The sequence below is a fragment of the Microcaecilia unicolor genome, chromosome 6 (genome assembly GCF_901765095.1).
Source record: "Microcaecilia unicolor chromosome 6, aMicUni1.1, whole genome shotgun sequence".
Classification (NCBI taxonomy): domain Eukaryota; kingdom Metazoa; phylum Chordata; class Amphibia; order Gymnophiona; family Siphonopidae; genus Microcaecilia; species Microcaecilia unicolor.
Genome location: NC_044036.1, coordinates 172,655,704 through 172,783,049, shown reverse-complemented (window position 1 = coordinate 172,783,049; position 127,346 = coordinate 172,655,704). Strand labels below are relative to the sequence as shown.

Here is a 127,346-nt window from a genome sequence, read left to right as displayed (position 1 = left end):
ATAGGAAATGGGAACAAACTGTGCATTCCAGTGAGTGCACACTTACCACACAGTCACCAAGATATTGCAAATACTCTCAGTACATTTACAGTACAGTGAAGTTTCTGTGTGATGAGTGTATGAGAAGATGCTAGGAATGCCTCCCACAGTTACTACACATGCTCTACACTTATTATGTGGTGCGGGAACTCTCCTTTGACCGTCTCTCTGATGTATCGCTCGGCTGGGCGGAGGCTGCACAGACACAGTGTAAGCCTGTGTAGACTGCGAATGCAACAGCTCTGAAAGCTCCTCCTTGAGCATAGCCTGGATTTCTTCATGTAGAGTAGGTGTTGGCACTGACTGACAAAGCGGTGTGGATGCAGCCTGAGTAATAGCCTGCGGAATCATAGGAGACCTAGAAGACCTCTCCAACTTATTTGAAATAAGTTGGAGAGGAGAAGAGTGGTCACTGCAGCATGGAAGTTTCCCGTTCACTGAGAACGTCGATATAGGGGAGTTGTTGGCAGAGTGCCTGAAGGGAGCACGATGGCAATGCTTCTTAGGTTTTTCACACTGTAGGTCCCTCGATGCAAGCAACACTGAAAAAGAGGATGTAGAGTCCTTATGATGCCACAGTACTGAGTCTGATGCTGGACCCTCTCAATGTTGCGTCAGTGTACCGGATATTGATGCCCATGCCGATACAGGTTCCATGCCAAGTGCTGAATGCCCCGCCATGCTCGATGCAGAACCAAAAGGTTTTTCACACTGCACTCTGTGGGCTTTCCGGGTCCTCGCTTGCATGCGCAGGCAGAGGCTACACTTTATATCCCGGTGCTCTGGTCCCAAGCACTGAGCACACCAGTTATGTGGGTCTGTGGCTGAAATAGTTCTATTGCATCAAGTACACTACTTAAAGCCACTTGGCACCCTCACTGACATAGAGGAAAAAATGGCCAGTGCAAGGTTTCAAGGCTCTATGACTCAGGAGCAAGTGTTGATACTTCTCGGGCAAAAGATGGGCTCCGATCCCCCAAAGGCTGAAAATTAAAAAAAATTAAAATTATTGAAGAACAATTAACGTAACAAATTTGAAAACCACACATAAATATGAAGAAAATTATATGCCAAAAAAGGGATGGCATCAAAAAGGCAGAAGTTTGACGTACTGAGGAGAGATTTTTAAAAATAACCTCTCTATTCCATGAAAAACGATAGACTGCTGGTCCCGTGCTCGAGCATCGGATAGGAAGGCACTCGTGCATGTTTGGGGCGGGCAATACCTCAAAGATTTAAAGTGACAGTACACTTGGCATTGTCCACATCGGGCTCCATGGATGACGTTGCCCACGTGTGAGAATATTATACCTGCCTGTCTTCAGAGAAAACAGATTTTATGCTACTTATCCTAGAAATAAGAAGTGGATTTTCCAAAGTCCACCTTAAAAATGGCTTACAGACTTTTCTTTTAGGAAATTATCCAAACCTTTTTTAGACCCTTCTAAGCTAACTGCTTTTACCACATTCTCTGGCAATGAATTCCAGAGTTTAATTACATGTGGAGTGAAGAAATACATTCCCCAGTTTGTTTTAAATTTAGTTCAGATTAGTTTATTAAAATTTAATATACCGCCTTTTCAAAAGGCAAGGTGGTTTACAATAAAGTAACTAGAAAGGAACTACAACCAATAAGAGAATCATAGAAAAGGAAGAAACTAAGAGGTAGATGAGCAAGTGAAAGAATAGCCAACTGGTGGTTACAAGAAGAATGAAGAGTATATGAAAGAGTGCAAAGAACAATCAAAGCCGATAAATATGATGGAATCTGAGAAAAAAAAAAGAACCTTGTGAGTCAGACAGAACCTTATTCTGAATGAGAGATGAAATGGGTAACCAATGAAATTGTTTGAGAAAAGGTGTAATGCGGTCGAAATGACGTGCCCCTGCTAGAAGACGGATTGAATAGATTGAACTTCATAATAGATTGAAGTTTTTTTGTTTAAAGAAAAGCAGAAGAGAGACCAGTAAAAGAAACACTGCAGTAGTCTAGCTTAGATATTAATAGGGCATGAAGTAGTATAGAGCAGGTATACAGTTCAACAAAAGAGCTGATAGCACAAATAGAACGAAGTGAGCAGAAACAAGACTGAACTGCTGCAGAGATCCGAGGTGAAAAAGGGTCAACTATTTGAAGTGGAACATTGTGGATAGAAGGCTATGAACTCATACCAGTTATCCAAACAGCCACAATTTTAGAAGGGTTAACAACTAGTCGATTAGAAGTAAGCCAAAGATCAATAGACTCAAGAGAGGACTGTAAGTGCTGAAGATTATGAGTGGAAACCAAGAGTATATCGTCCACATATATTAGAATCTTAGACCAACATTTTGAATAAGAAGTGCTAGAGGAGACAGAAAAATATTAAACTAAAGGGGAGAAGTATAGAGCCTCAAGGAACCCCACAATTCAGAGAGCAAGCAGTAGAAGTGTCCTGAGATAGCTGAACAACATACTTGCGACCAGCAAGAAAAGATGAGAACCAGGAAAGGACAATATCAGCAATACCCATGGAAGAATGAGGAGAAAGCAGTAAATCGTGGTTAACCAGGTCAAAGGTTATGTTGAGGTCAAGTGATATCACAAGAACAATCTTACCATTATTGAAGGCTGTGTGACTATCACTAAGGAGGGAAGTCATGATGGTTTCAGTGGAGTGTCCATCCCAGCAGCCTGATTGCATAGGATGTAGCATATAAGATGAATCAGTGTGATCCGTTAGTTGCTTAAAAAAATACTTTCTAAGATCTTCAGGAGGAAAGGGACATGAGAAATAGTCCTATAGTTACTGGGATCAAGGGCAGATTTCTTTAAAATAACATAGTAACATAGTAAGTGATGGAAGATAAAGACCCAAATGGTCCAGCCACTCTGCCCAACAGTCACACTCATTCTCAATTCTAGATTAAACCAGCAACGAATGTGATATTATATACTTGATCATGGTCCTTCTTTGGTGTTTCTGGGACACAGACAGTAGAAGTCCGCCCAGCTTGTGATATGCGGCACTCAGACCATACAAGCCAGCCCAGCACCGGCCTTAGTTGATGTAGCCAGAGTTGTCATCTAAGCACCACTTGATATGCAAACACATGTGCAACCCTTCAAGTTTTATTTTTTTATACCATTCATTTTCTAATTAGAGATCCTCTGTGTTCATCCCACGCCATTTTGAATTCCGCCACAGTATTTGTTTCTCCACCACCTCCCTCAGGAGAGCATTCAAAGCATCAAGCATCCTCTCCGAGAAAAATAATTTTCTAACATTATTCCTAAGTCTACCACCCCACAACCTCAATTCATGTCCTCCAGTATCACCATTTTTCCTTCTCTGGAAAATATCTGCATCTATATCAATACATTTCAAGTATTTAAACATCTGAATCATATCTCCTCATATCCCTTCTCTCCTACAGAGGTTTTCCAAGGATCAGGGATAAAACCAGATGACAGTCTATGCAGAATCATATAATGAATGAAGGGGACCAAACCATGTTTGCGAAGGCATGTAACTGCGTTAGTGTCTTAGCCAGGGAGGGGAGGTTAAACTCAACCCAAGATGAGGTCAAGGCTACATATAATTCTGACAAATAAGATTTGTCCTCTGAGAAACAAACAGAATTTGGAGCCAACAGGGGGAGCTGTATTTCCAAAAGAGCAAGACAAAAGAGAAGCAGATATCATGAATCTTCTGTTCGAATTTCAAAGCAAACTCCTTAGCAGAAAAGGAGACGTGAAGATGTTTCATAGGGCCAATGAAGGAAAACTTAGAAAGCAAGCAGAACAAAGCTTGCAGTTGATTAGGTGATCCATGAATAAGGTCAGAATAATATTTAATGCAGGCCTATCACAAATGGATATGATAGTACTGAAGTGCCTGATCATAGCAACTATGAGTAAAAGACCATGACTTGCGTTATGCCCTTTCAGTATGGTGAAGTTGGCGCTTTGAAAGATGAAGACCTCCATTAAACCAGGACTTGTGATCAGAAGTAAAGGATGATGTCACATGATACAGGAAATAAGATGAAATAGGAACATGAAGGGTGGAATCCTAGAGTTGAGATTGAATGGCTACAGGCAATTCACAAAACTCCTTTGGAAAAAATGTGGCCAAAGGCGGAATTGCAGAAGGATCAAAGGATTTAAAATCCAAAAAAGAGGAACTAGGCATGTAACAGGTAAATCCAACTTAAGATGTAAATGAAAAGTAAACAAGTAGTGATCCGACCATGGTAGAATAGAGAACTCAAAATTAGTAAAAACAAGGAGTGAAAGGGTAAGAGAATATTAGGTCAAGAGTATGACCCGCTGAATGGGTGGAGAAAAGGAACATGTTGAAAGAGAGTGAGATCAGCTAACAAAGATAAGGTTATCTAAGCTTAGTAGCTTTATTGCGTGCCCCCTAGTTCCAGTACTTCTGGAAAGGGTAAACAAGTGATTCACTTCACTCAGTATTTTATAGACTCCTATCATATCTCCCCTCAGAAGTCTCTTCTCCAAGCAGAAGAGCCCTAACCACATTAGCCTTTCCTCATAGGAAAGCTGTCCCACTCTGTTTATCATTTTCATTGCCCTTCTCTGTACCTTATTCTGCTATATCTTTTTTAAGATGTGATGACCAGAATTGCACAAAGTATTCGCGGTGCGGTCACAGCAAGGAGTGACACAAAGGCATTTTAACACTCTCATTTTTGTTTCCCATTCCTTTCCTAATAATTGCTAACATTCTATTTGCTTTCTTAGCTGCCACTGAACACTGAGCAGAGGGTTTCAACGTATCAATGTTGACACCTAGATCCTTTTCATGGGTGATGACTCCTAATGTGGAGCCTTGCATCACGTAGCTATAGTTTGGGTTCCTCTTTCCCACATACATTACTTTGCACTTGCTCACATTAAACATCATGTGCCATTTGAATGCTCAGTCTCCCAGTCTTGTAAGGTACTCCTGCAATTCGTCACAGTCCTCTTGCAATTTTACAACTTTGAATAACTTTGTGTTATCAGAAAATGTAATTACATCACTAGTTATTCCCAACTCTAGATCAATTATAAATATGTTAAAAAGCAGCGGTCCCAGCACAGACCTCTGGAGAATCCCACTATCTACCCTTCTCCATTGAGAATACTGATCATTTAACCCTACTCTCTCTTTTCTACCTTTTAACCAGTTTTTAATCCACAATAATACATTACTTTCTATATCATGACTTTCTAGTTTCCTCAGGAGTCTTTCATGAGGTATTCTGTCAAAAGCCTTTTGAAAATCCAGATACACGGTATCAACCGGCTCACTTTTATCCATCCCGTGAAAGAAATGTAGTAGATTGGTAAGGCAAAATTCCCTTGACTAAATCCGTGTTGGCTTTGTCTCATCAATCCATATTTATGTATATGCTCTGTAATTTTGTTCTGTATAATAGCCTCTACCATTTTGCCCGGCACTGACGTCAGACTCACTGGTCTATGATTGCCCCGATCACCTCTGGAACCCTTTTAAAAAATTGGCATTACATTGGCCACTCTCCAGTCCTCCAGTACCATTCTCAATTTTGAACAGAAATTGCACATTACTAACAATAGCTCTGTAAGTTAATTTTGTTTGCACTTCGGCATTTTTGCATGTTTCCAGGTATGTTGTACTACTTTTCATGTAAAGAAAAGGTGCCCAATTTTGAGCAACCTCCTTCATTTTGCCCAAGGAGAGGTACTCTATGTTCTGTTTAGCACCTCCAATCATTTTTAAAAGTTGCCACCTATGATGCAAAGTGGACTTTTCTAGTCACTTTGCACTCTATGCACAGGATCCTCAGTACAGCTCCTACACAAACTTGGTTTGTGAATGCTGAGGTTCTATATTAGCCTCAGCATTCACAAACCATGGTGGCAGGTTACTACAACTGTCAATTAAGATATATCCTTAGAAGAATGAACTGTAAAAACTGGCAGATTGAATGGGCCAACTGCTCTTTTTCTGCCATCAGCTACTTCAGCATATTTCTATGCAATGTAGGTCAGAAGCATTCAAAATTCAGTCCGAGCACTATAACCTAGTTGGGTTTTCTGGATTTCCAGAATACATATGCATGAGAGCTATTTGCATTTACTGCTTCCATTTTGAGTAGAGAGATGTGGTAGCCGTGTTAGTCCACTTCTAAAAGCAGTCGACAGAAACAGAATAAAACAAAACATAGAAAAGAAAATAAGATGATACCTTTTTTGATTGGACTAACTTAATACATTTTTTGATTAGCTTTTGAAGGTAGCCCTTCTTCGTCAGATCAGAAATCCATTGAAAGACCAAGTTTAAGCACACCTGCTGTAGGTGTTTGGGTATATCAGAGAGTTTTGTAAATGTATGTGCTTCTAATCCTGAGCAGAAAAACCCATAAAAGCACAGCTTCCTTAGAAAATATTATGCATGAGCCAAAAGAGAACCATATTAATGGTCTGTTTGACATTTTCTAATGCTGTGTAATATGCATTACATAAATCAAGAGAATGCAACTCACAAGGCTAGCATTGACAGATGTCTTAATTATTTTAATCTGACTCATTAACGTGTCCTCAACCTAAATTAAACAATTAACAGGCAAGCCTGGATTTAGGCATAGGCAACTGCCTCTGGTGCCAAATTTTGATAGACCGTTGCCATGTTTTGATCCAAGCCTGGTGTGGCTGTACAGTAGATCCTCACAGCAGCCAGCAATGTTTCTCCATAAAGTAACTCTTCAGCGCAGGTCCTTTCAGCACTCATATGTGGACAGGAGGTGTGATGCCCCGCCCCTTGCACAGGCTTCTATAGTGACGGAAAGTCTGTGCTTAGGATGGGGTGGGGCACTGTCTGTCAGCCTGTGAATGCTGGCTGCTGCGAGGATCTATGATACAGCGTGGAGGTAAGAGGGCATTATAAAAAGGGAAGCTCTGGGCAAGGGCAATAGGAAGGGGGCACACACCCCCATGGAGATTTCAGGAGGTGACCTCCCCTCCCTTTGTCTAGGGCATCCACAACTTAAATCCAGCACTGTTAGCAGGGTCATTTGCTTACAGCCCACTAATGCCACTACCAGATGTAGCTTTTAAGAATTCTCAATTTGGTTCTAAATTTACAAAGTAGTAAAAAGAAGTTATACCCTCTACAACCTTTTCAGTAATTCAGATTAAGTTGTAACTCTCATCCTGTGAAGAGAAAAAATTTATTTCAGGTTCATTATTTCAGAAATCCTATTAAAAAGATCCTTCAAGCTTCTACTTATTCAATATGATGATTACTCCACATTAGCTATGAGGTAATAAATGAGATCAAATTCATGCATCAATCAGACCACTGTATCCGGAATAAAAAAGAAATTCAAAAGACATGCTTATAAATTTAAAAAAACACTTCACTAACAGTTTTTTTTTACTAGCGGGTATTACTGCTTTGGGTGTAATGTTTTATTGGAGGTAATTCTATATGGCACTGGGAAAATATATTTATTTTTAACTGGCATGCAATGCCCCATATTTATACTATAAAAGTTTATGGTAATGTTCTTAATTAATGGCTCATGAGCTGCTTGGTCCTTTGGAGAAAATTAAAAATGAAAAGCTTTTCTGGCTTAAAATCCTTCCTAATGCTCTTTCCTTAAAAAAAGACACAGAATTTACTTTGCAAATAAACACTTACAGCAACAAGCACATACATGCCTAAAAACCATGCAAATGTGTGTCAAGAAAAGCCCACTTTATTAATGCCGGATTGTGTCCACACATGGACTGTTTTTAATCCACAGTCTACAGTACTTCATTGTTATTCCTCTTTCACGCTCTCCATTGCTTATCTAAACTCACTTATCTAAAGGTAAGAAACATTCCTGAAAATATATTTAATGCATTTTTCGTTAGAATTGCACAACCAAGAGCACCTCTAATATAAAAGCATTATCTCTTAAGGGTTTACAATGTATTAATTTTCTTGATTTTCACATTTTGAAAATATATGTACATACTGTATTTGAATAACTACTTTCTCTAAAACTACATAGAAGAATTTAGCAGCATTAGTCATCCCCTGTTTTATAAATATTATGTAGACTTGGCCACAATCTGAAATGGAACTAAAGTAACACATCTATTTAACAAATGGGAAAGTGGTGCTGTTCTTTCAGATCTTGAACTTTCTCATCCATCAAAAAGTAAAGATGTCTATTCACCACTACCAAAGCAATCTTGTGTCATGTTTGGCAATGCATATGGAAACCAACTCTGAGCTAATATACAGCCTCAGCATTCAAAAATAAAATAACAACCTTAAAGTATTTTTCAGACTGACTTCATGGAGCCAAAACAAAATTTACTTCCGGACCACAGCAGTATTTTTGACAGTGTAATCTTCAAATTATTTTTGTCCCCTTCTATATTAATACTGCCAAGTGAGTGGTTAAAGCAATATCAAATACCTCACACATTTTTTATATGTAAAAAAAAAACCCCATTCAAAATTGCTGTTTAGAGCATGACATATCATGTCAACTATGAGAAACCTTGAAAAGATTCAGATTGAGATGTCTAAAACAGCATGAAGGTATGACCCCCCCCCCCCCCCCCCCAGCCTCACTGAAACACGCACGGTCTAACACAAAGAGCAATACATTCCTGTATACCTTAAGAAGCATACAGTAGGTGATTTTGATGGGGTAATGCCTTCAAATGAAATGTTTAACTATGCATATAATGACAGAAAATAACCTCACTCTTATGCCAGAGATTATCTCAGTCTCTTCAGATTCACTACAAATGTTGCCTTCAAACACCTGCATTGTTCCAAAGACAGCTTCCTTCTAAAGTTTATAAGGTTTAATATGCTCAGGAAACATATCAAGATGCACTTGGAAAATCTTTTTTAGTAGTCTAGTGGCATGAGGTACAACTGGGATAATTTCTTTATCTTTCTGCAACTTTTTCTTACTCTCTGATATTGTTGGTTTATAGGGTGGTTATTTTCTCCACACATAGTATGTTTAATCTTTAATCCATAATTTAGGGCCTCTTTTACTGCACTGCGCTAGTGAGTCCCAGTGTGGCAAATGAGAGGAAGCCCATTCAATTCCTATGGGCTTCCTCTCATTTCCTGCATTGGAATCGCTTGCGTAGCTTAGTAAAAGAAGCCACTTAACTACCTTCATAGTAATAATGCCATAATTCTGGCAGACCTTCTATGAGACAGCTTGGCCAGAGCCGGTGGATTCCGAGAACTTCCTCTTGCACTGGGATGACTGATGTAGAAGAGTACTGGATGCCATAGCACCCATCAGAGCAAGGACCAGACAGCGGGCCGTCGCTGCCCCTTGGTTTAACGATGACCTTAAGAAAGTAAAAACCATTAGCAGAAGACTTGAACGGGTATGGAGAAAGTGTCAGGACAATCATCTCCTCACTGCAGTTGCAGAAAATGTACAAATATGCACTTAGGCAAGCTAGAAAACTCTACTGCAAAACTAAAATTGGGCCAGACTACAAGGACACGAAAAAAACTCTTCCATTTTGTTCACAAATTATTGGATACCACTATGCTCACATCATCCAGTACAGACGTCCCCATCTGCTGCTAGCCTGGCCAAATATTTCAAGGAAAAAATTGAAACATTACAGAGTTCCTTACCTCAGAAAAATTCTAGCGTGATTTCATCAATGGCCTGGATCCGGGTACAGTAGAACACCCAACTGACCGCTCTTTCTCAGACTTCAAACCCCTTTCCGAGGATTCAGTCAACAGGAGCTCCGCAGATTCTCCGGGAAGTTTTGCAAACTAGATATTTGCCCGACTTACTTGCTCCAATGTGCTCCTAATTGCTTCCTCGCAGATTTAACACTACATATTAACTTCATGCTTGGCAATGGAAAGTTCCCGGAGAATTATGGAAATATCTTACTCACCCCGATTCCAAAAGATGCAAAGAAAAAATGCCACAATCTTACCAACTATCGGCCGATTGCTTCTATCCCGCGCTTCGTGAAATTAATGGAAAGCATGGTGAATAAGCAGCTCAATATTTTGCATGATTCGCAGTTGGGATTCCATCCGCTTCATAGCACTGAGTCCATGCTCGTCACGCTCCTGACCAACTTTAAACAGGAAATAGCAGTTGGGAAGAGCATTCTACTATTGCAATTTGACATGTCCAGCGCTTTTGACATGGTGAACCACTGCATCTTACTACAGTTGCTCGATTACTTTAGCGCCAGTGGAAATGTATTAGCATGGTTGAAAGGTTTTTTAACATCAAGAACCTACCAAGTGAACTCCAGCTCAAGCTTATCTCCTATCTGGAAGGCAGCCAGCGGTGTGCCACAGGGCTCCCCACTTTCGCCGACTCTCTTCAACATCATGCTGGTCCCTCTGGCCACTGCCCTATCCAAACTTGGTCTTAACCCGTTTATTTAAGCTGATGACATCACTATCTCTATTCCTTTTAAAACAGACCTTAGCGAGATCAATGAGGAAATAAGACTTGGATTACACACCATGCTCGATTGGGCCAACTCCTTTCAGTTCAAGCTCAATACTGAGAAAACCCATTGCCTCATTCTCTCCTCCCCTTATAACAAATATGCACCTCAAGCATTAATTACTCCTGAGCTTGCCCTCCCAATCTCTGAAACCCTGAAAATCCTAGGAGTGATATTCGATCGAAGCTTAACGCTAGAGCAACATACGACTTCTACCGTCAGAAGCATGTTCTTCACTCTTTGGAAACTTAAACGTATAAAACCATATTTTCCTAGAGACGTCTTTCGCATTTTAGTACAATCCCTGGTCATTAGCCGTCTTGATTATTGCAATGGCATCTACTCAGGGTGCAGAGATGTGCTCCTGAAAAAACTACAGACAGCTCAGAATACGGCTGCCAGGCTAATTTATGGTGCATCTAGATTTGAAAGTACAAGACCTCTGTGAGAGAAACTGCACTGGCTTCCTGTCAAGGACCGTATCACTTTTAAAATTTGCGCTCTGGTGCATAAAATCATCTATGGTGAAGCCCCAGCATACATGGACACCCTCATCAACTTGCCACCAAGGAACTCTCACAGATCCGCACAATCGTACTTAAACCTCCATTACCCAGTATATAATGGACTTAAATACAAAAGCACCTACGCATCAACTTTCTCCTACACTAGCGCTCATCTCTGGAATGATCTGCCTCAACTGGTGAAACTTACACTGATCACCTTACCTTCAAAAAGCGCCTCAAGACCTTTCTATTTGGCAAAGTGTACGCACCACTCTCGCCTGGCATCTCTAACTTCTGAACTATCTTTACCCCGGTGTCATATTAATCACCGCTGCTCTTTCTCTCTACCTCGCTTTTGCCCTTTCCCCATTATACTTCTAGGACATTAATTGTTTGACCCTGATTTGCTGTGTGTTTATGTAGATTGTTGTAAGCCACATTGGGCCTACCCATGGGTGGCAAACTGTGGGATATAAATGCTGTAAATAAATAAATAAGATAATAAACAGAAATAAAACGAGAAAGGAAAGGAAAATGGTACCTGGTCAAACTTTGATCCTCTCACCAATGAATCAGTCACCCAGGCGGTCCTAAGGTTCTCCAATTCTTATTGCAAATTGGACACTTGTCCCAACTACTTACTCAAATCTGCCCCTTATCGATACTTAGTAGATTTAACAGCCCATCTAAATTTCATGCTTCAACAAGGTTTCTTCCCCAAGGATCATAGTAACATTCTTCTCACCCCAATACCAAAGGACACCAAGAAAAAAACTGATGATATTACCAATTACCGCCCAGTTGCCTCTATCCCACTGGTGGTTAAATTAATGGAGAGCACGGTGACTAAACAACTTACGAATTACCTAGCCAAGTTTTCTATACTACATGACTCGCAATCAGGATTCCGCTCCCTTTATAGTACTGAAACTGTTTTAGTTACTCTTCTGGCCAAATTTAAGCAAGAAATAGCTGCAGGAAAAAGTATACTTTTCCTCCAATTTGACATGTCTAGCGCATTTGACATGGTCAATCATGACATTTTACTAAATCTCCTTGATTTCTATGGGATTGGCAGAAATATACTCAGATGGATTAAAGGTTTCTTATCCTCTAGATCATACCAAGTATCGAATTCAAACATATCATCTTCCTGGAAAGCAGTTTACGGAGTCCCTCAGGGTTCACCACTATCACCAACACTCTTCAACATAATGATGATTCCACTGGCCAAATCCTTATCCAATTTAGGTCTTAACCCATTTATTTATGCTGATGATGTTACAATTTATATACCTTTCAGACACAATTTGACAGAAATCACCAATACAATTAAGATCGGTTTGAACACAATGGATGCTTGGGCAAACTCATTCCAACTGAAACTAAATTCTGAAAAGACTCATTGTCTTATCCTTTCATCTCAACACAATAAGTATAAATCGTCAACCTTAAACATCCCAAACCACTCTGTCCCAATCTCAGATAGCCTAAAACTGCTTTGCATCATAATTGACCGCAATCTGACACTTGAAAGTCAAGTAAATTCCACTACAAAGAAAATGTTCCACTCAATGTGGAAACTTAAACGTATAAAACATTTCTTCCCAAAAGACTTATTTCGCAACCTAAATTTCGCAACCTAATACAATCAATGGTACTAAGCCATTTAGATTACTGCAATGGAATCGATGCAGGTTGTAAAAAACAACTAACAAAGAAACTTCAGACCGCACAGAATACAGCAGCCAGACTGATATTCAGAAAACCAAAATTTGAAAGTGCCAAACCCCTTCAAGAAAAACTGCATTGGCTTCCCACCAAGGAACGTATTACCTTCAAGGTTTGCACTCTTGTGCACAGGATTATTTATAGTGAAGTTCCTGGATACATGTTGGACCTCATAAAACTGGTATAACAGAGAGAGGGAGCAAAGCACAAAAAAGCCAAGAAACAAAACAAAAAGCACTAAGGGCCTCCAAAAAAAAGGGGAATAAAGTCTTTAATTTCACTTCTGTTTTACTAGTATTAAGTGTATTAGTGTTCTAGGACGCTGTGTAATATTTGAAGTGCTACCTCTTCTTAAGTAGGGTTTATGTTATTTGAATCAGAACTACAAGTTATTTTTGTGGACCATCAGAAGGTGGGCAGCTTGGAATAATACTTTCCTGTACAAATACCAAAAATCCTCATTGGTCCCTTTTTTTAATCTATAAAATTCTATAATCGTGCAAAACTGTGTTATCACTCTTCAAAATGTAGATCAATTTTCGAATCCAATTTTCATCTACAAACAGTTCTTTTCCATTTATTGAGAGAACTTTGTTGACTGAATGATTAAATTATCACTCTATATATAAACTGTACCAGACCACATTAAATAGTGGCATGAGATTCAGAATTTTTATTGTTTTGTATGGTTACTTTCATGGAAAAAATGTGCTAGTTCTGATCTGCACCTGTTGCTGGGGGGAGGGGGTGGAGATAGCGTTTTTGTGACTGCAGAGCATATTTACATAAAATTCATAAGAATTGCCATACTGTATCGGATGAAAGGTACCTGTGGGCCATGTATACATATGTGAGCATCGTCCGTCAGGTGTGTCACAATTGAAAAAAGGTTAAGAACCACTGCTCTACGGTTATGAAGTGCAAGTTTTTCCTTAATGGAAGCCAGTCTCAAGAAAGCCCTGCAATTGTTTCTCAGACGTACTTTCAGATATGCCCACAAAGAAGAGATTATTGCAGTGTGACTTGTTTTCCTGCTCATCCAGCTTATCCTCAAAAAATGCCGGCCATCCTGAACCCGGCGAAATCCAAGGCATTTGGTTGTGGGAGGAGCCAGCATTTGTAGTGCACTGGTCCCCCTGACATGCCAGGACACCAACTGGGCACCCTAGGGGTCAGTGCAGTGGACTTCAGAAAAAGCTCCCACATGCATAGTTCCCTTACTTTGGGTGCTGAGCCCCCCAACCCCCCCCCCAAAACCCACAAATGTACAACACTACCGTAGCTCTTCGGGTGAAGGGGGCAACTACATGTGGGTACAGTGGGTTTTGGAGGGCTCCCATTTACCAGCACAAGTGTTACAGGTGGGGGTGGGTGGGCCTGGGTCCGCCTGTCTTAAGTGCACTGCGGTACCCACTAAAAGTGCTCCAGGGACCTGCATACACGCAGGCCTCTAGGACTTGTTGCTGCTGTATAACCTTGGCACACCAGTTGACACCTGAAGACTAATCTCTTTGAAAAAATCCTTTATTTGAATAAGCACGTTTACTCACAGTTAACTGCAGATCAGAGGTTGTGCCCCACTGGCAAGGAGTCTCCCTGGTACTGAGATTAGCAGTAGGTCACAGCTGGCAGAATGGTGTACAATGCCCTCTTTCAGCAACACTCAAGGTAATAACTAAGTTCTCTAATGTGGGTAACACATGAAAGGGATCTAAAACTGGCTTACAAAAATGGCCACTACCTCATGGACTACCGGAAACAAAACTGGATACACTCTGACCCAGTTAGCAGGGGGAAAAGCACCATGGGAGTAGAGCCCACTACCTTACACCCACCACAATGCATTGCTGATGTGACTCTGCAGTGCACCTAACAGAAAATCACCCGAGAGCCACATCACAACCAGGGAAAGGCTGTCAGAGGATAGAACACATTCTGCTATCATGGAGGTGGGTACGGCATTTGAGGCTGGCATAGAGGCTGGCAAAATATGTTTATAATTGTGTTTTTTAGTGTGGGAGGGGGTTGGTGACCACTAGGGGAGTACGGGGATGTCATCCCCGATTCCTTCCAGTAGTCATCTGGTCAGTTGGGGCACCTTCTTGAGGCTTGGTCGTGAAAATAAAAGGACCAAGTAAACCCGGCGAAATACTGCTTAACGCCGCTTTTTTTCTATTATCCACGAAAGCCGGCCATCTGGTACCTATGCCCATGCCCGCCCATGTCCCGCCTTTGCTACGCTGCCGACAGGCCCCCTTGAACTTTCGCCAGCGAGGCGACGGGAAAGTGGTGATGCTGTCAAAAAAGCTGCTTTCGATTATACCGATTTGGCCGTTTTTGAGAGATTGCCGGCCATCTCCCGATTTATGTCGGAAGATGGCCGGCGATCACTTTCAAAAATAAGCCTGATAGTAAACGACTGCAGATAAAGACCTGAACGGACCATCCAGCCTACCCAACAGTCACGCTCGTTATCAATTCATGATTAAATCAACAATGCATGTGATATCATATACTCGATCATGGTCTTTCTTTGGTGTTTCTGGAACATAGACTGTAGAAGTCTACCCAGCTCTGTCCTTATGTTCCAACTACTGGAGTTACCATCAAAGCCCAATCCAGCCTATCCGAATAAGTCTTGTCATTTGCAGGACCAAGACCGTAAAAGTCTGTCCAGCACTGTTCTCGGTTCCAGCTCCTGAAGTTGCCATTGAAGCCTTTTCCAACCCATTCTAAACTGGATTGCCATATACAGAAACCAGACCTACAAAGCCTGCCCGGCACAGGCCTTCACAGTCAGAGTCGCCATCTATGCGTCACTCACACATCCACACACATGCAGCCATTTAAGGGTTTTATATACTACCCATTTTCTAAATTGAGATCCCCTGTGTTCATCCCATACTACCACTTCCCTCTGGAAGACATTCCAGACATCAACCACCCTCTTTGTGAAAAAGAATTTCCCAACATTACTCCTAAGTTTACCACCTCACAACTGTGGCTCATGTCCTCTAGTTTTACCGTTTCCCCTTTGTTTCTATTATAATACCTTTCAAGTATTTAAACATCTGTATCATATCTCCCCAGTGACTTCTTTCCTTTAGGCTATATATAGTCAGGTCTTCCAGTCTCTTCTCATACATCTTATGGTGCAAGCCCCATATCATTTTTGTCACCTTGCTCTGTGCCGCTTCTAGCTTTTTCACATCTTTAGCAAAATACAGACGCCAAAACTGAACACAATACTCCAGGTGGGGGCCTCACCAGTGACTTGTATAGGAGCATCAACACCTCCTTTCTTTTACTGGTTATGCCTCTCTCGATGCAGTCTAGCATCCTTCTGGCTGCAGCAACTGCCTTGTCACACTGTTTGTTGCTTTAAGATCCTCAGACACCATCGGATCCCTCTCTCTATGCAAATCAGCCTTTCACCTCCTAGGAAATATGGCTTCCTTGGATTTCTACTCCCCAAATACATCACTTTGCACTTCTTTGCATTAAATTTTCATCGTCAAACATTAGACCATTCTTCTAACTTTTGCAGATCCCTTTATATATTTCCCACTCCCTCTGGGGTGTCCACTCTATAACAAATCTTGGTGTCATCTGCAAAAAGGCAAACCATACCTTTTAACCCTTCGGCAATGTCACTCACAAATATATTGAACAGAATTGGCCCCAGCACCGATCCTCGAGGCACTCTGCTACTCACCTTTCCTTCCTCCGAGTGAATTCCATTGACCAATACCCTCTGCTGTCTGTCAACTAGTTTCTAATTTAGTCCACTCCTTGGGTCCTAACTTCAGCCTGTCAAGTTTATTTAAGAGCCTCCTATGAGGAACCGTGTCAAAGGCTTTGCTGAAATCCAAGTAGATTACATCTAGTGCACATCCTCATTCCAATTCTCTGGTCGCCCAAAGAATTCAATCAAATTTGTTTAGCATGATTTTCCTTTGGTAAAAACCATGTTGCCTCGGATCTTGTAACTCATTGGATTCCAGGAAATTCACTATCCTTTCCTTCAGCAACGCTTCCATTATTTCTCCAATAACTGAAGGGAGGCTTACCAGCCAGTAGTTTCCCACTTCTCTGTCACCACTTTTGTGAAGAGGGATCACATCCAGTCTATTCCAATCCTGCAGAACCTCTCCCTTCTCCAAGGATTTATTTAAAACAAATCATTAAGATGATCCACCAGAACCTCTCTAAGCTCCCTCAATATGCTGGAATGGATCCCATCCAGCCCCATGGCTTTGTCTACCTTCAGTTTTTCAAGTTGTTCATAAACAAATTCTTCTGTGAATGGTGCGATATCTTCTCCATTCTCATATGTACCTTTACCAGCTGATTGCATTCTTTCTTCAGTACTTTCTTCTACGAACACAGAACAGACACATTTGTTTAGCATGTTTGCTTTTTCCTCATTGCTCTCCACACAGTCATCCATAGCATCTTTCAGTCCAAATTACATTTATGGCCTTCCTCCTTTCACTAATATGCCTGAAAAAATTCTTTGTCTCTCTTGCTTACATTTCTAGCCATTTGTTCTTCTGCCTCTGCTTTCGCCAGAAGTATCTCCCTCTAGGCTTCTTTCAGTTTCATCTGGTATTCTTTTCTGTGTTCCTCTTCTTGAGGTTTCCTGTATTTCATGAATGACAACTCTTTAGCCTTGATTTTCTCAGCCACTTTTTTGGATAACCACATCGGTTTCCTTTTTTTCTTGCTTTTATTTACTCTCCTTACTTAAAGGTCATTAGCCATTTTAATAGCTCCTTTCAGCCTGAATCACTGTCTTTCCACTTCTTGTACGTCTTCCCATCCCATCAGCTGTTTCTTCAGGCACTTTTACTAAAGTCAGCATGTCTGAAATCTAGGGCTTTGAGTTTTGAGTGGCTGCCCTCTGCTGTAGCTGTTATATCAAACCTTAGCTGTTATAATCAAACCAAACAATTAGACACATTTTCCCCATTTGTGAGCACCAGATCCATCATCGCTCCTTCCCTTGTGGGTTCCGTCACCATATATCTGAGCAGAGCACTTTGAAAGGCATCCACGATCTCCCTACTTCTCTCCGAGTCTGCAGATGGAACTTTCCAGTCTACATTCGGCAGGTTAAAATCTCCCAGTAACTGAACTTTCCCTTTCTTTCTCAACTTTTGCACATCTGCAACCAGATCTTTATCAAGCCGCTCCGATTGTGTCGGAGATCTGTAGACATGTGGATAGAGATTCAGTCTTCTTTTTTCAAGGCAATCCATATCGCTTCTTCTTTTCCCCAGGCCCCCTGCATTTCAGGCACTTTAATATGCTGGTTATGCTTGTTGTGCTATGCTTTTCCCTTTCCTTATACATCTGTTAAATTGTATCAATAGGTTAATTCACACAGGATTAATGTTTGCTTTGTTATCAAGTATACAGCGCTGCGTACGTCTAGTAGCACTATAGAAATTATAAGTAGTAGTAGTAGTAAAAGCAGCTGCAACAGCCAGGGGCTCTCAACCAAGAAAGTTTTGTTGCTCTAGTAGTTGCCACTTAATAAGTAATCTACGGTACCTACATGCAAGAGTTAAACTGACCATGCCTGATCCATACCAGTATGCTCAGTAATATGTATGCAAATCGAAAAGTATATACAATAGAAACAGAGTTAAATAGGTGCACTTTAAAATTTTAATTCCAACACACTGCACTGTCAAAATTTAACAGCAAGGCCTCATGCATTAAACTTTTCCTCCCATCCTTGTGCTTATGGGCAGAAACTCTTGATGAATCAGGCCCTCAGTCATCCACTGTTTAGTTTCAACATGTTGAAAACTGCTATTAAACATTAAAGGCAAAGCCTACAACAAACAGACATTTTAGGGGTTAGACTTTTTGAGCAAGCTTCAGACAATAAATGCAACTTCCCAAGTAAAAGAATGCAGAGCAGGTTTTTGGTTTATAAAATATAAATAGTCTATATGTACTAGAGTTTTCCCCATTTTGTGCACATAGGGAAACATGCTTAATACATCTGGTACAATGTACTTTAAAAGACTTCAGCTACAATATATAAATGCTTGTTATAAATAATATGGAGCTTTATTGTCCAACAGGTTAACAATTTGTTCAATAGCAATTTTCTTATAAAGTGGTAGAAACATTGATAGCACTACTAGTATAAGTATGAGGTTATTAACTTTCTTATATAATTTAGACATTTAAATCCATCTTTAAAAAAAAAAATACAAAAGAACAAAATGGAGTAAAGAAATGTAAATATGTAAAACAGAAAAATCATAAAATTAACAATAAATTAAAAGTAAAATAAGCAGAATGAAACTTAACCCCACATCCCACCTTATAAATGTTATCCTTCCAATCATGTATTCTGATTTTAAATAGGCAATAAAATAATTTAAAAATAGAAAGATTAAGGGGTTCTATTTTATGTACTAAGGGGAGAATCAATCAAGCAGTGTTAACGCCTTAATTCACATTAATTGGGCCTTAACACAACTTAAAAGGCCCTAAAACTGCCTGCCCTAAAATACTGCAACACTATTGATAGTGCCATGCGTTATAGTAATGAGATGCAAAACCTCCTAGGCTGCAGGTCTCAGTCTCTCCCCCTCCCCCGATGCAAGTTCGCTCACCCCCCTAGTTCCTACCTTAGCAATGTCATTGGTGGTAGAGAGGGGGTTCCGGAGAGAAGCGTCTGGGGGACTTGAAGGTAGGGGAGGGGGGCTCTGCGAGTGTCTGGCCAGTGCAGGCAGGAACGATGCCTAATCACATTTCCCTACTCTGGGAGCTCTCCTCAAATTGGTGGTCTCACACAACTGCCGCCAGGCGTCATATTTCCTTAATTCCTGATAGGAATTATTAAGAAAGGAAAGATATAGCTGTAGTACAGAGAAGGGCATGTAAACAATGTAAAAAATATTTTTAAACCTTTATTTTTATTAAGTTTCTCGAATTTATAATAGTACATTAGCAAGTGGTCCTTCACAAAGAGAAATAATAAATACTACTAGTAGTGCTATAGAAATGGTAAGTAGTAGTAGTGTTAATAGACTGGATTAAATAGGAAATGCATTTAAGGGGTAGGAGGTGAAAGGGACTTACTATACCACCTTTCTGTGGTTCAATTAAAGTGGCTTATGTATTAGACATATGTACTTTTTCTGTTTCTAGTGGACTCACTATCTAAAACATTTATCTAAAATATTTTTTTGTACAAGGGGCAATAGAGGGTTAGGGTGATTTGCCCAGCGTCACATGGAGCGGCAGTAGGAGTCAAACCCAGTTTCCCTGGTTCTCGGGCCACTGCACCAACCATTAGGCTACTCCTCCACTCCATTTAAGTGTATTGCAAAGGTCAATTAATTTATAACACTACAACCGGAAATTCTAGCCTGTTCTATATGGTACAGATCACATCTCTATTTCTGTACCAGATTATTTTTAGTGTACTCTGCAGTACAGTTAGCCTGATGCCTAGAAACTGCACTTTAAATATCTCAGAATCTGCAACTACACAACCTGACAACTCTGTTTTGAACTTAAAGAATAAAAAACGGGTAAGTAAATATAATGCTGCCTCAGAAAACCAAAATGTCATTTCTGAAATGTATTTTCTAACTTGCAAAATACAAGCACATGGAGAAGAATAAACTTACATACTTTATGTCACTACAGCAATAAGCACTGCCTTTTAATTCTTCCTAAAAACATCTGCAGTGGGAAGCAGATGTGGAAACATATGACGACTAAACAATGCTGGTGGTAGATTGTATATTGTTTTTATATTTCATTATTAATTTCACTATTTATATATTGCCTAGACCAAAACAGTTTTTCTTTTTCAGAAACTGGTACTGTCCCTAATGGGCTCACAATCTAGTATTATATTGTACCTGGGGCAATGGAGGGCTAAGTGGCTTGCCCAGGGTCACACAGAGCTGCAGAGGGAACTGAACCTGGTTCCCCAGGATCTCAACCCACTGCCGACTGTAATGCACATATGTTTAGCTGTGGGAAAGTTTAGAACACAACTGCTCCCTTTAAAATAATGCAAGATGCTAAATATGGCACACTTTCACACTTTAGCAAGTTCTTGAAAATTAGTGTTTGGATTTTAGTAAAAATTAATAAAATACTGTGATTACAAATTTATAAAAACGTATGGAATGTTACGTGCAATGATACTGACCAAAAAACACCTACCTGACAAATTATTATACACAGTTTCAGAAACTGAACTCCTTATTATGTTAAAGTATTACCACAGTTATAAAATACTTTTATTTCTACAAATGTTGCTTCTAAACAATGTTAATTCACTTAGGGCCTCTGTGCCTAACCGTAATTGTGAATCACAGTGCGACAAATGAGAGGAAGCCCATTCAATTCCTATGGGCTTCTTCTCATTTGCTGCGCAGGAATCGCTAGTGCGGCTTTATAAAAGAAGCCCATAATACAGCACTGAGAAAGGTGTGAGATAAATCCAAAATTTTAAAAAATTTCTAATAAGAAAGCAGATCGATCTATTACTATCAATTCTTGTTAAAGTTGTCTTAATTTGAAGTTTCACATTATGATTCAACAGATGATCAGTATCTGTCTAAAAGTAAAATAATCCTCTTGGTCAAGTTGATATATAGATTCTTTTCAATCCATTTTATGCTGTATAAAAAATAACCACCAATAAACATTACTGAATGGTATTTTTTTTAAAGACTAATCATTACAAGAGAACTTTAAATCAATTTCACCATTACAAAAAGTCCTTCTATGCAAGATATGGAAGAAGTAAAAATAATCAATTATATCTGTAGCTTATATTGTTTGTTTGGCATCTGGAAGTTGCTTCTTTTGTTCCAGGAACCACATATGCAGAACAGCAGCAAATTCATGCCCGCTGCAGGCTGAATATTGACCAGAATGTTTTAATTGCTTTATATGTTTTCCTGCAACCCACTTTGGATAAATATGTTCTTAGACTACTAGGATTTTAAACTGTTTAAACAAATGAAATAATTAGGCCTCCTTACCAACTATTTAATGCCAATTAAGAATAAACTCTAATGTTCTAATTTGTGATGATAATCTTGGTATAACCCGTTCACTCACATTTGCTTTGGTTCTATTTTTGTTTACCACAATGGCTTCTATCCTTCTAAACTAATAATGTGAGTTCCAGTGAGGAAAACTCCCTCCATTTCCCTGCAATGTTCAAAGACAGCCTGGCAGGATAAAGTAAATTGAACAGCCAGTTCTTATCATTAAGTGCCCTCTTCACTCTAGCATATGCTGCCCTTTTCCTTTGAGTCTCAAAATTGCATCAGGGAAAATGGCCACTCACTGTCCTCATTCCCAGGGCCTTCACCTTTTTCAAAATCCACTGCTTAGTTTGAAAACTGGTGAACTTTCACCAGGAAAGGTCTTGGGTTTTTCTGTCCCTCTAAATTTTCTGGGGACCCAGAGCCCCTTGTCAGTCTCTATTTTAGATTCCTCCTTCCCTGGTTGCAAACGTTTAGGAAGCTCAGCACACTGCTCCCCTCCATCTTCTCTTGCACTCCTGCAAAACAGATATTGGAGTATCTAGATCTGTCTTCTACGTTCCACTTCATCAAGCCCCACCCCCCCCCAAAAAAAGAAAACCTCCATCACCTGATGGAGCTTATTAAAGAAACACAATAAGAGCACTCATTCCCGGTACTCAAACTCCGTATTGGACCTGCTTACCAATGCTGTGTCCTCAGCCTCTTCTGAGTGCTTCCCTCCACACGCTTTCTCTGCTTGGGCTTGGCTGCCTCATGGTAGAGGTCTGTAATCTGCTACTTATTACTACATCTCATCCATTGCATTATCATCCTCAGGTTCTGTGTCAGATCTTGCAACTTTTATTTTATTTGTTACATTTGTATCCCACATTTGCCACCTATTTGTAGGCTCAATGTGGCTTACATAGTACTGGAGAGGCATTCGCAGACTCCGGTGTGAACAAATACAATGTGATGCTGTGGTAGGATGAAGTTCATGTGGCACAACCACATTAGGACATCATATAACGGAAGAGTTGTGTTATGTCCATTACGTACTTTAGTTTTGTTGTGTTGCCGAGATCAGGCATTTATGTTGGATCGGTAGGGTATGTCTTTTTAAACAGGTTAGTTTTTAGTGATTTCCAGAAGTTTAGGTGATCGTATGTAGTTTTCAAGGCTTTTGGTAATGCATTCCACAGTTGTGTGCTTATGTAGGAAAAACTGGATGCGTAGGTTGATTTGTATTTGAGTCCTTTGCAACTTGGGTAGTGCAGATTTAGGTACGTTCGTGTTGATTCAGATGTGTTTCGGATGTTTAGGGAAGCAGAATGACTTTTTCATCAGGGAAAGACTAGAGAAAAATCTGGCGAGCTAACGTAGCTCTAGCAAGGAACATCTATCACCATTAGCACTCACTTGTGCTCCCTTTATTTTTTTTTCATAGGAAGACTGAGCAGTTATGCTCTGGTCTCCTAATGTCAAATGACCTGGTGGGGTCTAGAGTTTTCTGTCAGGATGTGTGTACTGCAGAGGCTGTTGCTGAGGGTTTGTGGAGAAAAAGGCACGGTGCTCCAGTACAGAGCATTTTTAAAACAGCCTTCTCTTTTGAAATAAATATGGTACTAGTTCAAGTGAAATTAGCAGCTTTTCATTTGGACTAGGTTATCAGCATAGAATTTAGCCTCGTTAAATGAACATCTGTTCACGTTCCTGGATCATATAATCTAGAAGGTTAATTATCCTGTCAGCTAAGGTGTGCAGAGCTATAAGATATGCCCAGGGAGAGGGGATTTGATAAATATTTTATTTTTTGTTATTTTTCTTACATTTGTACCCCGCGCTTTCCCACTCATGGCAGGCTCAGTGTGGCTTACATATTGTATACAGGTACTTATTTGTACCTGGGGCAATGGAGGGTTAAGTGACTTGCTCAGAGTCACAAGGAGCTGCCTGTGCCTGAAGTGGGAATTGAACTCAGTTCTTCATTTCCCCAGGACCAAAGTCCACCACCCTAACCACTAGGCCACTCTTCCACTATGCTGCGCGAGAGAGAGACAGGGGGCAAGCTGCGTGTGGATGAGAGGAAGAGACAGGTGGCAAACTGTGTGTGGATGAGAGGAAGAGAAGGGGGCAAGCTGCGTGTGAAAGAGAGGGAGAGAAGGGGGCAAGCTGCGTGTGAAAGAGGGAGAGAGAAGGGGCAAGCTGCGTGTGGACGAGAGGAAGAGACAGGGGGCAAGCTGGGTGTGGACGAGAGGGAGAGAAGGGGGCAAGCTGCGTGTGGACGAGAGGGAGAGAAAGGGGCAAGCTGCATGTGGACGAGAGGGAGAGAAGGGGGCAAGCTGCGTGTGGACGAGAGGGAGAGAAGGGGGCAAGCTGCGTGTGGACGAGAGGGAGAGAAGGGGGCAAGCTGCGTGTGGACGAGAGGGAGAGAAGGGGGCAAGCTGTGTGTGGAAGAGAAGGGGAGAAGGGGATGAGCTGCGTGTGGATGAAAGGGAAAGAAGAGGACAAGCTGCACTTGGATGAGAGGGAAAAAAGGGGGAGAACTTGAACGTGGATGAGAGGGAAATAAGGGGGACATATCTACGGGTATTCTTTTTTTTTTTTTTTTTTTTGAGAGAGAGAGAGAGAGAGATCCCGTTGTTAAATATTTACCAGCACACCACTGCATGACAGCCTTCCTGCTGTTTGGCATCTGGTGATCTATAGGGAAATACAAGAGCCTCTCGGGACTGGCAGCTCCCCTTACCCCACAGAGTTCCCAGTTAGTGCAGAGAAGCATCTGATAGTCTGTGGACCTGCACATTGCTCTAGAGAAGGAAACCAGAGGAGTTATGGGGCTTGGCAAGAGCAGCTTTTCCCCACATCGAAGACACCATCTGGCTCTTCACAGCTGATGAATTTGAGATAGGAGCAATCCTTCAAAATAGTGCAATTGCCTGTGTCTAGTGGGCAAGTCATGTGGATGGAGGGATGAAGGCCAATTTTCAGTCATGATTAACAACAAAGTTCAGTCCTCCAGGGATACTGGCAGGAAGATGAAACCCTACGGTTGTGGGGTGAGTAATCTTGGTGCTTCTGGTTCCTCTAATGTAACTCAAAGAAATATCAAAAACTCTTCAATATAGTACTTAATGTATAAGAAACCCTCAGGAGTATGACCAATACTGAGAGGAAAAAGCCTCAGATTCCCTACCTCCACTCTTTAAAATGCTTTAGAACGGTGGTAGGTGTTATTGGGATAAGTTAATATCATAGGCATAGAAAACATCCACCGAATCACAAGATCGTTAAAACTCCCTCAAACATTCATCCATCTGGTAACACATAAATAATGACTCTATATTTGATCAGTGCTGTTTCATATAAAACTTAATACATTGACTGTGACCAAAGTTTCGCCATTCGGGTGCAACACATTGAGGCTCATTTTCAAAGCACTTAGCCTCCCAAAGTTCCATAGAAACCTATGGAACTTAGCCTCCCAAAGTGCTTTGAAAATATGCCTCATAGTATCTAAAAACAAAACAAAAACAATGTCATAAACTATTCTCTTCTTCAATGAAAGTGAACGTGACCAACATAAATGTGACAAAAACGCCAATTGGATCAATCTAAAAATCTTCATTGTTATTTAAAATTCAGTACTTGCCAGTTTCATATCACCATATGAATTCTTGGCATCACCGGGTTCTATTAAACATGGCCGCAGAGTCTCTTCCTTTTTTTTTTTTAATCTATCCACAGTTCACTTCCTGTTCTTCAAACTAAACTTTGTCACAACCAAAAGCCACCTATAAAAAAAAACTCTTCCATTCTATTTTAGCATTCAAACCACATAGAGGTCTTCTCTTTGTAATTGATAAATTCAATATTGCTCTCTCTGTAACAAAAGCTTTGAACGATTCATTATGTTCTCTCCAACGTGTTCTGAATGTTGTTTCTCCAAACAATGCATCACCATAGGTACTTCTCTCCCTCTTTTCAAACTTCTGTGTTCTGTCAACCGAACCTTCAATGATTGTGTTTTGTTTGCCCAACATACACCTTTGGACACGGGCAGAAAATTGGGAATATTACATAATCTGAATTGCAGGTTGTGTTGTATTTCAACCAGAACCTTTTTTTTATCACTGGGTCTATGAACCACATATGGATTTCCAACATATTCTCACAAGCTTTGCAGTTTCCACAGTTTATATGTTGTCCTTCTGTCATGATCAGACTCTTTAGTCGATCTTTCAATATCTGTTTGTATGAGAAGTATTTCTTTCTTAATGTAAACCGATCTGCTTTGCAATAGCAATAAGAAACGGTATATAAAATGAATAAATGATAAATGATGATGATGATATGATGGGCTCAATAATTCCTTAAGATTGGAATTCCAACTAAAGGCAATTCTTGGTACTATTAAATGCTGGTTCATTAATCATAATATGCCAATGTTTCCTTAAAATGTTCAAAACCCTTTCTATCCCGGGTGAGCATTTTAAACACAATTAACTGTCCTCATTATTTCAAAATCTGCACCCTGGTCCATAAAATTATCTACGGCAAAGCCCCAGGATACATGACAGACGTCATAGACCTACCAACAAGAAACACAATTAAATCAACATGAACATACCTAACTCTCCACTACCCAAGCTGCAAAGGACTCAAATATAAATCAACTTATGCATCCAGCTTCTCTTACATAAGCACACAACTGAGGAACGCACTACTAAAAGCCGTGAAAATAACGTACGACCACATAAATTACAGGAAATTACTAAAAACCAAACTGTTCAAAAAGTCATACCCTATCGACCCAACCTAAGTGCCTAAACCCTGCAACACAACAAAACCAAAGCTTGTAAAAGACACTGCATAACTCTTTCTCTCTACGATTCCCCAATGTGTCTAAAACACATGAACCTTATACGACCATAACATCTCTTTGTATTTGTTTTCTCTACCGGAAATGGCGAACGCCTTACGGTACTATGTAAGCCACATTGAGCCTGCAAATAGGTGGGAAAATGTGGGATACAAATGTAACAAATAAATAAACAAATTCTGGCTGACTTCTCAAATAATAAATCCCTATTTGAATATTTAGCTCTTCTGTAAGCATATCGAACAATCTTCAAAGGGTACCCCCTTTGATGTAGACATGTCTGTAACTCCATAGCTTGACTTTTAAAATCCTGCACATTAGTGCTGATCTTCTGAAACATCAAAAATTGTGTAAAAGGAAGACTATGTTTTAAAGCAGGCAAATGGTGGATTTGAAAAATGTAAGAAAGTGTTTCAATTCATTTCCTTCCTGAGACTTTTTCCTCCCAGTACTGATCATACTTCTGAGGGTTTGCTAAATATTAAGTACTTGGAGTTGATATATATATCAAAGAATGTTTGATATTTGTATTAGAATAATCTCTTTGATCTTCTAACAGAATTAGTTCCTCTAATGTAACTCTGGCAATTTGAGGAAAGTGAGCCCCTGGGTCATAGCAAGATTGGGTCCAAATGTGCGGTGCAGTGACGACTGCTGACAAAGACGCTTGAAAAAAAGTTCAAGACACTTTAGTGGGCGCTACAGCGAACCCCAGCGAGGAGTGGCAAGGGCCAAGCCCAGCAGCAAACAAATGAGATCTGGAAAAGACCAAAGATCTAGGCAGGCTGAAGTGCTGGGGCAGGGCAGGCACAGACTGGGAGAAATGCTGGTGTAGGGCAAAGCAAGAATGCTGGAACAAGGCAGGGCAGGAGCAAGGCAAGGCAGGAACCTGGAAAAAGGCAACACACATTCAAGTCTGCAGGACACCAGGAAAATTGCTTAAGTACTGGTTGAGTGCAGTGTTGCCAGATTGAAAAAATTTTCCCTGCCCAAAACCAGCCCCAAACCCGCACAAATTCAAACCCCGCCTCCAACGTCATCAACCCCGCCTCTGTCGTCTCAGACATCATTAACCCCGCCTCCGCGGGGCTTCTATTGGACCAAGTTGGACCAATAGAAGCCCCTGGGAAAAGTGCCCAAACCCACACGGCGGCCGCGAAAAAGCCGCCCAACTTCCCACAGCCCGCAGCCGTCAAAAATTCCCCACAACCGGTCGCGGAAAGCCGCCCAATTGAGCAGGAAAACCTCCCATCTGGCAACACTGGTTGAGTGTAGGTTACTTCCTTAAGTACCTAGGCAGGATGTGATGTCATCAGTCAGCGCCATCTTGCAGGGCTATAAAAAAGGAAGTGCAGAGTTCCAGGAGTAGAACAGATCCTTCAGGCATGGAAGACTGCTGGAGACCGTGGAAGACTACTGAAATACGTGAGGGGCATGACAGTAACTGTGCTTGTGGTACAGGAAACCTTATCTCAGCCTGTGAAGACCTTTGAAAAGAAATCAGCTGTGGTGATACTTGACTCATTATAGGGTGCTCTTTCTAAATGACAAGTTTCCTTGGCTTCAAAAATTGGTAATGTCTTGGGGGCTCTGGTAGGTCTTCAGGAACAACATGCTAAAAACAGCAATCTTAAGCTAACTTAGAGGCTAAGATGGTTTGTTTGGAAGTACAATCTTCTAATATAAAGATACTAGTAATGAAGGTCCATTTCTGGCAGCAATGAAACGGGCACTAGCAAAGTCCTCCGATGCCCGGCAGAGGCCCCGCCCATCCCGCGGATGTGCACGTCGGCCCCCCCTCCAAAATCAGCAACCCCCCTCTACTACCCTCCCCTTCTCTTACCGGGGTCCCAGCCGCAGCGGCAGAACTGAAGGGCAAGGTAGTTCGGAGATTCTACTGCCTTCCGTTGTGTTTGCTATGTGCTCTGTGCCCTGACTGTCTGGTCCTGCCCTCATTTCCTGTTGGGCGGGACCAGAGAGTCAGGGCACAGAGCTCATAGCGAAGACAACGGAAGGCAGCAGAATTTGCGAGCTACCTTGCCCCTCAGTTCTTGCGCCGGGACCCCGGTAAGAGGAAGGGAGGGTAGCAGATGGGGGCTAGCGATTTTGGAGGGGGGCGACCGCGTACGTAGGGGGATGGGCGGGGCCTATGTCAGGGAGGGGAGGGCCGTTGCGCGGGTGGAGGCATGGCTGAGAGACAGATGGGAGTGGTTTGTCATTTTTTGGGGGGGGGGGGTGACGTGCAGGGGCATCTCTAAGAGTAAGACGGGGGGGGTTGGATTTTGGAGGGGGGCGACGCGTAGGTAGTGTCGATGTTGCTTCGCTTACACTGTATGGGAATGATGAATGCGTTGGGGAGTGGATAGAGAGATCACAAAATGTGCTTCCTACCTTCGTGTACTTGTGTTCATTATGACCCGCCCTCGACGTCATAATGTTGTGACGTGAGGGCGGGGCACAGATAGATGGTTAGTAAAAGTGGTTACAGAGCTTCGAACTTACAAACCCTGAAGCCACAAAGTGAGCCTTAGAATGTTAAGGTTGCTTTTTATGTGCAGATGGGGCGTGGCTGAGGGCGGGTCTATGAGTGAGGGTGATAGCCTAGCCTACAGAACAGTACAGGAGTTCAGTGCTTCACTGCCAGGGAGTGAGCTTCAGAACATTTGAGGGGGGATTTTATTTATATAGATGTGAGGCAGAGTCTGTGAAGGACTTGACTCAAACTAAAAAGTTGTAAGTTTTTGAGAATTTTACTAAGATTGTATCTTCATTTCTTAAATTTTCCTATCAGATCAGGTTTATTTCTTGGGCATATTTTGAAGATATAAGGAGAATCTAAAAGAACCACCAGAAGCCATACTCCCTATAACATGGTCCTCTTATTGCCCATGAAGGGGAACGAGGAAACAATTCTGAAGTCTCGGAGGTATCATCTGCTAGCTTAGATCTGCTCTGTTGGAGGACTTCCTATCTAAAGTTAAAGAAAGGGATACTGTTTTAGTGACTTATCTTCTTGAACCAGATCAGGTCTGGGCATTAAAGTTTGTTTCATTTTTTAATGTTTCATGTGGTGGCTTTTTAAAGGATCAGTAATATATTTGTTTTTCCTGACCAGAAGGAAGTCTTTTCTTGATTGTAGGCAAAGAGTTATTTCTTTGGAGGCAACCTTTGCTTTGCAATTTATTTGTCTGTGTGTGGTAGGGCTTCAAGGCACAAAATATATTTTCTATGATCTTAATCAACTAAACAATTTCTTAGAAAACAAACGTGAATTTATGTTGCCTATGAGTCACTTTAATCTGGTATGTTGGAAATGTATTCTCTGAATATGTGAAAACTCCAGTACCCTGTCTCTTTTTTTTTTAGGATGATTTATTATTTAACTAGTAAAGAAGGCCCGTATCTGACACAAATTAAACGGGCGCTAGCAAGGTTTTCCTGGGAGTGTGTATGTGTGTGAGAGTGACTATGTGAGAGAGAGAGAGAGTGAATGTGTGAGTGTGTGTGTGTGACAGAGAGAGTGAGTGTGGGTGCGAGTGTGTTTGTGAGAGATAGAGTATGTGTCTGTGAGAATGAGAGTGTGTGCAAGTGCGGATGTGAGACAGTGAGTGTGAGAGAGAGAGAGAGAGAGAGTGTGTTTTACACAGATACAGTGTGTGTGAGAGTATGTGTGCGATACACAGACTCTCTGTGAGACCGAGAGAGTGTATGAGAGCGAGAGAGTGACGTACAGTGTTTCAAGAGCTTGCAGGCAGTACATAAGAAATTTAAATGAAGTAAATATTATGCCTGACATGCTGGCCAAATTCTGTGACTGTGCATGCTGTGATGAAGGAATTCTGCTTTACCTGGCAGAACCATCTGTGTTTAGTTTCTCTCTTCCTTTGACATAACGTGCTGTTCATGGGTCGGATGTTAGAGAGAGAGTGTGTTTGGGTGAGTGAGAAAAGCAGGATGCCTTCAGCGCAGCAGTGTTAAAGTGAAGTTTGGAGTGCCGAGAAAGGCAGGTAGAGGGTGCTGAGAGTGAGAGGACAGCGACTGAGGGAGGGGGAGGAGTAGTGAAGCATCTGTCTTTAGTTTCTCTTCTCCTTTGACATAACGTGCTGTTCATGGGTCGGATGTTAGAGAGAGAGTGTGTTTGGGTGAGTGAGAAAAGCAGGATGCCTTCAGCGCAGCAGTGTTAAAGTGAAGTTTGGAGTGCCGAGAAAGGCAGGTAGAGGGTGCTGAGAGTGAGAGGACAGCGACTGAGGGAGGGGGAGGAGTAGTGAAGCATCTGTCTTTAGTTTCTCTTCTCCTTTGACATAACGTGCTGTTCATGGGTCGGATGTTAGAGAGAGAGTGTGTTTGGGTGAGTGAGAAAAGCAGGATGCCTTCAGCGCAGCAGTGTTAAAGTGAAGTTTGGAGTGCCAAGAAAGGCAGGTAGACGGTGCTGAGAGTGAGAGGACAGCGACTGAGGGAGGGGGGAGGAGTGTCACTGCTCCGCCCCCGTCGTCATCACGTTTGACACGTGGGCGGGGCAGACACTCAAGGAGCAAAAAAGTGGTCTCTGCCACCTCACTTTTAGAACGTTGGGAAAGTGAGGCTTCATTAGAATGTTGGAGGTGCGTTGTATATAGAGAGATGATCATTATTGTATGCTCTTTTCCTTTCCTTTGGCTGTCTCCTCAAATGATAATCTTTGCTATAATATGTTGAACTTTCTTTGTAACTACCTGTTTATGCTCGCTTATATTTGATCTATATGCAAAGTATTGGCATTCTTTCACAAGAATTATTTTAGATGTAAAATGAAAAATAGATTTGGATTTAGCTCAATAGTAGTTCAAGGCAAGTTATATTCGTGTACATTAGGTATTTCCTTGCAGGGCCTAACATTTAAGCATGTATTTGGGGCAATAAGAGGATTAGTTAAATGACTTGCCCAAAGCATAAGGAGCATCAGTGGGGTTTGAACCCTGGCATCCTTGATTCTCAGCCCACTGCCCTAACCACTAGATCAATCTACCACTCTAGAAAAATGATGGAGGAAGTTGTTTTAAACAAAACTGAGCCTTTTCGTCTGTGCCTGTCTGGTTATTGCACAAGCGATAGACTGTTCTATGGGCCCTAGTGGATAGTGTCAGAATGCATGCTGATCCATTTGACACCATCCATCATTGTATGCTGCTGTTATGTTTGCAGTCTCTGGGTCTACGCAGTATAGCATTGGGCTGGTTTGCTTCATATCTAAGTGAAAGAACTGCTCTGTGACTTAGCAGGCAAGAGGCACCTCAGGATTCTTCATTATCTCTAGTTTTATTTAACCAGCACATGGCTACACTGTCATGGGAGATCAGTAAGTCTAATATAGAGTTTTATGTATATAGTTATGACATACAATTGATATCTAAGAATGGTCAAAGGAAATAGATGAGTAAGCTGAATAGATGTTATGATTTTGGGATAGCTCACTCAAAATGCCCTACTGTTGAATATAGTAGGCCTTATAATAAATACGTGGCCCCACATATTGCTAACCAGTTACTTACGCTGTATGAATCTTGTAAGCTTGGGAGTTAGCTTTGGCCTCAATTAAAATGGAGACCATAGATTATTTAAGTAGTGATAGCCTGCTTTAATCATCTTTATCAGACACAGTGGCTTAAGGCATAATTAAGTAGAACCTGTCTATAATAATGCTACTGTGATCAACTGGCTAGCTTATTTTAATTCCCTATTTAGCATTTTCCAGGCTAAAACAATAAGCCTGCAACTCAGAGGGGAAAAGATGAGATCATGTAAACCCCCCCCCCCCCCCACCACCACCTTTTACAGAGTCTTCATGACTACTGACTTAGCTAGAATTCAATATAAGGTATTCCATTTGATTTAGAGGCCCTTTTACTAAGCTACGGTAAAAGGGGCCTTGCGCTAGAGGCAGCAGCCGTTTTTGCCATGCACCACGGCCCCTTTTACCACAGTGGATAAAAAAGCCGTAAAAAAGAAATGGCCTTATGATGTTTGCACTTGCCGCGCAGCCATTTGGTGTGTGTGGGGCGGGGCACTTACCTCCACCCACTGAGGTGGCGGTAAGGGCTCCCATGCTAACCTGGCAGCACATGACGCTGCTCAATTACCTCCAGGTAACCCTCTGCGGAAATATTTTTTTAATATTTCCACTAGTGCCGGAAATGGCACTTGCTGGGGGTAGAACTACCACCGGCACCCGCGTTGGGCCAGCGGTAGCTCCTGGTTGCTGCGCAGCAACCCTTTAATAAAAGGGCTCCTCAATGTATAATCTACCGAGGCTAGCCAAAATATATGACTGAAAGACTGCCGTGATATCTCCATTTGGTGCCCTGTGGTCTTTATAAGAGAGATAGCTTGCAGCTGAGGTCAGTGTTATAGAATGTTCTCGTACAGGTCTTCTGAAAGATAAATAATCTTCATTTCTGGAAGCAACCTGAAGCCTGATATATTATCCAGGTATTTGGGAGTGGTGACCTGCAATGATGGTTAACTAATATTTTATTGTTTTTATTGAATTTTCTTGTATAGTGATTTTCTATTTGTTTTATTTTTCTTTGCTTATTGTGTATAGTTGATTGTTCTTACTAGCCATTTTGTATCCTTGTTGATGAATACAGTATATAAAATAAAATTATTAAGATGAAGCCTTGTCCTTAAACTTTTCTTTGTATAAAAAATGTTAACTTCTGTTATCTTACTGAAGCCTCCCAGTTATCTGAGTGGGCCTTTTACAAAGTACATAAGTATTGCCATACTGGGAAAGACCAAAGGTCCATCAAGCCCAGCATCCTGTTTCCAACAGTGGCCAATCCAGGTCACAAATACCTGGCAAGATCCCAAAGAGTACAAAACATTTTACACTGCTTATCCCAGAAATAGTGGATTTTCCCCAAGTCCATTTAATAACGGTCTATGGACTTTTCCTTTAGGAAGCCGTCCAAACCTTTTTTAAACTCCGCTAAGCTAACAGCCTTTACCACATTCTCTGGCAACGAATTCCAGAGTTTGATCACACGTTGAGTGAAGAAAATGTTTCTCCGATTTGTTTTAAATTTACTACATTGTAGCTTCATCGCATGTCCTCTAGTCCTAGTATTTTTGGAAAGCGTAAACAGACACGTCACATCTACCCGGTGAACTCCACTCATTATTTTATAGACCTCTATCATATCTCCCCTCAGCCGCCTTTTCTCCAAGCTGGAGAGCCCTAGCCTTTCCTCATAGGGAAGTCGTCCCATTCCCTTTATCATTTTCATCGCCCTTCTCTGCACCATTTCTAATTCCACTATATCTTTTTTGAGATGCGGTGACCAGAATTGAACACTAAAAATAAGCATGCGTTAAACGCTAGAGATGCACATAAGAATATATGGGTGTCTCTAGCGTTTAGCACACACTAAAAATGCTAGCGCGCCTTTGTAAAAGACTCCTTGAATGTTTTTATGTTATATCTACCCTTTCCCTTTCTTCCAGAGAATACATTTTTAGCTCCATCAGTATTTTTATGTATGGCTTGCTCTGAAGGCTATGCACCATTGTGGACGGTGATCCTTTGACATGCCTCCACTTTATCAATGCCCTTTAGTACACATGAGAAATTAACCAATAATATCATTTCACTAGAGATTTGTACAAGAAATATTACATCCTTCAAATCTGTGAAACCTTTTCTTTTACATATAGGTAGACTATTAGTTTTCCTTATTTGTTATACCGACTGCATACTTTCAACTAATCAGAAACACTGGCTGTCACATTTATTTCCAGTTTGCGGTTGCTATTTTTTTGTCCCTTCAAAAATGTTGCCCTTGGAGTTCTGCAAAACAAATTCATGATACTATATTTCTCTGAATTACACTATATAAAAGCAAAAAGTACCCCAAAGAATATACCCAAAATACAAACAGAAGATATATAAGTTCTGCTTAAAATATATGAAAGCAAAACATACTGCCAGTTATGATGTAACTAATCAACTTCAAAATACTTTTTTCAAACATCATACTTAAAATGGAAGTTAATCAATGTTTTATATCTTTACTTACCATAAATCATATTTTCTTCCACTGTAAATATACAACAGATAATCACCATGATTATTGTGAAAATAAGTAAAATGCTATTATTTCAAAAGGCTCATGTTGAAGACATATCATAATGGATGCCATCATTGATACCACCAGGCAATGAATCATCTGTTACTTTGTAAATCAGCATGGATAACAATAACTTGAAATCCAAATTTTCATTGTACTTATCTGATTACAAAGTTATGTTATACTTCATATGTGATTATGGCTCCTGTTTTCATTTAAATTCTGATGCACACACTGAGCCTAACCCTTACTTTTCTGTGGGTCCCTTTCTGGCATCCAGATTTTTCTCTCTCTTTGCATAATTGACTCTCCTCATAAGGAATCATGCTTAGTCATTCATACTTCTCCACCCACATCCGAGATGTTGCTTAGGAGATGACACTTTCCAAATATGGACTTATAGACAGTTACCTTAATGTAATAAAACATGAAGATAAAGAATGAGGACAAGAAGATGTAAACAAGAAGGGTTCAATGGCAGCAGCAACTAATACTACAAAGGAACTGTGGACAACATACTCAAGAAAAGGCTATGCAACCCATTAGATGAATATTCAGTACACTGGAGAATATAAATGAACAGCTGGAGCTTTGTCTGCATCAAATCTCTTATAGGTAATATTATGTCCTATTTATATACTGTAAAACTGTACTAAGCAATGAACACTGTTGGTTTGGAAATATGTTAATATGTATTGATTTTGCTGCACTTTCAGTGGGTTCTGCTTATATGGCCCATTGTTATAGCAACATTCTCCTTTTCAAAATCTCATCAAGTTCTTTCCCAAGGGATACTACATCAATATGATTTCTGGGGGGGGGGGGGGGGGGGTGAACAGATAACAGAAGCCGATATTATTGGTTATATACATAGGAATATTTTTTATATTGGTTTCTATTTTGTACATCGGTTACTGGTAAAGTTCTGGGCTTGATTTAAAATTCTATGAATTGCACATATGGTTCTACACTTTTCTCGCATCTTTGATTCCATATACACAATCCTGGTCCCTCTATTCCTTACATGGTCAATCTTGTTCTTCCATTACCCAGGTTAGTTCATTAGAAATCTACTAGGAACTCCACCTACTTTTTTCTTGCTCCAAAGCTTTGGAATAATCTTCCACCTCACATTCATTCAGAATTCTGCCTATCAAAATTTAAGGTAATATTAAAAACTCTTTTTTAAATTTAGCTTTTGACCTACCTACCACAGAGTCGGGTTCACCTGTGTATGGAGGCTTCACTTTATTACTGGAGTAGACTTCTGTCTTTTACTATTTTAGTGCGGTTTTAACTTAAGAGAATGTGCCTTTCCTGTGCATAATGCAGTTCCTTTCTTTTCCTTTCTATATATGCTTTTTATTGTAAACCACTGTAACCTGCCCTCAGAAATGGTGGTATATAACGTTCTTTGAATAAACAAACAACAACATAAAAATATTACACATTTAAGTAATTTAGCAGTTTTATAAGGTAGTTTCCATAGACAGAGAACATAAGAAATCCCCTTTCAAAACGTAGGAACAAAATATGCATGGCCCAGCAAAATCACTTTTTGCATCATCTTATAGTAAATATTTGCTTCAATGGGCTTCACTGTACTCTGAATGGCCAGGTGCCATTTTCTATTACATTTCAGGTTTGACAAAAGTTTTGCAGTAAACGTCTTAAGCTAGAGGTTTTGGCTGTGATACAGGCAATGATGAAAAACACATGAGTGGTAACAAGCCTCTTTAATATCTGTCTTCAGTACTAAAATGGGATAATCTGTAGAAGCAGTTTATTCAAGTATCATGCAGAGTGCCAGGAGGATCCTGCATATTTGAAGCTGAAATTTTGCCTTTAGTGTTTATGACTGACTGCAGAAATAAGATTTTTAAAGCATGGCTATAAAGTAAACAACTGGAAATAAGCATCTTAGGTGGATTATTACTTTAGAGGATTTGCCTAAGCTTTAAGGTATGTTGGCAACTTATTTCTTTCTCATGTAAAAATAGAAGTGCTTGAATTTAGCAAACATCCTTTAAAAGTGTTAATGTAATTACTAATAGAGAAAAAAGTGAAAGTATGAAAACTATGCAATTTAAATTGTAAAGCAAATATTCTATCTTGTAGCAAATACATTTCCTGAATGACAAAAATGCTGGTCTCCCCTATCCCTAAGAAATGCTACCAAGCTCATCATTTAACTTGCATTAAGAAAAAGAAAGGACTAAGAAAAAATATACTGCTTGTATTTAATCAGAAACTAAAGCAGAAAATAAAATATTGACAAGTTGCTACTATAATCTGTTCATGAGATTTTACAAACAAGATTGCTTCCTGACTGCTAGAAATAAAGTGTTCTATAACTTTCCTTGTTAGGAAACAATTTACTGTTACTGCTGTTAACCTACTACAGTAGTCATTTCATCATATAAAACTAGCATAAATAAACTAAGGTCTGGCATACGTTTGGAAGCTATTCAGTATATATTTGTATATAATTTATTACACAAATATGAAAATTGTAACATTTCTCATAATTATATATTGAATCCAAAATAGCAGATTTTAAGTTTTGTTTTGTGTTTTTTTTTGTTGTTGTTGTTTTTACAAATTATGATTTATAAGAGATTCCCCAGGTAGTAAGGGATTTGGAAAATTTGTTAAACTGCAAATCTGAATCATCGGTAGGCAGGTGCAGTCATTGCTAAACTATAAAATGTTCCAACACAAAGCAATTTGTATGTTTTGACAAATAATGAACATGGGATGAGTCACAGTTTTTTTCTACTATCAACAAAAAGATTCTCAGACAGGGAGAGCAATGTTCTTATTCACTGGAATATTTGTCCCAACACAATGCTAAAGGAAGTTGTTTTCGTGTATCAAGTTGTCAACAGCATCTACCCACAGGCAGCATGCTTTTGTAGAATCCCATTATGATTAACCCCTTGAATTCTACAGCAAAAATATAATTTACATACAAAGTGTTCAGTTAGAAATATACATATTTAAGCAGATGTGGCATAGACATTTGAAAATGTTTAAAATAAGCTAAAAAGATGAAGAAGAAGAAGGAATGTGACGAGGACTTTTAGAACTGTAAAGAGTTTCTCAGGAGAAAATTAGATTTAAAGGAAGGTTACTAAGGGCATTTATCTTCAAATACATTTATTTGAAATGTCTTAGAGAAAACCCCTGAATATTAGTTGAAAGGACACCAACTCAAATGAAACAGTACATCAGACAGAGGACAGAAGAATCCTGTAGAAGACCTGACCAAAAGCACAATAAGATTTTCAGAGGTTTCAGCAAATTTAGGGGTCCTTTTACAATGGCACACTAGTGATTTTAGCGTGCCTTTGTAAAAGGACCCCTTAATACTGGAAAGCAAGATAGAGAAAAAGATAGGAAAGCAAAAAGCAGATAATCAGAAGTAAAAAAAAGAATTAAAAAGTGATCATTATCTGGAAACAAGGCTAAATCAAAGAGGTAAGATGAGAACAAAGAGAACTGGCCTAACAGTTTCCAATCTTCATATTGAAGACAGAACCTGATCAAGATGTGTTCTTGATCATCACAAATTTAGCATTGTCTGTCAAAGTAGAAATGCAACATAAGCAACTTTCCAATGTGTATCAAGAGAATGCAATGGTTATAGACAATGACTACATTCTTTAATTTGATCCACTGAGTGTTATCTTGTATATGCACTTTCTCTGTGTCCCAGCCAAACCAGTAGTACATATACAACCAAATGAAATATAACACCACTTGCCAATAAAAAAAGCACATCTTGTGGACCATGGGCTGACTGGTTTAACAAGACTCACTACATTAGAATGCATTGTTCTTTTGTAACTCTAGATAGTTTAATGTTGATGATTACAGCTACCACAGCTAAAGTAACATGGAGAGAATCTGGTTTTCATGACAGACCTTATGTAACTAGGAAATATAAAAATAACCTCGCTAACAGTCTTGCACAAGTACAGCAGCCAGGTAGGAAACATTTATAGTGAAAACACAGACAAATCTATGGATATTGCCGAAGTGGAAATTTTTATAGCCCATGCAAAACTGGAAAATGTTGCTATGCTCTACAGATTGTAGGTGTAGAAATTAACCCTTTAATTACCATGGCAAATGAATACATGCATTTGCAAATCTTTGAGACCATTTTATCTGCCAAATTTTAAATACTGTTTTTGGCATATTTTTTATCAGGCAGCCAACAGCTACAAATTCCAATCTGCTTAGCAACCCTAATCTGTTTGGAGCTAAATGACCACCAATCTTAGCATACTTCATTAGACAGTAGATGATTTCAAAACAGACAGCATTGCAAGCATTAATCATGAAGGAAAAAAATCACTGAGGTTGAAGTTATACAAATCAAGATATGCTTTGGGATGCCGATGATAAAAGAAAGGGGGTGGGGCTGGGAAGCAGGGAAACTCTTTAATGAAGGTTAAGAAAAATAATGATAGTCTTACATGAGGTCTTTAATGCATTTTTATAATTTACTGTTAACTACTCAGATCATCTATTCCTGAACACATTTTGTGTGCACTTACATCTTTCATAACTGCTATGTCTACTATTCATCTATATATACAATTTTTTAATCTGCCATGATACACAGTATTCTGTACCTGTCAAAAGTATGACTAGTGAACTGCACATTTTTAAAGAACACTGTGAAATGTCATGCTTTTCATTATAAATTCAATGAAACATCATGCAAATTCTTTGAAAACATTTCACCAGCGTCTCAGTTTTTCTAATATTTGGGTATCCCACTCAAGGCAGTTTAAAATCACATATCAATCATTTGGTAATAGTGCACTGTGGTAAATGTCCAATCAGCTAATAACTCTAAACAATTTGTTTTATGAAATGTTAAGTTTTACAAAGAAACTTTGTCCATTAACATGATTTAGGGGCTCTTTTACTATGTGGTTTTGCACTTATTCATGTTACCAACAAAAATCAAGATGTGGTAAGTGCAAATCCTGTACAGTAACAGGAGGGGGCATGCCCAGCACATGCTCTGCATTTACCACACAGGGCAGACCCTTAATGCCTGGGCCTTTCATTACATGCCTTGGCAGATACAGCGGGTCTGCAATATCAGTCAAGTCATGTAAAGCGGCCCTGGCCCTGCACTCGACAAAATGTAGTCACCTGTGCCAGTGTTACCACCAAATCCAACCTCCCAAAATCCTCTTCTCAGACTCCCCATCCACTCCCCTCAATATTCTTCTCAGACCCCTGATCCAACCCCCTCCCAGATCTCCTCATCTGATCCCACTGAATTTCCTTCTCCCCAAATCCAAGCCTTGCTCATATTACCCAGTAATCTACACTCCCTTCCCAGACACTCCATCAGCCCCAGAACTTACCCAGAGGTAATCCCTAGTAGTGTAGTGGGCAAGAGCAGGAGCGGTCCTCCTCCACTCCCACTCCGTATAGTTTAGGGTTAAAAAATGGCAGCAATGACCGCTACTGATAATCTGATGGTACTACTGCTAGATGTCAGCCCTCCATATAAGCATGGGGAAATGTGGGTGAGGCTTGGATTCAGGAAAGAGATAATAGGAAGACTGGAGGGGGCTCTGAGAAGGGGATCAGATCAGGGTACTGACAGAAATATCATGGGGATTGGATCAGGACAGGGTTGGAAGTTCTTTCTGTTAGAGTCATGGCCATGTAACCGGACTGCTGGTAACGAGGCTGCACTTAGCATCTCCTCCTGAGGTGGCTGTATGTGCAACCACTCCATTGCCAGTCACGCTAGCTAGCATGTGATACCAACCCACATGCTCGCTGTCAAAGCCAGCCACTCCTCTGCTGCCCATGTCATGCTCAGCTGTTGCCCCTACCTGTGTTAGGCAGCTAGTCTAGGTTTTTTTTACCACGCTGCTGATTTAACGCACACCAATGTCTGTCTACTGTGCTGTAAAACTTATGCTAGCTGCTTAACACAACTTAAAAGACCCTATTAATATACGCTTTCTTCTGTTTTCAGCCTGAAACAAAAATTCTCAGTAAATATTACACCAAATTATCCCAGATTTTATCATACTGAAAATAATCAAGGTATTGACAGTCTACACAGCTACTGGGAGGAGGGTGTTTTTTTTTTTTAACTTATATGCTGATTTTGTATTTTTGTTATGTATTATTTTAGGTTTATTTTAGTAAGTCATGTGATTGCTCTTGTGGAATTTATTTTGTTTCCCATTAACCCCCACATTCTGTAAATGGCACTCAAAGTTAGGTGCGCAATTAACATGCAGTTATAGACAGGCCAGTTATGCATGTAACATTTAATTAGCACCTAATTGGTAAATAACTGGTAATAAATACCAACAACTGGCATTTAACAAGAACTAACTGGTGTTAATTGGCTGCTGTATGCGTAAAAGACTTATACCCCTATTCCATAAACTACATGCCTAACTTCTCTTGTGTATTAATGCAAAGGGAGTGTTAATGTGGGAGAGGAATGGGCATGTCAGGGGCATTCTGACTATTCTTGAGTGCAATTTAAAAAATAGTTGTATTTCTGTGCCCAACTGTCACATTTGGGTGTCACTGTTAACGCCAGCCATAGACATGGTATAAGTAGTTGCACCTAAAGTTTGGCGTCCAACTGCAGACTTAAGGCTAGTAGCAGAGTGTTGAGTTTTTTGGCACCTAACTTTTAGTCACTTATATTGAATTTACCCCACCTCCTTCCACCTTGGGCCTTTGGAGAACAGCAAAATATTAGAAACAGGAACTCTCAGAGCAATATAGGTAAGGGAGTAATCTCTGCTTTTCTGTACTCTATATATTAAAAGCTTCAAAGTACTCGTCTGACAGTACTATTTACTCAGGGTTTTTTTTTAATGTGGTAGAGAGTTGTACTGAATAACACTGTACTACCACGGGCAAATTTTACTAATGAGGCATGGAATGGCTTGCATAACTGAAATTATATTATAATTACATTAGCAGAGTGAGTTCGCAAAATGAAAGGAATAAGATCAAGATGCATTAAAAATAAGATCAGTAAAAAGACAAATTTTAGTACTAAGTACCATTTTCTAATTGATATCTCGCAAAATACTGAAAACTTTCCTCTTTGAGAGGTTTCTACCCATGAGTGTGCTAGCTTTCAATAATTATTTAGTTTTTATTAGTGTTACTCTGCTCTTACTTGATACTTTGTTTATGGTATTGTAAACCTTTTTTATTTATGTAAGCCACATTAAACTCAGTGTTAGAGATAATATGGGCTATAAATGTCAAAATAAATAAATAAAACAAATACATAAATAATAAAATCTGTGTACCTTGTATACAGAAGACAATATTTAGAGCCCCTTTTACAAAGTGGTAGTAAGCCCAACGCAGGCTTATCGCTTGCTAAAAATGAAGTACCATCGGGCTACCGTAGCAGCCCGGTGGTAGTTCTCACCTACAGTGCGCCATCATATCCAGCGCTGCTGTGAACCCAGCGGTAATCGGGCAGTGCTGTGAACTGCCCAGTCACTGCTGTGTTAGTGCCGGAGCCCTTACCGCCACCTCAAGGGATGGCAGTAGGGATTCCCTCCAAAATGGCCACACGGCCAGGGCCGCTGAGAGGGGGGGGGGGGGGGGCGGGGGGGGTACAAAATTCCCTGGGCTCCGCCAGGGTCTCTCTCTTTCTTCTGCTCCCAGGCCACCGGTGCTGCAGCCCCTAGTCTCACCTGCCTGCCCTCGGCTCCATCGATAGCCCCCTGCATTCAAATCAGCAGCGACTCACCTCTGTGTAAAAGTGGCAGATCGCCTCCCTTCGGGCTCTCCCTCACTGTGCCCCGCCCTCGCGGAAACAGGAAGTGACAAGGGCGGGACACAGTGAGGGACAGCCCGAAGGGAGGCGATCTGCCACTTTCACACGGAGGTGAGGTGCGTGCTGCCGATTTTGAATGCAGGGGGCCCGGTCACGGTGGTGGACGGAGGGGGGGCTGTCGACGGGGCTGGGGGGGGCGGGTGGAGTCTGGGGACTGCAGTGCCTTGCCCTGGGCCCGGCTCAGTCTCTCGGTGGCCCTGCACATGGCAAGTGCTACCTTTTACCCACTGTGGTAAAAGGGGACCTCGGCGTGCTTGCGCAGCGGCCCCTTTTTGGCCGCAGCTTGGTAAAGGGGCCCATAATGCCATGTTCCGCAACCTAAATTATTGCACTGTTGGTTGTCAGAGGCATATAAGGGATGTTTTACACAAATGCAAGGCTTGCAAGTTCTCCTGCAATGATCCCGGCTCTTGGAATTAAAATGATTTATCTGCTACTTAGGATACTAGATATTGGCTAGACTGCCTTTCAATCTTTGCTACTCAGAGAACCACTGGTCTGTTTTACTTAGGACTGGCAAACTGCAATAAAGCAAATCATTCTTTATGGAGACAATCAGAAAAACTGAATAGATATTTTACAAGGAAAAGGAAATAATTGGGCAAAAGGCCGCTGCTCACGAGGTTTTGTTTGGCTCAGTTTTCCTTCATATTTTAAAATATACAAGAAAAGAACATCTGTAAAAGGTACTGAAGTTAAGCCAAATAACAGAAAAGTTGTAATGGACCTCCCTAAATTCAGTAAGCTGGTCCATATTTATTCTATGGCTATTAATATTATTAAAGTAATGTTTACACATGATCACAAGGTGTGGTCAAGTCCTTTAGTTATAATGATATTCGAATACAGGCTATTGAGGCTATTTTTCCAAGAGTTTGTCTGGCTTCTTTAAGAGTAGACAGAACAGTCATACCAAAGTTATATAATAAACAGAGATAAAAATGTAGAATATTTGCTGGAAACAGATTTTTCCTACAGGATACACTAAAAGCTCCCTAGGCTAGTCTAGAATGACTACAATGTGAATACCCTTAATGTGATTCAAAATCAAAATTGCTTGACATTTTTCATTGCAGGCTCAACAAGGATCTACTACAAGTGGACTAAATTTCAAAAAAGGGTAAGTATCTAAAGAACAGAAACAACTGTTTCAGTGAGATTTTAAAATTAAATAATAATAATAATAATAATGTGGTCATTTTTCACAGGAAACATACTCTTAGTATGATTCATTTCTTGCCAAATCAACTAATGGATTCATTGCAGTTTCAAATGCTCATAATTCTAATCTAACTTTTGTTGTCAGGTAGGAAGAAAGATTTGGGGATTTGTTTTTGGGGGGGAGGGGGGCAAGGAGGCAAACAACAAAGCTGAGAAGTGGAACCTCTACAAATACAAGCAGCATTAGCTTGGTCTCTTATTATAGCTCATCACCCCTTTAGTTGCTTAAGGGATCATATATTAACAGTGCGTCCTAATGCAGTTTATATACCACATTATCCGGAGGTATCCTATGCGGTATACAAAACAAGTATCAACAGCATCACAATAGTAATAGGACAGCAGACAGGGCATCCTAACTTACCCTGTCCCCTCAAATGCATATTTAAATAAACAAGGGGTCCTTTTAAAAAGGCGCGCTAGCATTTTTAGCGCGCGCTAAATGCTAGCTTACTACTACTACTCATTTCTAGAGCTCTACTAGACATAAGCAGCAGCCACCTGGACTACTGCAATGCCATATATGCTGGATGCAAAGAACAAATCATTAAGAAACTTCAAACCGCTCAAAACACAGCAGCCAGACTCATATATGGGAAAGCTAAATACGAAAGTGTCAAACCCCTAAGAGAAAAACTACACCGGCTCCCGCTAAAAGAACGAATTGCATTTAAAGTTTGCACCTTGGTCCACAAAATCGTTCATGGGGAAGCCCCAACCTACATGTCAGACCTTATAGACTTGCCTACTAGGAACACAAAAAGATCAGCACGTACATTCCTCAATCTCCACTACCCTAACTGCAAAGGGCTAAAGTATAAATCCACATACGCAACCAGCTTTTCATACATATGTACCCAGCTGTGGAATGCAAGACCTAACTATCTTCCGAAGGCTACTGAAAACAGACCTATTCAAAAAGGCATACCACAAACAACCATCTTAAATATGACATAATAAGACTATAAACGAACCAGATACTACCGAAATCTTATTTAATCATACCTGATTGATTAACCTCTTAGCTATTAGTGAACAAAAACTATCACTTCAATCCTTATATCGAATATGGTGTATGTTATAATTCAATTATCTCTCAGGAACCTTCATGTAATACCATAATGTATTCCTCTTTATCATGTATGTATGCATATGGTATATATATATATATATATATATATATATATATATATATATACACATACATACACACCATGAACTGTTCCATGTATATTATGTTCCATCTATGTTACCATATAGGTATGCACCTTAATGTAATACCATATGTTATAATGTTACCCGGAAATGGCGACCGCCATTACGGCAAATGTAAGCCACATTGAGCCTGCAAATTGGTGGGAAAATGTGGGATACAAATGCTACAAATAATAATAATAAAAGGACCCTGAGTCATCAAGCCCCTCTTCAAACTACCCAGCAACTTTTCATTCCTCAGTGCTGCAGAAGAACATGCCACCACCATAGTACCTGCACAGAAAAAGATCTATCCCCTAGTGATGTCTTTTTTTCATGTCTATCGTGGGCCCATATTGTGTGTGCACTATTTGTAAATGATACCATAAGCAACTAAAAGTTGATTAACTATTTAACGAACAAGCTCAACTGTAAGAACAGGCTGCTGCTTAGTATACAACAGGACCTGCGGTAGAAAACACACAATTAGAGCATGATGTTAGTAAATAATCCCCCTCCACAAAATAAATTAGAGACTGCTGTTCAAAAGTTCAAGTTCCTAAATTGGTCTCTCTGAAAATGTTAGTAAGAATGAGTTCCTAGATATATGCTGATAATTTCACTATGCTCCTAAATTAAGGAACATAAAAATTAGATGCAGCAGGGATGGAATTTGGGCAGTACAACACAGCTAGAAGTGAAGCACTCATCCTCAGCTTCAACTTAAAACAGCATTTTAGAAAGAATGTCCAACTCAGAATAAGGACACCCAGTATTTAGAACAGGACCTGTCCATGTACTGCCTCTTCATACTGGAGGAGTAGCCTAGTGGTTAGTGTAGCAGACTTTGATACTGGGGAACTGGGTTTGTTTCCCACTGCAGCTCCTTGTGACTCTGGGCAAGTCACTTAACCCTCTATTGCCCCAGATACAAACAAGTACTTGTATATACTAAGTAAGCCACTTTGGATGTAGTTGCAAAAACCACAGAAAGTCAGTATATCAAGTCCCATTCCCTTTCCCTATTCTAAAATACATGAGTAATGGCCATCTATGTGCTGGTTACATACAGCATGAACATCCATTTTACAAACTGAACTGTCCAAATTATGAACAGGGAAAGCAAGGGACATGGACATAATTGTGTGGACATAGTAACATCCATGTTATAAAACAGTCATTGAGACCTCCATGTGGAGTGGAGGAGTAGCTTAATGATTAGAGCAGTGGGCTGGGAACCAGAAAACCCTGGTTCAAATTCCACTTCAGCTCTTTGTGATTTTTTATTTATTTATTTGCTCTAGGGACAGAAAAATAACTACAGATTCAAAGGCTCTCAAAGCAGTGTACATTCAGGTACAACAGGTATTTTTCAATCCCTTAAGGGACAGAACTGGTGGGTTTTGAACCAGGTCCCCTAGTTCTCAGCCCTCTGGTCTAAATCTAGGTGTCAACGTTGACAATACATTGAAACCCTCTGCTCAGTGTGCAGCGGCAGTTAAGAAAGCAAACAGAATATTAGGAATTATTAGGAAGGGAATGGAAAACAAAAATGAGAATATTATATCTTTGTTCCGCTCCATGGTGCAACCACACCTCAAATACTGTGTGCAATTCTGGTCACTGCATTTCAAAAAAAGATATAACTGAATTAGAAAAGGTATAGAGAAGGGAGATAAAAATGATATGGGGGATGGGACGATTTCTCTATTAGGGAAAGGCTAAAGAGGCTAGGCTCCTCAGCTTAAAGCAGCTGAGGGGAGATATGATAGAGGTCTATAAGATACTGAGTGGAGTGAAATGGGTAGACGTGAATCGCTTGTTTACTCTTTCCAGGACTAGGGGGCATGCAATGAAGCTACTGAGTAGTAAATTTAAAACACGTCCAGAGAAACTATTTCTTCACTCAACATGTTATTAAACTATTAGTTTAATATGGTTTAAAAAAGGTTTGGATAATTTCCTAAAAGAAAAGTCCATAAGCCATTAATTATTATTTGTTACATTTGTATCCCACATTTTCCCACCTTTTGCAGGCTCAATGTGGCTTACATATAACTGATAATGGTGTTGCCAATTACGGTCTGAACAAATACATGGTATGAATGAATACAAAGTGATATTGTGGTAGAATGAGGTACATGTATGGTAGGTACAGTTGGGGGAACTTAGAGAGGAAAAGGGGGAAGAAGAGTCAAGTAATGTTCGTTATGGTCTTTGGTTGCGTTGTGTCGCAAGTGAACAGTCATTTTTACGTTGGGTTGGTGGGGTATGCTCTTCTGAACAGGTCTGTCTTTAGTGCTTTCTGAAAATTTAGGTGGTCGAGCGTAGTTTTTACTGCTTTTGGCAATGCATTCCATAGTTGTGCACTTAGGTAGGAAAAGCTGGTTGCATAGGTGGATTTGTATTTGAGTCCTTTGCTGCATGGGTAGTGGAGGTGTAGGTATGATCATGCAGATTTTGTAGTGTTTCTGGTTGGCAGGTCGATGAGGTCTGTCATGTATCCCGGTGCCTCGCCGTAAATAATTTTATGAACAGTCGTGCAGATTTTGAAAGTGATACGTTCTTTGATTGGTAGCCAGTGCAATTGTTCTCTGAGTGGTTTGGCGCTGTCAAAGCATGTTTTTCCAAATATAAGCCTGGCTGCTGTGTTTTGGGCAGTCTGGAGTTTCTTTATAATTTGATCCTTGCATCTCACATAGATTCCATTACAGTAATTTGCGTGGCTTAGTACTATGGACTGTACCAGGTTACGAAATATTTCCCTCAGGAAGAATGGTTTTATGCGTTTGAGTTTCCACATTGAGAGAAACATTTTCTTTATAGTGGATTTTGCTTGGGTCTCTAGTGATAGGTTACGGTTGATTGTTACTCCAAGAATTTTCAGGCTGTCTGAGACAGGGAGGGTGTATCCTGGGGCGTTAATGTTTGTGGGTTTGTAAGTATTGTATTGGGATGAGATGATGAGACACAGTGTGTTTTTTCTGTATTCAGTTTTAGTTGGAATGCATTTGCCCATGAGTTCATGATGTTTAAGCTTAGCTTGATTTCATCAGTGATTTCCGCCAGATCATGTTTGTATGGGATGTATAATGTAACGTCATCAGTGTAGATAAATGGGTTGAGGCCTTGGGTGGATAGGGTCTTGGCTAGTGGAATCATCATGAGGTTGAAAAGGATCAGTGATAGTGGGGATCCTTGTGGTACTCCGCAGTCTGGTAGAGCAAATTTTGACCATATTCGATCAGCAGGGTATTCACCAGGGGTTGGGTCTAGAACATTAATGAAGTTTTCTATATCCATGTTGTTCTGAGGTAGGGTTTTGTGTAGGTTTACGATTTTTTTGTTGTGACCGGTGTTGTGTCTAGTAGGTTGTTCACGAGATGGTATAGTTTCTTCGTGTTTTTGTAGTCTGGCCCAATTTTAGTTTTGTAGTACGAACTTTTGGTCTGTCTAATTGCGTATTTGTATTTCCTTTGTAGTTGTTTCTATGCATTGAGTGTGTGTTCGTCTTTTATTTTTTTCCATGCGCGTTCCAGTTTCCTAGATTGTGTTTTTAGTTTTTTCAATTCTTCATTGAACCACGGTGTCGAGTTGTGTCTACATGAAGTTCTTATTTGTAAGGGTGCTATTTCGTCTAGTATGTGTCTGCATCTTTTGTCCCATTCTGAGAGGTAATGTATGGATTCCGTTTGTGCTGTCCAACCGTTGTTGTATATCTGTTGCCAGAAAGTATCCGGGTCTATTTGACCTCTCATGGTATAAGTTGTGTGTTCTCGTGTGTAGAGAGAACCCCTTTTTCGCCATTTTAGGGATAGGTTTAGTTTGTAATGGTCAGTCCATGGTGTTTCTGTCCATCTACTTTGTGTTATGGTTAGGTTCTTATCAGTGAACAGTTTGTATGATATTAGGTCGAGTGTGTGACCCTTCTCGTGGGTTGTTTGCATGTGTGGCCATGTAAGGTCACATAGATGAAGGAAGTCCTTGCAATCTCATGCATTGGCAGAGTTTGGGTCTTCAAGGTGAAGGTTAATGTCTCCTAATACTAGTGTATTGGAGTTAGATACACATATATTTAAAACGAAGTCCATGAAGTCCACCTGGCTGTCGTTCCAGTTACATGGTGGTCTGTAGAATAGGACGCAATTTAGGTGGTCAAACAGGGTTCTATGGTAGATTCTGATTGAGGCTATTTCGAGGTGGGTTGTTATACATTCCGCAGTGGTTTCAATTGTGAGGTGAGATCGGTATAAGAGTGCTATGCCCCCTCCTCTTTTTTCTTTTCTGGTTCAGTGGGTGATTTTGTATCCTGGAGAACATAGGTTTAAGATGATAGGGTCCTTCTGATCATTGATCAAGGTTTCAGTGATGAAGAGTAGATCAAGTTTCTCTGACATGATCCAGTCTGTCATTATTGTTATTTTGTTTACTATGGATCTGGCGTTGACGTAGCCTATTTGAATTTTTTTGGGTGTGGGTCTTCTACGTTTGGTGTTGTGTGGACTTTTGTACATTGTCGTTTCTTGGTTTGTGTGGATTTTTTATGATCCTTCTTTTCATTTTGTTGAGGTTGTATGCTTGTCGGTACTTTTCCTTTGTTTTGGTTTATATCGGTTTGGCGTGATGTGGTGTGTCTGGTCATTGTTCGGTTATTAATTAGTCTGGGTATATTATTGATTTCTGTGAGTGGGGTGGTCATTGTTAGGTGGATCAGGGATAAGGAGTAGATTGCAAGGAGCAGTTTGGTGGTATTCATTATGTTATTATTTCAGCAGTTTTTAGAAGAGAATTGTTGCTATATTCAACGTTGGAGATTATTCTCCCGGCACTCGTATTTACGTACCAATCTTATCCTCCTTAAGTATTTCCCGATACTGAGTTTGACCAAAATGCTCTCGGTAGGCAATTTGGAGGGATATCAAATAGGGAAAGTTTGTATCTTTGCCAAATGATTTTGAGAACCCAATGTTTGGAGGTTATAAAAGGCCAACAGGATGTAAAACCTGAGGTTCCCTCCTACTGAAAAGTTGTCCAGTATGGAAACTGGAACCTTGGTTATGTTCTCCTGAAGACAGTCCAAACTCCATCCTAGGTTTTTGTGGGAAGTAGGCTGTGACTACTGGACTCTCAGCTTCCTAGGATGAGAACAAGATCCATATTGAATTTGCCTGATGTAAGAATAATATGCAAGTGTTTGAAAGTAAGTCTTCATCCCCTTTCCCCAAATTACATACCTCCTGGTAGAAGAGGAGGCTGGTTCTGAAGAGGACTGGGAAATAGATCAAAGTATTCATTAGAGAAGCCTCTTTCACCTTATCTCCAAAGAGATTCTCTCTATGGCAAGGTGTGTCAGGGAGTCTTTCCTGCACATCGAAACAAAAAGTCTGAGGCCTGCAACCATGAGAATCTGTGGAGCTAAATACTCATTGCAAAGGTCTTGGATGTCATCCCAAAAGCATCAAAGGCTGACCTGACCATATGCTTTCTGCACTCCTTCCTCTTGCCCACCAGTGAAAGGACTTAGGCAAACCTTTCCTGAGGGGGAGAGACTGTGAGCTCCTGAATCTTACTCAGGATGTTTTACATTTACTGATCTATAGAAGGCTACTAAGAAGCTAGGCAGGAAAAACACAGAATTCTGAAATACCTTCCTCCTAAAGGCATTTCAGTGTCTTAGAATCCATCCCTGGGAGCACTGAAGAGTATGACTTGGAACTCTTGACTCTCTTAAGAACAGATTCAATCACCACTGAATAGTATGTAAGTTATTGCATTTCATTTCAAGAGCCTTCTGAATTTTGTATATCAAGTCTGCCTTCCTATTAGCTGGATATATATTAGTGGGGGGGAGGAGTCCTTTCACTTTCTCATATGTGCATTCTTCAGGAACCTGTGAACAGGCATTGTCACAACTTTCTTGGGGGAGGAGAGGGTTGAGGAGTTGGAGGATGTCTGTCCTATGTTCATTCTCTGTTTATAACTTAAATGGAATGATATTGGTGAAGGAGAGGTTTTCTGGGAAACACTCTCACCATTCATAGAGAAGATTAGGATCCAGTGGAGCTCTCTTTTTCATGGAATTCAGCAGGCTCATACTGTGAATGTCATAAACACTTTGAGACTCAAAGAAATACTCCAATGGAGAAATCTTGAGCTGAACTTGGCTGGACCGTAATGCCTCAGCTGAGACATCCATTGACCAGGGGCATCCAGATATAGCGTTTGCCTGTGCCCTGGGGAAGTTTCTGCCCCCGATGTGCTTGAAATAAATACTGGATTGGCCGACACCCATTTTGAGCCCCTTCAAAATATTGACATTGATGAACTACCACCAGGGAGAGCATGGGTCTTGAGGATCAGATATATAATCTTCTGTGTTGATGACAACAAAGCTAAGGAATCTTGTCATGTAAGAATCTGTGTAAGCCTCTCATTGATCTTTCATTTTGAAAGAGTGAAAAATCAATTCACTTTTACCCGTTCTACATCACTCATGATTTTGTAGACCTTAATCTTATCTCCCTTCACCCTTTCTTTTCCAAGCTGAAGAGCCCTAACCTCTTTAGCCGTTCCTCATATGAGAGGAGTTCCATCCATTTATCATTTTGGTCACTCTCCTTTTAACCTTTTCTAGTTCTGCTATGTCTTTTTTTAAGATATGGCGACCAAAATTGAATGCATACTCAAGATGAGGTCGCACCATGGAGAGAAACAGAGGCATTATAATATTCTTGGTCTTATTTACCATCCCTTTCGTAATCATTCCTAGCAACCTGTTTGCTTTTTTGGCCGCCACCTCAAACTATGCAGAAGATTTCAGCATATTGTCTATAATAACACCTAGATCTTTTAGCTAGGTGCTGACACCTAAGGTGAACCCTAGCATCAGGTAACTATGATTTGGATTATTCTTCCTAATGTGCATCACTTTGCATTTGTCCACATTAAATTTCATCTGTCATCTGGATGCCCAGTTTTCGTTTCCTAAGGTCTTCCTGCAATTTTCACAGTCCATATGTGTTTTGACAACTGAATAGTTGTGTGTCATCTGCAAATTTAATGACCTCAACGTTGTTCCAATTTCCAAATTATTTATAAATATTAAATAGCACCTCTCCAAGTACAGATCCCTGTGGCACTCCACTATTCACCCTCCTCCTCCATTAAAAAAAATTGCCATTTAACCCTATCCTATGTTTTCTGTCCAATAATCAATTCCTAACCCACAAAAGGACATTGTCTCCTATCTATGTGCACAGTAGAGCCTTTCAAAAGCTTCCAGAGCTTTTCTGGCTAGACAGACATTTTCCCCAAGTGAGCTCAGTCAGTTGATGACACCCATCTTTGAGGAATTTCTATTGTGCATGTTCCTCAGAGAAAAAAAAATTCATTTACTGGAAAATAAACCAGAAAGTTCCAACAAAATCCATTAGAAAGTTTGTTCAAATTATGTTGGATAGTTTTGTGTTTTTCTTCTAAATCATTAATAAGTTTCTTTATTAAGGGGATTTACTTCTATAATAATGTCACACAACTAGAATGGTTAGCCCTTAGGCTGCAGGCGGATTGGCGCTGCCTGGCCAATTCAAAGGTTGACCAGACCCTTGCCAGCGGCAGGTAAGTCAGTCCTGGGCACAAGGCTGTCAGAATGTGGCTCTGTCTAGCTGGCAGAAGATAGAGCACGCAGAGGTTCAGGAGATTAGCTGGATCAAAGGCAGGGTTGGGACAACTGGAGTGGGAGATACACTTGAGCAGAGGACTCGGTGGAGCTAGACACTCAATGGAACTGGACACTGGCAGAGGACAAGCTGGAGCTTGAGGTATGCTGAAGCTGAAGACTGGCTGGAGCAGAGGACAGGCTGGAGGTAGCAAGGCAGGAACAAGGAAGAGGAAAACTGGAATCAAAGCAACCCTCTGAGACAGGAGGAGGAAACCTGTTGCAAAGGCAAAGAGGAAGTGCATTCTGACTTCCTATAAGGGCCCTGAGCCCTGATGTCATCAAGTGGCGCTCTGCTGCTGGCCCTTTAATAAAGAGTGCCTGCAAGCACGTGTAGAGGCACTGGTGCCGGCTTGCGTAAAGGGAGAGAGATGTCTAAGCTGCAATGAACCCTGGAGCGCAGAAAACGGCAGCATCGGCCATCATTGCACCAAGGAACCAGTTGGAGACACCCGGAGGGGCACAGGAATCCAACCCCGACGCCCATCCATGATCTTAGGTGAGACGGAGTACAGAAAGGCTGTGACAATTAATTATCCAAACAGTAGCACCTACGTTTAGATTAGCTTATAGATCACCGAAGCCAAAAACTTCTAACAGAAATTCACAAGAAACCTGCAGCATGGATATTACTCCAACTGACTGTTGCTACAAACACTCAGTGAAATATATACATCTTTTAAATTCTATGACAGTCATATCTTCCTTTTGTCAGTCAAAGTGGTGACCACAAAGCCACCACTGAATACTAGGTCTCTAATCGCATATGCTTACTACAATACTGTAATCAACATAGTAGGTGATGGCAGATAAAGACCTGTATGGTCCATCCAGTCTGTAAAACACGAATTTTTAAATGTTTGCACCCTACCAGCACTACAGCCAAAACAGAAGAAATGATATGAAAGTTGATAATTCAAGAAATAAACAATTGCTTTTTTCAAAAGGAAATATTCTTCATAATATCTGTGATGAGTTTTATTTTCCCCACTGTGGTTTGAACTGAGCTTTTGAAACCATCATAATATGAAAGATGTTTCCAATAAGCAGAAAATGTCATTATTTCAAATTCCTTTAAAAAGCACAACTTAGGAAACGCTGTTTATGACATGAATAAATGTAAAATGCCATTTCAACTGATGTCTCACAGTCAAAAAAAAGATTTTCTGTATCTAGTTTTAATTCTGTAGGCAATGATGCACATTAATTATGATAGAACACGGGGGTTCGTGACGTCACCGCACCAAGATGGCTGCCTGAGTGAAAAGCTCCGGTGGTCCCACAATATAAAGCAATAAGAAGAGCGATTAACCTGGCGCTCTAGCGTAACACGGAAATGTGAGAAGCAGAGGAACATCCAGAGAGTTAGCGGAGCATGGCTACTCGAGCGCCGAAGCAATCATTGGTGAGTTTTGCCTACACAGGCCTAAGCGCATCGAAATCTCAAGCCGCCCCTTCGGGAAAAACATGGCGGAGGAGCGAACGTTCAAGAAATCGGCGACACAGCAGGCTCTTCAGAGCTCCCAGCCACTCTTCACGCCCGATGGAACACAGGCGGAGGAGACAAAACCGAAGATTGAGATCCGCGATTGGTTGAAAGAGCTCATGGGAGAACTGAAAGCAATGCGCACTGATTTAAACACGTTGGGCGCAGACCTTCAGGGGGAAATTGCTACTCTGGGCCAGCGAGTGGCAGAATTGGAAGATTGCCTGGATGAACAAAAGGACATGATACAAGCTATAACGGAGCAGAAAAGGGAGGACAAGAAGAGTTTCCAGCAACTGTGGGATAAGATGGAGGACATCGAGAATAGAAGTAGGAGACATAATATCAGGTTCTGCGGTATCCCAGAAACTCCCCAATATACAAACTGTGAGCTGACTGTGCAACAAGTGGCCAGCGCACTCCTAAAGGAAATACAAATCACAGTAGAACCAACAGACATTGCAATAGAGCGAGCCCACAGACCTCTGGGAACAACCAGGAATAATTTACCAAGAGACATAATAGCATGCTTTGTGGACTTCAAAATCAAAGAAAAAGTTATGCAGGCAGCGCGTGAATGCCCAGAGTTTACTTGGGATACACATCGCATTCATCTTTATCAGGACCTGGCAAACATCACGCTGCGCCGGCGAGCGGAACTTCGTCCTATTACTCAATATCTTTGCTCACAAAACATCAAATATAGATGGGGCTACCCATTTACGTTTAGGTTTTATAGGGAAGGTAAACTTCATCAGACAAGAGGAGCAGAGGAGGCAGCAGGGATCTTCCCGGACCAGGATTGGAGCACAATCAGTGAGCCAAGGCCAAAAGTGGGTACGGGGCAAACGGAACGGCCCAGATGGCAGAGAACAACAGTGGGGAAAGGCAGGCTGCAGCGCCAGCAGTCCGATACCACATTGAGACGTGGAGAACTGGCAAATACTTGAACATGGACACAACAATCCAGAGAAATGGGACAGAATATCCTGGATCTACTAAAGCCTGAAACAGTGAGTGGCAGCACTGGCTGCCTTACAGTTAAGGCTATTAGTTGGTTAACAGACTGTGTGAGCATAAGTAAAATACTGAATGTTAAATGTTGTATTAAGTTTACCAGTTATAATGTTCTGGGATTTGTGATCTGCAACTGAAAGATAGATTGATAAAATTTAACAGTTTGTTAGACGGTTAAGCGCAAGATATGGAAGTGGGAGGCGGGAAGATCACGAAGGCCCCTGACACACCTACCCTTGATATGGAAGGTGTATTTAGGTTAAGGGGAGGGATAGAGGGAGGGAGGGGGAAAAGGTGGGTACTAATCAACATAAATCGAGAAGGAAAAGGGTCTCCTGATAGCCCACAGGGTGGAGAGGGTAACTTGAGAAAAAGAGCTGATACCGTTTTTGGGAAAGATGGGTACCCTTGAGCTACTTACTAGTAATGTGAAGGGGCTTAATTCACCAGCAAAGCGGCAGCTTCTCTTTAAGGACGCACTTCGATTGAGAGCAGACATTATCTTTGCCCAAGAGACACACCTGCTACCCAAATATGAAAAATTTTGCACACATGGGCAATATCGGGAAATTTATTTTGCATCAAATCATAGTGACAAGGAAAAAAAAAAGGGAGTCCTGATAGCCCTGGCGGGGGGATGCCCTGGCAGGTTCAGCAAGTAATAAGGGATAAGGGAGGGCGATATATTCTGCTAATCTTACGATCAGGTATGGAGACTTTCACTCTGATGAACATATATGCCCCTAATGAGAAACAAGGATCTTTCTTTGAGGAACTGTCATAAGTCTTGGCACAACATGTCGAAGGGGAATTGCTAATAGGTGGAGATTTTAATCTCACTCCGCACCCCTATATGGATAGCTCAACTAAAGAGATACGCTATGCGCAAAATGACAGGGCAAAATTGCACAAGTTTTTGAACTATTGGCAAATGCTAGATATCTGGCGGCACTACAACCCGCTGTCTCGTAGCTACACGTTCCATTCAGCGGTACATGCATCACAGTCGCGAATTGACCTATGGCTGGGAGGGCCCAATCTGATACAGAGAATACAAAAGGTACAAATACAGAGTAGAACTTGGTCTGATCACACACCAGTCACGCTAACGTTGGGATGCACAACAACAAGACGACCTAAGCCTATATGGCGCATGGATGATAGCTTATTAACAGACCCAAATGTACTAAAACAATTAGAAGCGGGTAAACAGAATTATAACAGGGATAATGACACGGGAGGCGTGAGCGAGGATACACTATGAGAAGGTCTTAAAGCAGTTTTGAGAGGACAGATTATTTCACTACAAATGTATAGGATGCGACAAAAAAGAATAAAAACACAACAACTACATATAGAACTTAAACACCTACAACAAATAGTGGCTAAAGGGACACATACACCAGATGCCGCCCAACATTATCAACAGGTTCAATTAGAACTCCGTGACCTTCAATTAGCAGAGGTGGCGGAAGCACTCCAAAGAACACAACAGCACTATTACGAATTTGGCAATAAAGCATCGCGCCTATTAGCATATAAATTAAAAAAGCAAAAGTTGAAAAACCATATTCATGTAGCTGAAGATAATATAGGGCAACGACAGACTACAACACATGACATTAAACAAACCTTTTGTGCTTTCTATAAACAACTATACGTAGATGATATACAGCCCGGACCCCAAGCGATCCACGATTACTTAGAAGGGATAGAGCTTCCCCATATTGCCCCAAATCAAAATGAGGAACTCTTGGCGCCCATTTTATTGGAGGAGGTACAGTGGGCCATTCACAATCTACCTAATGGAAAAGCTCCAGGACCCGATGGGTTCACAACTAAATTTTATAAATGTTTTGGGAAAATATTGGCACCCCTATTGGTCCGGGTTTTGAATGCAATAGAACACCAATCTGAATTACCACACTCATGGCGTCTACCTCATATTAGTATTCTCCTGAAACCGGGGAAAAATCCGGTACAATGCGGTTCCTATAGGCCCATATCACTGTTAGATACGGATTATAAAATCTTCACGAAAATCCTGGCTAGATGGTTACAGAGACTTATGCCGGGCCTAGTACGGGAGGACCAAACGGGATTTATAGAGGGTAGACAAACGTTCAACAATATTAGAAGGGCACTCCATTTGATCCATGAGGCCAATCGCACACAACACCCAACTATCCTGCTCTCTCTTGACGCTGAGAAAGCATTCGATAGAGTGCATTGGCCATATATGTTTGGAGTCCTGCATAAGATGGGGATGACGGGCCGGTATGTAGCGTGGTTACAACGCTTATATGATAAGCCACTAGCAGTGATAAATATCAATGGAGAGTACTCGGACACCTTTCTATTGGAAAGGGGGACATGTCAAGGGTGTGCACTATCTCCCCTATTGTTTGCCCTCACGATGGAGCCCCTAGCACAGGTAATTAGGACAAATGCGTACATCCATGGGATCCGCATGGGTCAAAAGATGCATAAAATCATGTTGTTTGCGGACGATATTCTATTGACGCTGACAGACCTTCATGGATCGTTACATGCCATTGAACATAATTTTAGAGAGTTTGGACAAATAGCAGGATTTAAAATAAATATGACAAAATCTGAGATTTTAGGGGCAGAAGATAATGGTGGTTTGCAAGACCAATATCCTTTTAGATGGACAGAACGTCTTCTTCAATATTTGGGAGTTAATTTGACACCTAATCTGAAGGATATTTTTGAGGCAAACTTCCCTGGTAAATTACGAGAAATAATACAAGATCTAGATAGTTGGGAAGGGATGGAGCTGTCTTGGAGCGATAAAAATGATGGTGTTACCTAAAATTCTTTACCTCTTTATAGCAGTACCAATTCCGATCCCCCAAAAATTGTTTAGACAGCTAAAACGTAAAACATTTGCATTTATTTGGAAACATAAGCCACCGAGGGTGCGAGCAGAAGTATTGTACCAACCTCAAAAAAAAAGGGGGAATGGGAGTACCGAATTTTTTTTCGATATTTTCAAGCAGCACAGCTGAGAATATTGGCATCATGGGTTAATGAGGAAGATAAACCGTGGCTTCAAATAGAAAAACATTGGATAGGTCTTAATCACCCAGCTGTGCTACTCTGGCTCCACCCCCCCCCCCCCCCCACTGACGGATCAGAGCAATGACAACCCTGATACCCACCGCAGTTGAATTCCCCCTAATGAATTGGAAAACGCTATGGCAAATAAGCTGTCCGCAGAGACAGTATTTCCGCAAGATGCATATCATAGGGGCACCAGGGTTTGTCTGGGAGGAGGGGGATATAGTATATAAGCAATGGGGGCAGAAGGGGTTGCGACAATTGGGTCAAATGTGGGAGGAGGGGACGCTGTGCTCATATAATGAATTGCAAGACGAATTTGATCTCCAACCACAACATATGTTTTATTACACTAGAATCAGAGATTATATTTTGCGAAAAGCCAAAGGAGAATTACAGTTGGAAGAAACAGAATTAGAACGGGCAATGGGTGGGAATAGCCGTAAAAGGTGCGTGTCCAGAATATATGCAGCACTGCTCTCATATAGGAACCCAATAATGGGATATATACAGAAATGGGAACGAGATACAGGGACTACACATGACATGCAGAGCTGGACACGGGCGATAGGGTTTTTGTTACAGGGATCAGTGAATAGCTCCATGATAGAAAATGGATATAAGATTCTATATCGCTGGTATTTTACACCACAAAGAATAGCGAGAATGTTTCCAGGGGCCTCGAATTAATGTTGGAGGAGATGCCAGGCTATAGGAGATATGATCCATGTTTGGTGGTCCTGCCCAAAGATACAAATTTACTGGCAGGACATACTTAGACTGCTGCAACAGATCTTGGGCAGAGTACCCAAAAACAGTGGATCACTGCTTGTTGCAGTTTCACCCCCCCCCCCCCCCCAGGCATATCAGTGTCACTACATAAGTTGGCCTCTATGATTCTAGGAGCAGCTAAGATTACTATAGCTGCGGCTTAGAAGCAACAATTGGCTCCCCCACTTGCTAAACATATAAAGTGGATTATATGTATCAAATGGCAAAGCTAATGGCGATGAAGAATGGCCGGATGATTCAGTTCATTAAGATATGGGACAATTACAAGATCTGGAGAGCCCAGGCGGGGATCGAATTAGATGCCCCACAATTAGTGGTACCAGCGATGTAGACTCAACTTGTACACCTGAGTACACCCAGAGCGGAAATGTTAATCATATAAATAACACACACAGGAGACCTATAGGATAATGAAGGGAGAGGGGGGAGGGAGGGAGAGGGGGGGGGAAGGGGAGGGGGATAACTATAAGATGTAAAATGTGTTATTGATGGATTATGTATCTATACTGTTTGTGCATTCAAAATAAAGTTCATTAAAAAAAATTATGATAGAATACTAAGCTGGTCAGAGGGCGCAATGGTTTTAAAACCCAACAGCAGCCTACCCTGTGGATCAGCGGTGCTTTATCCAAACTGCTGATCTTCTTATGGCTGACATCAAAATGCTTAGCAGTCAAGACATCAAATGGGCACTGCATGAGCTCAAGGGGCATTATGCAATAACGCGAAAGGCCTTTTCTGATGCCATTAAGAAGTGGCAGGAGCTGTCCCCTGAAAGTAATGGGAAGCGGAAAAAATGAAAAGAAATGAATCAGTCATCCTACATTGATTTCAAGTTTGAGCAGGGAAATGTGAAGCTTGAGAAATGGATGATGTTCTTGGAAAACAAACGGCGACACTGGAGAAGCTGTGACCAAACTGCCTTGTATCCGCTGTACGGAAATAGCTGGTGTTCTATGAACAGAAGATGAAGGAGATGACCGAAATGAATGAGGAGCAGTACCAGAAGGATGGTCAGATGATTGAGTGCCTCTGCTGCTATAGAGAATTTGCATTTGAGGAACTGACACAGTGTACTGATGGTCACCTGCTTTGCAAGGAGTGCCTCATTAGATATGCCCAGGAAGCAGTTTTTGGTTCAGGAAAGTCTGAACTGAGCTGCATGGAGGGAAGTTGCACATGTACTTTCCCAACCAGCGAATTGGAGAAAGTACTTCCAGAGAACATACTATGCAAGTACTACGAACGAAAGGCAGAGGAAGAGATTTCCGCAGCCTGTGCAGATGAATTGGTCAGGTGTCCATCTTGTAGTTTCCCAGCTCTGCTCGACAAAGATGTGAACAGATTTAGCTGTCCCAACCCTCGCTGCAGAAAGGAAACTTGCCGGAAATGTCAGGGACCATGGAAGGAACACCTAGACCTTACCTGTGAACAAGTGACTGAGAAGAATGATATGAAATATAGAACAAGCATGAGAAGCTTGTTGTGACCCAGCTGTCAACTTTGGGATTTGGGACTACACATTTCAGCAAAAGCTCTACTGAATAGATATATATGGGCCATGAGATATACATGGGCCACCAGCGGTGGAAGAAGTGAAATAACTTTTGTGGAATGAATGAAAGTCAGCTTCTATGAAAGGACTCTAAAGCTGGGGAACGGGGTGATTAGAGTGGTTTTGGATGAGGATATGCTGTTAAAGTTGTATTGCATTAGAGAGGTATTTCCATTGTATTAGTTATGAAAAATATGGAAATGTTTGGATATGTGTGAGTTTTTAAGCTGATTTACCCATTGAATTTTGAGTGATTTTAGAAGTTTGATATGTAATAAAGTTTATCGTAGTGACATGTCAGACCTGATAGACCTACCACCCAGGAATGCTAAAAAATCATCTTGCACATTCCTTAATCTTCATTTCCCCAACTTAAGGTCTAAAATACAAATTAATGCACACATCAACCTTTTCCTATATGAGCACGCAATTCTGAAACGCATTGCCACGCAACCTAAAACTATGAACTGACCAACTTCCGTAAACTACTAAAAACCCATCTCTTCGACAAGATATACCACAAAGATCGAAACATGTGAAACTCCCACATATATCCAGAAATGTTAATAATGCCTTCTGTTATATTACTATCATGTAATCCAGTACCATGCAACCCAAAATCCTTCTGTAACACCAAATGTCTATTCTCTTCTCATTTCCACTATCCGTTATCCCCTTCCAATGTTTCAATGTCTGTGTTCCATTGTTATATTCCTTAACGTTACTTCGATTGTCTCGCTTAACTCTACACAATGTAATCCATAACCAAGTTGTAACAAATTGTATTTCCTTCACTTATATCATATTGTAAGCTACACTGAACCCGCAAAAAGGTGGGAAAATGTGGGATACAAATGCAATAAATAAATAAATAAATTTGCATTTATGGCCAGCAGTGGTAGATTTATATCATAATGGGTCAAGTCAATAAAGTGTGAGGCTTCTCAGACCAAATAACTGGCACTGAATGGCTCAAAAGCACATTTTTTGGGGCTCAACATGTTAAATCCTTTCAGTTAACATCCTGCCTTAAATATCCTCATTCTCCAATGACAGCAAAAACAGAATAAGCAAAACTAAATGGTTTGAAAGGAGTTAAAAAATGCTCCATGAAAGGACGAAAATAGACAAAGTCCAAAATTACTTGTAAATAGAAAATACCCTAAAGCAATTATAGAATTTTGACCAATAAAATCCAATAAGATTAAAAAAGGTTTTTAAAGATGCATTTGTTGATTTAGAATTTCTGATGAATTAATCCTATTTGGCTCCAAAAAGATTGCTCAAATCAGGTTCAACATATCCTACTAATCTTACCAAGAAACTAGGGGGCCCTTTTACTAAGCTGCGTAGGCGCCTACATGCAACCAAGGAGCTGCAGTGGGAATTGAACTCAGGATCAAAGTCCACTGCACTAACCACTAGGCTACTCCTCCACTAGCAACATTCCATGTAGAATCTCCAATAGTACTAACAGAATCTCAATAGTAGCAACATTCCATCTAGAATCTCCAATAGTAGCAACGTTCCATGTAGAATCTTCAAATAGTAGCAACATTCCAGGATCTCAAATAATAGCAACAGCAATGTTCCATGTAGAATCTCAAATAGGGAAAGGGAAATGGGACTTGATATACCGCCTTTCTGAGGTTTTTGCAACTACATTCAAAGCGGTTTACATATATTCAGGTACTTATTTTGTACCAGGGGCAATGGAGGGTTAAGTGACTTGCCCAGAGCCACAAGGAGCTGCAGTGGGAATTGAACTCAGTTCCCCAGGATCAAAGTCCACTGCACTAACCACTAGGCTACTCCTCCACTGGTCTCACAAAGGGCCAGGCAGTCCTCCAGGCTCCAGCAGCTAATTGGCAGATGGGTACTAGTTGTTTTTCCCAGTGCTGGGCTGGGGTCTGCACTACACACAGGCCGCAGGGGCAGGCCTGAAAGTTGCAGCTGCAGTGCTAGTGTTGTAGCCTGCTGCCTGGACACTGCACTAACTGCACACACACAAAAAAAATCGCTCTTTCTCCAACAGAGGACCACTCAGCTGTTTTCCTGGACGACCTAACCCGGCACCACTAACAGGCACCATCTGGGCTCGCATTCACTATTTTCACATGACTGAGGCAAGCTACCGATCACAGCTCAGCTGTGACTGGTCACAGAGTCCGTGTGGCACCTAAAAGGGCGATCCTGATTGGGAAGCAAGAAGTGAGGCCCGGGCTGAGCTGTGATTGGTAGCTCACCTCAGCCACAGAAGGAATAGCGTTTGGGGGGGGGGGGGGGGGGGGGGGGGGGTGTATTCCTTGCTCCTTGTTCCAGCACAGTAGCAATGAGGCCCAGGATTAAGTACTGCATGCATGTGGTGATTGGCATGTCAACTCCTGTATCCCCTGCAGCACCCCTGTGAGTTCACCGTGGAGCACTGAGGAGCCATGGTGCACAGTTTGGGAAACGCTGGTTTAAATGTTATATAGACTAACAGGTCTTGGAAAGGCAAGCTGCTTACCAAAACATAAAGGGGAGGGTACATTCTAACTGTTGTATTGGTAAATAGAAGAATTTATGGCAAGGGAAATTCCCATTTTACATAAGAACATGAGTTGTCCTACTGGGTCAGACCAAGGGCCCATCTAGTACAGTATCCTCTTTCCAACAGTGGCCAATCCAGGTCACAAGTATCTGGCATACTTAACCCAGGGATAAGCAGTGGCTTTCCCCAAATCTGCCTTAATACCACCTTATGGACTTTTAAACCCAGCTACTTTAACTGTTTTTACCAATTGATCCGGCAATTAGTTTCAGAGCTTAACTATACGTTTAGTGAAAAAAATATTTTTTCCTATTTGTTTTAAGTGTGCTACTATCGGCCTTATTTTTGAAAGTGATGGGCGCCCATATTTCGACCCAAATCGGGAGATGGGCGCCCATCTCGCAAAGGCGCCCAAATCGGTATAATCGAAAGCCGATTTTGGGCATCTTCAACTGCGCTCCGTCGCGGGAACGAACAAAGTTGACGGAGGCATGTCGGAGGCAGGACTGGGGCGTGTTTATTGGCTGAGGAGAGATGGGCGCCTTCGGCCGATAATCGAAAAAAAGGGCAGCAGAAGCGAGAATTTGGGTCGCTTATGCTGGACCCTTTTTTTTCACGACCCAAGTCCCAAAAAAGTGCCCCAACTGGCCAGATGACCACTGGATGGAATCGGGGATGACCTCCCCTGACTCCCCCAGTGGTCACTAACCCCCTCCCACCACAAAAAAAGAACTTTAAAAACTTTTTTGACAGCCTGTATGTGAGCCTCAAATGTCATATCCAGCTCCCTGACAGCAGTATGCAGGTCCTTGGAGCAGTTGTTAGTGGGTGCAGTGGACGTCAGGCAGGCGGACCCAGGCCCATCCTCCCGTACCTGATCCACTTGTGCTGGTTAATGTTGAGCCCTCCAAAAACCCCACTGTACCCACATGTAGGTGCCCCTCTGCACCCCTTAGGGCTATGGTAATGGTGTAGACTTGTGGGCAGTGGGGTTTGGGGGGGGGGTTTGGGGGGCTCAGCACACAAGGGAAGGGTGCTATGCACCTGGGAGCTATTTTAATTTTTTAATTTGTAAAAGTGCCCATAGGGTGTCCAGTTGGTGTCCTGGCATGTGAGGGGGACCAGTGCACTACGAATCCTGGCCCCTCCCACGACCCAATGCCTTGGATTTGTTCATTTTTGAGCTTGGCGCCTTCGGTTTCCATTATCGCTGAAAACCGATAGCGCCCAGCTCAAAAACACCCAAATCCTAGGCATTTGCCCTGCACAACCCGAATTATCGAAAAAAAGATGGGCGCCCATCTTTTTTCAAAAATACGGTTTGTCCCGCCCCTTTGCATGGCCGCCCACGGAGATGGGCACCCACTTTCGATTATGCCCCTCTATGTAACTTCACGGAGTAGCCCTAGTCGTCTTACTTTTTGAAACAGTAAACTATCGATTCACATTTACCCATTCCACTCCATGACCTGTGAAACAAAGCAAAGCAATACCTCATAAAGCAGGATTCACAGCAGCTTGAACAACTTCTTTCCTAACCTTATGTACTTATTTATTAAATGGACTTGGGGAAAATCCACTATTTCTGGGATAAGCAGTATAAAATGTTTTGTACATTTTTGGGATCTTGCCGGGTATTTGTGACCTGGATTGGCCACTGTTGGAAACAGGATGCTGGGCTAGATGGAGCTTTGGTCTTTCCCAGTATGCCAATACTTATCTATATATATAAAAGGCACCACCAACGTTCTATGAAGCCTCCAGCCGGAAGTGTGAAGCGCCAGAGATATCCGGTTTCCCCATGAGTGAAGGAAAACAGCACAGCAGGAAATCCCACGAAACAGTGAAGGACTCAGAGGGGGGAGGGGAGAGAGATGCCCTCACTCTCTCTGTAAAACAAACACAGAACAGCAGGAAACTTAACACTGAAGGACTGCACTCGAAGGGGGGAGGGGGAGGGAGAGACAGGGACACACACTCCCACATGCACACTCTGAAGAAAACCTTGCTAGCCCCCCCTCCCCCCGTTTCATTTGCATCAGAAACGGGGCTTTTTTTTTACTAGTGTACTTATAAATACCGAATCACAAGATGCCTATTTATCCATTCTGTAGTGTTGTGAAGGTATGAACTGAACTCTGCATTTATGGCTTGCATGTTTCTTAAGGATGCATTTCTCCGTAGTTTATTTAATTTATTTAGTGCATTTGCTATACCGCTGAGGCCTTCACATAGCCATACAGTGGTTAACAAGTACAGTTTTTCTATACAGATACTAGTACTGATCCTAATGGGCTCACAATCTAAGTATATATTGTAACTGGGGCAATGGAGGGCTAAGTGACTCTCCCAGGGTCATACAGAGCTGCAGAGGCAATTGAACCTGGTTCCCCAGGATCTCAAGCACTAATCATTAGGCCGCTCCTCCACTCCATATACATAATAGAAACTATTTCAAATGTGCTTGGAGGAAACACTGAAAAATTCTATTGATTTTCTTGCATAATACAGTGATACAATATCTAAACTATTAGTGCCATATAAGATACATAATTGCGAAAAACATTTTTTCACAGGTAATACTCTAATACCATCCCACACGCAAGACAGTAAGATGGCACCACTTTGGTGTTCCATGGTTTTGGATACATGGGACGTTATTTTATCAAAGGACATCTATGTAAATTATCAAAAGAGGCCCCTATTTTATAAAGGTAACATATGTGTCTACGTGGCTTTATAAAATAGAGACCCACAACCACATTGGTAGTGTGTATTTCTCACAAGCAAATTTACACCTGCTCCAAAGAAGTTGAAACAAGGTCGAATTTGATTTTCGGGCCAATTTCAAGGCAAAGTCAAAACTGAAACCGAAATTCAGTCGGTCTCCAATTCATTCTTGTATTTTAGGCATGACTGTAGCAGTACGGGACTCAGATCCACTTGGACTCATGCCTCATTTTTTATGCTTAAATCAATGCCTTTAACAGACATTCTTTAGATGATTCCAGCTTATTCAAAACATAGTTGTCAACTTACTCTACTATGTTTGCTGGGCTGATGAGGTCACCCTGCTTCCAACTGATCAATACTGGTCATCCATCTCACACATAATCAAATATAAAATCCATCTGCTGGGACATTGGACAATTCATACTGGATTGTCAGTTTAATTTGAAGAAGAAGGTTCCTGGATGGTACTCATAGGCTGCCTGCCCTACCATCAGTACTGGGAGCATAGCTGTCACGTTACTGCTAAGTTTCCAAGACAGTCAAAATAGTGTTTTTATTTAGTGTTGTCCTTAATTTTGTATTAATCTTTTCAAAATAAGCATATTTAAATATATTACATAGAATCTCAAAAGCATTACAAAAAAGGTTAAATAAGAAGTTTAACACTATAGAAAAGAAATTAGGCCATCCCTAATCCATGATTTGAGACAATTTCACAATAAGGAAGAGAAGAAGAAAAGTAATCTAATTTATGAAGAAAATATATCAATTCAACCTATGACCAAGATTCACATTATTTCCTATTAGACTCCTATCCAAATATTATGCATCCAATCTGGTACAAAAGGCAACAAAAAAAAATAATAACATGATGGTTTTATCTGATAGCAACATTTCTAAATTGAATGGATGAAAAAAAGGCACATAACTTATTTGCCTGGAAATGTAACTACCATGTTTCACATCAAAATGAATAGGGCAAAGCATGCACATTAAAAGTGCCTGCATATTCTGCAATTACTATTTGTACAGCTGCCCAAACAAGCCAAAAACAGACACAAGTTCTTTTGGAAAGCTCATATAGTTGTGCTAATGTTCTTCAATACAGGAATGCCTCTGTCTAATGTGACGTGGAAGGGCATTTTTGATATGACGTCTAAATTCAACCTCGATTGTTTTGCTGAAAATGAGCACTTTCAAACCAGAAAAACGTCTATCTTTTGTCTTTGAAAATGACCATTTCCTAGATCTTGTTGTGCTTACTACATCTATCTTTTTGGACCATTTTCCTCCCCCCAAAAAACGTCCACTATCTTTTTGGACCATTTCCCCCCCCCCCCCCCCAAAAAAAAAATGTCCAAGTGAAAAACGCACAAAATCAAGTCATTGAGATATAAGAGGAGCTAGCTTTCCTAGTAGACTAGCCACACAGGCATCCTATGGAACACTGCAGAGGACTTCACAAAAAAGGTCCTAGGTACACATCTCACCATTACCCCCTTATATTTTATGGTGAGGCATTCAAAACCCACAAAAAAAAACCTACTGTATCTAACTATACACCACTACAATAGTCCTTATGGATGCAGGTGTCACCTGTATGTGGGTACAGTAGGTTTTGGGTTTGGGGGGGGGGGCTAACACTTTCTACCTCGTGTAATAGTTAGCATGCATTATGGGCCTTCTCTACAGTCCACTGCACCGACCACTAGGCTATTCCAGGAATCTGTTACTTCTCTAATAGGACTGGCTATAACATACGAAGCTGTCATAGAGGCTGGTATGTACTCATTTACATCTTTGCGAGGTGGGAGAGAATCAGTGACCACTGAAGGAGTAAGGGGATGTGATTCCTTTTTTCCTACAGTGGTCAATTGGTCATTTAGGGCATTTTTTGTGGCTTATTTGTTAAGTCTAGACCAACATATCCAACTTATAGCCCTGGATGTTTTCGTTTTGCTCCATTATGGCTGAAAAATGTCCAAGTGTTAGGAACGCCAAATATCACCATTAACACGCCCCTGACGCTCTCCCTTGTAATTTGAATGCACTTTTAACAGACTTCATGGAAAAATGTCTAAAAATTGGTTTTGAAAATACCAATTTGGATGTTTTTGTGACAAAAATGTCCAAATGCAGATTTATGCCACTTTTTGGACGTTTTTCTCTTTTGAAAATGAGCCCCAAAGTATCCTAGGGAACCTGAATGTACTTTCAACTACATCTGAGGGCAGGGGAGGAGGAGCAAGTTTCAGCTAGGCCATTTTACCCTGGTAAACACCTTTGAAAACTGTCCTCTTAGTTATACATTCTATTTCTTATTTTTTTTTTTTTTACTTTTGCCAGGATTTCATCACTGAGAAGACATCATGAAAGAATTTGTGCTTTTGTCGTTCTTGGCTTTGTGTTCAGCTAAATACTTTCCTATGCAGACAAAATCCATGTTTAAAAATGAAATAATGTTAAAAGATATGGAAGATGACGACGACGATGACGACAACACTCTTTTTCCAAACAGAAGAGAAGCTTCTTTTCAACCAGCACCACATCCTTTTGCAATGTGTCCTTTTGGGTGTCAGTGCTCTCTACGAGTGGTTCAGTGCTCTGACCTACGTAAGATCTTTTTTACTTCAATAAAATTGTTTTGCTGTAAGATACTTTGCGGGGATGAAGTATCCACTTTGGATAATTCATTATCATCTAAATACTTAAGGTTAATACAATGTTTTGATTGAATGTTCAATGTAGCACTGATCATAGTCATAAGGCTTGTCTGCAGTATGTACAAAGCTTTAGTCAGTTCTATGAGGCACTCAGAACATTTGATCACCAAGACCCATTTTTCCATTTATGGCCAACAAGAAATTAAGAGGACAATCTTATAAATGGCCTGATATTGCAGAAGAACATTTTATATGCTCAAGTAGGCACTTATAAAACTGCCTGAAGTTGATGCTTTGAAAATACAGCACCTACTTTTATGTAATACAGATGTAGGCTTGTTCAGAGGTGGAGAATGGGATCACCCTTATGCATGTATTTATAAAATACATATGTATGAATCCATTTGTACCAGCACCTACATGCACAAAGTTATTCCTGTCTCAAACAGGTATAACTAGGTGCTGGAACTTTTGAATAGGATATTTATAAAGGCACATCGCTTTATAAAATAGGTACAATATATGTGTTTGCATTACAGGCCAAGGTGCCCTATTATAAAACTACCTTCTACGTTTTGTGGTCAGCTGACTTGTGAATGGACATTAAACCCCCTATAATGAACCCTCAGATGCTGTCAGGACTCTGGCCACACCCTAGAAGTAACTTCTGTAAAGTAAACATTTGAAAACAATAACTGTTAGATAAAATCTAGTAGTCAAAATTCTACTTCACAAAGAGCTACAAAACAGAAAACAATCTTCTTAATAGCATCAAAAAGTCCATGCATCACAGCAAACATAGCATTTTCTTATTTTCTTGTTTCTTTCAGGCTTAAATCTATTAATTAGGTGACCTATCAAACCTACCTTTTCACACTAATTTAAATTTTACCCCAGGTTCTAACTGATCATCAACACTGAACCTAACTACATACAACCCACCTATCAATCATGGCTTCATCATTATAACATAGTTCCACTTTTCTATGTCTGCCTACATTAAAGGCGGACAAGTAAAATACACATAACCAGTATTCTCCCTTCATGTATACCAATGGTTCTCAACCTAGTCTGTGGGACATACCCAGTCTGACAGGTTTTCGAGAGACTTGCATACAAGAGAAATGGTACATGCAAACCTATTCTCATGCTTTTTTTTTTAAATTTTTTTTATTTATTACATTTGTACCCCGCGCTTTCCCACTCAAAGCGGCTTACATGGTAATTGGGATTACAAAGTATTGGTGGAGAGAAATAAGTTGAGTATTATTTGAGTAATAAAAGAAATAAGAATGTAGAAATGCAGGGATGAGGGGAGTAGGAGAAGTATGAGCAAGGGTAAGTGAGCAATTGGAGGGTAGATGCGATAGAGGGGAATGGGCAAGAGTGAAGGGAGTAGGAGAGGTGTGAGTAAGGGTAGGTGAGCATTGGGGGAGGGGTAGCAAATTTAAGATTTACTTTCCAAGAAAAATTATTGTACCAAAAATGAAAAACAAACTGAAAAATATTACAGGAAAATTCTTCATCACCTCAGAGATATAAGGAAAATAATACAGTTTCTATGTTTTCACTCAAGTCCTCAATATTGGGGGTGGGGAAACAGAAATCTACTAAAGAAATATTACATAAAATAGAACAAAAATTATGCAAGAAAATGTGAGCAGCAAGATATCATTACATATAGCAAGACTACTTCCCTTCTTGGTCTGCAACAGTAGGAGGGGGAACAGAGATAACTGGTGTTTTAGTTGTCAAAAAAAGATAGATGGAATGAATATATATATATATATATATATATATATATATATATATATATATATATATATATATATATATATATATTGCATTGCATAGATTGTTATTTAATTATGCATTTGAACATAAGCATCGCCATGGTAGGACAGTCCAAGAGGCATATTTTCAAAGCACTTGGCCTTCCAAAGTCTATGGAACTTTGGAAAGCTAAGTGCTTTGAAAATATGCCTCCAAGGGTCCATCGAGCCCAGCACCCTGTCACCGACAGCGGCCAAAAGAACAAGCAATTTGTCCCGCCCATCCTAGAAATACTGTATTATTCTCTCGTCCATTCAATAACATTCTATGGCTTTTTCCTCCAGGAAGCCGTCCAACCCTTTTTTGAAGTCCGCTAAGTTAACCGCCTTAACCACAGAAATTAAAAAAAAAAAAAATAAGGTGCCCAGCCCCAACACCCTAGGTCGCAGGACAAGAAATGCTTTCCTCCTCCTTTGGGAATCTCTTCACACATCAGGAAAAACATCTATCTTCAAAGTTAGGGCAGACTTGTTAAAATAAAATGAAATATTGCCATGTGTCATGCTGTTGAAACATCAGTCCATTCCATATTAAAGAGTTGTGGCATGACAGTTAAGGGTAATATTTATTATTTATACCTTTCATCATGAAACAAAGTTTGAAACACACCCTAAAAAACGGGTGTGTACTGAATACGTGAACTTCATTAGGGAAAAACAGGTCAGGGTGAGAAATATGCATTACCATGAAACTGGCCAAAGTTGTATTTTTTTATATTTATTATTAGATGTGGTGTTATATATCCTAGGATATGTTTTAGAAGTATATGGCTGAAGAGCACAAGGGGGCTCTTGTTAAACAAATTAAAAATATAATAAATTAATAGGTTATTTGTGAAACAATACTTGTACTTTTCTTTTGAAACTTTTCTAGCATGTTTCATGATGAAAGGTAAAAATAATAAATATTACCCTTAACTGTCATGCCACAACTCTTTTTTTTTTAATTTGTAGAAGTCTCTATTAAACAATGGTGATACAGAACAAAGAGAAAAATATATTCAGTTCAACTCAACATATATCAGAACAAACCTCGAAACTTTATCACCAAATACATTCTTGAGCAAATACTGATATCCTGTATCCATGATAATTTGAATCAAATGACACTTCAAGACATTTTTAGTTTTGATTGTTGAAATTACTTGTCCCCTTATGCCACAACTCTTTAATATGGCATAGACTGATGTTTGACACATGGCAATATTTCATTTTTATTTTAACAATGCAAAAATGGACAAGTTATTCCCAGTTCCAATAGAAAGTATCAAAGGATTAACTTTAATTTAGGAATACACACAACTGAAAAGAAAATGTACAAACACAGCACTGATGGCTAACAAAAAATAAGGACATGTTTGAGGAGAACACAAACCATCAGCATCACAAAATAACCAATGGTCAAGACAATTTTAAATTAAAAAAATATTTCTTTTACATTTTCTAAACTTTCATCTACTTTGCATGTCATCAATCAGAGGTAATATAAGGTTTATAAAAAGGAACGTGAGTGATAACAATTCTGATAAAAACCTCCACAAGAAAGCTTCAGGTGATAGAAAAAGACCTCCTCAAACCAAAAAGTAAGCAGAATATTTCACCATCTAGCAGAGCTCAGTCTAGAAAGGTCTTTATTTTCTCTCCCTTTTACACTCAGGGTGGACCACAAACCAACTTTAAAAGATATCAAACACAAGAAAATCATTGGGATAGCATTTCTTGTTAGCAGTCTGGAGCTTCCAATATCTCTGTCCCTTCCATGGTCCGACAAAAAGAGGCAAGTTTAAAGAACTTCAGCTTCATATGCAAATTAGAAGCCACAGCTTTCTGCATGGCTGACTCCAAACACAGTCATCTGCATATTCCCTATTTCTTTCAGTTGCTACTGACAAACTCTTCCATTGTAGCTCACAAGAAATTCTCAGTTCAGTTCTCTGATAGTCTCCATTCAGTACTATTACATCAAATAGTCCTTGTGTATAAAAAAGGACTGTCTGGAAAACTGGTTGTAGCCCATCCTTTAACAGCTTCACCCCTAGGACAGTAACACCCCCCCCCCCCCAACACACACACACACACACACTCACACACACACACACACACAAAAGAGATGGGGTAGACCAATGCGGTTCCAACACAGAATATTTATTAATAATCAATCAACGTTGTACAATGACTAAAGTGACTTGACGGAGTCCTGTATTTCAGTACCACATGCGCCTGCTTCAGGAGTCAAGTAAACTCGGTCAAAGTTCATAAGTTGAAATTGGCACAACAAGGCATCGAAAAATCAAAGAAATATATCAATGGAACACTGTCAGATATAATCTGAAACAGAAGCAAACAACCTCATGCAATGTGAAATAGGGAGTCTCCAAGGACAAGCTGTGCTCCATAGTAAAAAAAAAAAAAAAACAAAAAACAAATATTACTACCTTCCGCCCCATGGCTGTGTTACATTGAAAAACAAACAAACAAAAAAAGAACACATTCACCTGGTTTTATTTCTCCAGGTCATAGTCCATACTCATAAGCAGTTTCTCATAATTCCAATTGACACAGTTTATCCCCTTTTAGAGTCGGAATGGAATCTGAAGGCTGTCCAGGTCCATAGCTCCTGCTTCTCAGTCTCTCTGTGGCAAGTTCCAGCATATTTGGCTTCAGTGGGAAGGACTCCACCTACCCCTCGCCTTAAAAAACTATCTCCAGGAAGGAAGTTATAGGGACTCTTGGGAAATGTAGGTTCCCCTGCCCCCCCCCCCCCCTTTGGCTCTGATTGGTGTATTAGCAATCTCGGGATGGAGTAAGGAAACCTGCTTCCTAGAACTTCCTAATCCTGCTGTTGTGCTCCAGATTCCTTTAGGTTTCCTGAACTACTCGTTTCCCTTGGGTTCAATGGAGCTTCTCTTTCCTATCCTCAGATGTCTTTCCCTATCTCCCCTTCCCCCTCCAAAGCCTATAACATTTGCTTTTGGGCAGGGAAGAAACACTGCTTGCAATCTGGGGGGTTACTCCTGATTCTGGTAGGGCTGTTTTCTCAAATGCTCTTATACCCATAAACCATATTATCAAACAATGTATGCAAATATTCAGATGTGATTTTATGTTTTTTTTCTTCACTGTAAACAGGCCTGACCTCAGTACCAAGTAACATCCCTCTTGATACTCGATTGATAGACCTCCAAAACAACAAAATTAAAGAGATCAAGGAAAATGATCTAAAAGGTCTCTCTTCTCTTTATGTAAGTGAAATATATTTTGTTTCAGCTTTTCATTATGGAAGAAACTAGATATTAAAGTTCTAAATAATGTATTTAACTGTTTTAGCCATATGAACCAATTTGTCTTCATCTGAACTCTATACAAATATTTTAGTTTCATCCTTTTAGACCTGATTATACATATATACATAAAATGGAAGACAACCTTTTGTAGCTCAGGTTCATTTCTTTAAGTCTCCTCAATATCTATGTAACAATCACAATTTCTCTTTGCTTTTATTTGCTTATAAGGGGCCCCGTTTACAAAGCAGAAGTACATGTACTGCCGCTGTGCCATGCGCCAATTCAGCCCTGAAAGAATATTTTTATTTTTTTTATCACCGAGGGCTTACCCGGAGGTAATTGGGCAGCCCCACATGCTGCCCGGTTACCACCGGGTTAGTGCAGGAGCTCTTACTCCCACTCCTAAATAGGTGGCGAAAAGTGCTCCCCTGGAACATGGCTGTGTAGCAAGTGTTCACCTTACCACACAGCCATTCCCCTATTTTTAAAAACAAAAACCTTTTACTAGGCGGCAGTAAAAAGGGGCCTTAGGTATGTGCTGAGGGATAGGGATAGTGCTGGGCAGACTTGTACAGTCTGTGCCCTGAAAATGACAGTTACAAATCAAGGTAAGATATACACAAAAACTAGCACATATGAGTTTGTCTTGTTGGGCAGACTGGATGGACCGTGCAGGTCTTTTTCTGCCGTCATCTACTATGTTACTATGTGGCAAATCTGTGCACCAACCTCACTGCAGGGACCTTTTTACCACCACTTGGTGAAAAAGGGCCCTAACAGTTCAAATTCAGGCAATGTGACTGAGGATATATGATATAATAATAATAATAATCTTTCCTATTCACACTGAATGAAACTGTTTTGCACATAAAGGGCTTGACACTGTAGCACGGAATCTATGTGAAAAAGATCAAAAAGGTGACACCTAGAACCAGCCCCAGTGGTGCGCAAACCCTCATGCTCTAATTTAATTTCATTTCAGTATTCATATTCCCCTAATCTCAGCAATCCAAAGCAGACACAGGTATCAAAACATATATAAAACAATGCACAATAGTCATAAATAAAACAGATATAATTCAAATCAAATGTCTAAATATCTGCTCCACAAAATGTGTAAACTTGTGCATTTACTCATGTATTTTATAAAATATGCAAGAGCGTAGAAATAAATGCCCTCACCCTCCATCCAACACATGCTTTGGAGTCAGGTCCACCAAGTGAGCTGCAGTGCCACAGACCAATTAAGTAGCATCAACATCTGCGCTCTCCAGTGCCCACCCATGTTCACCCCAGGCCGAACCAAAAATAAATGTCAGTCCTCACTATGCCACTGACATACATACATCACAGTTTTACCCCTGTGAACACTTACATGCGGGATCATGTAAAAGTAGATGTTTTATACCTTTGCACAATTTTGTAAGAGCCATTTCCATATGCAGAACTGGCTATTCATGTGAAAAAGCTTTATAAAATTACTCCTACAGAAGGGAATTCTATGGTAGATCACCTAAGTTTTCAAAGCCTGAACCCTGCAACACAACGAAACTAATACTCAAACTGGACATAACTTAACTTTTCCTCCTTGATTCCCTAATGTGTCTGTCACACATGATCTTTGCCACAATATCACTCTGTATTTGTCATACCGGAATTGGCGATTGCCGTCACGGTACTGTGTAAGCCACAATGAGCCTGCAAATAGGTGGGAAAATGTGGGATACAAATGCAACAAATAAAATAAAAATAAATAAATAAAAATAAAGCACGTAAAGATGTAAGCTGCATCTAATTCAATAAGGCTTATGTGTCTTTCAAACATAACTTCTCCAAAATCTCCTGCACAAAGTTAGATGTGCTCCAAAGCAGGAATAGTTTTGCTCATGTATGTGCTGTAAAAAGATGCACTCATGTATGTATTTTACATCATAATCCTAAGGTAAAACAGAAACATTCTGGAGACATTTAAACAAACACCCTATAGAGCACAGTCGAGAAGCATAATGGATACCCTGTAAGTAGGAGAATTTAGATACGGCAAACATCAAGCCAATGGAATGGTCTAAATTAACAGAAGAGATGGAAAGCAAGTTTATAAAAAAGGTAATAAACTGAAAGAGTCCTGGCCCAATTTTTGGCTGAAACAGTTAACATCACTCTACCAATGTCAGACTTGTGAGTTCTTGTGCCAAGTAGAGCGCTGCTGATCCCGGTGCTCGGACTAGGTTCTGCTTGGCGGCCGGACAACCCCGGGTTTCACCTGCGCTGACCGCTGTTCCCCAGAGGTTGAGCCCCTAGGTGCGGGTGGCCTGCAGGACTTACGAGATGGGGCTAGAAGCGGGGTGGTGAACTTATCGGCCAGGCAGGCAGCAGGCATGAGAGTGATCCAGGCACAGGCAATGTCAATAGGCAGACAAGAGAATAATCCAGGTACAGGCAATGTCAATAGGCAGGCAACAGGCAAGAGAGTAATCCAGGTACAGGTAAAGTCAATAGGCAGGCAGCAGGCAAGAGAGTAATCCAGGTGAAGGCAATGTCAATAGGCAGGCGGCAGGCAGGAGGGAGAGTAATCCAGGTACAGGTAAAGTCAATAGGCAGGCAGCAGGCAAGAGAGTAATCCAGGTGCAGGCAAAGTCAGCAACGAGGGACAAAGTAGCAGGGGTCATTCCATGCCAAGTGGTCTAAACCTTCCCACCATCATGTCTCCAATTTTGTTCAAATTTTATCTGTTGCCCGAGTCAGGTGTTAAACGAAGTTTCCCAAAATTTGAGGTCTCTAACTGCAATAGTTGCAGATCTAGATCCCCTTTTCTGAAAGGCTGCCAGTCCATGAGTGTGCGACATTTACCAAAATGCCATTTTTGGGGTCTAATAAAATCCAAACACATTTATAAGAATGGCTAAAAAATTCAAATCCTGTACAGTTTTTGATGCTAATTCTGATGAAATACATTTTAACATTATGGATGCAAAATCCAGTCAAACAAATTGACTCAAATTGTGTATCAAAATTGGTCGCAACTCATCGGAACATATTTGGACCAATATTCAGACCGCAACAACTTCCATGCAAACAAAGATACGGACTTGAAATTTTGAACAAGCATTATGCTTGTGCTGGACATAATACTGCCAGATTTGCAACTAACCGGCATCTATAACCGCCCTGCAGGATCTCTTCAAAGTTGGCACTGTCAGCGCAAATGGTAAAATATACCAAAGTTCAAAGCCAATTATTAAAAAAGAGTCTGCCTGAATCAGCTTGTGAACAGTATCATCTGAAAGAGAAAATTGTGCTCTACAACACTGATATGTTTTTGTTTTGCAATGCCACCATTAAGTAGCCATTTACTCATTTCCTTACCTGGCAGTATTCCGTAACCGCAGAGTTATCGCAGGAGCCTTTACCGGCAACTCAATGGGTGACAGTAGGTGCTCCCTCCCAAAATGGCTGCGTGGCAAGTGGTTCACTTACCACACAGCCATTTTTTTTTTGAGGAAAAAAAAAAAGACAGCCTTTTACCTGCTGCAGTAAAAGGGGGCCTAGCACATATCAAGAACACCCACTGATGCTAGCGTAGGCCCCCTTTTACAACAGCTTAGTAAAAGGACTTCCTATTTAAGCTTCCTCAGATCCAAACAGGCAAAAAGTGTTGAAATATGAATGCAAACATCCAGGATTTATCTCCATAATTAAAACTGGAGAAGAATTCCGAAGAATAGAAGGATAAGTGAGAATCCATTAGTACATATAGGGAAGGAAGCAAGCAACAGAATTTGCAAAACAAAATAAAAACTCTTCAAAGAATTAGATCAGCAAAAGAGTTTAAAAACAAGTGGCAAATGGTTAAGTACAGTGGGAAATACAAAGTGTTACTCCAGGAACCATTTATTTTATCAAAACCAGACACAAGAATGGTTGTGGCGAGGTGATCTGAAACCTAAAGATAAGCTGTGGGCGAAACAATGGTTTCTAAGCCTATGAAATGTATTGTTTAATGAGGGGTATTTTTCCTAATTGGCCAGAAGATGGCATCTGTTTTGTGTTTCAAAGCTGTTGCAGAGACTATCTTCTTTTCCAGTTTAAGCTTGTGAAAAGGCAACTTGCAGTACCACTGGCCAGATACTTTTTGAAAGTGCTCTGGCTTTGACTGGCCATGGAGTTCAAATCTAGTCAGAAGGTACTGGATTTTCTTTAGTCTCAGTGTGGGGGTACAGAGGAGAAACATCTCTATCCTGAGACCCTGTTCCAGAATTGTGAGCAGTCATTTTCCTGAAACTCCCCAGGTGCTTCACCCAGGTAGTAACAAGTGGTACATGGTTTTAATGTTGATCCTTGTTTTGGTTATCTGTTATCATTTGCTGTACTTTTTCACCTGGTTTTTCAAATGTTCACTGTTTTACTGTAACAATAAACCTGTTAGTTTATTGGCTGTGTTGCCCTGGAATGACTAAGAATCCTGGTGTTTTGGGTCTGTGGTTGCTTTCCAGGAACTGTGAGAGTGTGGCCCCAGTAACCCAGAAATCACCGGGAAATAACTTGAGAGAGGGGAGACTAGCCCAGAGGAAAGCGGGACCCAGTCGGTGGGAGGAGGGTGCTAGTACAGAGCACGTGCCCAGGTGCAGGCGGGCCTGAGCACTGCTGGGGACACAGCAAGCGCAGAAAAAAATGGTTGATCTGCAGATTCTGTAAGAAACCGCTGAAAACAATTACTCAGAGCTAGGTGCAAAATTTTGATGATCAAATTTCTGTACAGATAAGCACAATAAGATGGCATTTCTCATTCACTGAAAACTTTGTAAACATGGTTGTATCAGAAAAGTACTGAGATCATGACCTGAAGAGAATTATGAGGAGGTTATGATCACTCGGGACATTCCTATTCCAACTGAGAATACGCTAGGTGCAAAACAAATTTGAGATATTGAGGAAGGAGAAAAAAAAACAAGAACTGCATTGATTAGAGCTGTCTGTGCCAAGTGGAGGAGTGGCCTAGTGGTTAGGGTGGTGGACTTTGGTCCTGGGGAACTGAGGAACTGAGTTCGATTCCCACTTCAGGCACAGGCAGCTCCTTGTGACTCTGGGCAAGTCACTTAACCCTCCATTGCCCCAGGTACAAATAAGTACCTGTATACAATATGTAAGCCGCATTGAGCCTGCCATGAGTGGGAAAGTGCGGGGTACAAATGTAACAAAAAAAAGGGATTATTCTGTGAACCATGTGTAGAGAGAGAAGATCCGTGAGTATCAAGAAATGCAGTTGGCTATCAAGAAAATGTGGCAGAAAGAAACACAAATATTTCCCATCATTTTGGATGCCACAAGCCCAATTATAAAGAATTTTGAAGCATACCTTGATAACTTGCCAATACAAGTTAAATCTTATTAATTCTAGAAGGAAGCTTTTTTTGGCATGATAGTGAAACATTACAGTGACAGCAGGAAATCTGAGACCTCAAGATTACATACCCTTAGAAGTGAGGTTCATTATTGTCATTATCCCCAAAATTATATAAATGGCGCTTAAAATTGCATGCACAAATTTGGGCACATACCCAATTTCTATACGCAAGCCAATTAGCGCAGATAATTGGGTGCTAAAAAATTATCAGCACCAATTTGCATTAATTGAAATTTACACACACATTTTTAGTCACGGGGATCCATGCGTAAATTTTACATGCAGCTCCAAAATAGGGACGTGGCCATGGGAGGGTCAGGGGCATTTCTACAATTTATGCACACTGTTATAGGCTAAAAGGGATCTGTGCCCAATTTAGACAAAAGTACTTACACCAGGGTTTACTTGGTGTAAATCCTTGTGTCTAAAATTAGGCGCCAATCCCAGCACTAAGTTTATTCTTATAAATGGAGCCTATTTTTTAAGAAGCCACTAAACCAACTAAACACAGAACCACTAAAACCAAACTTAGATAATTTCGCTAATAAAATATTGTGATCCACTGAATCAAATGCTGCAGAGATGCCGAATTGCAATAGCACCACTTGACCTCCCTTACTCAAAACCTTTCAGATTTCAGATGTTAAGGTGACTAAGAGAGTTTCCATACTATGAAAATATCTGAAACCATGCTGCAAGAAGACTAAGGGCCCTGTTTACTAAGCCCGCTGAAGGTGCGCTAAAGCTAGAGACACCCATATATTCCTATCAGCGTCTCTAGCATTAGCACGTGCTAAAAAGTTAGCGCACCTATAACGCGGCTTAGTAAACAGGGCCCTAAATCTCTTCATTTTATCTGTCAGCTGTGAGCCAACCAGAAGTTCAATTAATTTTGTTAAAAACTGATTATTAGCAATAGGTCTGAAACGAGCAGTCTGTGTCAAATCAAGCCCTGCTGCCTTAAGAATTGGAGTTAAAACTATGTCAACAATTGAAGGCGAAAAACAGCCCAAGGACAAGGTTAAGTTAATAAAATAAACCAACCAGTTCAGAATTTCCACAGGAAGATCAGAGAAAAGATAAGACAGTCATTTATCTAAAGAACAATAAGTTATTGAAAGACGTTATACTACAGGTCAGTGTCATGATCAGTGACTGGTTTAAATGAAGTCTATCTGCAGGAATGTCTAACAAGTCAGCAATATCATTATTTCAATGTGGAGATAATGATATTGCTGACTTGTTAAAAGACTGATAGATCATTTCAAGCTTATTTGAAAATAGGCAAGATCATCTACAGAGGGTTGGATCTGGAATGTTAACAGAAGTAAATCTGTCAATTATTTAAAAAATACCAGAATTCAGTTAAACAGTTGGGCAACATGAGACACAGAGACATAAATGTGCTGAAGTCAGTTCATGAATTAGAACTTAATGAATTCATAAGAAGTCCTCACAGCATAAATCCCTTACTCTCTTAGTAAACATAACATATAACAACATATGTTTCCGATTGAAGGCCAATGTAATAATGCAAAAGAGACCTGAGGCAGAGCTTAGCGTGGGTTCTGTGCACAAGTTTCTGAACTAGTTTGGTTGCCCTATGCTGAATCTAGCATACAAGAAAACTGGGCACAAAGGCTTGCATATGGTTCTAGGTCAGTTCCCACTCACCAATTCCCACCTGGAAAATTACCACCTAACCAATTCCCACCGCTCCAGGGAGGACAATTCCCACCCTTATCAATCATGAAGCATCACAGTCAGAAGTTTATTTCCTTCACTTTCCTCTTCCAGATCGGATTACCCCCAAACATACATCAATTCATACCCGAAACCAATCCGAGAAAATTACCATTAAAACAAACCATCACATTTGAATCCCACCCTCACTCACCAGATTCTGCCATAAAACAAGCTTTTTTTGGCACAAATCTTCCTGCCTGTCAGCGACTCCAAGCTTCACCACCACCCGATCCTGCCTGTCAGCAAGTCAGAGCTTCACTTCCACCTGATGCCACACGATACCACGTCACAAATACAATGCCTCTACTTATGGGAGTTTACACACACACAAAAAAAAAGAACCAATACAGCACTGACGAAAGAAAAAGAACAAAATATGGTAAAATCATTTTTAAAAACTACAGAGGGTGGGAAATAACCGGAAGGATGGGGTCCTGGGAGGGAACTGTCCCCCTTGGGTGGGAATTGGACAGGGGGAATGGTCATGGGGGGGGGGGGCGGAGATTTGTCCTGGGGGGAATTGGTGAGCAGGAGCTGTCCCAGTGGCAACTCGCTGGATACCTTGCATAGGCATCAGTGCACCGTACATTTAAATCTAATGCTAATGAAGGTATTAGCTATTGAACACAGATGCAAAGAACGCTGAATGCACCTTTTGTTTTGTTTTAATGCCTAGGCTTTAGCACAGGTCAGAAAAAGGGGAAAATAATTAGATTAGCATGGACAGCTCCAACTTTTCCCTCGGTCCTCTAGATCTTTCTCCACATGCCCCCAGCTTTCTTTCCCTCTCTGCTCTCTTGTTCTATCCACAACAGGACCCCCAGCTCTCTCTCTCTCTCTATCTGCCTTCTCTGGTTTTCTCTCCCCCCCCCCCCCCCCCCCACCAGACCCAAAGCTCTCTCTGCATTCCCCAACTATCTACCTCTCTCCCTTCACTTCCTCTGAAGTCCTCTTTTTATCCCTACCTCCAGATCTTTTTTTCTTGGCCCCAGGCTTGCTCTCCGTTTCCCGCCATCACCAAAGCATGTGCCCCCAACTTGCTGTCTCTCCCCGTGGCATGCATGCAATCTCTAACTTACTCTCAACACAAACTTATCTTGCTATCTACTCCTCTCATTTCCCCCTACAAAAGTAGTCTGCTCCTTGCTCCTCTTCCTCCTTCCCACCCCACACAGCAGCATTTGCTACCTCCTTCTTCCCTCCCACCCATAACTGTGTCCTAGCTATTAAAAGGCAACAGAAGAGCAGCTGCACATAGGACCACATGCTCTTCCCTCTGCCAGCCATAGTCAGAATGGAGCAGTACAACATAGAGCCCCATGGTCAAAATCAATATTCTGACTCCAGGTGGCAAAGGAAGATGCATTCTGATGTGTCACTGTTCTCCTGTTGCATAACTCTGAGGTGATGTGATAAATGATCAGCGTGAGGGTGTCAAACAATGAGAGCCACCCGCTGATGCTGTCTGTGCAGCAGAGGAATCCTGAGCAAATTCTACAGTGTTGCACAGAACTCCTCCTGGTGTAAATTATATCATACCAATAATCTTTATAAAAAAGAATAGTATTCCAGAGATGAGATGCACATTCATATATGTGCATGCATCTCCAGGTGATGATATAGTTTTTTTCTGTGTGTGCAAACTATTGAGTGCTGCTAGTGCATGCTTGTATAGGCACATTTCCATGGAAACTAGTGTGCTCTCCCGTTTGCACACATTTTGAATGTGTACTATTTGCATATTTATTTATTGCACTTGTATCCCACATTTTCCCACCTATTTGCAGGCTCAATGTGGCTTACAAAGACGTGTTATGGCATCGCCATACCAGGTTAAATAATCCAATTGGTGTTTTAAAGAAGTTAATGAAGACAGGAGGATTTGTTCAAGCAGTTGTAGAAAAATAACATTCTGAGTAAAGTTGGATAGGTGTTGTGTTATAGTTAGTTAAGGGTTTTCGTGGTAGGCTTTGTTAAAGAGGTAAGTCTTCAGGGATTTGCGGAAGTTGGTTAATTCGTTGATCGTTCTCAGGTGAGTTGGAAGTGAATTTCATAGCTGCATACTCGTATAAAAAAAGCTGGTCGCGTGTGTTAGTTTGTATTTTAGTCCTTTACAGCTGGGGAAGTGAAGGTTAAGAAAGGTGCGGGAAGATCTCTTAGCATTTCTGGGTGGTAGGTCCACGAGGTCCAGCATGTAGGTCGGGGCATTTCCATAGATGATTTTATGAACAATCGTGCAGATCTTGAATGTGATACGTTCTTTAAGTGGGAGCCAGTGTAATTTCATTCTTAGGGGTTTTGCACTTTCATATTTTGTTTTCCCAAATATGAGTCTGGCTGCGGTATTTTGGGCTGTTGATTTAGTTGCTGCATTGTGTGTAAACATTCTTTTCATAGGTGCATTAGAGAACCGTGTGCTAAGCTTATGGCCCTGTACAGCTTACTACATTGGCCTCTAAGTTATAGCCAAATAAGCAGAAATATAAAATATCAAATTTATTATTAAATAAGTACATATATGCTGTGGATGAAGTAATAAACATTCAAATACCTCAAAGGCAAACCAATATGCTAAAGGGAGAAAAGACAAGAGATTTGATCACATAACAGAGTACTACATTTATCAAGACAGACAAAGAATGATCAAGTATTGATAGGTGCACAATTTCTACCCTCTTCTGTTTGCTGGATGCTTCCCATTTTGGACTTAGCAGTTTACTCTTCAGTTAAGAACATCAGTATTACATGAGTCAGCTCATTAGAATTGCTATATAAAGTATATGTATCTCTCTTGTATTTCATCCAGGCTCTATATCTAAATAACAATAAACTATCAAAGATCCATCCAAAGGCTTTTCAGTCTCTCAAGAAATTACGGCGCTTATACTTTTCCCATAATCAGCTCACAGAGATTCCATCCAACCTTCCAAAATCGTTAGCAGAGCTAAGAATAAATGATAACAGAGTGAAGAAAGTACAAAAGGATGCTTTCAATGGAATGTCGTCTTTACATGTTTTAGGTAAGCTAGTCTCTGGAGAATGCTATTAACGTGTTTGAATGAAATAAAGTGGCAAGACTGTACATGAGTGCACAATTTTATGGCAAACAAGTACCAGCAGATATTGTTGCTAAAGGAATGTGTGAGAAGAAATGGGATCATTATTGCCCTCTTTGCTTGTTTTCAAATTATAAGTAGACTTGATGTTTATTTATTTAATATTTAGATTTTGCTCCTACCTTTTCCAGTAGTAGCTCAAGGTGAATTACATTCAGGTAGACTGGATATTTCTGTGTCCCAGGAGGGCTCACAATCTAAGTTTGTGCCTGAGGCAATGGAGGGTTAAGTGACTTGCCCAAGATCACAAGGAGCAGCAGTGGGATTTGAACCGGCCACCTCTGGATTGCAAGACCGGTGCTCTAACCACTAAGCCACTCCTCCACTCAATGTTGCCTCGATTAAATAATCAAGAGAACAATTTTCATGCATATAGTATCACCCATTCAGTCACACAAATCAGGCTCTGATTTCAGTGATACTGCTCCAGCTAGCCAGTATTTCATGTAAAAGATACTGTATTATAGAAATCTGGTTGTTACAGGTCGTATTGTGTATACACCTAACCGCAGACTTTTAATTGAACTAGTGTGTCTATACCAAAAATAGAAGTTTATGAACATAGCTCTCAGGCCATGTCATGAGTTTTCTGAACATTAAATAGTAATGAGTAAATATTGCAATTAATTTTAATATATTCATACAAACTGATGGATGCTTAAAGCATGGTCTTAAGATCCCCTAAGAATTAACCATGGAGTGCATGTGGGAGTCCTTTTCTTGGGATAGCTCTAGTCACAAAGAAATTCCACCTACCTGACTCCAAAGAGCATATTTGGAGTTAGGATTGGCAGTGCAACAGTGGAAATATGGGTATGCAGGACACAGGACAATTTTAAAACAACATGTCTGTAGAACACTTAAGTGCTCCAATAAACAAAGTTGTACAGCAAGAAATGAAAACTCTGCAGCAATCTTTCTAACCTCTCTTACTCAGGCCCTTTCATATCCTCTTCAGTTTGTTTTTACCATTTTACTCTTTACTCTCCTTTCCTTAATGTCTTCTCTCTTTTCTATTTCTTGCTCTTACTTCATTTTCTAATCCTCCAAAACCCCTGTTCCTATCCTCCTGTCTTTTTCTTCCTCTTTCTCCAAGTCACTAATTCACTCTCTCCATTTTTTCCCATTTTGAATTTTAATCTGCTCTCCATTCATTCTGAGGGTCTTTTATAAGGCGCACTCACGTTTTTGGCGCACGCTAAATGTTAGAGACACCAATGCATTCCTACGGGCATCTCTAACATTTAGCGCACCCACAATTTTAGCACGCGCTAAAAATGTGAGCGCACCTTAGCAAAAGACACCCTCTATTAGTAGGGACAGCTTCAGGCTGGAGGGGTACTTGCATTCTCTCTAATGTTCTCCTTCCTCTATCAAACTTTCAGTCTTCTTCATTAACCTTGAGTCCTTGTACTCATTTCCTTTAGTAAGCCCTTGCTTGCTCCATCAGCATGCCTCCCTTTCCTGCTCTATGCTTCCTCTCCAATTCAAAATTCTTGTCTCTCATTTCTCTTCTCCTGTCGATATTCCCACTTCTCCCCTTTACTAGACCTTTATGCCTTCTTCCTTCCCATCCCTGCCCCCTTTTAAGATCCCTATCCTTCCAAATATTCTGTCTCCTTTTAGGAACCAGTTCCATCCTCTCCTTATTACCCTGGTCCTCCCCTCACTGGCACTCTCAGTGACACTAATTGGCAAGCAGGGATGCAAACAGGAGGAAGTGAATAGCAGCAATGGAAGTACTGCTCCATGGTGGGAACTGGAAAAAGCATAGAGAAAGGCATCTAAAATGATTAAGGGGATGGAAAGACTGTCACATGAGGAAAACTGGCAAAAGAGGTTAGGTTTCTTCAACTTGGAGAACAGAAATCTGAAGGGAGATACGACTGAGATCTATAAACATCTAAATGGAGCGAAATGGGTAAATATGAAAAGATTGATTACTCTTTCAAAAAGGTACAAAAACTAGGGGACACTCCATGAAGTTGTATATTTAAAACAAATGGGAGAAAGATATTTTTTTACTCAACATATAGTTAAGCTCTGCAACTCTGTCAGAGCAAGGGATAAAATTAGTAAATGTAGCTGGGTTTTAAAAAGTTTAGATAAATTTCTGGAGGAAAATTCTATAAACTGTAGGGGTAGACCTGAGGAAAACCACTGCTTATCCCTGGAATTAAGTAGCACGGAATCTTGCAACTTTTGGGATTCTGACAAGTACTTGTAATCTGGATTGGCCATGTTGGAACCAGGATACTGGACTAGATGGGCCCTTGATCTGACCAAGTACGGCAACTCATATGTTCTTATATTCTAAAGAAGATGACGATAGAGGAGTTGGTGGTGGCGATGCTTGGAGAGGAAATGAAGGCTAAGAGCAGGAAGGCCAGGATCAAAAGGAGGAGAATTCAGTGAGATTGAGAGAAAAAAGACCGGTGACAAGTGACAGCATCAGGGTGAGGTAAAGGAGAGATAATGGGGAGCAAAGTCATATGGTGGCTGGGAGGCAAGCAGTATGTCATGAGGGAAAATGAGTGAAGAAAGCATTAGAAAGAAGTGAACAATCCCATCAGGAGGACGTGCAGCAATGAGAAGCACTGGGGAAGCAGGAAGCACTCGTGCCATTTGGAGAAAGAACACAGGGCAGTGGTATTGGAACTATATCCATTATTTAAAGCAAAACAAGTACACTTGAATCAGATGACAACCATACTTTAAAAAAGAAATTCTGTGTGAACTACTGAGGGCCAGCAATGAGGACCAAAGAGAAATTAACTAGAGTTTCTCTCTTGTCTGTCCCCTTCTCCTCTACTGCTAATTCCAGACTCCGTTCCTTTTATCTCGCTGCACCTCACGCCTGGAATAAACTTCCCGAGCCTGTATGTCTAGCCCCATCTTTGGCCATTTTCAAATCCAGGCTAAAAGCCCACCTCTTTAACGCTGCTTTTGACTCCTAACCACTACTCACTTGCCCTATACCCTTTTATCCCCACCTCTTTAATTCCCTTACCTCTTAGTTGTTCTGTTTGCCTGTCCTATTTAGATTGTGAGGTCTTTGAGCAGGGATTGTCTCTTCATGTTCAAGTGTACAGCGCTGCATATGCCTTGTGGCACTATAGAAGTGATAAGTAGTAGTAGCTTACTCAGTAGAGATAAAGAACCAGCAGCAACTGTAGCAAAACTGTTTGAAACAAAGAAACTATTATTTCTATATGAAACAGAATGAACACTCATAAGCTGATTTTATTCTGGTCACTGCTGTATTTATGTTTCTTAAGTAAGGTTTTGTTTTTATTTTATCAAACATGTATGCCTTTGCTAACCACCTAAAATACCTTTCAAAACCCCTTCTAATGAAAAAGAACTTTGTAAAACTAAATATAATCATAAGACTTTGTTTTGCAGAAATGAGTGCAAATCCTCTTCAGAATGATGGAATTGAACCTGGAGCTTTTGAAGGAATGACCGTCTATCATGTAAGAATTGCAGAAGCAAAGCTCAATTCAATTCCTAAAGGTATATTTCCTTTTTCAGCTCTAAATCCAATTAATATTCATGTGGCAAACTAATAAATGTATGGGACCTTCTCACTGTTCATCATTCAAATTCAGCCGCATATCAGACCTCTCAAAATCAAACTTCTTAAAAAAAAAAAAGAAAAGAAAATATTTTCCTGTTCCATTTAAATCAAGTCCTTACATGATAAGAAAGCAGAAGTAATAAATGACACACAAACTAAAAGAACACTGGGCTTAATTAAAGCAACAATTTGTGCCAGGGCAAAGCCCTTGCAGTACTAAAACTGACACTGATGGCAGGTTTGCTCATATTCACACTCAGCTGTTTCCAACAATCTTACTGGCAAAAAATAAAAACCTGGTAACTTCACTTAAAGTGGACCACACAGGTTCTAACGTGTGTGAAGGTCAACAGGGTCCTGCAATTTATCCTACAAATCAGTTTGTAGTAGTGTGTTTTGGCTACCACCATAAATCTAACAATGCGAAATCAGCAGTGCAGATGCTGTAGCGTGAGTGAGAACCTGATCAATCAATTAAAAAAAAACATTCAAATTCTTTGTTAGGTTGATTGTTAACTACATCACTTTCAAAAGAAACTATTGTTCCGCTATGTTTATTATGGTGGTCTCATGTGCAGTTCATGCCTTAGTAATCCTGCCTTCCATGACAGTTAATTCTTACCGACCTCTGTTAGAGTACAAATTTTGAGGCAGCTAAACAAATTTAAATTATTCTGAAATGATAAATTTTGCTTCTGGCTAAACATGTGCCTACTAAGATTTAGCAGTTTCATTTTGCACCAATATTAGTAAACCTGATCTATTGTCCAGCATGGAAAAATTAATTACCTGATCATTTTCTTTCCTTTAGTCCCAAAGGATCAGTCCAGACAAATGGGTTGTGACCATCCGCCAGCAGGTGGAGATAGAGAACTCTAATGAGTTGTGCCTCATAAGCTCCTGCACTTAGCAACCAAGCCAGTATTTGATAACAAAGCAGTGAAAGAGTGACTTCCAGAGAAAAAATTCCAGCTAGATAGAAAAAGAACTACGAAATGAAGGGCAAAACTTGTGCCATTTAAATAACATAACTAGAACAATACAAACACCCGAAATTACATAGAACCTGGAATAAACAAAATGATCACAGAAGGGCAGGCTCTGGAGTGATCCTTTGGGACTAAAGGAAAGAAAATTATCAGGCAATTAACTAATATTTCCTTCCATTACATCCCAAGGATCAGTCCAGACAAATGGGATGTACAAAAGCAATCTTTAAGAGGGGAGAGACTGTGCTATCCCTGCAGTGAGAACCGTGGCCCCAAAGGAAGCATCTGCTCGAGCAGACACATCCAAACGGTAATGCTTAACATAGGAATGAGATGACCACATGAACTACTTCACACGCTAACTGAATATCATGAAATGAGGTCAAAAATTGATGGGTTATGGATTGGGCATACAGTAATTTAGAGTGTGTTGACACTGGTATAGATAGGCAGATGCAATTACTGGTATAGGAGTGGCCTAGTGGTTAGGGTGGTGGACTTTGTCCTGGGGAACTGAGGAGCTGAGTTTGATTCCCACTTCAGGCACAGGCAGCTCCTTGTGACTCTGGGCAAGTCACTTAACCCTCCATTGCCCCATGTAAGCCACATTGAGCCTGCCATGAGTGGGAAAGCGCGGGGTACAAATATAACAAAAAAAAAAATTACTAAATTCTCAATAAATAAAAGTGATTTCTGAGTGGTAATTGTATGGAAAAAAGCTGGGCATGCCCCAACCGTTACCACACAGGTTTGGCATTTAACATAATAATAGCCATACAGGGTCAAACCAATGGTTCATTTAGCTCAGTATCCTGCAAAACATTACCACGCTTTAGTAAAATAGCCTCTTAAATAATTCTATGCAAAGACAAAAATTCAGATATGGCTTCCAGGGTAATACTATGGCTAACATTTTGTCCTATCTTATCTTTCTTCAGAGTTACCATCATCTCTGTATGAGCTTCATCTCGATCACAACAAAATTACTGGTGTAGAGCTTGAGGATTTAATTCGCTACAAAGATCTTCAAAGGTAACATTGAATGGGTTGTGTAGGCATTGCTGCGCTGCTTTCTAAACGGGGAGGGGGAAGCATTTAAATAATGCCTATTTATGTGCATCAATCAGAGGCATCAAAGAATAACATTTTCAGGTGTGTCCAGGGTATAAGCAAAGCAGCATTAAATATTTACTTCAGTAGATGTACATGCAATATGAAACTATTTTCACAGGAATTTGTCCAGGCTGAAAACTGTCCTCTTTCAGTAGCTGAATATATGTGCAAGAAGTTTCATAGTACTTGAACTTGTAGGTGCAAGGATAAGGGATGGGGCACAGAGAGGCAAAGTATGTAGGAAGGTGTTTGATCAGATTCCTTCCTACTGTTGTGGCCACTTGGCTTTCTCTTCTTAGGTGTGTCTCTCAAGAAAGCAGTGATCAGGGTCAGTGTGCCATCACCAAGGCTCTAATAAGCAAAGAAGGGTTCAAAGTGTATGAGAATGAGATAGCCTTCAATTATGTGTGGCAGACTCCTCATGAATGAGATTTGGCATCTCTCTGGCTAACCCCCAATGGGTGAACAGACTTGCTTGATTTATAGTCCTAAATGGATGGCCAGAAAAAGTTGAAAGCAACTTTTCCGATTTATAGTTTTCTCTTGTGAATTTATGACTGGAATTATTTCCCTATATAACAATAAATCCACACAAACAGATAAAATTTTGAATCTCATTTACAGGCTGGGCCTAGGAAACAACAAGATCAAAGAAATTGAAAATGGAAGCTTTGCAAACATACCAACTGTAAGAGAAATACATTTGGAAAATAATAAACTCAGAAGGGTTCCTCCTGGATTGCCAGACTTGAAGTACCTACAGGTATGTTAATAGATACACACTATATTATATTATATATTGATTATTATTATTTTTAGTATTATAATTTATAGATATATTATTCAGAACAAATCTATTATTTTAATACCCTAATTTAGGTGGAAGCTTAACAGCACTATTGTCATCACCAACCTTGTATGGAAATTTAATTTAGCAGACAATAAAGAGTTACATTCATTTTTTTAAAGCTAGCATCATGTCGCCATATCTAGACAAACTGTTTCATGTGTACAAATTAGGGCCAATTGAGCACTACTAGGGAACAATCATTATGTTGCAATGCTAAAATAACTTTATCAACACAAGTTTAAGGTAACAATAGCAAATGGAGGATGTGGAATCCAGTGAAATATAATCTATCAGCCACACGGTGGCATCATCCTCTAAGCTAATAACACAAGAAAAGCCATGTGGATTCTGACCAAGATCCATGGAGCCCATCATCCTGTCTCTGAAAGTGGTCTGCTGGGGTCACAAGTATCCACCAGAGCCCACAAAGTAGATCTATTTCCCATAGTTCATTTCCACGTCTATCTGGTTAATAATGTTTTATGGACTTTTCATTCAGGAGCTTTTTCAATCCACTTTTAAATACAACTATGTTGGTCACCCTGACCACATCCTCCAACAACAGATTCCACAGCTTAACTATGCACCATATAACATAGTAACATCGTAAGTGACGGTAGATAAGACCTGTACGGTCCATCCAGTCTGCCCAACAAGATAAACTCATTTTACTTGATATGCGATACTTTATATATATATCAGAGTTTGATTTGTCCTTGCCATCCAAATAAATAAACTTTCTACAATTTACTTTCAATCTGCTGGTGATCAGTTTCATGGCATGTCCTTTGGTTTTTGTGTTATCCAACATGTTAAACAACAGTTCCCTTAACTATTCCACCCCTCTCATAATTTTATAAGCTTCTCTCATCAAACCTTCCTAGTTGTCTCTTCTTCAAGCTAAAAAACCCTAACCTGTTTAGGCTTTCTTCCTAAAGGAAGCGTTCCTTCTTTATTTTTGTCACTGAACCTTTTCTATTTGCACTATATCCTTTTTGAGATGGGAAGACCAGAAAATACTCAAGGTATAGACGCACCAGGAACCTTTACAGAGACATAATGATATTCTCAGTTTTGTTATCCATCCCTTTTCAAATAATCCCTAACCTTCAATTTGTCTTTGTTTAAGTTAGTTTAGTTTTGTAAGCAGACAACCAAACAGCAATCCAAGGAAAGGCAAACAGAGCAAGAGTTTATCCAAATGTCAACTTTAATTGAAACAGGACCCAACCTGGCCAAGTTTTGGAAAAACCTTTGTCAGGTGTCACATATGATTCCACAATGCATCCACAGATTCAAAGCATGTACTGAGCTTTTTGAATCTGGGCTGGAGACTTGGTGGTTACTGACTTCTGAAATTGGACCAGGGCTTTTTCTATGCAGATGCTGTTGGCTGCATTCTTTTACTTCTGATACTGGACCTCATTTTTCTTTTAAATGCAGGTATTGCAGTACATGCTTTAAATCTGTGAATTTATTGTGGAAACCTATGTGACCCTTGACAAAGGTGTTTCTGTAATGGAATAGGCTGACTTGGATTTAGTAGCAGTCATGGAGATAACAGGCATAATTTTATACCAGGCTATAATCTATTCAGAAAAGATAGGGTAGGAAAAAATGGCAGAAGAGTTTTATTATAGGTTAAAGATAATATTAAAGTGAGACTTAATGGGAAAGGAAGAGGCATTGTGGGTTAATATGCAAAGAGCAAAGCAAATGGACAATCCTCCCGATATTCAGTGTTATTTTACCAGTCAGGAACGGCTCATGGCTGGTTAAATAGCGCTTAACTGGCTACCTGCAAATAATCAGAGGGAGATAGCCAGTTTTCTCCCACTGAATATTTGCAGTCAGTGCTTAGGCTAACTAGTTATATCGTCTGATATAACTAGCTACCCACTAATATTCAGCACATCACTGGCTAAGTTTGGTGGCCAAATTGGGTCGCTGAAATAGCAGGCCTATCTTTGGCCACTATAAACTTAATCGGCCAGCACTGAATATTGGCTTGGCTGGTTAATTTAAATTGGCCAAAAATAAGCCAGATATTAACCGGAAACAGCCCGGAACTGAACAGCTGGTCACACTGCTGACCGCGGGAGTTAGCCAGGCTACCTCCCGTGGTCTGAATATCGGCCTCAAGGTATTTACATTGGTGTGATATTCAGGCTTTCCTCACAGTCAGAAGAAATGAACTGAGATTTAATTCCCCCAGAAATTAAACCCTGATGGTGTGGAAGCTTTTACAATGTTAGATCACATGGCAGTTTATTCAGGTTCCACTGATATATCAATCACGCACTTGAACAATTAAAGATTAGGCACAGGCACTATTTTAAAAGTAAAATGTTATTTGTTATAGTACACACATTTCAGGGCTGTGTTAAAAATATATTCTTTTCACAAACACATATCAAAGGTTTGCATTAAAAGAATTTTGATATACAAATTGGGTACATTATGAGGCTGTGTGCCTTAAAATTTTAGGAAAAGCACCAAGATCTTTCAATATACATCCTGTATGTGCTACTATCTTACAGATTGTCATAGGACCCAAAAATCTTGTATTTTTGTTTTAAAATTAATAAATGTCCACTTTCACCTGGAATTCTATTAGGTCTGATCTTTATTGCCCAGTAGTCCTTGTGTTCAAACCAGTGGCGTAGCTACATGGGGCCTGAGGGGGCCGGGGCCCCCGCAGATTCACCCCTGGACCCCCCTCCAGGCGAACCCGCCCCGCCCCCGCCTACCTTTACTTTTGCTGGCGGGGGATCCCACTCCCCGCCAGCCGACATCTTCTCAGTCCTTCCTGCTCTTCAATTTGTTTGCTGACGTCCTGCACGTTGTACATGCAGGATGTCAGCAAACAAATTGAAGAGCAGGAAGCGACTGAGAAGAAGACGTCGGCTGGCGGGGAGTGGGATCCCCCGCCAGCAAAATTAAAGGTAGGCTGCAGCGGTGGCGGGTTTGCGGCGGGAGGGGGGGCGGCAATGTCGGCAGGGGGGGCACCGGGGGGAGGGCTAAAATGTGCCCCCTCCCCCTGGGCTCTGGACCCCTCCCCCACGGAAGGCTGGCTACGCCCCTGGTTCAAACATAACAATTGAAATTATTCATAAAATTAACACACACAGTTTTGAGTGGGTGGGGAACTTCTGGCTCCTGGGCCACATTCAAACAGCAACTTAATCTCATCTAGCACAAGGCAGCCCCCTTCCAGTGTTCCCACTGATTTTTCTTCTACTTATCACAATGGGAGCTCCTGTTGTTAAATGATTACAACATACATTCAACTTTATTTTTTCACATTTTTTTCTCATTCTACTCAAGCATGATTTAATATTATATGGTTTGTGATGGTATAACTTAACATCTTACACACAATGCTGTCTGGCAAATAAGGTGACTTAATTTTTCTCTTATACTTAAATGCTTACATCCTTTTAAACACTGCATTATTCCATAATATTAGCTTATTAACACTATAATGTTCTCGAAGTTCCAAACCAAGAAATCAATATACTTATAAACTTAACACATGCTGTAAATATACACAAGTCACCCCTCCTCTAAAATTAAAAAAAACTTGTATATTCATTTCTCAACTGTTGTATCTTTGTCTGTCTACAGGTTATATTCCTTCATTCTAACCAGGTTTCAAAAGTAGGCGTGAATGACTTTTGTCCAACAGGAGGAAGGCAGAAGAAATCACTATACAGAGGGATCAGCTTATTTGGGAATCCTGTGAAATATTGGGAGGTCCAACCTGCTACATTTCGTTGTGCTCTTGGTATGGCAAGTGTGCATATTGGGAATTTTAAAAAGTAGTAATATCATACAACGCACATGACATGATATTTGAAGAAGCGTCATACAAACCAAAGAGGCTGTGCCAAAATTATTAGTAATAATAATGAAAAAGTAGTAAACAATGTTTACAAAAAATTAAAACAAAAACATGTTATGTTGCTGGTTATTATAATACTTGAAATTTGTTTGTATAATACCACACCGTTTGTCATACGTTATCTGAGGTTATGAATTAAATACATTAACTATACCAGTCTTGTCTCATCTGAAAACTAAGCCTTACATTTCCTTATTTACCTAAAGTACATATCATTTCCTCCTATTCTTAATACATGGAAAAACATTTTATCAAATTAAGTTATAAATCTGGATAGCTCTCAAATCAGTCCTCAAATACACCAGCCAATCAGGTAATCATGGTATCCATAATGAATATACAAGGGTTATATTTGAATATACTTACATTTAGATACTTCTCATGCATATTACAGATAATTTGGATATCCTGAACACCAAACCGGCTTGGGGTGCCTGAGAGCAGTTTTGAAAATCATTGGTTCTTATAAAATAATTAGCATCTTTTTCTTCAACTACAGTACAAATGTGTATACTTTTTGTACAGCAGAGAACAAGTGCCTATAGTAACATATTTAAAAAACTGGAAATATATTATTATACATGAAATGTAAATGTTGTATGTCAATCTGATGGCAAAGAAATTGATAGACTGGTTGTAGAAGAAACGAAAACGTGTACTGAATTTGTCACATAGTTGTTTATACATTACACTTGGAACGTCTGACCTCAGCATCTCAGATTCTATTTACAAGCTTTTTGTGAAGCAAAATGGGGTTTGACACTCCAAAATGCAAAACCAAAATAAATCATAGTTATTTAATGTGCAAATCCTTGCTTTAGCAATGTCATATAGTGGTAACTTCTTATCAAGCCTCTTACATCATATCATTATAAACCTGTACTAGCTTGGTTTATTATATACTTTAAGCTTAGTAGACACATGTATAAGATCATCTGTAGTAACACATATAGTAATAAAAGTTGAATTCCTCTATCAAAATCTTATGTTCTTCCTTTAGTCGAAATGTGGAGGGGCATAATCGAACGGGGCGCCCAAGTTTTCCTGAGGACGTCCTCGCAGGACTTCCCCGCGAAGGGGCGGGGAAACCTGTATTATCGAAACAAGATGGGCGGCCATCTTTCGTTTCGATAATACGGTCGGGGACGCCCAAATCTCAACATTTAGGTCGACCTCAGAGATGGTCGTCCCCGATTTTCGGTGATAATGGAAACCGAGGACGCCCATCTCAGAAACGACCAAATTCAAGCCATTTGGTCGTGGGAGGAGCCAGCATTTATAGTGCACTCATTCCCCTCACATGCCAGGACACCAACTGGGCACCCTAGGGGGCACTGCAGTGGACTTCAGAAAAAGCTCCCAGGTGCATAGTTCCCTTACCTTGTGTGCTGAGCCCCCCAAACTCACTCCCCACAACTATACACCACTACCAAAGCCCTTAGGGATGAAGGGGGGCACCTACATGTGGGTACAGTGGGTTTGTGGTGGGCTCACATTTACCATCACAACTGTAACAGGTAGGGGGGGATGGGCCTGGAAAAAATATTTAAAACATGTTATTTTTAGGGTGGGAGGGGGTTAGTGACCACTGGAGGGGTAAGGGGAAGTCATCCCCGATTCCCTCCGGTGGTCATCTGGTCATTTAGGGCACATTTCTGTGGCTTGGTCGTAAAAAAAAAAAGGACCAAGTAAAGTTGCCCAAGTGTTCGTCAGGGATGCCCTTCTTCTTTCCATTATCGGCCGAGGACGCCCATGTGTTAAGCACGCCCTAGTCCTGCCTTCACTATGCTTCCAACACGCCCCCGGGAACTTTGGTCGTCCCCGCGACGGAAAGCAGTTGAGGCTGCCCAAAATCGGCTTTTGATTATGCCGATTTGGGCGACCCTGTGAGAAGGACGCCTATCTTCCGATTTCTCTCGAAAGATGGGTGCCCTTCTCTTCCGAAAATAAGCCTGTTAATCATTTATCTTCATTTGACAAACTAAACTGGTAATTAAGGAGTTTCTTTTACAAAGCCGCATTAGCGTTTTTAGCTTGTGGTAAAAATCATCTGGTGGTAAACTGAGATGCCCATTATATTCCATTGGGCAACTCAGCTTTTACCACCAGCTGATTTTTACTGCAAGCTAAAAATGCTAACATGGCGTTGTAAAAGGCCCCCCCCCCAAGTCAAAATTGCTTCAAATAGGTAACCTACAATATTCCTCCCAAAAAATGAATAGAGTTTATAGTAACAGACGTGTATATTGCTATAGCTGCAAATGTATATGTCAACTGGTTAAAATGTTTATATTGTCTGTACTGTAAAAATGGATAATTTCTGTATTTACATAATGTATATTTGTTAATTGTATTCACTATAAATTAATTGACTTCAAAAAACATATCCTGGATTGTATGTCTAATAAAAATGTTGGATTTTATCCATGTTTGCTGTTGTATATTTAAGTGATAAAAATACTGCGTGCTGGAACCTAATTTATTACAATAAATCACCAGATACAATTATTTCTTCCTTTTCACATTGAGGGGCATAATCAAACGGGGCGCCCACGTTTTGCTGAGGACGTCCTCGCAGGACGTCCCGGCAAAGGGGCGGGGAAATTTATCAAAACAAGATGGGCGTCCTTAGAGATGGCCATCCCTGGTTTTCGGCGATAATGGAAACCGAGGATGCACATCTCAGAAAGGACCAAATCCAAGTCAGCATTCGTAGTGCACTGGTCCCCATCACATGCCAGGACACCAACCGGGCACCCTAGGAGGCACTGCAGTGGACTTCACAAATTGCTCCCAGGTGCATAGCTCCCTTACCTTGAGTGCTGAGCCACCCAACCCCCCCCCCCCCCCAAAACCCACTCCTCACAACTGTACACCACTACCATAGCCCTAAGGGGTGAAGGGGGGCACCTACATGTGGGTACAGTGGGTTTCGGGTGGGCTTTGGAGGGCTCACATTTACCACCACAAGTGTAACAGGTAGGGGGGGATGGGCCTGGGTCCACCTGCCTGAAGTGCACTGCAGTACCCACTAAAACTGTTCCAGGGACCTGCATACTGCTGACATGGAGCTGGGTATGACATTTGAGGCTGGCAAAAAATATTTTTAAAGTTTTTTTTAGGGTGGGAGGGGGTTAGTGACCTCTGGGGGAGTAAGGGGAGGTCATCCCTGATTCCCTCCGGTGGTCATCTGGTCAGTTCGGGCACCTTTTTGAGGCTTGGTCACAAGAAAAAATGGACCAAGTAAAGTCGTCCAAATGTTCGTCAGAGGCGTCCTTCTTTTTTCCATTATCGGTCGAGGACGCCCATGTGTTAAGCATGCCCCAGTCCTGCCTTCGCTATGCTTCCAACACGCCCCCGGGAACTTTGGTCGTCCCCGCGACGGAAAGCAGTTGAGAGCACCCAAAATCAGCTTTCAATTATGCCGATTTGGGCGACCTTGGGAGAAGGACACCCATCTCCCGAATTGTGTCGAAAGATGGGCAACCATCTCTTTCAAAAATAAGCCTGATTATCACCTATATTAATCATATCAGATTCTTTAAATACCTGACTTCAAAATACCTTTTGGGAAGTATGAACTCCCCTCTAAAATCACAGGTCAGGAATCTTGGGATACTGCTAGATTCACTCACTCTGATCCCAGAAATTCAAAACAACCTTTAAAAATTGTCTCATCACCTGTGGCAGCTACGAAATCTCTCTCCAAAACTCATGTGCACCTTTCTTTAAATTAGTCACCTTATTTTCTAACTCTTCTTACCTACCTAAATTTTCATCTTTGCTTATAACCTATATTGTCAATTAAAATGTTCTATTATGTATTGTGTTGACATTGTAAGTAGTATACTATGCCATACTTTATATTGTTATTTGAATATTTTTACTGCTATAATTGTCTATTGCTCATGCTTGATTATTACTGTACAACGCCTTGAGTGAATTCCTTCAAAAAGGCCTAAGCACCATATATAAGGAAAGAACTCCTTATATGGTGCTTAGGCCCTTCTCTGTGCATTCCAGGATGCACCGTGCAGGGGCTGGGTGCTGCCATTTTCAAGTAGGCAGGCCCAGAGGCAGAAGGGAGAGAGCAGTCCTCCTGCCTCCAACGTCAAAGGTATTGTAGGGGTCTGAGTGGGGCGTGGATGGGATCCCACTACAACACCAGGACTTTGTGGAGACTAGGGGGGTCCAGCCCTACAACCATGAAGATTTCTTTTTGTGGGGGTCGGAGGGTCCACCAGACATATCGTTAGGTGTGTTTGTGTGGGGGGGGGGGGGGGGTCAGGAAGGAGTTCACTGGACCACTAGGATTTTTGGGGATTGTGGGGATCAAGAGGGGTCTGAGCAATCCTGGCTTACTCACAGCTCTTATGGGTATGCACCAGAAATGCTCAGACCCCTTTATCAACCGATGCACAACACTAACAGTGTGCATATAATTTGCATGCTGTTATTGCTGTGCATCAGTCGGTAATTCTGACTCATTAATCAGCTGGTGTTTTTCCAGCACTGTCCCTTATAGCACCGGAGTTCTGTGCATCAGGACCTGACTTCCAAAAATGGTTTAGACTTGGTGAATAAGGAAACCGTCCATGAAATATGATTTGTCTCAGTTGGCAGAGGAAGGTCATTTAGCTCACTTTAAAAATCAGATGAATAGTGTATTGTCAGTGCAAATGCAGCTGGTAATATTGGTTAAAATCTGCCTCTTTAATATAAGGCAGCTGAAAGTTACTTAATTAGGCAAGTTTTGAAATAATTATTCATTTATAAGCAATTTCAAGACTGGACTGATGTATTCTGCTTTTTAAGTCATCAGAATCCTCTTTGATGCTAAGAACTACTACTACTACTATTTAGCATTTCTATAGCGCTACAAGGCGTGCGCAGCGCTGCACAAACATAGAAGAAAGACAGTCCCTGCTCAAAGAGCTTACAATCTAAGATGGTAAATAGTTCAAAACAGGGCACCTTTGATAATAATTGGATGAGGTTTTAGGGAACATATTTCTCCTGTTTTGAAAGATCTACATTAGTTGATGGTGGAAGAAAAAGAATTAAGTTTAAAGACCTTAAGAAGAATGCAATGAACTACTACAGGTGTTATATTCTCAGAATGTGATAATGTTAGAATCACCTGAGGCAGAGATAAGGAGAAAAATGTGAGGTGATAAATAGATGTTCTTCATTGATTATGTCAGCTACCTGGAATTCAGCTCTAAGCCATATTCAGAAGCTTGAAGATTTGATTGGGGGGGAGGGGAGGGGTTATATGCCTGACAAGGACATGGCTGTTTTACCCAATGGATAAAGTGATACTTATTCAGTTTTTGCATGTATTATGAAAAGTGGTTTAAATATTCAAGTGTGGGAGAGTATTTTAGGGTTTTAAGGAGGGCTTTGGGGGTTGGGGTAGGGTGGATAGGGAGTTTTAGGGTGTTTTTAAATAGGTATTCGATTTGTGATTGTTTGCATATTAATATTTTAATATTTAATGTTTTAATATTAGAAGCAACTTTGATACTTACATGAAAAGTCGCATATAAATGTAAATGAAATAAATAAAAATGAATCTCAGTCAGTACGAACTGATCTAAATAATGTTATTCCAGAAACTGGAGATATTACAGCTATTTTGGAGACATCCATTTCAGGTTCTATTACTCCGGTTACTTTATTAATAACCTTTGCTTTGGCTGCAGATCAAGAATTGCTATTGAGACTATTTTCACAATCAACAAAACTTGTTTTAAAATTTAAAAATGTGAGCATTTCCTAATGTTTCAAAAGAAATTCAAAGATGGCGGAGGCAATTTCTGTTGATTCAACCTGGACTATTACAATTAGGAGTACTGTTTGTTCTAAAATTTCTCTGTAAGTATGTAAATACATATTTTTGGGAATGATACTTATTTCTTTTACATCTTCTCAACTATCAGCTTCTTTTGTCAACTAGAAGAATTTCTTAGATATTTTGGCTAGGCCCTATGATAATGTCCCATAAGTCTCCATTCTATTGGTTGTCTGTGTCTTCATTTCAGTTACGCAGGAATCCTTGTGTCACTTGTTTTTATTAATATTTCTTTTTGTTTCTGTTTATTTTATTTTTGTTACATTTGTACCCCGCGCTTTCCCACTCATGGCAGGCTCAATGCGGCTTACATGGGGCAATGGAGGGTTAAGTGACTTGCCCAGAGTCACAAGAAGCTGCCTGTGCCTGAAGTGGGAATCGAACTCAGTTCCTCAGTTCCCTAGGACCAAAGTCCACCACCCTAACCACTAGGCCACTCCTCCACTGCTTGGCACTTCTTGGCACTTCCTGTACAACTGTATTTACTTCGTTATTTATAAAAAAAACAAAAAGCATAAATAAATTTTTTAAAGAAAAAGTATGCCCCTATTCCATATATGTTGTATCTAAGAACTCTCCTAGAGTACTTCATCTGCATCTGGAGGCCATACCTCTGAAATGATACAGACAGAAAAGCAGCAGTCCAAGAAAGGGCTGCCAAAATGATGCAGGTCCTGCACTAAAAACCTGTTCAGAAGAGAGATATACAGACCTAAATTTATATCCTAGAAGAGAGAAGAAAGAACAGGAACATGAAATAGAGACATTCAAGCATCTAAACAACCCTTTTCAGTAGAAATGAAATTCTAGACCAAGAGGTCATGACATGGGGTAGAGTCACGGTTTCTTAGTGAAGACAGGTAAATAGTGGAGTGCCCTAAGTACAAGGACCAGCAATTTTAAATATATTTATAAATAATAAGTAAAATGAAAAAAACAAGTGAGGTGATCAAATTTACAGACAACACAAAACCCTAAACAGAGGCATAGAGGGGCGGAACCTGCATAAAGCAGGTAGTACAACTAGAGCCAACTTACTGGACAAATTAGATAGACCATATTGGTCATTATCAGTCATCATTTACTAAGGGACCCTTTTACTGAAGCTTAGCATGTGGATAATTGCAAAATCATGAACATTAGAAAAAATAATTCAAACGATAGTCAACGTCAGGAAATGGATCTAAGACTTGTTGTAGACAATATATTGAAATCACTGGGACTGTTAGGAATTATTAGGAAAGGAGTGGAGAATAAAATAGAATACCACCTCTGGACTGCTCCATTTTGCCACCAGAACTAGAGTATAATGTGGACTTCTACTTACCATATCTCTAAAAAGATATAGAGAAACTAGAAAGGATACAAAAAAGGGCCAACAAAATGTTAAAAGGGATGGAACATCACCCTATGAGAAAAGTATAAAGGGGTTGGGATTCTTCTGCTTGAAAAAAGTGAAAGGGTAAAGGGATCTGAGCTTAGCTCACACCTTTCTTACCAGTTTTAAGGCATGTTATGTTCACGTATGGCCAAGGAGAGATAGAAGGTCTCTAAAGTCACAAGTGGACCAGACCAGGTAATTGCAAATTAGTTGATTACTCTTTCAAAAAGTACAAAAACTAGGGGACACTCCATGCAGTTAGTGAGTCAAAAAAAATGGAGAACATTTTTTCAGTTTATCAGTTAAGCCAGAGTATGTTGATAAAAGCAGTTAGTATAGCTGGGTTCAAAAAAGGTGTGGACAAATTCTACGAGGAAAAGTCCATAATCCATTATTAACTGGGCAGACTTCAGGAAAAGCCACTGCTTATTTCTGGGTGTGAACAATATGAATCTATAGGGTAAAAGGTCATGGATTTAATATGCGGCCTTTCTGTGGTACAACCAAAGCAGTTTACACATGTTATATGCAAGTAGTTTATCTCCCCCCGATATTCAGCCAGCGGAGGTCAGCATTTTTTTTAAAACACTGATCGTCACCAGCTAAATTATCCCCTGATATTCAGTGCCGGGCCACGTCTGGGCACTGGCACTGAATGTCAGGGGATAATTTAGGGCAGGCTGGGTGCCAGAACTTATGCAGGCCCCGACTCAATAATCAGGCTGCGACCTGCATAATTTTTTTTAAGTTCCCCAGAGCAGTTCCCCCCCCCCCCCACACACACACACACCAACAATGCTCCCTCCTTCCCTCCTCGCTGCCACCAGCTCTCACCAATAAGAACCCCCAACTGTCCAGGTAGGCCCCCAAGCGGCCTGCCTGTATCTTTGGTGATCTAGGGGTGGTCACTATGAGCAGGAGCGCTGCCCCCTTGCTCCTGCCCTTTGCAGCACCAATCCAAAATGGTTGTCATCATCTCTTGCAGCAGCAGCGCGCGGTACTGGACGTTTGGGTGGGAGGGGACAGGGAAGGAGGGGTATTGTCGGTGGGGGGGGCTCTGTTTTTTTTTAAGCTATGCTGATGCCAGCAATATTCAGTGCCAGCACCTGCATAGCTACACAGCCTTACTTACGACAGCTTTGCTGCTGCGGCAAAAGGGGACGGCAAACCCACAAACCAGTGCCAATATAGGGGTCCTTTTACTGCAGCTCGGTAAAAGGACCCCTTTGTACTTGGGGCAATAGAGGATTAAGTGACTTGTCCAAGGTCACAAGGAGCTGCAGTGGGAATCAAATCCAGTTTCCCAGGTTCTCAACCCACTAAACTAACCATTACACTACTCCTCCACTACTACTCTACTGTTGGGATCCTCCCAGGTAATTGTTACCTGGAATGGCCATGGTTTTAATAATGATACTAGGCTTGATGGACTTGTGTTCTTTGGAGTAAGATATGATATGATATATACTACTTGTATTTTGCCAACTCCCTAAAATAGGTCAAAGTGGATTACAAAATTTAAAAAATGTAGAAACAGTGAATTACAATAAGGAATTTTTTTGAACAGATGAGTTTTCAAGCTTTTCCTAAACACGTAATAGGATTGTATAGACGTTAGTTCCATTGGTGTCGACTGCCATGTTTGTACAGCTCTGTAAGAAAAGGCACCCTCTAGTATTTTCTTATAGCAAATTCCGAAAAAAGAGGAGAAATGAAGTAGCCTATTTTTTCTTAAAGATCAATTATTTAGAGGACATAACAAAAGACCCAGTAATGGCTCAAGGTCTATACCAAAGACTTTAAAAACTCGAGAAACTGGAGAGTAGCCAGTGTAATTTTACTAGAGATGGAGTACAGTGATCAAATTTTGATTGTTGAAAAATCAATTTGGCAGTCGTATTTTGAAGAGTCTTCAGTCTAGAGGAAAATTTACTAGAAAGAGAACAGTATAAACTATTATAATAATCCAGTTAGGCCAAAACAAGTGCCCCAATTAACGTTTTAAAATGATCCTCAGGAAACAGAGGCTAGATTCTTCTCAACTGATGAAGCTAAAAAAAAAACAGATTGAATAAACGGATTGACTTCAATGTCGAAAGACAGAGTGGTGTCAAAATGAAATCCTAAGATTTTAGAAGATTTATCAAACAAGACTAAACCGTCCGGTAGAGTATGATGCTCTGGTAAAATTGTGTTGGAAGTCAAAGAACCTTGGTTTTATCCTTGTTTAACTTATGTATGGTGCTATACTGACTCATAAAATTGATACTGAAACCTCAGCCTTTATCTACTAAAACCAAGAAAAACATATTGTTGTATGAGTAGAATTTAGCCTCTAAAATAGAAAATGTAGCTGCAAATTAAGATATGTATACATTAAAAAGAATGGGAGAAAACAGAGAACCCTGAGGAACTCCACAGAATGAAATCCAAGGTTTAGATAGAATGATGTTCATCATGGAAAGGAGGATGGATGCACAGAACATGCTCAAATGGAAGTGGTAGTGACAAAAACTATAATAAATTGCAAGTAGACACGGGATAAGTACAGAAGATCTTTAATAAAGCATAAAGGGGGAAACTGGGGCCTACAGATGCAACATAAATTAAACCAGTTAGACTAGATGAAACTAATCTGCCCTTACATTATGTTTATTAAAACAATATTCTATGTTTCTATAAAGCAATCATTTGCACATACTTTCTAAAGAATTTTTTATATGTTAAAATACTAAACAAATGAGCTTACCAATAATTTATGCCTATATCTGTACTAATTTTAATCCATTAATGTTTTGTTTCCATTTCTATTTCATAATCTCAATTAGTACAACTCTGTCGTGAATATATGGCATTAACAAATATATATATATATATATTTTTTTTTTTTTTTTACTTATGTTAAGCACATCTATTAAGGAGAAAAACAATAGCACCTTACTCAACATCTGAAATTCTGATCTGGTCATTATTTTTTCTTACATCAAAACACTCACCAGAGGATGGCAGCCTAACCCTAACAGCATGGCCACAACAGTCTCAGTGCCTAAAAATATCTTTTTAAAAATCATAAAACACAAAAATAGTCAATTGCCATTGTACATTTCAGCCTATAAGGTTTGCATCTTCTATTAAGGGATACTAGAGTTTAGAAGCTGGTATGAATGGGCAGACTGGCTAGGCCATATGTTCTTTATCTGCTGTTATTTTCTCTGTTTAGATTATTAACTCTAGAATCTGCTAAACAATCTTGCTCACGGATTTCTCATATATGTCAGGGAATGTGCAGTACATAGAAATATCATTAATATCGCAATGTAAGACAATACTATTCGAAAAAGCATTCTGATCTGTAAATTAACAATCATACAAATGGATAAACATTAACATATTACTTTTACCAAACTACAGTACAGTCTTGAATTATCTGACGAAAATGGGGTCGGGCCGTTGTCAGATAAGTGAAAAGTCGGATAATATAGAAAACAATGGTAATCCCTCAAACAATGCATGGAAAACACACTTTATGCATGAAGAACAATATTGTTTAACACTAATCAGCAACAAAAAAAATTGTACAGCAGACAATGTGAACAGAAATACTGTACAGGTACAGAACCAAGCAAGGGAAGCCAAATTTATCAACTGCATATAGAGAAATACACAACCAAGCAGAATCTAATTTCTCCAGATCATTGCATGTTCAGCCTCACTCGAGTTGTCTTCTCCAGTCAATATCAGTACAGTATGAAGTAGAAATCAAGAGAGCAGATCCAAGCAGTGCCTCATGTCTCAAGATAGCAGAACTGCAACTGGAAACCCTCCGAGTAACAATAAAAAAAAGTGCTGTAAATGAACAAACAGGAATAGAGTAGGCGTACATACAGTACTGCACAAAACTCATTGTGCACAAGAATCTTACCATGGTTCCATTTCTGCAATGCACAGCCTCAGATCAAAAATGGATCCCTGGCAGGAAAAGCAGACTCTCAGATCACATAGTACAAGTCCAAACATTTCTGCAAAAGCACGGTCTCAGATCAAAAATGGCTCTCTGGCAGGCAAGCAAGTTCTCAGCTCAAAACATCTTTAATGTTCACTTTCTTTAGCATTTCTTTTCTGCAAAAGTTTCTGTTCTGTAACTTTTTTCCTCTTTCAACTGGCCAAAAATTGTTGCCATGCTGTCAAAAGCAAGGTCTCAGCTCAAATCTTTTTTTCAATGGCACCCTCACTGCACAAGTGGGGTCCAAGATCCAAAAATTACTGCCATGCTGTAATATTAAAAAATCAAGGTCTCAGCTTAAAACTTTTTCAATGGTTCCCTCACTGCACAAGCGGGGAGTCCCAGATCCAAAAATTATGGCTCCCCTGCATAGAACCATGGTTTCAACAACAACAACAACAACAACAAAATTACCGTAATGCATGAAAGTATGGCCTAAATTTTTTTTAAAGGTTCCCCCTTGCTGCAAAAGTGGGATCCAAAATCCAAAATTATGGTTCTCTTGCATAGAGTTGAGGTCTCAAAAAAATTACTGTAATGTATAAATTCACGCATAGAAGCATGGTCTATTTGGACTCCTAGTAAAATGTACATGACAGGCTTACTGTTGACACCACAATGCTGGCATTGTGGGTGAGCTGTTGGCACATTGGTGCATTTTATATTCAAATGTCCTCCTATCTATTCTTATTGGTCATCTATCTGAAAAATGATTGATGATACCTCCCTGTACCCTCTCAATACCTACAGCTGTCAACATTTCAAGGATGTTTATTGGATATTTTGATTCCACTTGCTTTGCAATAGCTCCTTTGTAAATGAAAAAGTCACAGCGATAATAATGTTATATTTTGGTGGACTACCATATTGCTATGTTACCAATATAAGCTTTCTGTTGCAGGGAAGTTGACCCGAGTTCAAAAAACAAAATCTGGAAACCATTTGAGCTGAAACTGGAACATTGTTAATGTTGTCTTTGAACTGTTCTGTATATTTATTGCTCATCTTCTCTGCCTGGAATTTGCCACCCTCATCTGGTAGGGTTGAATGGATCCATTAGAGTTGCTGATGTTTGCCAGTGTTGCTCTTGTTGTTGCTGTACAGATTGTTTCTTTTTGCAAATCCTCTTTTTGTTTTTAATGGGTAGTTATGGTTCTTCAGATTTTTTTTTGTTTAGTATTTTTTTTTTTTGGGGGGGGGGAGGGGGTATTATTGTATTTTTTGAAATTCTTGATACAGAGATTAAACTTAAAGAGAATAAAATAGTCCCTGCAAAGTTTCTACAAGAATGCTATGCAATGATCAAAGGAAATTCCAGAAGAGATGAGAAAAAAAGTTCTTGGAATATATCTTGGAAAGCTCTAGGACTCCACTGAACCACAGTCGAGAAGGGATCTGCTGGACCAAAAGAGAGCAAAAGAGAGAGAAATGAGTGGAAAGGAAGAATGTGAGATAGTGTTCAGAAGTTGACACAAAGCCTGGCTTTAAGAAAACCCCACATTTATCCATGGGGGAAATCTCAAACAATGATTGGAGCACCTCAAATGAAAAAAAAAAAAAAAGACTATCCCTTGCCCATCTAACAAATCTTCCAACCATCTCAGCCCCTTGATCCCCCACCTTTTAAAGGCTACATTTTCAATCCCTGATTAAAATTCTAAATGTCCCACAAAGGATATGCGAGGAGTTACCAGTGAATTACAACACAAACTATGACAGAGTCTCTTCCAGCTCCCCCTCATATAGTCCCAAATCACATGCCTAGGAAAGAACTCTCCAAGGAAAATTGATCTGGCACGTAAAACATATACTCCTGACAAAGGAATAAAATAGTCAGTCCACCAAAGCCAACCATTGCACAGACTAGGTTATAAAGTTTTGAGATCCAGCAACCCCCAACCTTCCTTATCTCTGCGCAACATTAAAGATATAAACTGTTTTATGGCCAGAGGAATCAAAACTGGAATTCTTTGGACAGCATAGGTCACACTATGTCTGGCATAAAGCAAATACTACTACTACTATTTAGCATTTCTATAGCGCTACAAGGCATACGCAGCGCTGCACAAACATAGAAGAAAGACAGTCCCTGCTCAAAGAGCTTACAGTCTAATAGACAAAAAATAAATAAAGTAAGCAAATCAAATCAATTAATGTGAACGGGAAGGAAGAGAGGAGGGTAGGTGGAGGCGAGTGGTTACAAGTACATCATTCCATAAATGAACATCAATACCAACAGTCAAATATGGTGGTGGTAATGTGATGGTGTGGGATGCTTTGCTACCTCAGGACCTGGAAAACTTGCCATTATTGAAGGAACACTGAATTTTGCACTATACTACAAAATTCTTAAGGAGAATGTCCCAGTTGTCTGTCCTTGAGCTGGAACTGAAGCATAATCAGTTTATGAAGCGAAGCAATGATCCAAAACACAAATCAATCTACAACTGAATGATTGATGAGGAACAAAATAAAAAGTTTTGGTTTGGCCTAGTCAAAAGTCCCGATGTGAACTGAACAGAGATGCTGTTGCAGAACCAGAACCTGAAACGAGCAGATCATGCACAAAAATCTTACAAATGTGTCTGAATTAAAGCAGTTCAGCAAAGAAGACTGGGCTAAGATTCCTCAACAGCGATGTGAAAGACTAATATCAAAATTATTGGAAGGTTTTTTGCCATTATTGCTGCAAAAGGCTGTGCAACCACTTTATCACACAGGTGTTGGATAACTTTGTTCCTTAAATAAATTAAATAATACTTTTAAAACTGTTTTATGTGTTTACTCAGATTCCTGTTGTCTAATACAGCATTCCATTTTCTTTAAAGATCAGAAACTATTCAGTGTTATATGTAAACAAAATTCACATCACTGTACTTGACCTAGAGAAGTCATAATTGGAAGGAAGAAAGAAAAGCCAGAGCAGCATCACCCCAAAGAATTAAGGGACATTCAAGCCATAGCAGCAATGTCCCTAATAGCCATTAGGAGTACAAGAGCAACCAGAACTAAAAGAGGAGGAGATTAGGCCAATATGAAGGGGAATTGGGACTTGATATACTGCCATTCTGTGGTTTTTTTTGCAACTACATTCAAAGCGGTTTACATATTCAGGTACTTATTTTTGTACCAGGGGCAAAGGAGGGTTAAGTGACTTGCTCAGAGTCACAAGGAGCTGCAGTGGGAATCGAACTCAGTTCCCCAGGATTCAAAGTCCACTGCACTAACCACTAGGCTACTCCTCCACTGATCATAGGATGAATGGGAAGTCAGAACCGAGCAGTAAGGGTCAAATATGGAATCAGACTTGAACATTGGCAGTAACTGCAGGTTTTGAAGCAAACATGCTCCCAAGCATCAGTGACAGATGGCAGTTTCCACGACTCAGCAGTAAAGCAAACATCTACATAAGTTTGCATAAATGGAAAACAGTGACAAACTAGACCTCTACACACAAAAACCTATTTCCTAAATAAACATCAGTATCAAGTAATATATTAATACACCCAAGTACTGTAATTAATGTTCATATATTGATGGAACAGTTATTGATATATATATATGTTGTCTTATTTAAAATGTCACATTTAATGGCTAAGTTATATAATCTTGAATAATCAATAAAAATTGTTGAACCTTAAACTGTCAACATTATGCCAGTCCCCAGCAATGCTACTGCACATGCAAATAAGACCAAAGGAGACAATTGTAAGTTTATTTTATTTTATTTTTTGTTACATTTGTACCCCACGCTTTCCCACTCATGGCAGCCTCAATGCGGCTTACATGGGGCAATGGAGGGTTAAGTGACTTGCCCAGAGTCACAAGGAGCTGCCTGTGCCTGAAGTGGGAATCAAACTCAGTTCCTCACTTCCCCAGGACCAAAGTCCACCACCCTAACCACTAGGCCACTCCTCCACTTGTTTCCCTTTGAAAATTCACTAAAAGGTACCCGTGCACTTTACATGTTATTTCTGCACATCTTTTTAGTATAATATAGAATTTTGAAAATTTTTGGAAAGTGGAATATTAATAGATAATTTACTCCTCTCACCTCAGTCTCATTGTAATCAAGCTAAATGATCGCAGATGTTGCTCTGGAGAGGTACAATTTTTACCCAAAGTATCTGGTTGGATAATTCCTTAACTGACTAGCTAGATCCCTCTGAAAACTGTCTTTGATAATAAAATCTACTATTATGCTTCTAGATATTGATGGTGGATGGAATATTCTCTGTTAACAAGAGAAAGAGAAGAACCAAAAGTTCTGCAGAAAGCAGTGAAAGCAAAAAGCGGAGACAGCCAAGGAGATAAAGATGCCATTGCAGCCGTATTCCCATCCCCTTTATCATTTTCGTCAACCTTCTCTGTATCTTTTCTAATTCCACTATATCTTTTTTAAGATGCGGCAACCAGAATTGAACACAATATTCGAGGTGCGGTCGCACCATGGAGCGATACAAAGGCATTATAACATCTTCATTTTTGTTTTCCATTCCTTTCCTAATAATACCTAACATTCTATTTGCTTTCTTAGCCGCAGCAGCACACTGAACAGAAGGTTTCAAAGTATCATCAACGACGACACCTAGATCCCTTTCTTGGTCCGTGACTCCTAACGTGGAACCTTGCATGATGTAGCTTAAATTTGGGTTCCTCTTTCCCACATGCATTACTGTGCCCTTGCTCCCATTAAACGTCATCTGCCATTTAGACGCTGTCTCCCAGTCTCGTAAGGTCCTCTTGTAATTTTTCACAATCCTCCTGCGATTTAACAACTTTGAATAACTTTGTGTCATCAGCTAATTTAATTACCTCACTAGTTACTCTCATCTCTAGGTCATTTATAAATATGTTAAAAAGCAGCAGTCCAGCACACACCCCTGGGGAACCCCACTAACTACCCTTCTCCATTGAGAATACTGACCATTTAACCCTACTCTCTGTTTTCTATCTTTTAACCAGTTTTAAATCCACAATAGAACATTACCTCCTATCCCATGACTCTTCAATTTCCTCTGGAGTCTTTCATGAGGTACTTTGTCCAACGCCTTCTGAAAATCCAGATACACAATATCAACCAGCTCACCTTTATCCACATGTTTGCTCATCCCTTCAAAGAAATGTAGTAGATTGGTGAGGCAAGATTTCCCTTCACTAAATCCATGTTGACTTTGTCTCATTAATCCATGCTTTTGAATATGCTCTGTAATTTTGTTCTTAATAATAGTCTCTACCATTTTGCCCAGCACCGACATCAAACTCACGGGTCTATAATATCCCGGATCTCCTCTGGAGCCTTTTTTAAAAATTGGCGTAGCATTAGCCACCCTCCAATCTTCCGGTACCATGCTCGATTTTAAGGATAAATTACATATTTCTAACAATAGCTCTGCAAGTTCATTTTTCAGTTCTACCAGTAATTGTGAAGCGCTGCATACGACTGGTAGCGCTATAGTTGTAGTAGTACTCTGGGATGAAAGGGGAAATGGGACTTGATATACCGCCTTTCTGAAGTTTTTGCAACTACATTCAAAGCGGTTTACATATATCCGGTCCAGGAGATTTGCTACTCTTCAGTTTGTAGAACTGCCCCATTACATCCTCCAGGTTTACAGAGAATTCATTAAGTTTCTCCGACTTGTCAGCTTCGAATACCATTTCCGGCACTGGTATCCCACCCAAATCTTCCTTGGTGAAGACCGAAGCAAAGAATTCATTTAATTTCTCCGCTACGGCTTTGTCTTCCCTGATCGCCCCTTTTACTCTTCGGTCATTTAGCAGTCTAACCGAATCTTTTGCCGGCTTCCTGCTTTGCCTCCAATGTAATCTTTTTTTCAAAGTCCCTCTTAGCCTTCCTTATCAGCGCTTTCTATTTGACTTGACATTCCTTATGCTGTTTCTTATTATTTTCAGTCGGTTCCTTCTTCCATTTTCTGAAGGATTTTCTTTTAGCTCCAATAGCTTCCTTCACTTCACTTTTTAACCATGCCGGCTGTCGTTTGGTCTTCCGTCCTCCTTTTTTAATACGCGGAATATATTTGGCCTGGGCTTCCAGGATGGTGTTTTTGAACAGCGTCCATGCCTGATGTAAATTTTTGATCCTTGCAGTCACTCCTCTAAGTTTTTTTTTTTCACCATTCTCATTTTATCATAGTCTCCTTTTTTTAAAGTTAAATGCTAACGTATTTGATTTCCTATGTATACTTACTTCAAAGCTAATATCAAATCCGATCATATTATGATCACTGTTATCAAGCAGCCCAGCACCATTAACTCACACACCAGATCATGCACTCCACTAAGGACTCGGTCTAGACTTTTCCTTCTCTCGTTGGCTCCTGTACCAGCTGCTCCATAAAACTGTCCTTGATTTCATCAAGGAATTTTACCTCCCTAGCGTGCCCCGATGTTACATTTACCCAGTCAATATCAGGGTAATTGAAATCACTCATTATTATTGTGTTGCCCAGTTTGTTTGCGTCCCTAATTTCCTTTAACATTTCTGCATCCGTCTGTTCATCCTGGCCAGGTGGACGGTAGTACACTCCTATCACTATCCTTTTCCCCTTTACACATGGAATTTCAATCCACAGTGATTCCAAGAAGTGTTTTGTTACCTGCAGAATTTTCAATCTATTTGATTCAAAGCTCTCGTTAATATACAATGCTACCCCCTCCACCAATTCGATCCACCCTATCACTATGATATAATTTGTAACCCAAATTATGTGGTACATGTGTCCCACTGGTTATCCTCCCTCCACCAGGTCTCAGAGATGCATATTATATCCAATTTTTCATTTAGTGCAATATATCTAGCTCTCCCATCTTATTTCTTAGGCTCCTGGCATTCGCATATAGACATTTCAAACTATGTTTGTTGTTCCTATTTACATCATGCTTAGTACTTGACAGTATTAATTTGCAATCTTTTGTCTGATTTTTATTTAAGGACACCTGATCTACTACGGTCTCTTTTGCAACCTCACTATCAGGATACCCTATCTTCACTGTTTTGGTGATATCTTTGAAAGATACCTTATCCCAAACCATGCGCTTTTGAGTGACTGTTGGCCTTCCTCCCATTTCTAGTTTAAAAGCTGCTCTATCTCCTTTTTAAATGCCGACGCCAGCAGCCTGGTCCCACCCTGGATAAGGTGGAGCCCATCCTTGCGGAATAGGCTCCCCCTTCCCCAGAATGTTGCCCAGTTCCTAACAAATCTAAAACCCTCCTCCCTGCATCATCGTCTCATCCACGCATTGAGACTCCAGAGCTCTGCCTGTCTCTTGGGCCCTGCGTGTGGAACGGGTAGCATTTCAGAAAATGCTACCCTAGAGGATCTGGATTTGAGCTTTCTACCTAAGAGCCTAAATTTGGCTTTCAGAACCTCTCTCCCACATTTTCCTATGTCATTGGTACCCACATGTACCAAGACAGCCGGCTCCTCCCCAGCACTATCTAAAATCCTGTCTAGGTGACGCGTGAGGTCCGTCACCTTCGCACCAGGCAGGCAAGTCACCAGGCGATCCTCACATCCACCAGCCACCCAGCTATCTATATGCCTAATGATCGAATCACCAACTACAACAGCTATCCTAACCTTTCCCTCCTGGCAGCACTTGGAGACATATCCTCTGTGCGAGAGGATAGTACATCCCCTTGTGGGCAGGTCCTGGCTGCAGTAGTACTTCCTACTTCACCAGGGTGATGCTCTCAATCTAGGAGATCTCCCTCCTCCAAGGTAGCACAGGGCTACCAGACTGGAGGTGGGACTTCTCTACAACATCCCTGTAGGTCTCCTCTATCTACCTCTCTGTCACCCTCAGCTCCACCAAGTCTGCTACTCTAGCCTCAAGAGAACGGAAATGTTCTTTGAGAGCTAGGAGCTCTTTGCATCAGGCATACACATATGACACCTCACAAACTGGGAGATAATCATACATGTGACACTCAATGCAAAAGACTGGATAGCACCCCTCTCACTGCTGGACTGCTGACTCCATCTTAGTGTTTTTGAGTTTTTCAATAATTTAAAACTTGCTACAGTATTAAGGATATTAGCCTAATATAAAAGTGTCTTTTAGTTTATATAGTATATTGTATGATTTATTTAATGTTTCCTTCTTAGATGGTAATGAAATGTATTTAAAACTCTGTAAGAGCACTCCTTGCTTGTTACCCTAATTACCATAACTGACTATAAATGAAGAGTTGCCCTAGGGGTGGGCGAGAAGACTAAACTAGATCCTGCAGTGTCTGCTAGATTCTGTTAATGCTGTGGTATAAAGTTTTTAAAATTAAGTGGAAAAGACTATGGAGATTAGTTGATAAAATTGCTTTTTATATTTTTATTTTGCCTAACACTAACCTACAATTCCTCCTTTAAACCTCAATGTTTAAGTTCCCAAAGAACAAAGGAAAATAGCGTTCACTTACCAGAGAAATGTCCTCCTCTCTCGGAACTTCTCAGAAAAAAAGAGTTGAAGGAAAAAGGCCATATTAAGAGTTGAAGGAAAAAGGTCAGCATTAGGAAGGCTAATGTCAATTGGGTCCCCCAGACTTGGACCTACTCACCAATTCTCCTCCAAGACAAAATTGGTAATTCAATAATGAGCCATCTAATTTTACACAGCAGAAAGGCATTTAAATAGTGGCATTATAGTCATTTACGCTTTTAAGAAGCGTCTTACAGAGTACCAACCAGCAGAAAAGTTACGCATCATGGCTTGATGGCATGTATTTTGATAGTGGGTGGAGCATGGGCAAAGTAGACAAACATGCATGTAAAATGTAGAATTCTATCAATTATGCATATTTGTGTCAATATCTAGATCTGAAGTAAGCATTTACATCAGATATAGGGTTGGTGTAAGTGATCTCACCTTACATGGAAGCATGTTTTCAGCTTTACAGAATAGGCTTAAAAGCAAGATTACTTACCTCTAATAGGGGTTCTCTTTGGGCAGCAGGATAAGTCAACCACATGTAGATAAAGTCTTCCAAAAATAGAATTGCTCTTTAATTGATCAGAGCCCATGCCCCTTTTTTCCTCGCAAAGGGTCCTCCTGGGCCTACATGTGTAGTCACCTCTTGCAGAACCAGCCCACTTCCTGCTTCAATGAGTCCATTCAAGAGAGGAGGTGGGTGAGTTGTGTTGCTGATTTACACTCTTGTCCACAGAGAACCCCCATTACAGATAAGTAACTGTGCTTTCTCCATGGAAAAGCGCGTGTAGATGACTCTTCAGCTAAGGAAGGTAAAGGAATGAAGCTGGGAGCGTGAAGGTACCTTTTACATCCTATGGAGAGCTGATGGAGGATGAACTGAACCCTCAGAAGAAAAAAAGGAGAGGAAAAAAGGAAGGCCATATAATTTATTATAGGGCATTTATTACAATAATAGGGAAGGGATTATAGTCAAGTATAACAATGACTGCTTAAGTAACCTGATGCAACTGGTGCACATAAGCTCCACTGTGTGAAGAACAATTATTATTTTATGTGGAGCTTTTTTGCCTTGAGTTTCAAAATATTAAAACTGTGGTACCGCGAGATAGGAGATGAGCGGATGTGGTCCCTCTCCACAAAAGTGGAGACAGGGAAGAAGTTGGAAACTACAGACCAGTAAGTCTCACGTCGGTAGTAGGAAAAATAATGGAGTCACTGCTGAAAGAAAGGATAGTTAACTTTCTAGAAGCCAATGGGTTACAGGACCCGAGGCAATATGGCTTTACCAAAGGAAAATCCTGCCAAACAAATCTTATTGACTTCTCTGTCTGGGTGACCAAAGAACTGGATGAAGAACATTTGTGGGATAAACACAAAGGAATCCTGTTTAGAAGAAATGGATCCATGAAATCTTAGCGGAGATTAGGTGGTGACGTCAGTAACTGGGAAGCAAAACCGGTGCTGGGCAGACTTCTACAGACTCTGGGCAAGTCACTTAACTCTCCATTGCCCCCGAACGGACAATGGAGAGTGCCGGATTCTAAAGCTAAGCGGCATGAACAGATAAATGAGAGTGCCCGAATCTAAAACTAAAAAGCTAAGTAGCATAATATTCTATGCCTCAGTGATTGAATATTTGAAATGACTATTTCAATGTGGGAAAGAATAAGAATGCATTAGAAAAAAATTAAAAAATATCAATAATATAGTAAAAAGCCATAAATTTGAAAGCTCACTATAGAATGAAGTTTTTTAGCCCTATGATCGAATCGTGGTACGTGTCATAAAAATTTATATGACCGCACACTAAACCTTGGGTATTTTACCCACGGTTTCTGAGGGCTTTTTCTTCATTTAGTAAAAAGCACGTTAACTGTCACTGGAATTTCAACTGTGTATAAAGTATCACATACCATGTAAAATGAGTTGGGCAGACTGGATGGACCGTACAGATCTTAATCTGCCATCATTTACTATGTTACTATATGAGTTAGCCTCCTGTTTGAACCTGGTTCTAGTGGGGACACTTGGCTCTGAGGTCTGTGTTTGTTCTCTGTAGTGATAAGTTTTGATTTCAGGGATAAGCATTTTATGACTGGTGTACTTTGCACCAGCTGATGTCTGTTAGCTTGTTATGTGCCAACAGTAAACGTAACAAAGTTGGAACTATAACACCAATGCAGAACATAACATTATATGATCAAGGGATGTGTCAGGTTCTCAGGTTCAGAGCCCGCGGGGCTGGGCTCTGTAGCAAATGTGAGCCGAGGAGTGACAGCAGCAGGCAAAACCCACAAACCAACACTGGGCAAGCACACCGGCAGGGACTGCAGGCACCGCCCAGCGAGCCGGAACACACGGACTGGAGGACACAGGACTGGAACACACCAGACTGGAACACACTGGACTGGTCCGTACAGCTTCACTTGCACTTAGCCACTGCCCCCAAGGGTTGAGCCCCGGCAAGACTTATTGGATGACACCGGATGACACAGGGACCAGGACTGGAAACAGAAGTACTCCTAAATCCTAAACTGACCTAAGTTCTCCCAAGCCCTAAACCAACAGAAGTGTTCCTCACAGTAAACTAACAGGGGTGCCCCTAGGCCCTACACTAACAGAAGTGAGGGAAGCCACAAGGGAAAAGCAAGGAAGAAAAAGAACTAGCAAAGGTGCTTCCTAAGCACCAAGCTACAGCTGTGCCCCACAGCACTAAACTAACCAGGCACTAGACCCACAGAAGTGCTTCTAACAGAAGCTAACAGGGGTGCCCCTACGCCCTACACTAACAGAAGTGCATGGAAGCCACATGGGAAAAGCAAGGAAGGTACAATACAAAGCTACCACAGGTGCTCCTAAGCACCAAGCTATCACAGAGCTCCTACAGCACTAAACTACCAAAGGTGCCCCTAACAGCACCAAAACCTGAAGTACTTCTATCAGCAACAAGAGGGAAAGCAGGGGAGCCAAGAGGGAAAAGCAGGGAAACTAACACAAGCAAAGCAGAAGTGCTTTAAACACAGCAGAACCAGAAGGGCTTCCAAAGCCCCAAACACCGAAGGGCTTCTAAAGCCCCAAACACCGAAGGCTACTAACCCCCAAGCACAGAAGAGCTTCTAAAGCCACAGAAGGGGAAGCAGGGGAGCCACAAGGGAAAAAGCAGGGGAGCTAAACACATACAAGTCACAAGTGCACATTGCACTAACACTGACCTGGCCCTATAGCAATGTAGCAAAAGCAAACGTTGCAAAGGCCCTGAAGGGAAGAACACCACTTCCTTATCAAGGCCATGCATTCATGGAGCTTACGTTGAGGTCCAGCTTGGAGGGGTGAGATCTAACTGGAGGCTGAAGGTTCAAGAGGCCTCTCTTAAATCTGGTCACTAAGGAGTGGGCAGTTTTTGGCTCATCCTCAACTTGATCAAGACAGGCTACTTTGGCACTCAAGTGAACCTTGATGGAGAACATCTTTAGGTCTGACAAGGAAAGTAGGTATTGGTCAGGAGAAGGGGGTCTACTTCGGCACTCACGTGAACCTTGATGAAGAACATCTTTAGGTCTGACAAGGAAAGTAGGTATTGGTCAGGAGAAGGGGGTCAAGCTGTGCAAGTGCGCCAACCTTTTCCACCTGAAGGTGTAGGCTTTCTTTGTGGATGGTCATTTGGGATGCCAGGAGGACTTCCAAAATGTCTGGGATCTGGTCATGAGGTAAAAGAATCAGCCTTTCAACTTCTAGGCTAAGACAGCCAGGGCACATAAGTTTGTGGTGAAGCATGCTCATTCTGATCTGGGAGATGAGATCTACTAAGAAGGGTAATCTGATGGAGGAAAGGACAACTGTTGCAGGTAAAACTGGGAAAAGCCACTTCTTATCCCTGGGGATAAGCAACATGGTATCTTAATAATTTGGGGGATCCTACCAGATACTTGTGACCAGGATTTGCCACTTTTGGAAATATGATATTGGGCTTGATGGCCCTTTGGTCTGACCCAGTATGGCATCTTATGCGTTGTTTCATTTGAATTCATTATATGGAACCACCACTCAAAGTGCAGTTGGTAAAATAAATACAGCAGCTTTGTTTCTTAAGTTCAAAGAGACTGCATTCCTTCATTTGAAAACATGGCAATAAAAGTTTGAAAAGAAATAGACATTTCCATCTTTAGGTATCTCTTTATGGGATATTTTAAGCAGTTTTTATTTCAATTGAAAAGGATAAAATCTGCATATATGTCTTTCTAGAGGGGTTAAGGGCCTGATATTTTTCCTATTCTGTATTCATGGGAAAGAAAGTGAACCAGGCTCTTATTGTTTGGAAAGAAAACTACTAACAGGAAACATATGGAAAAGATCAGCTACAAATGAAAAGCTGGCTCAAATTTCATATGCCACGTATTCCATATCAGCATCTCCAACAATGTGTATACAGGTCTAGAACATTTAACATGTTCTGTAAAACCCTGAAACTCAAATTAAGTAAATCTTCAGAACTGAAATAAGCAATAAATCTATTCAAAGATTTCAGGAGACAGCAATACTCTGAAAATGGTGGTTAATTTACAGTTCTTACACAACAGAAACATTACAGTGCAACTACTTAGAATACCATACAGCCCATGCACTAAAGCTTGCACTAAAATGTTAGAATGAGTGCTGTAAAATGTATAATGCCCACACTAAAACATCACTTACCATGCAGTGCCCTAAATAGTTTTGTATATTCAGTAACAGGCAGCACAGGTGCCAGCTCTATGAATACAGTGGATGTTTGAGCACCCCCTTACTGATTAAACTTCTTTACTGTGTCCATAGAGGAACACATTTTGCTAGAATTAAGGCTGCCTCCTCTCAGTTGCAATGCGTCCAAACAAGTTCATTTTGTGCAGTACCAACAGTAATGAGCATCATTCTTAAGCCAGGGTATGTTGGGCAGGATCGTAACTTCTTAGATGTCCTCCTAGCATATGCCTGAACACATGCAATGTGCCAAAGAGAGCTTCCTTCTGCAATTCATAGGATATACTTGGCCCTGGCCCCATTTTAGATAGAACACAGAAATCAGAACAGATATGTCCAGGTTAGGATAGGTCAAATTCCGGTAGTATTTCAGAAAATGATCCGCCAGCCTAGAGCCTGTTCTAAAACATATGCAGAAGTGCACATGTATGTACCAGTTACATGTGGTCGGAGCAAGTTACATTTGTCAACATCCCATATCAATGGAGGCATCAAACATCTAAAGCATGTGTAAGATGGTATTTCAGAACCTAAACGTGTACGAGTGCCATTTTGGAAACCTACACATCTAAGCACTCCCCATCAAGTACAGAGCCAGCAATAACTGGAACTACTGATTTTTAGGGGGAGAAAAACTTAGAGGGATTAAAGGGGTGACCTCCCCTAATCCCTCCAGTAAAGCACTGCCTAAAACACAAAGCAGTATAAAATCAAGTACGTTATCATTCATATCAATCTGATGTTACTAAATGCATGGAAAGCAAGTCATCAAGCAGGCCAAATGTTCCCACTTTTCATCCAAAATAAAGTCTGCAGGTAGAGACTTGAAAAACTCTCTCTTTTTGAATAATTTCCTGGATACCAGCAGGGTAGCTTCCTCACAATCTGATCTCCCTTCTGCTGACGATCTAGCTTGCTACTTCAAGGAAAAAATCCAATTGTTGAGAAATACCATACCATGTAACCGCACTTCCATTGATACCTTCCTCAGCGCCCTTGATCCTCCACCTGATCATTGCCCTGCGGATCGGTATTGGACAGATTTTTCCCCACTATCATTAGAAACAGTGTCCAAAGCAGTCGCAAAGTTCTCCAAAAAACACTGTGGACTAGATATCTGCCCTAATTCTCTGCTACAATCTGCACCTTCCTGCTTTATAGCAGATCTCACCACCTATCTCAATTACATGCTCCAGCATTGCATGTTCCCTTCTGCATACGGAAGCATCCTCCTCACACCTATTCGAAAAGACCCGAAAATCAAGGCTGACGTTGTCTCTAATTACCGTTCTGTGGCGTCAATTCCTTTGCTAATCAAAACAATGGAAAGTATGGTTAACGCTCAACTAACTGATTATTTGAGTAAATTCTGCATCCTGCACAGTATACAATCGGGTTTTCGGCCACAGTACAGCACTGACACAGTGTTAGTTACCCTCCTGTTGAACTTCAAGCAATTAATATCTACAGGGAATAAGGTGCTATTGCTGCAATTTGATATGTCAAGTGCATTTGACATGGTGGATCACACTTCTACTTCATCTACTAGATGCATTTGGTTTAGGTGGCAATGTGTTTAACTGGTTGAGGGGCTATCACTAAGAACGTACCAAGTTAAATCCAAATCTGCTGTTTCTGCACCATGGACCGCTTCTTGTGGAGTGCCCCAAGGGTCTCCCCTACACTTTTTAATATAAAGTTAATTCCTCTTGCGACAGCCTTATCCAATCTTGGCCTCAACCCATTCATCTATGCGGACGATGTGACCATCTACATCCCTTTCAAAACGCATCTTGCTGAAATCACCGACAAAATAACTGCCAGCTTTGCCAAAATGGAATCTTGGGCAGCAGCGTTTCAACAAGGGCAAAACCCAGTGTCTAGTACTATCGTCACAGCACAGCAAGGTTAACCAAACTTCAGTTGTCATTGGGGATTCTACTCTTCCAGTCTCGTCAACCCTGAAAATCCTCAGTGTCTTGTTAGACTCTCACTTGCAATTGGATAACCAGGTTAATCTCATCACAAAACAAATGTTCTACGCAATGTGGAGATTGCAGCGTATCCGGAAATTCCTCCCGAGGGACATCTTCCGTACTCTCACTCATTGGCTAGTCCTCTCCCATATAGACTATTGCAGTGGTATTTATGCTGGTAGTCGCAAATTTCTCCTGACAAAATTGCAGACTGCCCAAAACACGGCTGCTAGACTTATTTTTGGCAAACCTCGCTTTGAACATGCGGAACCTCTTCGTTTCAACCTGCATTGGCTCTCCATTTCTGCTCGTCTCACATTCAAAACCTGCACGTTAACTCACAAGATTATCTATGGGGAGGCCCCTGCCTACATGGAAGATTTGATTGAGCTGCCATCCAGAAATGCTTCCTTGACTGCTCGATCTTACCTCAACTTACGCTTTCCAAGCTATAAATCTGTTCAGTATAAATTGCTCCTCTCCTCATCCTTCACCAATGTCAGCCCTAAGTTTTGGAACAGTCTACCAAGATCCTTAAAGGAGATTGATGACCATCAAATTTTCAAGAAATCCTTAAAAACATTCTTGTTTGAGAAGGCATATCCCAACTACATCACTCAGCCCTCACCTTCTTCCTGTTGACTGAACCTGTTTCACTCAGTTATTACCCTTCCTGACTTGTAACTTTTGTAATTTTGTAAGCCGCGTTGTGCCCGCTTTTGTGGGAAAATACGGGATATAAATGTACTATAAATAAATAAAATACCTGAGACCAGCTGTAAATCCCAACAATGATCACATGAACATACATGTGCACTCCCCTTCTATAATGGAGAATATGTACACATTTTTTGATCTAAGCCCTAGTCCGGCTCAAACCCCACCCACTTACCATATGAACAAATTACAGATTTATATATGTAAATCCTGGCTTTCTAAAATGGGGTTTCAGTGTTTTAATGCCTCTAGTTGATGTTAGTCTTGGAAACGAGGAAGAGAAGGTTATATGTCAGGAATTTAGTGTGTTGTCTGAGAGTCAGGTGATTAAGTAAAGATAACCAACCTACTATGGCGATTTCTAACTCCAGCTCTTATGCTGTACTCCATTCTTTAGCTGAAATTGTTGGGCCTTCTGTTTTTGTTATAATAAATACATCCCTTCAAGAGGGAGTACTCCCAGATTTCTTTTAAAACAAGCTACTTTGAAACCACTGCTGAAGCAGGGTACACAAGATGTTTCTTTGCCTAGTAGTTATTGCCATTCTTAGCTAAGGTAACTGTGAAGGAAGTATTATGCTAACTTCAACAACATGTGGAGGCTGCAAATTTATTGGATGAGTTCCAATACAGTTTTAGGAAGTTTCATAATGCAAAATTTTTGTTAGTGACAATCAATGAAATATAATGTGGGATGGGTCATAATCGCACATATGTTTTTTTTTTATATTAAATGTGGCTTCAGCCTTTGATATGCTTGATACTTACAGTGGGGGAAATAAGTATTTGATCCCTTGCTGATTTTGTAAGTTTGCCCACTGACAAAGACATGAGCAGCCCATAATTGAAGGGTAGGTTATTGGTAACAGTGAGAGATAGCACATCACAAATTAAATCCGGAAAATCACATTGTGGAAAGTATATGAATTTATTTGCATTCTGCAGAGGGAAATAAGTATTTGATCCCCCACCAACCAGTAAGAGATCTGGCCCCTACAGACCAGGTAGATGCTCCAAATCAACTCGTTACCTGCATGACAGACAGCTGTCGGCAATGGTCACCTGTATGAAAGACACCTGTCCACAGACTCAGTGAATCAGTCAGACTCTAACCTCTACAAAATGGCCAAGAGCAAGGAGCTGTCTAAGGATGTCAGGGACAAGATCATACACCTGCACAAGGCTGGAATGGGCTACAAAACCATCAGTAAGATGCTGGGCGAGAAGGAGACAACTGTTGGTGCCATAGTAAGAAAATGGAAGAAGTACAAAATGACTGTCAATCGACAAAGATCTGGGGCTCCACGCAAAATCTCACCTCGTGGGGTATCCTTGATCATGAGGAAGGTTAGAAATCAGCCTACAACTACAAGGGGGGAACTTGTCAATGATCTCAAGGCAGCTGGGACCACTGTCACCACGAAAACCATTGGTAACACATTACGACATAACGGATTGCAATCCTGCAGTGCCCGCAAGGTCCCCCTGCTCCGGAAGGCACATGTGACGGCCCATCTGAAGTTTGCCAGTGAACACCTGGATGATGCCGAGAGTGATTGGGAGAAGGTGCTGTGGTCAGATGAGACAAAAATTGAGCTCTTTGGCATGAACTCAACTCGCCGTGTTTGGAGGAAGAGAAATGCTGCCTATGACCCAAAGAACACCGTCCCCACTGTCAAGCATGGAGGTGGAAATGTTATGTTTTGGGGGTGTTTCTCTGCTAAGGGCACAGGACTACTTCACCGCATCAATGGGAGAATGGATGGGGCCATGTACCGTACAATTCTGAGTGACAACCTCCTTCCCTCCGCCAGGGCCTTAAAAATGGGTCGTGGCTGGGTCTTCCAGCACGACAATGACCCAAAACATACAGCCAAGGCAACAAAGGAATGGCTCAGGAAGAAGCACATTAGGGTCATGGAGTGGCCTAGCCAGTCACCAGACCTTAATCCCATTGAAAACTTATGGAGGGAGCTGAAGCTGCGAGTTGCCAAGCGACAGCCCAGAACTCTTAATGATTTAGAGATGATCTGCAAAGAGGAGTGGACCAAAATTCCTCCTGACATGTGTGCAAACCTCATCATCAACTACAGAAGACGTCTGACCGCTGTGCTTGCCAACAAGGGTTTTGCCACCAAGTATTAGGTCTTGTTTGCCAGAGGGATCAAATACTTATTTCCCTCTGCAGAATGCAAATAAATTCATATACTTTCCACAATGTGATTTTCCGGATTTAATTTGTGATGTGCTATCTCTCACTGTTACCAATAACCTACCCTTCAATTATGGGCTGCTCATGTCTTTGTCAGTGGGCAAACTTACAAAATCAGCAAGGGATCAAATACTTATTTCCCCCACTGTATGTATTGTTGGGAAAGTTGCATGGTAGATAAGTATTGCCTGGTTTACTTCTCATCTGAAGGGGAGGAGATTGCAAGTTTATACAAGAGGAATGGTTTCAAAAGTGTATTCAGTCAGTAGAGGTATTCCACAAGGATCTACATTATCCACACTGATGTTTCATCATTAGGTGAGGTGTTTCAGAAACTGGACGTATCCGTAAGTCATGATCCCAGTGATTTTCTTGTATAACAAAGTTATAGTGTGTATACAGTTTCCAGAGGATGAGACATGCCATTTTACAATACCTAAAGGTAGTGGTAGACAGCGTGACATCAACAGATACCACAATTATGGTTTGGAGTGTTCAGTAGGAAGCATCCAAGACAACCTTGGCTCAAGCCCAACTCATACCCACCTGCCCCACAGTAGATACTACTTTAGGAGACTCAATGGTAAGACTACAAATTTTCTAGCTATATAAAATTGTAATAGAGTCCCAAAATGATGTTTTTTCCTTAGGAGGAGGATGAAATTTATGTATCTCTTGCTCCTATTCCATTTGTATGGTTATATTACACAACTAAGTTTGTCATCTAAGTAATTATGTACACAGTAATAAAACATGAAATGGAAGATGGGCCTAGGTGTCCATCAAACAAATTTGGTACTCCCTTTGTGTGTTTCTCCCAAAGTAGCAAAGTGGAGATTGTGTTACAAAGATTGCCTTTCCTCCTGCACAATGAATACTAAGGTTAGATAACTTAAGGGTTTATATTGTAGACAGAAAATATAGGCCATGTCCCACACCCAAATCAAGAATCCCCATCAATGATAAAAGCATGTCATAGTTTCAGCTGATGAACCTACCATCAGTTACTGCACCATTGATCCCATCAAATAGAGCACACCAAAAGGTGAATGTTATCCTAGGTTAGGTGTCCATCAAACAGATTTGGTACTCCCTTTGTATGTTTTAGAGAGAACTATAAAAGGCCCTATTAAGCTGGGCCTAGAGAGAATTTTTTTTTTTTTGCCAGTACTGGCTGATAGGCAGATGATCGAAAGCCCCGCACTGTTCCAAACATCGCTCTAAAAATAGCACTGGAACAGAGCAGGGCTTTACCGCCCCTATGATCAGAGATAATAACATGCAAATTTAAGCACACTATTATCTTTGATCATAGGGTAAAGTGCAGGAGGTTGTTTGACAGGTCTGGGCTGTCAAAAGCCCAGACCTGTCAAACATAGGACCTGGAGGTCCATGGGATCACCAGACCCCAAGTACCCCCCACCCCAAGCCAAGCAACACAGGGTATAAAGGTCCAGCGGACCTCCTGTCCCCCCAACCCCCCTCGACACAAGTTTGGGGGGCTGGAGATCTGGTGGGTCTGCAGTCCCTCCTAACCCTCCCCCCCCCCCAGCATCCTCTTGAACAAAGCCCTGGTGGCTCAGTGGGCTGCTAGTCAACCCCCCCCCCCCCCCCGATCTCCCTGACACATTTGATCCGGTGGGTCTCCTGACCCCTAACTCCCCTAGCATCCCCTCAAATGGCACTGATGGCCCAGTGGGCCGCGAGTCACCCCTCCCCTGACCTGGTCTAGCAGCCCTCATCCCCGCCCCCCTACCTTCGAAGGTAAGTGTACAGGTGCACATAGTTGAGGGTATTGGGTTTTCAGTGGGATTTTTTTTTTGTGGGGAGGGGCTCAGCAGAGAAAATAAGGGAGCAATGGTGAGATGTGTGTACCTGAGAGCATTTATATGAAGTCCACTGCAGTGCCCCCCTAGGGTGCCCTATTGCTTTCCTGGGATGTCTGGGGGACCAGTCTACTAAAAATGCTGGCTCCTTCTACATCCCAATGGCTTGATTTTGTGTATTTTGCACTTTCTTTTTTTTTTTTTTTTTTCAAAAATGGACCAAAAAACAAAACGTCCAAATCACAAAACCTTGTTCAAAACAGTACTTTTGAAAAAAATAGATAAGACGGTTTACATTTTTGAAACTGATCTTTCCTATTCAGATTTTGGACATTTTTTTTGCAAAACATCCAAAGTCAAACTTAGACATCGTATCGAAAATGCCCCTCCAAATGTTATAAATATGCATTGACTGAGCTATACAAGAAGCTTTCTGTGTATGAACCCATCATATGACCCATGATACAAGAACTCTGCTGAAAAACAGGCCGTATCGGATCTTCAATAAACTCTGCTTCCTCTACTCAGACTCCGTCTTTTTGTCCCATCAGCAGTGCATTATACTCTTCTTCCTGTGACGTTTTGTCTCTGTTACTGGTTAGCTAAGTCCCACTCAATAGCGCCATGACAGAAAAAAGAAAAAAAAAAGAAAACTGCAGTGTTTTTGCAGGAGTGTAATACATGGAAAGGTATGCACGTGCTCGGAAACTTTTTCTCAGAGTTACTTCATTCTGGCACTATGAGATGATATCATCCACTTGTGCAGTTGATTTTTTTCTGTTTGTTGGCAGAGAAATGGAAAAGCAGCACATCTAATATAATAAAACGCACCGTGAACGTTCTGAAGACAACGTTCTGAAGTCACTCAAACACTCCCTGAAGGGTTCGTGAATTCATGGTGTGAAGCCAGCCAGCCGTCTCTGCCCCGCCCTCGCGTCAAACGTCGAGGGCGGAAAAAAAAAACAAACGGATCGCGAGGGCGGAAAAAAAAAACAAACAAACGGATCGCACCCACGCACGGTGCATTTTATTATATTAGATTTACCTCCGTGGTGGCGGTTCCGGCAGCGCAGCGTCAGGGAAGGAGGCGGCGCTCCCGACGTCTCTAGCCTTCCCTTCGCTGTGTTCCGCCTTCTTCTGACGTCAAGGATGACGTCAGAAGAAGGCGGAACAAAGCGAAGGGAAGGCTAGACGTCGGGAGCGCCGCCTCCTTCCCTGACGCTGCGCTGCCGGAACCGCCACCACGGAGGTAAATTTAAAAAGAAAAACAAAAGAAAAGGGATGTTGGGGGGAGAGAAGAGGGTGGGCAGTAAAGTTGAACAATGGGAGCAGGAGGGCAGGGGAGAAACGACAGCATGGATGCGAAGGGGGGGGGCATGGATGCGAAGGGGGGGGGGGAGAGGGCGGGCCAGGCTGGGACATGGGAGAGAGAGGAGCATGGATGCGTGGGGGGGTCATGGAAGGGAGAGAGGGGAATTGCTGGAAAAGGAATAATGGAGAGGGCAGGGGACAGAGGAGCATGGAAGGGCATGGATTGGGAGGGCAGGGCTCAGGGAGAGAGGGAAATTGCTGGAAAGGGATGAATGGAGGGGGCAGGGGACAGAGGAGCATAGATGGGCATGGATTGGGAGGGCAGGGCTCAGGGAGAGAGGGAAATTGCTGGATAGGGATGAATGGAGGGGACAGATGGGCATGGATGGATATGGATTGCAGGGCAGGGCT

General features: G+C 40.8%; 1 protein-coding gene and 1 pseudogene across 3 annotated transcripts; both read left to right on the top strand.

Annotated features, from left to right (window-relative positions):
* The first annotated feature begins 20,198 nt into the window (after positions 1-20,198).
* On the top strand, positions 20,199-95,544 carry ASPN (asporin). 3 transcript variants are annotated; one of them, XM_030207122.1, is made up of 9 exons: positions 20,199-20,333; positions 43,731-43,774; positions 68,333-68,599; positions 73,611-73,723; positions 83,722-83,935; positions 87,437-87,547; positions 89,539-89,632; positions 90,338-90,476; positions 94,191-95,544. In XM_030207122.1, exons 3-9 carry the CDS (start codon positions 68,356-68,358, stop codon positions 94,386-94,388), a joined length of 1,113 nt encoding a protein of 370 aa, XP_030062982.1. In that variant the 5' UTR covers positions 20,199-20,333; positions 43,731-43,774; positions 68,333-68,355; the 3' UTR covers positions 94,389-95,544. The 3 variants fall into 3 exon arrangements, with proteins under 3 accessions (XP_030062982.1, XP_030062981.1, XP_030062980.1); XM_030207121.1 differs by lacking the exon at positions 20,199-20,333 and adding an exon at positions 35,228-35,399; XM_030207120.1 differs by lacking the exon at positions 20,199-20,333 and adding an exon at positions 36,560-36,746.
* Positions 57,706-60,654, top strand: LOC115472482 (annotated as a pseudogene).
* Positions 95,545-127,346: the final 31,802 nt, after the last annotated feature.

Bases quoted from the DNA above. Each gene is read 5' to 3' on its own strand.
- ASPN (XM_030207122.1), top strand. From the start codon at position 68,356: ATGAAAGAATTTGTGCTTTTGTCGTTCTTGGCTTTGTGTTCAGCTAAA. The intron at 83,936-87,436 runs GTAAGCTAGTCT...TTTGTTTTGCAG, and splicing joins GTCGTCTTTACATGTTTTAG to AAATGAGTGCAAATCCTCTT. The intron at 87,548-89,538 runs GTATATTTCCTT...ATCTTTCTTCAG, and splicing joins GCTCAATTCAATTCCTAAAG to AGTTACCATCATCTCTGTAT.